The 143163-nt window shown below is 53.9% G+C and overlaps 1 protein-coding gene across 1 annotated transcript; it reads right to left on the bottom strand.

The window, feature by feature from the left end:
* Positions 1–46629: 46629 nt before the first annotated feature.
* GFRA2 (GDNF family receptor alpha 2) lies at positions 46630–132048 on the bottom strand. The gene is made up of 9 exons (XM_081093070.1): positions 131297–132048; positions 125428–125742; positions 119595–119678; positions 98736–99090; positions 61265–61374; positions 60435–60575; positions 58367–58539; positions 48777–48830; positions 46630–47916 (listed from the first exon to the last, which is right to left on the bottom strand). Exons 1-9 carry the CDS (start codon positions 131334–131336, stop codon positions 47794–47796), a joined length of 1395 nt encoding a protein of 464 aa, XP_080949196.1. The 5' UTR covers positions 131337–132048; the 3' UTR covers positions 46630–47793.
* Positions 132049–143163: the final 11115 nt, after the last annotated feature.

The following is a 143163-nucleotide window of genomic DNA, read 5'->3' as shown; positions in this document are numbered from 1 at the left end:
TTCCTGTGATTCGAATGAATGAATTATACACAGAAGCTGCCATCAGTGGATTAGCCACTATACGCCAAGCACTGTCACTTTCGCTTAATCCCACAACAACCCTCCGAGGTCGATATTATTACACCTCTTTAGAAATTTATTATTAAAGGAACTTATCTAAGGAACCGAGAAGCAGGGAATTAATTAATTTCTTTAAGGTACTATGGCTGGAAAATGGCAAGGCTAAAATGTGAGCTGAGCACTTCTTAATCCCAAAGCACATTTTTTCACCACATCCTGTTGTAGCAAATATGGTTTTATTTGCAATTTCAGCTTCGATAACCTAGGGACGTGGTATCTGACAAGGTTCCGGAGCTAACCGCATTAGAACACATTCCACTGCACCTAATGGGGGAGCCACATTATCCCGGGGTTTGCAGGTGGGCACTTTCCAACAAGTTCAAAGAGGTCCCCAGTGTGTATACGAGTCAAGATGGTGCTAGCTGCCGTCACAGGAAAACCCCAACATCTTAGGGGCTTTGTTCTTTTTCTCTTAAAGTTTAGTTGTCAGCGAGGGACCCTGCACTGCACAATCATTTAGGAACTCGGATTGACAGCAAGGCTTTCATCTTCAATGGGTGGCCCTGCTCATTTCAGCCAGAGAGAGGAAGGGAGGAGGGTTCACATGGGAGGCTTTGGGGAGCCAGGAGTGGGGTGGTAAGATTGCTACACGGCTGCACCTGAGTGAAGAGGTGCTATAAAGTGTGGTTCTGGCTGGAAACCACAACAGCGCTGACACCCAGCCACCTCTGCCACCCTACACTTGGCCTTGGCTTCTAAAAAGAGGTAAGAAGTTTGGCCCTGCGCTCCTAGGGTAGGGGATGGGCAGGGATTTGACAATAGAAGGTGCACCCACAAAGCATTTATCATGCACCTACCATGTGACCAGGATGGTAGCATAGGAAGGAGTATTTCCTGAAGACCAAGACTGTGGGTGCTGGAGCCGGATGCCTGGGGTTGAGTCCCGGCTCTGCTGTCAGCAACAGTGAGGCTCAGCTCCCAGGCCTCAGCTCTTTTTCTGTCAGTTGGGATCAGTAGCACCTGGCTCACTGGGTTTTGCCAAAATGAAGTGTTTACATAAAGCTCTGCCTGGTTTACGGTGAGCATTCCACAGAGTTAGTTACCTGATTTAACTTAATCTCACGACAGTCCTAGGTGATAGGTTGAAAGAAGCTACGTGTGTTAGTCAAGGTTAACCCTATTCAGTGATAGAACTGGGAATCCATTCCATATCTTTGTGGCATAGAAAACCATGACACTTTGGGTGTATTAGAGAAAGGTGTTCGGGGACCCCAGGGAGAAGCCTGGGTGGAAGCAAGGAAAGAAGTAGAAATTAGAAGAAGTGTTTCCTGGGAGGGCTCAGAATTCTGCACAAGAACAAAGGGGAGATCAGACAGCATGGCCCCAAGCCCCACCCATAACAGGCTAACAGACTAGAGAAGAGAACAGCAAAGGCAGCCAGTCCTGAAGTCCCCGGGGCAAGAGGACATGAGTAGGTGCTCCCATAACTCCTCCACTGCAGCAGCCCATGGCCCACTGGGTACCAGCAATCACCCGACTGTTTCCAGGACACCTGGGCCCCCTCCCTCAGCAGTGAATCATCTCTTTACCTGGAGTCTGTTGCCAATCATACTTATTACTATTGATTGTGCAACCTGATCAAATACTATGCAAGATTATAAACCATAAGTGGAAAAGATAATTGATGATTCAAGTGCAGCCTATTGAACACTTGGGGGAAACTTGCATGACAAACATTAAAGTAACGTGTGGGTGACACCACTAACAAGCACTGGGTTTGGGGAGCAGGCTGGGGAAGTGGTGAAAGTGATCATAAAATTCTAGAATTTGCCTTTATGTTGTTTCACGTGAGTCTTGAAGTTCTCGCTCCACTTTAAAGGAGCCCAAACTAGACTTCTTAGCTGATGCACCACATGTGTGACTGAGGCAAGAAAGAGGAAGGGGAATTAGCAGATCCATGTCCAAAGGGTGGGCCTTGACCCTTCATCAGAGGACTGCCAAATAAGCGCATGTTTATTTACTTCCAAGTTAAAATACAGTGCTGAAGATGCATGCATTTCCTTTTATTTATTTACTAGAAGCCTGATGCACAAAATTCGTGCATGGGTAGGTTCCCTAGGCCTGGTTGGCAATCAGGGCCTTTCAGGGCCTTCCACCTGCCAGCTGGGGCCTTCCTTCGTTCCGCGCTGCCCCCTGGTGGTCAGCACACATCATAGCGAGCGATAGAACTCCCGATCTCTCGGTCGAACTCCCGAGGGGACACTTTGCATATTAGCCTTTTATATATGTAGATTTTTTTTTACAATACCTGGCTTCAGCAGCCTTTTGGGACTCAGCAAACACCAGCACCTGTTATGTCAAATAGGAGACAGAGCTCGGTGCTTGGAAGGATCAGCTCCCAGGGGAAACATGGGCCCAGAGGAGCCTGCCCCATCATCTCCACCTGCGAGTTTTCTGTAACATCTGGACCATCAGGGAGCCTGGTGGCCATGCACAAGGCCCAGCCAATGGGGACATCCAGAGATGTGCCCTGGCACCCTCTTGACACGTGGCCTTCCTGTAGGTGCCACAAGTTTTCAAACTATAGTCTCCCCCTCAAACAATGAATACACTAATCAAAGACCTTGCCCTCTACTTAAGACCACCTAATGCCCTTGGTGCCCACCTGGCACAGCCCCAGGGCAGGCCATGGTGCCTTCCTCCCTCCTGTCTGCTGACCCCAGGTCAGGCCTGTGCACAAGGGCACCTGAACCCTTGTCCCCACCTTTACTCATTTGTTCCACAAACATTCACTGAACAGCTATTACATCCAGGGATTACCTCTGAGATGATGAAGACAGTCTCTGCCCGCTCTCAATATTAGAGACAGAAAAAGGTTATAAATGCAATGTAAGCACGACTGGGATAGGCACTAAGTGAACAGAGAGGAGAGGGCACCTCGGATATCAATTGGTTAATGCCAAGCTCCCAGATGTACAGGAACACACACACACACACACCCCTTGTTTCATTCATCCACAGTTTTGTTTATACTTTTCCCTCTGCCAGGATTGGGTGGCAGTATTTTGTTTCTCTGTTTTGTTTTCTTTGGTTTAGTCCCAGCTAACTGTCACTCACTCTTCAGGCGCTAACCGTGGCAAGCCTTCCCAAAGCCCCAGCCCGCCCCCCCCCCCCATAAAATTCAGTGTCTTCCCCACCTGTGACTCCCCGTGTATATTAACACCTGTACACAACCTGAGGGCATGAGTCACCCTGGCCTCCACCAATGCAGAGCCCAGCACCCAGCTCAGGGTCAGTGCTCAATACATATTGACCATCTGAGGCAGGCAACCTAAGGTGAGACCATGTCCTCCGCATCATGAAATCTGCTACCTAAGGAAGAGCTGGCTGCAGCGAGTCCTGACGGGCTATGACCTAGCTGATTTGGAAAGCAAGAGCGTGAGTGTGAGGGGAAGGTGTCCTGACCTACTGACCTGAATACACTGCTATTTGGTAGGCAGAGCTGAGAGAAATGATTGGGTCGGGTTACTGCAGCTTGATAATAAACTCTCGCACCACCTCCATCACCTGATCTCTTTCCACGTTTACTAACTTTCAGACCTAAATTGCTTCTCAAAGAGTCAGACTAGCAGGCCACAATCACTCTTGGCAACGGTATCTCATTATCCATTAATAAATCAGCATTCTGGCTTATCAATAAGACTTTGGTGAGTGGAGTGTAAATCTATTTGCCAAGGCCTGATTCCCCCCTGGAGAAATGGAGACACAGAGCTTCTGACCTCAGAACTGCAGGCCCAGGCTGCCCACATTACTTCGGAGGCAGGCCACCCAGCACCGAGCTGCTCCCTCTCCGCATTCCCCACTTCACATACCAACTCTGTGAACGTCACAGAACTGACTCAAGGTAAATCAAGGGGGATTGATCATTCACAGAGTATTAGAGCTAAAGGGGGCTTGGAGATCGTCCAGCAAAACCTGGGCATTTCACCCCAGAGAACTGTAGGCGATGTCTACAATGAATTCTGATTGATCTGGATCAGGGGTCCTCAAACTTTTTAAACAGGGGGCCAGTTCACTGTCCCTCAGACCGTTGGAGGGCCGGACTATAGTTTAAAAAAAAACTATGAACAAATTCCTATGCACACTGCACATATCTTATTTTGAAGTGAAAAAACAAAACAGGAACAAATACAATATTTGTATGTGCATGTGGCCCGCGGGCCGTAGTTTGAGGACCCCTGATCTGGATCATGAAAAGTCGTTTCACTTGAGGAGCCTACAAGCAAGTTTGGGAGTAGTGTGGTATAACAAAGAGAAACTAAACTCTAGAGCAATAGAGGCAGGGATTTGAGTCCCACTTCTGTCACCTACTAGCTGCATGGTCCTGAGCATGTTTCAGAAATCCTCTGAGCATTTATTTCTTTACCTATAAAACAAGATTAATAACATCTATTTTACAGAGTCATGGTAAATTGAAATATTATGTGTATCACATGCCTCATGTATATAGTAGGTGCTCAATAATAGCTTCTTTATATGAACCAAAGAATAGTATAAAGACATAATTAAAGGCTCAGTTGTGATACCCACTCTATGGGTTCAGTTCAAAAAAAGGGCAGACTGATTGGCTTAAGGATTGGTTCAACCTCGAACACTCCATTTTACACCATTTTACGCCTATCAAGAAAAATTAAAGCCCCCACTGGGTCCTTCAGTCTAACCAGTCATCCCAACCAATATAACTGGTGTCCTTTCAAAAAACAGGAATCTGGACACACACACTCTACAGGGAGAACGCAATGAGGAGGGAGTTCTGCTACCAACAGGCCAGGAAACTGCCTGAAGCGGGGAGAGAAGCCCGGAACAGGACCCTCCTGGTGCCTTCAGAGAGAGTGGCCCTCCCGACACTTTGATCTCAGACTTCCAGCCTCCAGAATGTGAGACAATAAAATTCTGTTGTCCAAGCCTCTCAGTTTGTGGTACTTTGTTATGGCAGCTACAGGGCACTGATTCACACCCATGCCCACGGGCTCCATTGCCATCCTGCCCTGGGGGGACACTAAGCCAGTGGGAGATCCAATGGGACCTGTACTTGTTTTTCTTGGCTCAGGGACCATGAACTAAGCAAGCCGCCGGCCTCCTCCAAGGTCTGTGGCCTGCCTTCCCTTCCCATCTGCCAGAGGCGTGGAGAAAGTCTGCAGGCAGATGCAGGAGTGGCCATGGCATGAAAGCTCAAAAGAGAGCCTCTGATGGTCTCCAGTCCTGCCTGGTTCTAAAGCCCACCACGGCCTCCCTGCCCAGCTGTCCAGCCTCTGCTTAAGCACAGAGAGTTGGAGGAAGTGTATTACCTCTTTAAGCTGAGGGTTCCATTTAAAAGAAAACACTGTGATCAATACCAAGTTCTTCGTACAAATAAGTCCAACTCGTTCTTCCTTTAACTCCTGCCTCTCAGTCTAATATTTCTGCCCTCGGAGGCCATGTGGAAAAGAAAAGAAAAACCCAACCCCACATCTTCTTGGCGGTTCTTCCAGTACCTGAAGACGTACCAGTTTCCACCTAGTCCTCTCTTTTCTCAGCAATACATCCCTCTCTGCTCATCTCCTCCCTAAAAGGGAGGTGGTCATGTGTTCCCAACAGGGAGTGATTTTACTCAGCCCGTGTGCCTGATCACTGTTATTTCTGGGTTGGGCTTAGAGTTGGGTTTGTGGGGTCACACGGCCCTTGCCCGCTGTGACGCATTTTGTGAGTGTCCGCTGCAAGCCAGGTGCTGGCCCAGGGGCCAGGAAGACCAAGACGATCAGACTATGAGCTCTGGCAGACAGGGTGACCCGACAACGACGGGTATAATGTGGGAAAAACCCTTTCCCCAAACAAGCAGCAAATGAAAGTTAGAGGAAAATAAGCTCCCCTCCATCAATGCCAGACCCCTAGGAAGCTCAGTTAAGCAGAAGATTGTTGTCTCCAAACGAGGAAGAAAAAGGAACGAAGAACTGACCTGAAGATCACCCCTGACCTCATTTAAAGACTCCTTCTTTATGTATTCCAATACCCAGGACCCCTTCCTAGAGTGTAAATTCCCTGAAAAGCCGAATCTTTTCAGGACATGAAACCGTTGGCTGCCCTTTGGAGGGCTGAGAGCAAAGAGCTCCAAAATTTATGCACTACATTAAGCGAGAGGCTTCGGTATCCAACTAGGTTAAATTGCTTTCTATATTTAAATTGCCTGCTAGCTGGTTAGACGTGGGAGCCACAGCTGTGAAATGGATAGTTCCAGCCAGTAAATAGAAACGCATAAATCCTAATGGATTAATCTGTTATAATTAGATAGTTCTGTATGACTTTGACATGGAGCCTAACTCTCCGGAGAAACGGGGGCGGGGGAGCCTTCAGGTGTGGGGCACACATGGCAAGAGAAGGGCAAGGAGATGAAAAGTGAGGTCTGAGGACCAGAGGCAGGTTGCCAAGGCACAAGCCAGGAATGCCTGAGTCAGGGCCCAGGTGGGCGGACAGTGGATGTGAGTAAGGAAATACTCCTCTCCACAAAAGAACATCACACTGAAACCAGACATTTAAATTGTCCACAGCAGTGAAACCCTCCTTCCTCGCCCCTCCCCTCCCTTTACCTAGAAAGGTTCTTTCCTTCTACTCCGCAAAGGGGCAAACCCGTTTGAGAAGCTGTCTGTGGAGGAATGGGAACTCTTGAGAAGCTAACCTAGAGCGCTTGGTTCTGCTCTTGCCCACCTCTTCCAACTCTGTCCTCTTGCCAAGACCAGGAAACCCCGAATAGACTGAACACCCAGCAGAGAGTCATCCCACAGTGACGTGGGTAGAGGCGGTGGATCAGATCAGGTTAAGGCAGGAGGATGGAGCTGGCAGTGGAAGAAGGGTGCATCCTTCTGGCCCAGGGAACATCCCAGGAAACCCCTCCTAACCTCGATCAGGATAAGGAGGACGTCTGGGTTGTAGGAGTTGGGTTATCCGGGTCTAATCTAAGCCGAGGTCTTGTCAGTCTGGAATTCCAGGACAGGTTTGACCACCTGGCTGCTCCCTGGGACTAGCATGGTCTCAAGACAACCCCCAGGACCAGAATGGTCTCCCCACTGAGCATGTCCACCCGATTGCTGCTTCGTTTCAATACAAGGCTCAGCTCCACTGAGACTGAGTAAGTTACTCAAAGAGAAAGCAGCTAAGGAGCTGGATGGTTCTGCTGATACAGAATGGGGACCAGAGGCTGTCTAGGCTCAGAGTTTCGGGCTGTCTAGAGGGGATTTTCCTATGCAGCATGTGACCGCACGCACACACACATGCACACACGCACACATGCACACACGCACACATGCACACACACACTGAGAGGTGCAACTCTCGCTTTATCTGGAGACTGATAGACAGAGAGACTAAAAAGATAGTTTAAACATTCAGATGACAGGCAGTGGTCAGGGAATACGCTGGGTTTTTCATTGGAGACTTAGTACGGGAACCAAGAGCCAGGATATTATAGTTGGGCATCTATTGGGCATCAGACCCTGAATTTTTCCAGCTTAGATAGAAGGTGTGCCAAATCAAGCCTCGCACCTATGATAATGTCCTTCCACACTAATCAGAGCAAGTACCTGGCCCCAGCTGGGTGGCTCAGTTGGTTGGAGCATTGTCCTGTACACGAAAAGGTTGCAGGTTCGATTCCCGATCAGGGCACATACCTAGGTTGTGAGTTCAATCCCCAGTTGGGGTGCATATGGGAGGCAACCGATCAATGTCTCTCCCCCCACTTCCTCTCTCTCTAAAATTAATAAACATATCCTCGGGTGAGGATAAATTTTTTAAAAAAGAACAAGTATCTGCTACTTTCCTAGAACTATGCAAAACTATAAATCCAGAGCCAGATAAATAATCAGAAATGAAGCGAGTAGAAACAAAACGAAACCAGGTGTGAGCAGCCTGACCTCTAGGCAGACCCCAATGCCCCCACTAAAGGGACCCCATGTGGGGCCCCTGGATTGGATGTGGATTCAGAGTTGAGGGTGGATGGTGGCAATCTGCAGCCAGTGTCTCTGCCTCTCTAACACCTCTGCCTCCTGCTCCCCTCTTCCTGTGTAAACAATCAATACTCTGTGGAAAGAAAGTATGAATAGGGATAGTTTATCCACCAATAAGAAAGCTGAATATTGCAAAGAATACTCAGGTCTTCACATGCTAATTTATAAACTTAATGCAACTCCAATCAACACCCCAAGGGAATTTCATTCTTTAAAGCTTAACCAAGTGATTTCAGAGGTCTTCTGTAAAAATAAACAAGCATTAATCCCTAAAAACATTACAAAAAGTAAATGATCAGGGAACTTGCTAGTGCAGGTTTTCACTGGCCATGACCACAGGGACAACATGGCCACAGCACTGCTGGAAGGATGGACATGAAGTTCACAGGAAATTCATGTGTGTAAAGAAATGCTCAAAAATATATGAATTTATTTTAAAAGTGGAAGTGATCACCAATCTGCAAAAAAGGGTTATTTGGGGAATTTGGATAATTATTTGGTTGATAATTGGGGGAAAAAGTTTTTCATCAAAATTAATTCCAGATGGATGAATTTTATAACCCATAAATCATTCATGAAATCATAAAATAAGGAGAAGACGTATAGGTGAAAATTTAATTCATCTTGGCATGGAAAAGATCATCTAATCATAAAGGGAAAGACTGAGAAATGTCCTACATGCAAATCAAAGTTTTAGCATGTCAAAATCCCTGTTATAAACAGACTAGAGCCCAGGGCATGAATTTGTGCACTGGGGGGGGGGGGGGAGGTGTCCCTCAGGCAGGCCTGTGCCCTCTCGCGGTCCGGGACCCCTTGCTCCTTACCATCCACCTGCTCACTGCTCCTAACCTCTGGGCTCGCTGTTCCTTAGCGCTGTCACAGAGGTGGGAGAGGCTCCTGCCACCTCCGCTGCAATCGCCAGTCATGAGCCCGGCTTCTGGCTGACTGGCACTCCTGCTGTGGGAGTGCACTGACCACCAGGAGGCAGCTTTTGCTTTGAGAGTCTGCCCCTGGTGGTCAGTGCGCATTATAGCGACCGGTTGTTCTGGTTGTTCTGCTGTAACCGTTGCTTAGGCTTTTTTTATATAGACTAGAGCAGCCATGGGCAAACTACGGCCTGTGGGCCGGATCCGGCCCATTTGAAATGAATAAAACTATTGAAAAAAAAGACCGTACCCTTTTATGTAATGTTTACTTTGAATTTATATTAGTTCACACAAACACTCCATCCATGCTTTTGTTCTGGCCCTCTGGTCCAGTTTAAGAACCCATTGTGGCACTCGAGTCAAAAAGTTTGCCCACCCCTGGACTAGAGGCTCAGTGCGATATCGCACGAGACCCAGACCCACCGTGCCAGCAGGACCCAGACTGACTCCCACTGCGCTGGGCGGGATGCAGGACCCAGAGTCAAGTTCCTGCCCACCCACGTGCACCTCACCACGCACGCAGCCTCCTGGTGACCAGTCTTTGGTCATGACAGTGTGATGGCGCCACAGCGTCATGGCCAAGGAGCTTTTATAATAGAGATAGGCAAGTAACACACTGAAATAAAACAAAATAAGGATATAGTTAAACATTCCTTTTTGCCTTAATAGAGCTTGTATTTAAAAAGAAAAAGAAAACCCCACCAGTTAAAAATAGGCAAAGGATATAGATTATTGCATAAAACTGCAAATGGTCATTAAAACTTTTTAATAATCATATCTAGTGCCCTAAAATCTTGATCCACAACCATTGCTGATAGAAGTATATGTTGATTTTTAAAAAACAAAACACACACAAATGTTCTGGGAAATAATTTGGCAATATGTAACAAGATCTTACTTCTGGGAATGTATCCTAGATAACCAGACATATAGGCAAAGACTTACGAACAATGTTTTCCATTGCTGTATTATTTACAAGAACAAAAAAGTTGGAAATAACCCTCATATCCACTAATTGGGAACGGTTGAAAACACTGCAGCATGTCCACAGGGTAGATGATTACAGCCATGCGAGATCAATGGCATAGGAAAAGGCTCAAAATATACTCTTAGATATATATTGATTTCAGAGAGGAAGGGAGAAGGAGAAAGAGAAACATCAAGATTGAGAGAGTCATTGATTGGCTGCCTCCTGCACGCCCCCTACTGGGGATGGAGCCCACAACCTGGACATGTGCCCTGACTGAGAATCCAACCAGTGACCTTTTGGCTAAAGGGTCAACACTCCACCACCACTGAGCCACACTGGGCCTCTTAATTTTGAAAAATCACAACACAGACTGGGAAAGGAATAAGTAAGAAATCTGGGGGGTCGGGGGAGGGGCAGTATTGATGCATGGAAAAAAGGCTGGAAGAAATTGTTTAAAATGTTAATCGTGGTTATCTCTGGGTGGTAGAATTACAGTTATTTTAATGTTTGTCTATACTGTTCTGTATATTGAACATATTCCCCTTTTATAATTAGAAATTTAAACCAATTAGGCTTATTTATAAAAGATTAGTCCTCCAGTGTTTCAGAAAGCAAAAAAAGGGAGTGGTCCCTCTCTCTAAAAATGCTTCTGAAATCCCCCTAATGCTTCCACCTTGGATGCTAAACAGAGTACCTGAGGCTTTAACTCGGGCTGGCAGCAGGGTTATTTATACGGATGGCCATGTTGCAGCTCACTCACCTGAGGGAGGTTCCTGCCCAATCCCCTCCTGCTCTAAATTAATCAGACCTCTCGAGCCAAGCCTCACTGGCTGCACTAATCCATGCAAATTAGCTTGATCTGATGGTGTTCATAATTGCTGTCCTCACCTGCCTCTCTCTCTCTCTCTCTCTCTCTCTCTCTCTCTCTCTCTCTCTCTCACACACACACACACACACACACACACACACACACACACACACACCTGCTGCCTCTTCAGATGTGGCCAGCTCCTGCTGGGCTGTCACCATCCCTGACTTTCCCAACTCAAACCCTCAGCCAGGCACCCTTTCAGGCTCCCACCCACCGCACCCCCATTACTGAACTGCTGGGTAACTATTCTGCCTGGCATGCCATCCCCCCTCCTGTGTGCCAATCCAGATTCTACCTTGAGTGCAAGTACCTCTGCAGTTCCCAGCCAAAACCGGGTGAGGTCCTGCTCTGTGCCAGCATTGCGTGCCAGGTACAGAAATGGACAAGGCGTGAGTCACTGCCCACAGGGAGCTCAGCTTCTAGTGTAGCAGACACGGAGACAAAGAGATCATTTGAACCCGGTGAGGGAGGTGCTATGAAGGAAATAGATGCTAGATGCTAAATGAGCATGGAGGACTTCCTGGAAGAGGTGGTGCCTTTGCTGAGTCTAAACGTCTACGTAGGAATCAGTCAGGCAGAGGTAGCAGGACAGAGTCTAGGGGAGGAAACATTAAGTGAAAGCTCAGAGGTGTGAAGCGGCTAGAGCAATAGGACCCCCCCAAAATTCAGAGTTCAACATTCAAAGAACAAGAAGGAGAGCAACAAAGGAGGAAATGAGAGGGACCGCCAAACAAAGACCAAGTCATAAGAAGCACAGTGTGGTGTGTGGTGTGGCCCAGGGCCTCCGCACAGCTGTCTGCCCCTTCCCCGCCCCCACTGGTGTCCCAATGGGGCCTGCAGGCAGCTAGTAGAAACAGATAGCTCTGGGGCTGGCAGCATTAACCGGTACATCCCTGTGTCTGCAGCCCTGACTTCCAGGTCCTCCCTTGCTTCTGGATTGCTAAACTGCCTATTCTCAAATGTCCCGGCCACCTGTGGGGCTGCCAGTGGAGGTCTGCTACTTGATCCAGGTCATGGCTCTTCTAAACCCTCATCCATCGGCTTTCCTCCCCTCCCTACTCCACCCCTCTGAAACTGTGCTCGTCACTGTCACCCATGACCTCCACATTGCCAAACACAAAGTTCACTTTCCGATCCTCCATCATGTGACCTGTCAGCAGCATTTCACATAGTGCTGCCTACACCCTGATCTTCTCACCAGCCGGGACCGTCCACCCTCCAGTTTCCCTCCAATCTGGCTCAATTCTCTTGCTCTGTCTGCTTTTCTGCTTCTTCCTCATCCAGAACTCTCAATGTGGTCATGCTTAGGGCCCTGTGTGTGGTCCCTCCCCTGAGGCTTGAATACTGTCTCCTGACCACTAAGTCCTGAATGCGTTCTCATATATGTTTGAATACAAGAAGGCCTATGAGAGATTTCACCTGGACGTCTAAGACACATCTCAAGCTTCACATTTCCAAAACTGGACTCCCCTGCCCCCAAAGGTCATCACCCCAGTCCTCCCATCTCAGTTGTAAGCAATGCCATACTTCTTGTTGCCTAGGTCAAAAACGGTTATAAAGCTTCTAGAAGAAAATATAGCAGAATATTTTCAAGATTTGGGGTTAAGCAAAGATTTCCTACACATGAATGTATTCACCATAAAGGAAGTACTCATAACATTACAAATATTCTTAAGAAAAAGATGATTAAGAAAGTGAAAGCTGATCCAGCGTGGGAAATAATATTTTCACCCCACAAGTCAAGTCGAGAAAGGCAGGCTGCCCGTTTTTTTAACGGGCAAAAGACATGAACAGGCATCTGACAAAGTGAGCATATCCAAATGGCCAATAAACACAGGGAAGCCTGCTCCATCTTATTAATCAGTAAAATGCAGGCAAAAGCCACAGTGACACATTGCTGTACACCCAGCAGAATGGCTAAAATGAAAGAAAAAAAAAAACAGACAATTCCAACCGTGACCGATGATGTGGAACAATCTGTGGAACGTTGCTGGCAGCGAGTAAATTGGCACCCACACTGTGTAAAATTGCTTAGCCGTATCTATTAAAATTAAACGTATTTGTGTACCTTATGACCTAGAAATTCCGTACTTGCATGCACATCCGACAAAATGGCCTACATATGCAACAAAAGTCACGTACAAGAGTACTCATAGCATCATTATTTGTCACAGCCAAGACCTGGAAAGAATCCAAAATGTCCATCAAGATTGGATTGGATAGGAAGTTGTGGTGTATTCAGGCCAAACCACACAACAGGAAGGAGGGTGGATTATCTCTACCGCACCATCACGAATACTAGTAAATGTCCTCCTTTCAAGAGAGGATTTCAGACAAGAAAGAGGACATCCCCTGTGACTGCATGTATATAAAGTTTTAAATCAGACAGATCATATCTATGGTTTCTAATTCAGGCTCAAGCAGCCTTGGGAAGGGCCATGAGGTGCCTTCTGGGCCCTGACCATGCTTAGCATCTGGATGGATGGTGGTTACATGAGTGCGTTAACGTGGTCAGAGTGGTCTTCATTCAGGCTCCTTCGAAGTAAGTCTAAGATGGTTCCTGTGTGTGTGGTCAGGAGGGTGTGGCCAGGGGCAGCTCTGGACAAGGCGGCAGCTGTGGCCTGGGCGCCAGCACTCACAGCCGCTGTGAGTGAGTGCAGCCATCAGTGAGGGTCGGGAGCCACCAGCAGCACCCAGGGAAGTCTATACCGGTGCCATGTGCACCTTTCCCCGCCGGGGGCAGGGGGGTATATTTCAACCCCGAACATTCTTGGGGTCAGTGAGGGAGAGCTTTGGGGCCCACCTGAAATTCTCTTTCACTCCCTCCACTCGTTTATGATTCAAGCTAGACCCAGAATCTGACCACTTCTCACCGCTCCACACAGGGCTCCCTCGCCTGCTGAACCTCCCAGCGAAGCTCCCCCACCAGCCTTGGTCCCTACAGTGAGTCATCATACAGCAGGCCGAGGGGTGCCATAGAACGTGATTCAGATGATCTCCTTCTCTGATCAAAACCGCCCACAGTTCTGCATTTTGCTCAGAGAGGGAGGCAAGTCCTGACAATGGCCTGCAGGACCCTACACTGTGATCCAGCTCCAGCATGTCCCAATCCCCTCCCCGTCTTCTGTCCACCCAGCCCTTTCCTCTGCTCCAGCCGCAGGGCCTCACTCACTCCTGGACCACACCAAGCCCTCGCCTGCCTTGGGGCTGGGCCTGGCTTCTCCTTGCCTGGAAGGACTTCTCCCCAGACAGCCACAGGACCAAGTCTCCCTCTTCCTTCCCAGAAATCCTTGCTCCGCTATCACTGTCCCAGAGAGCCCACCCCAGCTACCTTACTTAAAATTGTACCCTGCCCCCTCCTGTCCACACCTCCATCACTCTTACCCCACTATTTCTTTTTCCTAGAGCTCTTATGTTCTAATATACTACCTCATTTACACATTAAACTTTTCTTGATTATAGTCACCTCTCTTGCCACACACACACTCATACACACACACACACACACACACACACACACGATTTGCACAAGGCTGTGGTCTGCTTTGATCCGCATCAAGCTCCCCTGGCACAGGGCGGACCTAATGCAGTATTTGTGGAGCGAATGAGCCTTCCTTTCACACTGCTCTTGGCGTGATGTGCAGAACCCGGCCCTCCCACACTGCTCCCCCGGCCAGGACCCTCCCTGTCCCCAGCCCACCAGCCTACAGGCCACCTGTCACATCAGGCGTCACCTGTGTCAGCCATGCAGTTTCCCCGTTCTGGAAAGTGCTGTCACCACGTTGCTTCATGGATCTTCCCTTACGTCCGGCTCTGGGTGAGGGTAAAGAAATTTTAGACATTTCTCCTCCCCTTCCCCCCCATACACACACACACACACACACACACACACACACACACGTCCCATCCCAGCCGTGCTTGGCGTGGAGCAAGAGCTGGGAGAACAAGCGTCATTTAAATTGAATTTAGAAGGTAGCCTCTGTAATAACTTTAAAAGAGCTAATGAAGCTACATCATCTTCACCCCCAGGAGAACCCAGGCAGGTGACTAGCAGGCAGGTGACGGGGGGAAGTAAGGGATATAAACCGCCTGCGGGTGGTTCTGGTTTTAAAGCCCCCCTGGTGCTGACACAACGCGGCCAGCGCGAGCAGAGGTGAGAGGTCACCCCAGATCCCAGTGCAGGTGGACACGCGGCCCCTTGCCATGATGAATGGCAGCAACCTTCAGCTTCTAATTGCTCCCCAAGGATTCACATAGGATTTGAGCCCCAAATCCCACACATGGGGAGAGAAAGGGCAGAAGCCAGGGAAGGGGTCCAGTCAGCAAAACTGGAATCACTTGAGAAATGGAACAGGAAGGCCTCCCATGGTGGCTGCCCTATGAAAAGCCCAAGCGATGGGTTTTCTTCCCCTCGTTGACGTTTTTTAAGTGTCTCTCTTATAAGTCATTAATAACTAATTTCACAATCGCTGCATCATGTGACAGTCATAAAATATTGCCTGCGCTTTTCCCAGCAAATTTTAGTATTGAGCCAATAATTGAATCCAAATGATCTAGGAAGTTAATTCTTTAGAAGACAATATTTCACACTTGAAGTCACTTTTTTACAAATTCTCCGGAGTGAAGTAATTGTGGAATTAGCGGCGATTTTTCCCCTCCTGAACACGTAAAAATAAAACCGCTGGGTTCCACCCGGAAGGTGTCAAGTTGTTATGAATTCGTTTCCTTTATAGTTCCCTCTTCCTCGTTAGAACTGGCTCCGTGTCCTCAGAGACCCCAGGCAGACAACCGGGCGTGCTTCCCTCTTCGCGGGAGCGTCCCAGGGCCACCGCACCTGTGCAGCCACCTTCTTAGCCTGACTCTGACTTTTGCCATTTTGTTCTTTTTGTGTTTTAAGGCTGGTACAGAGTGAACGTGGGGAATCTGGCCAACCCACACCTCCTTTTTCTGAAACACAAGCTCCCACCCATAGGGATAAGCCCCCTCTAGCCATAGTGACCTGTTCCACCCCCTCGCACTGCCCCTCACTGGCCACACAGGTTGGTGCAGGGTAGACACCAGACCCTGATTGAGGCAATCAGAGTCCTTTAAATTTTCTTTTTAACACCACCACCAACTCCCCTTGATGTTGTTCATAGGTATAGATAGAGACATAGATATAGACATAGACATAGACAGACATAGACATAGACATAGACATAGAGGTATAGATATACATAGATATAGATATAGATATAGCTATAGATATAGATATAGATATAGATATAGATATAGACATAGACATAGACATAGAGGTATAGATATAGATAGATAGATATAGATATAGATATCGATATAGATATAGATATAGACATAGACATAGACATAGAGGTATAGATATAGATAGATAGATATAGATATAGATATAGACATAGACATAGAGGTATAGATATAGATAGATAGATATAGATATAGATATAGATATAGATATAGATATAGATATAGACATAGACATAGACATAGACATAGAGGTATAGATATAGATAGATAGATATAGATATAGATATAGATATAGATATAGACATAGACATATACATAGTTATAGATATAGATATAAATATAGATATAGATATAGATATAGGTATAGATATAGAGGTATAGATATAGATATCTAGGTATAGATATAGAGGTATAGATATAGATATACTTTATATAGATATACATACATATATGTTTCAGAGAGGAAGGGAAAGGGAGAGAGAGAGATAGAAACATCAATGAGAATCATTGATCGGCTGCCTCCTACACACCCTCTACTGAGGATCGAGCCCACAACTCAGGCATGTGTCCTGACAGGGAATTAAACCATGACCTCCTGGTTCATAGGATGGTGCTCAACCACTGGGCCACACCAGCCGAGCCAAAGTCCTTCTTACAAGGCCAAAGAGGACCCAGCCAGTCTCTGCCGGCCGCTGGAATTAACGGAGTGAAATGTTCATGCACTTTGCACAACTCCCAACTTTCTATGGATCTGGGGGGATTGGAGGGAAAGGAGAGCAAGAGGGAGAGGGGAGAGGAGAGTGAAGAGTGCACAGCGTCAGGGGCACAGGGAGGGGAGGACCTGAGGTCCCAGGGGGGAGGGACAGGAAGTGGAGCAGGGCCACTCCCGAACCAGCCTCTGCTTCCTGCCCCTGGGCTGCAGGAGAACCTGTACCCTTAGTGGTTTGGCCTTTTGACCCCTGTTTTATTACGGGTACATATTGAAAAACAAGTCACATGTCTAATACCGTAAGACCCAAAGGTAAGCAATAGCATGTAACCAACGGTCTTTTTGAGGATTTGAGGGAACAGGGGCTGCACCTAACTGTAGGAGCGAAAAATACTCTGAAGGACTTCTCTTCTCGGAGTGCCACGCGAGGCTGCTGCTCAGCTCTCTCCGCCCTTCCTCTTCTCCCTCTACCAACACGCTTCAGGTGCATCGCTGAAGGACCACCCCTTTCTCCTGCAGAATGCACCTCTGTTTCTCCCTCACCACCAAACACTCATGCAAACCAGAGGCCCATTCATCCACCCCACAGACACTGAGTGAATGCCACTCGGGGCCAATGGCAGGACAGACGGGCACCTGCTCATGGGCAAGGCTGAGACCTAAAATTTAACACTTTTGTCCCTGCCATAGCTATGACCAAGTTCCCACTTTCCAAAGAACTGAGTTTCTGTCATAATCATCCATAGAGCCTGTCCATGCCTCTGCCTTGGCCCCACACACGGCCAACAGCCTGGGCTGTGGGGCCAGACAGCCCTGGTGTGCACGGCAGCTCCTGCATTCTGTGGGACGCCGCTGTAAGCTTGGGGTGGCAGCCTTTCCGGAGCCAGGGAACTTCGCCCTGTTCCTAGTTCCCTGATAAATGTATCAATTTGATGGTTATTGTTATAAATGAATATTGAACTTCATCTTTTTGTTATTATAATCCTTATAAATACGTATTGAACATCATCAAATGTTTTTTGGCAACTCTTGGGCTAATCATATAATTTTTTTTCCTTTGGTCCATTAATGTGGTAAATTGTACACTTTCTGCTATTAAACCACCCCTGCATTTTTCACATAAACCCAATATGATCTCGATGATTTTTTAATTCATTTATCTAATGTTTTGTTTAGTATTGTTTTCATCTATTTTTGCAAGTGAAACGTGCCTATAATTTTTTTCTCTTGTCCTTATCTAGTTTAAAAGTAACAATTAAACTACCTCCATTAATGAAAGAGACGGTTGTTTTTTCTTTTTCTGTTTCCTGGAACAGCTCCTACAAGACAGGGGTTATTTCTCCATAAATGCTTTGTAGAACTCAGCTGTGAGGCAGTGTGGTCTCAGGGCTTTAAAAGGAGGTATTGGGTATGATTTTAATTTCTTTACTCATTACTGGTCTGTTTTGAGTTTGTTGTTGGCTTTTGTTTTTTGTTTTTTTTCTTGCCAATGTTGGCATTTCTCACTTTCCCAGAAAGCTATCCAACTCGTCTAATTTTTCAAATTTATTGGCATTTCATAAAATGTGTTCACAATACTATTTTATTACTTTTTTGAAACTCTGTTGTGCCTATCAGTTCCCTTTTTTCATTCAGTTTTATATTATTATATCTCTTTTTTCTTCAAGCAGTCTTGCCTAAGGTTTTCTTATTTTATTAATCTTTCCAAAAGACCTACATTCAGCTTGGCTAAGCTTCTGTGATTTTTAATTGTAATTTGCTATTCATTTATTTCTGCCTTTGTAGCTATTATTTCCTCTTTTTTTCTTTAGGCTTACTCTGCCACCACTTTTTCAGCCTCTTGAGAGATAAGTCTCAGCTCATTTGTTTTCTGTCTCCTAATAAATGGGTTTAAGGCCATACTGTTCTCCAAAGTGCTGCTTTATCCCAAAGAGCTTGCATGTGGCTTGTTCAGTCAGTGCTACATATTTTGCAACTGCCATTTTCATTTCTTCTTTAATCCAAAGATGTTTTTATTAGTGCCATTTCTTAGTTGCTAGACATGCATGTTTTGGGTATGTTGTTTTTGTTTTTTACTGATTTTAAGTTTCACCAGAGTACGTCTGTAGAATGTCAAACCTTTGGAGTTTACTGAGGTCACCTGTATGCCCTGATTTACCGTCATTTCTGTGAATGTTGTACATATTATCAAAAGAATGTATAGTTTCTGTTTGTTAGATATAAAGTCATTTATGTGTAACTATATACACATTTAAGCTCATTAAACAAGTTTTCAAATCTACATACTTAAATTTTGTCTGCTGGCTCTATCAACTTAAAAGAAAAATATGTTAAAATATTCAATTTAAATGGTTGATTTATCTATTTCTCCCTATATAGCTACAGCTATATTTATATGTGTGCTTGTGTATAAGTACACACATATATTTTACAGCATATTGTTACATGATTGTTATAGCTTTGTAAGCTCATTCCTCTTACTGGAGTGTTGCTTTCCTTCTGATCAATTCTCTTTTGTCTGTATTTTCTTGCTCTATCTTCTTCTTCTCCTTTGTTTCCATCCTCTTGTTGTGTCTCTTGTAAAAAGTGTATTCCTGAATCTTGTGCTTTTAATTCAATTTAAAACTCTCTTTATTTTGAATTGTGAGTTTAATCCACTTATATTATTGTAATTGATATTATATTAAGAATTATGTTTGCCGTTTTATTTCACATTTTTCATTTTCCATACTCTCTCTTCCTTCTTCCCTTCCCACTGGAGAGATAGCATTGTCCTCTGCTGGTCTGAAAACTCTGCATCTGTTTCAATGGGTCTGGCACGAACATCCTCTAGTTATTTGGGCCAGAATATCGGTGTCACCCTTGAGTCTTCTCTTTCTGTCACCAGTTCATCAGGATATCCTGTTCAGAATACACCTCTGCCCATCTTATGGAAATTGTTAAGTCTCCCCACACTGGCACTTCCAATCCCCTTTATGCCACCCCATTTTCTGCACAGTACTCACAAAATTCTATTATAGTATTTATTTTTGTGTGTTTATTATGTTTACTGAGTATTGTCTGTCTTTCCCTCATCCACACAGAACTTCCATCAGTGTGGCCACAAAACTGTGTTGTTCGGATCTCTGCTGTGAGAGGTATAACTGACCAACAGTCTCAGCTCTGCCTTTGGGATCCACCTCCACCCTCATGTTGAAGCAGCACTTCCCAGGGGTGCTGCCAGCAGCGCCTATGCCCAACAGGCCCAATGTTCAGAGACGCCCCACTAGGTGGGCCAAACCATGCCTGCAATTGCGCTCCAGTCAAAAGCTCTTTCTACCTCCAGCCTCCTCTCTCCCCCTTCTTCTGCTGGTGTCAGTCATAGGCTCTCTCCTCCTTCCTTGCCTCTTCCCCGCAAACCTAATACCACTGGGGCATCTTCTTGGCGGGCCTGGACTAAGTGTCTGTTTCCTGATGCGTCCCGAGTGCCTATACTTGCAGGAGGTGCTCAGCAAGTATCTGTGAAGTGTGTGTCCAATGAAGGCCAAGTGCAAGCCAAGGCGTTCATCTTGGAGGCTGCCCGAGACCCCACTGCAGTACCCCCTTAGTTGGAGGTTTGTAGTGGGAGAGTGAAGGTCTGTTCTCACATCCTGATTCTTCTGACAAGTCAGGTGGCTGGATGCTAACTGGGGCAGGGAGACCCCAGGGTCCATGAACAACCATGACCAATACTTACATGGTGGTTTAGAGCATTGCAAAGCACCTTTACGAACTGATGGCATTATGACCCTCACCCTCACCCTGTGGAGTAAATCTCACCTATTTTAAATTTGGTAAAAACAAGCACACAAACCACACAGAGGGCTTCACTGAGTTGCCCAAGAGCACACCACAGGCCTGGGTTCCAGATGAGACGCTTGAGTCCCGGCCTATGCTTTTCCCACCACATGACCTGGCCGCCCACACAGAGCAGGAAGGGGAGAGTGCTTTCTGGAGAAGGTAGTGGAGGGTGGCATGGGCTCGCCACCATGGGGCCTGGAGGACCAGCGCTAGGGATAGGCCCACGCTGGGCAGCTCGGAGTGGAGGGCTGGCCAGGCTAATGCTCCCTGGAGTCCCAAGACATGGAGGTTCTAAGCAAGACAGTACATCTTTGGGCTCCAGGGGTGCAGAGAAAACTTAGCTAAAGAAGAGCGAAACTGAAAGGAGACACAGAGGGAACGCACACTTGCAATCCAGCCTGGGAGGTAAAACTGGACATTGGACAGAGGCCTCTAGAATCACAAGTTCTCCAAAGAGCCCTCCCGCCACCCAACCGAACCAAGCTGAGTCCTCTGCGGTCCCATACACGTGGGCGCTCCCTTCATGCCCACCTCAGTGAGGAGGTTTCGTGCAAAGCAGTGGAGCAGGAACTGTACAGCCAACGACGAGAGCTTTACTGCCGGGGGGTGGGGGAGGAGGGCAGAACAACTCTGATGAGGGCCTCAAGCATGCAGCATCAGTGCTCCGGTAAGTGCCCTGCCGGCATCCAATCGCCAAGCTGCTCCAGTGAGGAGCTGTGGCCGTGGCCGGCGGTGGGACTAACTGAACCGGGCCCGTCTCTGCTTGAAGCCTGGAGTGAGACTACCAGCCTATCCTCCCGCTCCTCCTGGCCAGGTCCCCAAACCCCGGGCCTGCATGTGCTTCCAGCCAGCTCCACAGTCCCGGAGCTCCCAGCCCCCGGGTGGCAGCACGATGGTGGGGCAAGGGTGGCTCACCGGCATGTGAGACATTGATCCTTGAAGCTCTCGTGGCACCTGGGAAGAGGCTGGCCTCTGGCTGCAAGAAGCCACGTCCATTATTCTAGAGTGCCTACCACTCTCTAACAATGTCTGTGTGCCATGATGCTGGGAGGGAGGAAGGGAGGGAGGGAGGGAGGGAGGGAGGGAGGGAGGGAGGGAGGGAGGGAAAGGTGGGGTGCTCTGGAGCTCCAGTCAAATATCACCCATCCTCACCACTTGAAGCCCCACCCTCCATTCAATCATTCATTCACTCAACCTAACTGCACTGAGCACCTGCCACATGCCGGGCATGTGCCTGTACATCAGGTGCCAACTCTTCTGCCAGGAGAGGGGCACCCTCCATCACCAAGAAGCTGTCTAACTGTGGGCCTCCAGTCTCTGTCCGTAGCCTAGGGGGCTGAACAGAAGCTGGCAAGGCCCCTGTTGAGTCCCCCATTTTTTATGCCAGTGGGAGATTGTATGGGCTATCAACACTCTATTCCATCCACCCTGTGCTCCCCTCCCCACCCATTCAAGCATCTAGACTTTTCCTTGACCAAACCACCCTGAGCCTCTCCCTGCCTGTGGGATGATGAAAGCTTTCATCCTTAAGGCACTGAGAGGACCTTGGGCTTGCCTAGTGACTGAGGGCTTTAGGACACCCTCCTCCTCTCTAAATAATATCCACCCAGCAGGGGAGAGAAGAGGGACACCCCTGAAAGGGCCAATGGAGGGAGCAGAGCTGCCCTGGCAGCAACCTCAGAGATGGGAACCTAGGGATAGTGGGGACTGGGACAGCTCAGTGCATGCCTGGTTGTGCCTCCCCAGCCCCGCACCCCACAGTTCTACATAACATTTCAGGAGCCAGGGACACCGAACATGGGGGCTACTAAAGTCCCATGGGACAGGGGGCTGGGAGGGAGAGGGTGGCTGACACCTACTTCCTTCCTGAATCTGGGACTGTGAGTGGAGTAGGGCCAGCCTGACGAAAGCCGGGGGGGGGGGGGGGGGGGGCGGGCAGGAGGAGTGGAACCTTCCAGAAAAGACCTCCCAGGGTAAGACTCACCAGCCGCCAGCTCCCTGGGTCGTTCCATCTGAGGCCTAATAGGCCTGTGGCTCCTCTCAACCCCAGCGTTCCTCACCTTGAGCCCCCTTCCAGGCCTCACTCTTCCAGGCTCAACCCTGTGTCCTGGCAGCCCAGTGACAACCGCTATCTCTTCCAGGGACAGCCACACTTGCCAACCACCTGCCAACCCACGGGCACAGGGCTCCACCAGTGACCCCACCTCCTCCCAGTGCTGAGCCTTGTTTCCAGATGCCCCTCCCCTGCCCTGGCTGCTTCTCCCTTCCCTAAACCCAATTGCTCCTCATCAACCCAGCCCCAATTTTGCCCAAAGGATGTTGGGGAACCCATGCCCTGTCCGGGGAGACCAGCCAAACCACCCAGGGCTGCCCCATCCCTCTCCTGACCTACCGTGTAGCTCTACCTACCCAACAACTGCCGTGTAATTACCTCCCCTCCGCGCCGCCCAGCAGCTCCCAAGAAATTATGCACCACTTAGGGCAAAGTGTTGCTAATAGGAAACATAGATGAACAAGGGTTGTTGCAGGCGCCTCAATTCCTTCCCCTAATTTACAACAAATCTCTATTTATTGAGCCAGTAACATATTTGAACACTGACTCATAAGAGACCCTTCTTGCAGACACCGTATATCTGGCAAATAACTCCCCTTCCACCGAGGTGTGTGCGGAATTCAGCCCAGGCAATTTACAGGGCTGTGTGGGGCAGGCACGCGGGACTGCAAGCAGTGGAGACCCTGTACTTCAGAGTACCCGCCCCTGCAGCACGGACTCGAAGCCCCGCCCCATGGGTAGGCCCACAGAGGTGCAGGGGAGCGCCTGACCTTCCTGGGGGGCAGCTCCCTGCTGATGCCTCTGTGCCTGCTCGCTCATTCTTTCCTCTGCAGCTTCACAAAGAAAGCCAGGCAGGTGGGATCACGCCCATTTTACGGATGGGCAAGCAGGCCCAGGACGCAGAAAGAGAGTGACTCAAGGTCACAGAGCGTTTTGCTCATCATCTGTTCGGGGCCCAGGAGGACATCCGCATCTGCTTTATTCTGACCAGGAAGGGGAAAGGGAAGATAACAGCCTCTCCCTCCCACTCCCTGCAGCGGCAGGAGATGAGCAGTGTGTGTGGCCGGCGAGAGTGAGACCTCGCCATTAACAGTGAAGGTGGAGACACAAAGGCATCTGACTGGCGTGAGACTGGGTCATGGCAGATGCACTAATAGACCAGCTTCTCTCCCCAGATCATCGCCTTCAAAACCCTTGAAGGCAGCTGGTCATTAAATCTCATTAGGAGGGTAGAAGGACACCCTCCTCCCTGCCGCTACCTCTGCAATATACACATACGCACATATACACATCACACACACATGCATACTCATACACACATGTGTATATGTGTGCATACACGTGTGTGTGCAAACACATACATATTACATATATACATACATGCCCGTGTGTGCATACATGCATGCATCACACATGCCTACAACACACACACAGAGAGAGACACAGCATCCATACATACACACATACACACATCACAAACATACACATGAATACTAATGCATAGTCACACTGCTCTCCGGAGGAGAAACAGAAGGCTCCCAAGGTTGTCCCAAGTTCAGGGATATGCCTATGGGGTGCTGCACTCAGGCCCAAGGAGATGCCTTGCTCACAGGTGTCCCACAAAGCCAGCTCCAGGAGCCCCAAAGCCACAGCACATCAAGGAGGGGACAAAATGAAGCAGAAAGTGTAGGGGACCTGAGTTCCAATGTCACTCTCTAACTTCATTACCCGGGTGAGTTACTTAAACCCTCAGAGCTCCAGGTTCCTCAACTATAAAATGGAAAGTATAGCAGGCATACAGATGGTTTTAAAGGATCAGGTGAAATATGAGACATTGAGCATAGTGCATGGCATACTATAGGTGCTTAATAATTGCTCAACAGCTTCTCCTTTCTCTTCACGCTGTCTTCCTTGCTAAAATATGATAGCCCATTATCATCTCATGAGGTTTCCCCCAAGCCAAGCTCCCTGGACAAAGACCCTGCTATACTGAGCCAGGCTACATATGGGAGTGATTACCCAGGAAGTGCTCCCAGGAGGAGCATGTAAGGAAGAGGGAGCCAAGCAGAGCTTCAGGCCAAGACCCAGGAAGGTGACCTCAGCGGATTCCTCGGGGTCAGTTCCACATCTGAGATGTCCTGACAGTGAGGCCAGGGAGCTGGGCCTTACATTCCTGTCATGGACAAGATGGAGGGCGGGGAACGGGTGGTGTCCCTGGTACCCTGGCACTTTGAGAAGCAGCTCCCAGACCCAGGGGTATCCTCCTCAGGGGCGGGTGTTGGGAGCAAAAGCACACCTGAGCCAGGAAGGGGCGCACAGAAGCACTCACAGAACAGGGATCCTAGGGAACGCAGCTCCTCATTGGTTCCAACTTGCCGAGTGGTGGGAGGCCTGTGTGACTGAGCATGGAGGCAAGGCCAGAGCAACCCCTCGCATTCAGAGGGAACCTTGTCAGGCGCTGGTAGAACTCCGACACAGACACTGCCTAATCCTCTCCCAGTGGCTTTGCCTGAAGCAGGCGGGCCAGATAGCATTACCTTCCTTCCTGAGGAAAGTGAGGTCCTGAGAGGTGGGATGAATCTCCGCAGGTCACAAAGCTAATTAATAGCCGTCTAAATCCACGTTCCTGGACTCCCAGTGTCAGCCTCCTTCCAAAAATAGTGTTCAGGTGCACACACCATATGTTGCCCACCTCGGTGAGAATTTGGCCACTTTTCAGAAGTGAGGTGCGGGTGCTGATACGGAGAGGCAGATGGCAGACACCACAGCTGTCTGTGTCCTTCCCTCCAGGACGTGCAGTCCTGGGGTTGGGGTAACAAGCTCCCCTGTGAGGGGGGAGTCATCCGGGAGCACTAATGGGACGCCTCACCTCAGTGTGAATGCCTCCTGCAGACATGATGCTGCTGTGGGAAGGTGAGGTGGTGGACAGGGAACGGGCAGCCTTTGCTGAGCACCGAGGACTGTGCTCAGCACTCAGTCATCATGACCTTGTCAATCACCGTTTCCTCCACTTCACCATCGGCTCCTGGAGGGCAGGGCTGGCTGCTCGTCCACCGTATGGCCCCAGGGCCCCGGGACTCCACCGAAGTTCATTGAAAGAATAAATGAGCACAGGACGCTTGGGAGTAGGGCTCTGTGTGGGGACTCTGGAAACGGGCTTGTATCAGCCAGTGTGAGAGGGAAAGCCAGGGGTCAAAAAGAGAGGAGATCTTAGGAGGCTGGGAGCGGGTCACAGAAGAAAGAAGGCATGTTCCAGAGGCACCCTTGCCTGCCCTGAAACCCTCCCTGTGGGCAGCAGTTCTCCAAACACCTTTCCCACCTGCAGGCCTCTCTGTTTACTTCGGAACCCCATGGGGACTTTCCTGGTAGCTCCGGGGGTTCTCTGTGGAGGGTCTCGGACTCTCCTCCCTGACCGCACCCCTTCCCGGTGCTGAAAGGGGGGACATGGCAGGCCCCTTCGCCATGGGGCCCCTGGAGAACTGAGGGCCTGGGCTCATCAGCCTGGATCCCCACCCCCAATGCGTTGGCTCCAGGCCTTTGGAGAACAGGCTGCTCCTTATCCAGCCGGGAGAGAGGGAGCAGGAAATGGCCTGAATGCCTGTAAAACTTGAAAATAGTGAGAGAAGACAAGCGTCTGCTGCCAGATGGGGTTGAAGGTTTGACTCATTGTTTATTCTCCCTCCTGCAAAGGGAGCAAAGCCACATGGAGAACAGAGCGAAGAGGGGTGGGCCTCCCCACAGGCATTCCACTGTCCGCCTGGGACAGCTGGCCTCTGGCTCCGGGGCCTCCTCCTCCCACCTCCTGTCTTCCATTCTTGGCTCTGACAATGCTGCCCTGTCCTTTAGGGCAAAGGGGCCGAGAGATGCTGCCTGGGAGGGGCTTCCCTTCACCCCAAATGTTCTCTGCAGAGAGGCCCCAGGGCAGGGCGGGTGCCTGCAGGAATGCCAGTTCCAGCAAGAGGGACTCTGGAGTTGGCCTGGAGCAGCCCCATTTCACTGGGAGGAAAGTGAGGCTGCAGAGGGAAGGGGCAAGCCCCAGCTCAGCTCCTGCTCCTCCAGGAGGCCCAGCAGGGTGTGGGGCTACTGGGAAGGCAGGCAGGCCAGGCTGCTAACACCTCCCACCGATCTACACCTACCACAGCCCTGGTTGGCAGGCCTCATCTCTGGCTCACAATTCCTCGTTGTCAGCAGCAAATCGAAAACCCCGAAGCTTTCCCAAGACTTCAGTCCTTGGGGACTTCAATGAGAAACAGGAAGGAAATGGAGTTTTCCCTCCTGATTCCAGAAAAAGAAAAGGCCAAAAAATGCTGGAAAAGAGGGGCCAGGAGAGGGCGGGGCACAGAGGACGGCTGCTGACCTGGTGGGTGGCCGGCCTCGCGCTCACAGCTCAGCTGTGTCTGTCACTGTGGCTGTGGGCCCACAGGGAGCTCTAGCTGCAGAGCCTCCCAGCCAGGGCCCTCTAATTCCAGATAGCATCTCCAGAGGGCCTCGAAGCTATCTCCCCAGGACCCAGACCATGGCCCCGTTTCCCCAGCCTCTGTACCTCCCGCACGGTCATTATTTGGGTTACTCCCTGATGCTCCCTCATGAAGATTAACCGTAAACATTTGAAAAGAAAATGGAGCACGTGCCCAGCTCCTCGAAGGGAGCGGCGGAGGCAACCTGCCTGAGGGACACACGGCCCATAGGACAGAGCGGAGGGAAAGGGGAGATGGCTGTGACCAAGAAACCCCCAGGTGACCTGAGCCCACCTCTCAGGAGTCAGGTCTCCTTCCTTATCTCCTGTAGAGCAGCCCTGGGAATGTTTCCTGGAAGGGGGGAAAGGGGGGGGGGGGCGGGGGCGGGACCAGAGGGATCTCTTTCAAGCATCTTCCATGATTGTTCTTTGTGAATAAGGGTTGGGAGTGGGGAGGGGCCTCTCTGGGTTGGTGGACAGGGATGTCCATCAGCTCTCAGAATTTCCTGGGGAACAGGGCAGGATTGGGGGTATTTTGAAAAGATATATTCAGGCGTATAACATAATCTTATTCTTAAAAAGAAAAAATACATTTATGTCATTTTCATAAGACAAATTGTGGAAAATACCATAAAATCAAACACCTGCATCTGGTGGCTAGAGACGGGCAGGAAACCCCGTGATGGTTCTGGGCAAGATGGGATGATGGCCCTGGGAGGGGCTAGGGGAGCAGAGCTGGAGCCGGGTAGGCGTGAGCTCTTCATGCCCATCCTTGAGCCTGGGTTTCAGAACCTGGGTTGTGACTCTGCAACAGGGCCTTCACGGGGATGGTCTCCCCTCACTGGCTCCTTATGGCCAAATTTGGGCTTCCCAAACTTCCCCCTCTAGACTCAGCCTTATCCACACACTCCAGGGTCCAGCACATGCAGGGGCCTGGGATCTGGATCGGTTTTAACAAGTATCCCAAGTGATTTTCATGATCAGGCTGGATCAGGACATACGGACTTCCAGAACAAGTCAGCGAATACATCTGCATTCATCAAAAGCCAAAACCAAATAAACAGATACACCCAGAGACACCTCGCCGAGAACCCCCATGACCCTTTGATCCATTTCTTGTCTGTCTCTCCAATGTTTTATGTAAATACAAGCACACAGGAATACACATCTTGTTTCTTCCCAGCCTTTCACAAAAGGTGTGATACTATTTACTTGTTCTGTGCCTCGCTTTTGTCTCTTAGTCACGTAACAGCGACATCCTGTAGAGCTCTACACACTCGTACATGGGGTTTCCTCTTTCCACCAGGTCCCTGTACCTGATTTATCCACTCAGCCCCTGTTCCCGACACAGGGTCATGTCCGGTCTTTTGCTACCGCGAACAGCGCGGTAATGACGGACTGTGCGTGTGTGAGTCACACTTCGATGTCCTTGTAGGACAGATTTCCAGAAGTGGGCTCGCTAGTGGCAGGTAAACACGCTTTTGTGTTGGCAGACATCACCAGTGTTACTTCCACGGAATGATGCCACCTCACCCTCCGCCGGCGCCAGCAGAGACCCAGACCGTGTGCCTCCCCACAACTTGGCCAACACTGGGCCTGTCATGATTTTGGATTTCTGCCAAGTCTGAGCAGCGAGAGCTGCTGTCTCCCCGCGCTGCTGTAATTTGCATCTCTCACTACGAGCAAGTTGTGCATCTATTCCAGGGGCAAAGAGCCATTTCCATTTCTTCTTTGTGAACTCGGTGTTCATGTCTCTTGCCCACGTTTCTACTGGGTTATGGAGCTTTTTTATTTCAAATTCTCTTTATATGAGAGGCATCAGCTCTTTGTGATCTACGTTGTACGCACTCTCTTCCCCAGTTTTTCATTTGCCTTCTGTTTATGATGTTTGGGGCCTGCATGAGCTTTTTTATTTTACAGTCAAATTTTTCCAACTTTGCTTTGGCTTCTAGATTTTGAATTATCGTTAGAAAGGCCGTCCCCATCCAAGAGACCCCCATGTCCTTATGGCACTTTTCTGTGTGTGTTTAACATGTAAGTGTTTGCTCAATTTGGAGAGTGTCCCAATACTGGTATTGTCAACCATTGGCTGTTGGCACCCCTTCAAAGGCCCACAGGAAACCCCAATTTGGGGTTCAGTGAAGAAGGAAACTATTTAGTGTAACTTTCGCCGGGTTTAGACCTGGTCCGATTTGATGCAGGGGTGTGAAGAGAATGCTGAGGGGAGAGCGTCTGGGTTTCGGATGGAGACAGGGACATCTATTCTTGTGAGTTCAGCTGAGTTCCTCTGCAGGAAGCTTATCTTATAATCAAGCTGGCAGTCATCTGGATTTCTCCATCCTGTCCCTCCAAAGAACTGCATGTCCAGGTTTACCCAGGTTCACCTTCCTCATTAAGAAAAATGATGTTCCATTGTAAAACCCAGGCATCCACAAGTCTCCTTCTGAATCTGCACCAAGACCTCACTCTGCACTGCACCAGACGTCTGGTAAATGAACTGGGAAATTAGGGAGGAAAATCTGCCCAGGGCAAGAGCCTGGGCTTGGAAGGGGTCCAGAGGGGCCGGGACAGAGAGGGAGAAGAGGGGGCGGGGGCCTTACTTACTAAGTGGGGCCACTGATAATAAAAGGGGACCCTTGCCCTAACCAGTTTGGCTCAATGGATAGAGCGTCGGCCTGTGGACTGAGGGGTCCCGGGTTCAATTCCAGTCAGGGGCATGTACCTGGGTTGCGGGCTCATCCCTAGTAGAGGGTGTGCAGGAGGCAACTGATTGATGTTTCTCTCTCATCAATGTTTCTAGCTCTCTATCCCTCTCCCTTCCTCTCTGTAAAAAATCAATAAAATACATATATTTTTTAAAAAAATAAAAGGGGACCCTCAAGTCTTGCTTGTTCAGGTATGTGATTGAGAAAGGGACGAGGAGCTTGTTGAAAATCACCAGGCCATTATACCCAAGATCAACAGCTGCCTCTCAAAATGGAGAGGAAATAGATACAACCTCAGGAGGAGGATAAAAGGGAAAGATTCCAATGTGCCCAGCACACAGGCCCGGCTCCATGGAAAGTCTGCTGGATGAGCAGTCTCCTTCAGTAATTGTCCCCCTCCGTCAGTGATGGAGTGAGGGGCACTGGTGGGGCCCGGGCTGGGAGGAGGGGGGCAAAACCTCCTCCCCCTCTAGACAAGAGTCCCAAAGCTGCTGACTGTTCATGACAAGGCAGAAGGGAGGGACCAGGAACGACAAACCCTGGGTCTTAAGTGTCCTAAGTTTACTGACAATCTTCTACTTTAAAAAATGCTCAGCATGTGAGGACACTGCTCTCTTGGCCGGGAGGGCGAGGCTGAGAGGCCCGCACATGGCGCTGCCTGCTGGGGTGCCACAGACCAGATGACTGTGTCAGGGCTGAGGGCGCATGCATTGCTCCTCCTGCGCCCCCACTCCACAGGGAGGGGTGATACGGCGTGTGCGTACTGGTGGGTCCCTACATACCCACACACGTAGAAGTTTCTGGTTCACAGAACACAGAAGGGATGGAATTCTCTACCCTTTCACGGGAGCACACCCTGAGACCCTGTGTGGGAAGCCGGCTAACAAACCGGAGGGAAGTGGACTGAGAAATGACCATAGAAACGGCCTCCTTGGCCGGGCCCTGCATCGACCCAGCCGTTTGTGGTCTCGGGCGACCACAGGCCCACACGGGGCCTGGCAGTGGGCTGGGGGAAGCCCACTTTGCAGGGGGGATGCTGCCTGTCTGCCTGCCTTCCTGTCTCAGACTCCAATCGCGAGCCTGTCAGTCCAGGGCCATTTCCCTCAATGGCCCCCAGGATGGTATTCTTCCTGCGATCATCTGCAACTAGTGAATAACTTTACCAAGCCCCTCATTTGGCTTTTTAAAAATGTCATTAACTGTTTGCACACGAACTCAGAGGAGTTAAAGGCAGAGGGAGTGGACAGAGAGAGAGAGTGTGCATGGAGGAGCCTGCAGGAAGGACTCCCCCTCCCCCTCCTGTCGGCTTCCCTGTGCACCGTGGAGATGGCCTCGCGCTGAAAGATGGATGGGGTGGTGGGCACTGCACCCTGTGCATGAGGCCGGCACATGTGCCCCTTTGGGGACTCTGTGCACAGTCGAAGGCTGGACTGAGTGCATGGTCCTTGAGACAGAGGCAGGCAAAGGGCAGGGGGTCCCACAGGCTCCTCAGCACTGAGAAGCCATCAGCGTCGGGGCCCTGAGCTGCTGCTCCACCCGGATGAACAGGCCTCTCCAGGAAAGGGTGTGAGGGAGGAGGGACCTATCTGCCTGGGAGTCAGGAAGGCAAGGACGTGATCCCTTGCCTCCTGCCTGCCTCAGTTTCCTCTTTCGTCAGAGGAGTGGTTGGGACAATCTAGAATGAGTGGAATGGGTGAGTGCTGTGGGTGGCCAGCTTGAGCAGAGGGGCGGCCTCAGGGTCAATCAGCTCCATTTCTAGGTCCTTCTCAATAAGCTCCGGCTCTGTGACCCTGGGCAGCCACTTAGCCTCTGTAAGTCTCCATTTGCCACCTGTTAGGGGGTCAGTGACCCTTGGAAGAGTTGGGAGTGCTGAGTGAGCTGGTGTGCGTGCCGTGCCTAGCGCAGGGAATGGGACTTAATACAACAGGTTTCCTGCTCACGTCCTGTGTCCTCGCTGCCCACGCCTACATTCTTCTGGCTCAGTGGCTGCACAAGTGTGAGCATCGGAAAGCCACACAGGCAGCTACATGACTTTGCTTCCCTGTATAAATGTGTGCGCTTCTCTCCGCTCTCTCGGGGGATTGCCAGGAGCCACAGACACTTGATGAAGGTTTGCACTGTCTGCGCACCGATGCTGGGAGACACTGCCCGCTATGGACAATGTCCCTGACATTCGGGTAGATATGTCTGAGATTTTAGTGCAGGGAAATGAGACCTTCTTGTTGTTAGACCACGATGGAAGACATCGTATTTCCCTGTTTGCCGTGGTTGCCAGAAACATGATTAAATTTGATGCTTAGGAGCTATAATGTCTGAAATATGGTATTACACCCCTTTCCTACACATCCTTCAGGGAGACCTCTGGCTCCCCAAGTCTGGGAAAGGGGCCCGCTGCAATGCTCATGTTTTCCTCCAACAGAACACTCATTCCCTTCTCTCAACACACACACACACACACACACGACACACACACGACACATACACACACAGGCACACACACACGCACACATACAACTTCGAGGCAAAGGAGTGTGATCAACTCAGTACACCTCACACAGAATACCTGGTGTCTGAAACTTATGAGATAATAAATGTTCCTTGGATGAAGAGATGAATGAATGAACCAATGGTTAAATAAAGCATTTTGGTTCCGATGTCAGATATAATCATCTTCCCTTTCTATTCTATGGGTTTTTATCTTTTACATTTCGATCTTTTACAATTATTGCACACCTTCTTTATAAACACAACCTTTTAAAGTTATTGCAAACCTTTTATTATAAACACAACCTTAAGGCTTTTTGAAATTGTGTGGGTGGGGCATAAATACAAGCATAAATAAATGCCTCTTCCCCGAAGCCTTTGCCAGCTCCAGCCGGCGAGCACCTTGTGCTCAGGAACGTAGACTTGGGAATAAAGCAGGACACGCGTTTTCCTGGTCACGTAACAGCCGTGTGATCTCAGGCAAGTTGCTTTGCCTCCTGACCTTCTGCTGCTTGTTGATAAAACCGGAGGGACTGGACTCTCCCTCATAGGAGAGTGGAAGATTAAACAAGACCTGGTAAGTGAAGTGAGTAACAGAGCACTTGGCCCATAGTAAGCGCTCAGCCAGTGTTTATGACGTGAGACAGTGCCCAGCAGAGTGATGCGCCCAGTGTGTCCTGCCGTTCTGACTTGGCTTTGAGCTCCTCGAGGTCAGGTCCTGGCCTGAAGCTCCTCTCTCTTGTGTGAACTTGGCCCCCTGGCTCAATGCTGGGCACGAAGTCTCTGACTAAACTTCTGAACATCGGTGGAGGGAGTGTCAGACAAATGTCAGTTTGGTTTATGAACTCACAGCACACAGGTGTGGGAGGGGCCTTTGAGGTCAGGTAGTCTGAGCCCCATTTTACAGTGGGAGAAATTGGGGTCTCTGGAGGTGTTGGGTAGCCAGGCTGTCCAGACCCAGGATCCTGACATCAGGCAAGCACACCTTCCCCCACAAACACCCCCACCCCACCATGTTGCTCTCCCTGGCTGTTGGCGAAGGTGCTCACAGGGACACACAGCTGGCCCGGGATGTCAACTCTCTGTGCACGGAGCTTCGGGTGGTCTTGAAGCTGCAGTAATTGGCCGTGGTGCAGGCGGGGAGCGTTGTGTTCCAAAGTGCTATTCACAGCCACGATCTCCTGCTTCCTCACAGGGCCTCTGTAAAGCAGGGAAGGTGCTTTCATCTGGACACTGTGAGAAGCTGGAGAGCCAGAGATTAGGGGATGGGGGGGTCCCAGGTCCCTTCTTTCTTCCTTGTCTTTTAAAGTTAGCCACTCTGGGGCCCCTGGCTGAAGTGGAGGAACTTTTCCTTTGCCCCTGGCCTTGGCCTGACCAGTCCCCTCATTCTCCATCACTGAGAGCCCAGCTGGGAGAGGAACCGTGTTCTTTGCCTGGGCCTGGTGGGAATGCCGCCACGGGCTGTGTCTAGCACTTGGCACCATCTTTCAAGTTTGCTCTGGAGAAGGTCAGAGCCTGAGTCCCCTGAGCCCAGGCTGTGGGAGCTGGGAGGGCCTGGCCTTTTGATGAGGCCGCTTTGCCCGTGGCTTCCATGGACTGGTGGAATCTGGGGAGATGGAGGCTGACTTTGAAGGCCTTGACTTGTATCCTGGGTGGTCTCAAAGTTAAAAGCTCCCACAGCACCATTGCCAAATGGTATTACTAACATGGTAGGGGTGGGAAGGGCCACGCGTGACTTTGCCTCGGGATCTGTATCACGTACGTGCACACGCCTCCAAATGGAGCAGCCGCTGGACACACGCATGATTGGCATTCAGCAACTTCGCAAATGCTAATCGCAATATAAATTTAATTTTACATTTAAGGGCTTTTAACGCATAGCCTATTTATTCAGCAGCTCTTTATGATTTATCATCTATGCAGTAACTGGCTCCACATTGCTGAGAGCTGGTGTTAACCCTTGACTGGAAGAAACACATCTCTCCCCAGGCCACGCTGGGCTCAGCTCCCTGGCCACGTGGACAAAGGAGGCCCTGCGTGCTGCCCACTCAAGGAGGCAGGTGGGCACCTGGGTGGGGCGTGATCTGCCTGCCACCCTTCCCCCACCCCATGACCTAGTTCTCCTGTTCCTCTGGAAACCCTGCGAGCTCAGAGCCTGAGATGAGGACAAATGTATTCATTCAACACCGTTTATCCAGAGCCTGCTATGTGTTGACCAGAGGGGAGCCCACGGAGGAACTGCCTTAAAAAGTCCCTGACCAGCCCTAACCGGTTTGGCTCCGTGGATAGAGCATCAGCCTGCAGACTGAAGGGTCCCGGGTTTGATTCCGGTCAAGGGCATGCATATACCTTGGTTGCGGGCACATCCCCGGTGGGGGGTGTGCAGGAGGCAGCTGATCAATGTTTCTCTCTCATTGATGTTTCTAGCTCTCTGGCCCTCTCCCTTCCTCTCTGTAAAAAATCAATAATATATATATATTTTTAAAAAGTCCCTGACCAGCCTGGCTGGTGTGCTTAGTGGCTGAGGGTCGACTATGAACCAGGAGGTCATGGTTCGATTCCTAGTGAGGACACATGCTCAGGTTACAGGCTCGATCCTCAATAGGGGGTGTGCAGGAAGCAGCTGATCGATGTTTCTCTCTCTTCAATGTTTCTATCTCTCTATCCCTCTCCCTTCCTCTCTCTCTCTCAAATCAATAAAAACATATTTAAGCCCTGACCAGTTTGGCTCAGTGGATAGAGCCTTGGCCTGCGGACTGAAGGGTCCTGGGTTCGATTCCAGTCAAGGGCATGTACCTTGGTTGTGGGCACATCCCCAATAGGGGGTGTGCGGGAGGCAGCTGATCGATGTTTCTCTCTCATTGATGTTTCTGACTCTCTATCCCTCTCCCTTCCTCGCTGTAAAAAAATCAGTAAAATATATTTTTTTAAAAAACATACTTAAGATCTTAAAAAAAAAAAAAAAAAAGCAAAAAAGTCCCTAACGGGCAGCTAGCAGTGTTGGTTTTCCCAAAAACTCTTATTCCCCTCACCCCCTCACCACATCTTCCTGGGGAAGAACGACTTGGCAGCCCCCCACCCCACCCCACCACCCCTGGGGAAGATCCCCAGGCCTTGGCCTCGCTCCTTTGGGTCAGCAGGCTGGCATGAAGGTTTTCATGAAGTCTGTTCTAGGGAGGAAAACCCTTTCCCTACACTTGGGCTAATGCCAGCAGCTCTCTCTGCGGTCACCCTCGGGGGAGTGACCTGGGCCTTACAGGGTATCTCCCCCGCTGCTGTTGGGGGGCATTTTGTGCTAATTATTTGCTGTCTCGATTACATAACCAGACCTTTGTCAGCGCTTTCCTGGGACTTTATGCAAAGTTGGGGTCTGTTCCGTAAGCATTTCTGAGGAGTTCTCTGGGCTCCGGGTGCCACTGGAGTGCTGACCCTGACGTCAGAGCCTCCGAAGGGCCGGCTGTTGGAAGGGGCAGAGTGCGGTAGAAATAGCTCTCCTATAAAAAAACGCGAGCCCCAGCCCAAACCTCGATCCTCTTGTTAAATGTACAGCTCAAGCTTCAAGCCTCATTAACTAAAATCTCATTAGTGGCCTTGAGAGTAACTAACATTAATTGAGTGCCTTGTAGGCATTTTACCTGTGGTATCTTATTTAATCCTATTAACAATCCTAAGAGGAATGCTATTACCCTCTCCATTTTATACGGATGGACACTGAGGCTAGCCGAGGTGTAATACCTTGTCCAAGGTCGCTCAGTTGTGGTAAGGCGTGATGGTGGAGGGCTGGGATTTGAAGTTGGGCCTCTGCGTATTGCTTTGTTAGCCTGTCCATTTTTACAGGCACATATTGGGTGTTTTCTATGCATCCAGCACTGAATTTCAAATGAAGTTTTGCCTTGGAGAAGATCAGAGTCTAATGGAGAGGCCTTCTTTGAAGCTTGCCCTGTGGGCGTAGCCTGGGGAAGTACTCAGGTAGAGGACACAGCGCCCCCAGGAGGGTGGCTGGGCATCAGTGGCTGTCTGCTACAGGAAAGCGTCAGGGTGTTTCACGGTGGCGGTGGGTGGAGCTGAGTCTAGAAGAATGGGTAGGGGATGCCAGGCAGCCAACTCTGAAAAGGGCATCCCAGCAGAAAGAACGGCCTATGCCAATGCACAGAGAGAGAACAGCCATTGCCACCTCTGCTGGCCTGGCTGGACGAGGATGGGTCCAATGACAAAAGGAGGCTGGTCTGGACGGAGGGAGGGGCCTACATGGAAAGACAAGGGGACATTTCCTGGCTCTCAACACCTTGCCGAGGCCCATCTCTGCTATCTGCAATGGCTTTCTCTCTAACGTTGGAAACATAAAGACCGTTTTGCATGTGCTCTGTGGGTCAGCGTCAGAGGATCCCACCCGCTGTGTTTTGCACTGCAAGCTGCTGAAGCCAGGTAGTTCCTCTGGGGCACCTGGAAATGTTTACCTACTTGTAAAGCCGCTCCCAGTCTTAGCACACAGGAAGCACCCATTAAACACTAGGGGCCCGGTGCACGAAATTCGTGCAGTGGGTGTGTGTGGGGGGGGGGAGTGTCCCTCAGCCCAGCCTGCCCCCTCTCACATACTGGGAGCCCTCAGGCGTTGACCCCCATCACCCTCCAATCACTGGATCGGCCCCTTGCCCAGGCCTGACGCCTCTGGCCTAGGCATCCGGCCTGGGCAGCGGGGACCTGCAGTGGCAGCGGGGGGTGGGGGGGGGGCTGCGATCCAGTGGGCTCCGCCCCTGCCTCTGCAGGATGCCTCTGGCTGAGGCGTCCGGCCCGGGCAGCCGGGACCCACAGCTGCAGTGGCCCCGCGATCGTGGGCTTCGCTTTAGGCCCAGGCAAGGGGCCCCTAGCTCCTGGGACTGCCAGCTTCGACCGTGCCCAGCTCCCATCGCTGGCTCCATCCCTACTTCCTGCTATCACTGGCCAGGGCTGAAAAGGCACCTGATTCTCCGATCATGGCTGGGGGGCAGGGCAAAGGCGGCCCTAGGGCCGCCTTTGCCCTGCCCCCCCAGCTCTTAGCTCCCCCCTGGGTTTCTGACCACTGTCAGTGGCAGGGGGTTTCTTCCTGCTTTCCCTTTCGCCTCCCTGCATTGTGCCTACATATGCAAATTAACCGCCATCTTGTTGGCAGTTAACTGCCAATCTTAGTTGGCAGTTACATGCCAATCTTAGTTGGCAGTTAACTGCCAATCTAAGTTGGCAGTTAATTTGCATATAGCCCTGATTAGCCAATGAAAAGGGTATCGTCGTATGCCAATTACCATTTTTCTCTTTTATTAGTGTAGATGTAACCTGTCTTCCTTTGATTCCCCCCACAGTGTCACTGAACAATCCTAATCCTAAATGGATGTTCAGGAGGTCACATGTTTAGTGCACTAGCTAAATAAACTTCCTTAGTGCTCCTTGTGTCCTTTCATGAAATCTTAAATAGGAGTGAACTAGGAACCGTTGGGGAATGGCTGGGGGAAATGGCGACTTCGGACGCAATACTGAGACTCACTATGCTATCACCCCACTGAGCATCCGCCTGGAGACCTTGCAGCTGGAGCGCCTTCTCTCTCCCTACCCCCGGCCCCACCTGTGTTCTTGGATGGAAAGATTCAATATCATGAAAAGGTCAACACTCCTTAGGTTAATTTATACATTGAATACAACCCCAATTATATACCAATGGGTTTTATTTTTCCCCTGGAACTAGACCCGGTATTTTAAAGTTTATATGGAAATATAAACAAGCAAATACACCCTGAGAAATAATTTTTAAAAAGAAGAGCCATGCCCTAGCCAGTTTGGCTCAGTGGACAGAGCATCGGCCTGCGGACTGAAGGGCCCCAGGTTCGATTCCGGCCAAGGGCGCATGCCTGGGTTGCGGGCTCGATCCCCAGTCGGGGGGGTGCAGGAGGCAGCCAATCAATGATTCTCCTCATCATTGATGTTTCTATCTCTCTCTCTCCCTCTTCCTTACTCTCTGAAATCAATAAAGATATATATATATATATATATATAGAGAGAGAGAGAGAGAGAGAGAGAGAGAGAGAGAGAGAGAGAGAGAGGAGAGCCATGAGGGGAGACTAGTCTTACTAGACAATTTGGAAACAGTACACAGCCTCAGTAATTAAAACGGTGTGTCATTGGCACATATTAGTGAACCAGTGGAACAGGACAGTCCCAAGATAGGCCCAGAACATAGGTAAGAAAATAGTAAATGAGACAGACGACATCTCAAAGCCATGTGGTAAAGGTGATCTTTAAAGATGAGGTTCTGGGACAATAGCATAGCCATTAAAAAAAACAAAAAAACAGAGCCTAGCAGCCATTTCTGCAAAGGGGCTTCTCACACAAACAGCAAACTGCAGCGCTGGACTGCCTGCCCCTGTGCAGCTAAACTGCCCACCTACACTGTTTCTCCATCTGAGCCACACCTTATAAAGGAACTCCTGGAGTCCTATTTCAACCAATAGGACTGAGGCTTTCCCCATCCAATCAGAGCTACTCTATTTTGACCAATCAGGACTTTGGACCAATCAAACTATAAGGAACTGGTACATTTGCATGAGGATGGGCCAATCAGGAACCAGGGCCGAGGCTTCTGTCTATATAAGCCAGCTCCGCCCTGGCTCCAGAAGCAGACTTTTCTACTAGATACTGAATTCGGGAGAATACAGGAAATGTCTGGGTGGAGCAGACTGGAGCAGGCGGTAGAGGAGCCGAGCTACAGGGCTGAAGAGGCGCCTGGCCCCAGAGCTGCCAGGCCTGGGGGCAGCTTCACAGCCATGCAGAACAGCCGCACTGTAGCACCATCAAGCTGTTCCATGTTCAGAGGCCATGCTGTAGCACTACTGTGCTATTAGCACTAAACAATGTCTTACTACACAGCACCCCAAACTGGGGGTTCCTGTTGGCATTTGAATTGGCGCCAACTACCATACGTTGACAGCAGCAACCCCCTGGGGTGGCCATCAGAGTTCATTCAGAGGAAGGACAGGACCCGGGGGATCCCCTTGGGAGTACCCATTTTCCACTGGAAATCAATCATGTGACCAATCACATAATTCAGGAGGCAGCACCCAGAGTCCTCCCTCTCTCCTGCCACTGTTACATTTCATGCTGAAGCTGCGGACTCACCAGTCTACATGGAGATGCCCAGGTTGAGCTTACCTGCCATGCGCGAGGAAGGCAGCCCTGCTGGGGCTGCTCTACGTGGATCCTTTTCTCGGGCACACCGAGGGCGGGTGTCAGGCAGTGTGACCCTCAGCACCAGCTCAGTCCCATTCCCAAACAAGGACCGGCAGCGTGGCTGCTGACGCCAACGTTCCTTAGTTTGCCCAGGACCTGTCTGCACGGCTGCCCTGGGCCAGGCAGTGAGGCACACGGGTTTGGGTGACTTTGCAGAGGGCCATCCCTGTCACCCGGAATGACAGCATCTCTGGGCCATTTCCAATCAACAATACAGTCGAGTCTCCTCCATTCAGAAGAGCAATGCTATCAACACCCCTCCTGGAATATTAGTATGAGTCCTTTGGGTCGCTGTGGCCTCACACCCGTGCAGCTTTATAACACAGAAGAGTGATTTCAGGTGGCCAGGGCCCCTGAATAGAAAGGCCTTCCATCTTCCACCGAGGATAAAAGTGAAGGATGGCCTGGGCCAGAAGTGTCATCTCACAAGGATTTGTTTGGCCAGCTGGTTTTTAATGAATGGCGTAGAGTGAGAACGGTGGCCTTTATTTACAATTGCCAGCCTCCTGCCTGTGGGTGGGTGGGTGGCTGGCTGGAGGAGGGAAGGAGCAGGCCCAGGAAAAGTCAAGAGGGAGGTTTTCCTGGAAGCCTGGATCATGATGACTATGGTGAGTGTGCAAACTCCTGCAGTTAGTTGAGAATGAGTCACTTCCGGTCTGGGTGCCCAAGTGTAGGTGACACCATAAGCAGCAACCAGGTGAAACTGGAGAGTGCCCTCCCCAGGGAGGGAGGTCAGGACTGGGGCAGGCCCTGTTCCGTGTGGCCCAGCAGGTGCTGGCTTCCCAGGAAGTGCTGTCCTGCCAGGAGCAGGCCTGGGCAGAGAGTGAGGGGCATACGTGGGCACACACAGCCATACACAGAAGGAGCCCACAGCTGCAGTCCACAGCTCCGCACAAGACACTTGCTGAAAAATTGGTGCAACCAAGCGGGATAGCAGTGTTTATTGAGAGAAATGAATTCTGTCTCTTTCCAAGTCATTCTGTGCCGGGCTGGTGAGTTCAGAAATAGCTGGCAGTCATCGCATCACAGAATTCCATTGTGGGAAGGCGCCTTGGAGAGCAACCCCCTGACCCTTCCCTTGGTAGATGAGGAGAGTGCGACCAGCCAGGTTAAGTGACTTGCCGACAGCCACACAGGGGCTTTTGGGGGCTCTGCTGCCATACCTCAGTGGCCCTTCTCCCCTCCCACCCCTTGCTCTCAGCCACAGGGCCTGCTCCAATGCATGCCGACACCATCGTGCAGATCAGGGAACAATGCCCCCTCCTCAGAGGAGGCCCTGGGTGGGTGCAGGAGAATTTTAGCCCCATTTGCCCTCCTAGCCTGAAGCCGCTGTGTAAAGCACAACTTCACAACCTACCGCGGCTCCCATGCTCTGACCATGCTTAAGTGTGTGTGGCCCACGGGATGCCTGGTTTCTCTCCCAAGCAGGGCCTTTCCTCCCAGCTTTCTCTCCCACCAGCTTATCTGCAAGTCCAACTCACTCATCAGAGTGGCAACCTGCCCTCTCTCTTCCTCCAACCTAAGGATAGCGTCAACCCCGTTATCCCTCGGCACCACCAAAGCCCTGTGGTCAGACTGCCTGGGAGTGAGAGCTGGATCTCAGAGACCATCAGGGAACAGATGGCAAACCGTAGCCCAGGGGCCAAATCCACCCTAGGCCTATTTTTGTAAACACGGTGTTATCAGAACACAGTCAGTCTCCATCATTGACATACTGTCCACGACTGCTTTCCAGCTACAATAGTCCAGTGGATAGCAGCCACCAAAATGACATGGTCCACAAAGTCTGTAATGTTTATCAGCTGGCCCCTCACAGAAGGCTTGCCAGTGCCTAATCCAAAGCACCCTTCCTGGGGCTCAGAGAAGTTCGGTGACTTAATCCCACAAGCTGATGGATGGCCAAGCCAGAGTTTGAACCTGGGGTCCTGACGTTCTTTCCAGTAGACCCTGACTCTCTGCAGAAAGAAAATGGACTTGGACATGTCATCAGATGCCCAGCCTATTGCCAGCCTTTTTCTGTAGAAAAATTCCAAGGGAAAGATAGGTCCGCTCAGAAAGCATCGAGGTGACTCTGCACTCATTCCCAAAAGCTGATTTCGGGGGCCTGAGGTTCCCTCCCTGGGGGAAGTTCCTGAGAACCTGTGGTAGCTAAGCCTCTTGCTCTTGCCTTGGCCTCACAGGGACCCGCACCAGCCTGCCTGCTAACCTCCTGATGGTGCTATCATTGCCCCAGCTCCCGGGGCCAATCGATGCTTCCCACCCCGGGTTCTGAGCTGGTGCACTCACTGCCGTGTCATAAGCTCTGTTTTCATGAGTGGAGAGAAGGTGGCCAATCCAGGGGACTCCAGAGAACATGACATCTGGATGTTCCGTAGCCATTGTCCCCAGCGGCTGGCCGATCAAATCAGCAGTGACTTATAAATGCCAGAAGGTCCCCTTTTTCTTCCTCCTCACCCCTCCTGCCTTTTCAACTCCTCTCGGCAAAACTTCCAAGAGCACAGGCCGGGGCCTGGGAATGGTGCTGTTCTTTGTCTGCCACGGGTCATTCGTGGAAAGCGGCTCAGGGCACAGGAGGAGGAAGGGAGAGGCTCCGAGGTCGGAACCCAGCACAGCTCCTCCCACTGCCAAGAGTAGAGACGCTGCCCTGCCAGGCAGGTGCTGAGAACCCATGGAGGCCTGGGCCAGCATCCCCTGGGGTGAAGGGAAGAGCATGGCCTACTGGATACGTGGGGTACCCGTTTAACCTCAGCAGTGCTTGTATGAGGCAGGGACTGCCATCCTCATTTACAGATGAGAAAACCAAAGCCCAGATTGGATGTGGTCACCCAGTTGGTCAATGAAAGATTTGGGATTCAAACCCAGGTCTGCCTCACCCACAAATGCATCGTCTTTCCTCATCGCCACAGTGCCCCCAAGGCAAGAGCAATCCAGTCCCATGCGCAGGTTCTTGGCCAGCCAGCCTCCTCCCAGAGAGGCCGCCTGCCAGTCAAAGCTGTTTTCTAACATGGGAATGACCTTTCCCAGGAAAATCAGGATGGCAAACACCAAGGTGGGATGCTCGTCCCCAGCCCCTACTGCCCCACCAGAAAGGCCTGGGGCAGGGCCCGGTCTGGGGCAGCATCTTCTTCACATTCTCTCCCTCTGAGTCCACACCACACCTGATTCAATGAACTAGTTTACAGAACGCCCCACGTTTGCCCTGTAGGCCGGGGAGGGAGAGGCAAGCGAAGCACTGGAGGCCCCCAGGTGGCAGCCACCGGCCTGCGTGGGGCAGGGCACATCGCGTCAGCTTAGTGAGGGTTGGCAGCCTGGCACGACGAGTAAAGCACAGACCTGCAAGCCAGCCTGCCTGGATTTGCGTCTGAGTGCTGCATCCTCCCCCCTGTACCATCTTGGGCAAGATGGTAACTTCTCTGGGCCTCAGTCTGCTCTTCTGTAGAATGGCAGAACTGGCTGCACCCAAGTGGGGGGAAAGGAGTTAATATTCATGCAACTCGGAACAGTGACTGATACAGGGTGCGGGCTATGGAGGCATTAGTTAAGTCTTAAATACACATAGTTTAAAACAGCTACATTCGGTTTGGGTTTTCAGTAATGCTATGGAAACCCTTATAAAATGTTTGCTCCCTTATTCTGCTCTGAAAAGTACAGCACAAAAAATATAGAAGTAACTCACTCTGGAAGCGGAATGTGGCAAGTAATGTTCTGGTTAATTGACAGTCGGCACAGCCCTGATTTTGTAAAGAGCATCTTTGTGACAATTCCAATGCCCCCGTTTTAAGGTAGGGGGTGTACAATGGAGTGATGTGGTTGGGATTTTAGGAAACACATCAGAACCTAGAAATTCCAAGTAGCCACTTGGGTGGTCTGGGGTCCCATTACTCAGACAGAGGGCGCTGGGCAGGAAACCATCTCAGCATTGTCTGTCCATCTGTCTCTCTTCTCTCCCCTCTGAAGCTTGTTTGGAGCTTAGAAGGATCTTAATTATCATCTAATAAAACTTTGTAGCCCTAGCCAGTTTGGCTCAGTGGATAGAGCATCAACCTTTGGACTGAAGGGTCCCAGGTTCAATTCCGGTCAAAGGCATGTACCTTGATTGCAGGCTCCTCCCTGCTCCCCACCCAGGTCCTGGTCAGGGCTTGTGCAGGAGGCAACCAATCGATGTGTTTCTCTCACATCAATGTTTCTCTCTGTCTTTCCTTCTCTCTTCCACTCTCTCTAAAATTGATGGGAAAATATCCTCAGGTGAGGATTAGAAAAAAAAGAACTTCGTAGGTGAGCTAACCAAGGTTGAACAGGTGACTAAAAACCAGTCTCTCCACCACTTAAACCAACCAGTAAGAATGCTACCAAACTTATTTACCATTTTGGCTCCAAATGACTGGTTTACCCTAAGAAAAATTTAGTCTGTTTGTTAAAGACAAATATCTACCCGCACCAACACTGAAGAATGGGCAACAGGCTATGAACACATTTACTTGGACTGTCACAGAGTCAGACCAGTTCATCTCCTTGGCATCCTGTCCCACTTGGACGGAAGACCGAGTTCAAATTCACATCAGAGATTAGGAGAGGCTGGCAAAGAATTTCTCTAGCATGCTTTGCCCTTATGTGAGTAATGTCAGTCAGTCTTATGCAGGCACCTGATGGTCAGTGGGACAGGGCTGGGAATTAGGGACAGGCAGGCGCATCTGCACACGCGCACACATGCGCACATACACACGGCCGGTTAGCATGAAGTGAAGCCATTGCAGGTAGACGAGCAGACCCTGGGAGTTAACCACACTGGTCTCCGGGGTGGGCATCTCAGTGAGCAGGTGAGCCCTGAGCAGGAGCCAGGTAGCAGGCCAGAGGCAGTCGCCCTGGCAGGCCTGCAGTTCCCTGATATCACCACAGCCTGGAGGAGACAGCAGGGTCCAGCTACAGGGCCTGAGGATCAAGTCAGGGCTATGTCTTGGAAGGACTCCCAAGAGCAGGGTTGGGCTGTCTTGGGAAACCCATGTTGCCAAGGTTACAAAGGCAAGGGTGGGAGTACAAGAAACTGAGAAAATTTGGAATGAGGCCAGCTGTGCAGCCCACCCCAGGGCAGCACAGGACCCGGGCATGGCTGGCTTGATGCCGAGTCCCCTGAGCTCCTGATCTGCCTCATTGGCTCCCCAGCCACGGCTGGCGGGTTATGGGTGGGGGCTCAGCTGGGCGCTCAGACAGGTCCAAGTGGGGCCTAGCTGCATTGAAAGGATGGCAGCAGGGGCAGGGGCCAGTTGGGAAACTGATGTTTTGGTTGAGCAAAATCATCCCAGGCTGGAAGCCTTCTCAGCGAGGGGAGAAGCATCCCTATGTGGTCCCAACCTGCCAAGGTACTAGAGCCTAGAAAACGTAGGGAAGATCGCACAGCCTTGCAGAGAATGTGTGCCCCAGATCAGGAGTCCCCAGGGGGCTGGCGGCAAAGCAAGTTCATTTCATAGACTTCGCTGACTCTGGGGTAAAGGCTTGGCTGGCCTACACTGCATGTGGTGACTCTCCCAGAAGAACTCCAAAACAGTCTCAGATCTATCTCTGTAGCCCCGACCAATCTCCTGATTTCTTTCCTGTTCCTCTCCCCTTATCTCCCCCAAGCCCAAGCTCGATGTCTGGGCTCACTAGTAAGCTAATTAACATTAAATAGTAACATTTTATTCTTCCCAGTTTTATTAACACATTTTGAGAGGATCACAGAGAACAGAAGTCATCTCAATCAAAGGAATGAATATTTAATGGTAAAAGTTTAGCTACGCGGTGCCTGGGAGATGTTTTAAGGCAGAGGAAAGCTGCCCAGAATCCACTCCTCCCTTCATCATGGCACCTCCACTTCTTCTTGGGAAACTTCCTCTCCCCCATCATGCAATCCAAGGGTTTATTTCCCATGAGGGATGCCAGACGTGACGTATCCTTGCACCCAAGAATGGCGGGACGTAGGTACACGGTCCCAGTGCACACAGCTGGATGGCGGTTGGTGGTCCTTCATCACGGAGGAGGCAGCATCCTGACCCTATGATCTTGCCATCCAGCCCTGCAGATGTTCTTTGGCGACTGTCTTAGGAACACTGATGCTGTGAGCCATTCCCCCCACCAAGCTTTGAAGTCAACCAGACTTTGCTGTTTGCAAACACATGGATCCCAAGTGGCCCCACAGAGTCAGGCCAGTGGTGATGGGGAAGAGGGCTCCTCAGCGCCCCTCCATGCAGGGGCTGGGATGCTGTACATCACAGTGACCACGACCGTGGACGTGGAGCATGAGTGGCCAGAAACAAGAGCCACTTGCAGGGCCCCGGATTGGGAGAATGGAAAACAGCAACCCATCTCCCAAAGGTGACAGGATGGGATCGTGTGCATCCCTGAAGGCCATGCTGACAGCGGGAACATCCCTCACTGGCAACCGTGCCTCCTCTCTCCTGCCATGTGCACTGGCACACACGTGAGCACCTGCAAGCCCACACACGCGTGTACACACTCAGCTAGCAGGCATCCTTCTGGTCTCTCCGGGAGCATGGCAGGCCCATGTCTGGTAGAGGCTGGGTGGTAAGTAGAGAAAACAAGGAGCAGGGCTGAGCCACAGCGTCTTCCTTCCCTGGTGGGACCCAAGAAGCCAGGTCCCTGCCTCACAATCACACACCCTTAAGTAAACCAGGAGTCCCAGCGGGCGGACAAGCAGGGCCAACTACAGGGTCGCCCAGGCAGCCTTCAAACAAAAACATACCCTAAGTGTGACAAGTTGTCCCCTCCTCCATCCTCACGGCCACTCCTTCCCTTCCAGGTTGGGACCGACTGCCAAAGGGCACTGGCATTCATTGGGAAGGGGAGGTGAGACAGACAGGTGAGTGGCCAGACAGACTCAGCACAGTGGGACCCCAGACCCACCAAGTATACAAGCATCTCCTAACGGAGCTTCATCACCCACACCGAGCACACGTGACAGATGGCCCCACCCAGGAGCCCCAGGTAAGCAGCCAAGGTGCGGCTGGGCCAGGAACCAAGCAGGGAGAAGGCACACGGGAGTGAGGACATTTATTGGAGCCTGGCCAGCGTGAATGCGATCAGGAGCCCCTCCCACAGCCCAGCGGCCCAATGGGCCGGGACACGGGGAGGCCATCTCCTCCGATCCCTTCATAGACAATGTTATAAAAAAAATAAACTTTACAATAATACATTTTGCTCATCTGTTGGGGTATTATTTCAATAGTTTTGTTTCTTAAAAAAACGGAAAGAAAGGGGAGACCACACGATATATGTATATGGATGTGTATATACATATATGTTGAGAAGGGCAACATGTTGTGTACATACAGTTGGTGTATGTCTCAGAAATGAGGAAAGATAAGGTGGAAGTGGGGGGAGAGCTGCGGAGACCAGAGCGTGGGGCGGTGGACGTCCACTGTGGTCTTCGCTGCCCCTCTCAGCAGCCCCCTCTCCAAAGAGAGCCACCGAAGAATCATTTCTTTTTTATTTCAAAATTCCTGCCACCAAGAGGAAGCAGCAGCCCCGAGCTGCGGCCAAGTGTTGCTCCCTCCTCCTGAGGGGGTGTCCCAGGTGGGCTGAGCCCCCAAGGCCCTGGAGCTGCCCAGCCTGTGCCACAGTGGGGGGCCTCCGTGCACACCCCTCCACAGGCCAGAAGCAGACCTGCCCAGCCCAGAGGGAGGGCAAAATAAACTCCACTCTCAAAGCACGTGGAGGTGCGACTGGTGCCCAGTTGGACCCAGGGGCCAGCCCCATTGCTCTGCCACCTGACGCCCCTTGCCAGCCCCAGCAAGTCCCCAGAGTGGGCAACTTGAGAAGAGCAGCGGCCACTGTCCTGCCTCAGACCACACCAGCCATGGCCACAGTCCCGTAGCCGCAAGGGTCTCGTCAGGGTCCAGAGAGGAAAACACCAGGAGAAGGTGTGGGGCATGTCTAGACCCTTGCGCCCTCCTTGGCGCTGGGGTGCCCTTGCCAGGGGCCCCCCCAGGAGGCTCTCAGGCTACCCGCCTACTGTCTGTTTGGCTTAGAAAAACTCCAGAGAAGAAACCTGGGAACAGACAGGTTCAGAGACAAGGTGAGGGAAATTTTTTGCAAGGTGTGTGTGTGTGTGTGTGTGTGTGTGTGTGTGTGTCCATTCAGCAGGCGGGTGCTCTCGTCCACGTAGCTTTCGGAAACCTCCAGGCGCCGTGCCCAGAGCCTACAAGGCCAGCTTCAACATCAGGAAGGAGACAGCGGTCAAGGCGGCCGACGGGCTGGCTCGGCAGGGGCCTGAGTTGGGTCTGATCACCTTGTTACTCCCTGGGATGATGTTGGTGGTGAGCTGAGGCCACGGCAGAAGGGGACAGAAGCAAAGAGAACAGGAAAGACAAACAAAGGAGTCAGCAGGGCTGGGAGCAGGCAAAGAAAAGGACTGACTCCCCATGCCGCTGCCTTCCCACCCATCCAGGGGGCTCCCCTTTGCCCACCCTCTTGGAGGCAGAGCCAGGCTTCCGGGGAGCTAGGCTGAGCCCAGAGCTGGGGAAGGCAGTGCCATGGTGCCCAGGACAGCCTGGCTGACATTGCCCGGGGGGGGGGGGGGGAAGAAGGCCTGATGCAGGCCAGGGAGAAGGGGCCAGATAACGATCTCAAGGGGAAGAGGCTCCTGGGTCCCAGGACCTTCTTGAGGAGAGGAGAGAGCTGCTCTGTTCTTCCTATTCCTAAATGTGGCCGAATCCCTCCCCTCCATAGAGCACCCCCTGCATATCTCTGCGCTCTCCTCCTGCTGTGGAAGCTTATGTGGCCTCTTCTCGGGTAAGTTATAGACAGACTATCATACAGTCAGACACCACCATGCACCGGGGCTCCTGTGAGGAAGGGGCTGTGTCCTCTCTGTCTCCTCAAGTTCACAGAACCAGCACGTGCAGGTGCTTTGCACACCTGCCTTAACGAGTCAGGAAGGCTTGGCAGGGCCCTGCTCAGAGCAGGCAGTGTCTCTCCCAAGACAGCCAAGGCTCTGGCTGCAGCCTCTGCACCCGCCCCCAGCCTCCAACCCCCCAAGTCTGTGTGCCCATCAGGCCCAGGCGGGCCAGGAGCTCAGCTGGCCCTGCCCACAACAGGATCTGAGGTCCCTGAGTCTGAGGCTCACCTGGAAACAGCCTCCCGTGACCAGGCCCCTGCACCACCACACTCTGCCCCACTCACCTCTGTGAAGCACATGCTCAGCTCTTTGGAGCTATTGGCCCTCAGCCCCTGCTCCTGTGGGAGAGAAGGCACCAGTGAGGACGGGTCACCACAGCTGAGCTTGTCCTGTTACTCGGATGAGGCCCACCTTCCGGGCCCTGCCATCTGCTGTGGGCGTCAGGAAGCACAGGGCACAGGGAAAAGCTCTGGCTCCATCCCACGCAGCACAAGACCCTGCCCCTTTCCAACATCTCAGCGACTAGGTCCCGGCTCCTGTCGGCTCCTGAAGAGAGAGTTCTAACTCCACTCTCCAACGTCCAGCATAGCAGAGTCAGAAGCCACTCACAGGTCTCTCCACCACACTCAGCTCCTCACACCAGGCAGGGACCACGCCCTCCTCCCCTCACATTGCACAGTGTCTGGCTATGACAGCAGCTCAGTAAACATCTCACCAGGTGCATGAATGGACAGATGAGTGAACACACGCATGCCACTGAGCAGAATCGGCATCTGAGAGTCAGCTCATTGAAGACCATGAGTCCTCATTTGGGTTCAAGGGGAAGAGAGAGACTGTGATTGATTAGTTATGTCTGCCCTGGTGCATGTTAGGAGGACAATTGGCAACAGTGCCAAGGGTTAGCCTTTCCACCTAAACCGACGTATGGCCCCTGGGAGCTCCGTGGTCAAGGTGAGGAATGGAAAGAAAGCTGGCTTGGTGATGGTTCCGGGTTCTGTGCCCCCGGATAACCGCCTGGATGCAGGACCAGAGGGTGTGCCGATGAACAGTCCTCTGTTATCATCCTCATAACAGTGACCCCGGGAACCAGGTGGCGGATATGGTGTTTCCATCCTGACTTCAAATGGCTTGGTTCTCAAGGCACCTGTGGGGACTCTCTGGCCACCAGAAGCAACTGGGAAACCCAAGAAATTATGCCTAAATCACTGCTCTTGGCCAGAAGTATCAAAATCCCTTGGACATCACAGGCAATCTACCACCCAGGGCATCTGGTCAGCTAAACAAAGCCCAGCTACCACACAGAGGTCCGGCCAGGAGCAGTCACTGCCAATGGTGGAGATGTGACCAGGGTGACGATGCGTGCAGTGGGCGGGAAACCAGACCCAGGAGGATCCTGCTCAGGACCATAGCACCGGTGACCCAGGAGCCCAGATCCAGCCCAGCCAAGCCACCAACCTGCATCCCTGGGAAAGGGTGAGTGCTCTGGGGCCCTTCTGCCCCAAGGACTGGATTCTACTGCCTGGACCCAGTGCAGCTCCGGCCAGGGCTGTGGGAGGCCACTGCCAGGGTGGCCCGCATGCCGCACCTCAGAGACCGCTGCCACCACTGCCTCCTGTCCGACTGTTCAACCTTCACCTTCACGTGGCTGCTTCCCTGAGCAACTCCGAGCCCCTGCTAGTTCCCCCCGTGACATCCTGGGGCCTGCTGGGCTCTGTGCCACCCGGCCCAGCGCTGTGCTTCCCGCATCCTTTCCTGCCCTCACTGTCCAGGTGTGGCAGGTCTGCTCCCTCTGCGGACCCTCACCACAGGGCTCACTGCATACAGAGCCTGTGTGTTCAAACGGCCAGGTCAGGTCCTCACCCCCAGCTCAACCCACAGCTCAGTTCTGTTTGATATACTGGAGTTGCGCACAAAGTTGTTTTTAAAATAGTAGACTGCTTAAAAAATAAGTAAGGCCTGAGAAAATAATTCAATGACCTCTAGCCTGGCCATATAACTTTATCTGATGAGATGTCTGCTCTCAGGGAGCTCAGGGTCCTCGACACTGTTGGCCCTAAAGGCTGCACCCAAGGGAGCCCCAGAGAAGTTCCCAGGAGACAGTGACTGAGGAGATAAAGCCTGGTGTGGGCACCATGGAGTCACCCAGGGTAGGCACCATGTAACCACCTGGCGTGGGTATTGCAGCAGCCTGGACTCCTCAGTTCCCAGTGAGAAGGGCTTGACAGGTCCTCTTAAGAGGGGAGGGCAGGCATGTTGTCAACTATGAGGGAGGGAGAAGGAGGGGAGAGGAGAAGGAGGGGAGAGGAGAAGGAGGGGAGAGGAGAAGGAGGGAGAGATAGAAGAGGGCAAATCAGAGAAAGGGAGAAGCAGAGAGAACAGGGGAAAGCAGCACCCAGAGACAAGGAGCACAGGGCAGAGAAGAGGGGGAGAGAGGGAGCAGGGGGAGGAGAGGAAGGGGGAGGGGACAAGGGAAGAGGCAGAGGAGGGCATGGAGGGGAAGGAGAGGGAAGAAGCAGGGAACAGCAGGAAGGGGAGGGTCACAGAGGAGGAGGAGGGAACACAGGAGGAGAAGCAGCAGAGGGGGACCCCTTCACCCTCTCCTCTGACCCCCGTTACCATGAGGAAGCACAGACACTGCCAGGCCAGCCCCAGGGGATACAGTGCAGCTGTGGCCTCTGGCAGGGCCACAGGGACGTGGGGAGGAAAGGGCTGACCTCCAGGAAGAGCAGGGACAGGACAATCTCGTGCCCCTTTAGAGCCCCATCTGAATGCGCCTTTCCCAGCAATCACGGGAAGTCCTCCTGCACAGGATGCGCAGTGCTGCAGACCCAGGCAGAGATCATGGCGAGCTGAGTGCAGGTGACAGGCCCCCTGGCTGTCCCAAAGCTCTCCCCTCAGGCGCCATGAGCTAGTGCATGGATGCTTGTCCTGTTCCTTTGGACTAAAGGGTCCTAACCCTTGCCCCACCCCACCCCACCCTCCGGCCACAGGATCGACCCTGACCCAAGGAGGGAAGGAAGGGCCTGAGAGGCCAGAGCCCTAGGCTCCAGTCTACTTCAGCCAATGACCGGAGACAAGTCCCTTCATCTATTGGAGCCTCATGGTCCTCATCTATAAAATAGAGGCAGACGTGCCTCACTGACGCATGTGACTTCCAGAACACAGAGCAGACGGTGACGGCTGCGGTAACCTCTCCTAAGGCAAACCCAAGGCCCCTCACCCAGCCCAGCACCCAAAGCAGCACCCAGAGCAGCCATCGTGGGCCTTCTCTGCAGATGCACGTGGGAGAAGCAGAGAGAAAGCAGTTCCATCAACTCATCCGAAAACCACCGGGGGACAAATTCCTGGCCACCCTCCTGACCATTAACCCTTCCTGGTGCTCCCTCCCACGTGGGCACCAAAGACAAATGTCGCAGCCCTACTCACACCCCAGTGAGAGAAATAAGCATCCATGCAGCCACCTCCACACCAGCTCAATAAGTAGGAGGGGAAGGAGGCTGCCTTGTCCCCTGACCCCAGGGTTACACTGTCCTCAGTGGCCACACACCCCAGGCTTCCCTGGACGCCCATCTTGCTGCTTAGACTCCAGTGGAAGAGTCTAGGCAACAGGTGGGCTGTTCCAGCCCCTGCCCCAGCCTACTCTGAGCCTCTCATCGCTTGGAGGCCAGCTCAGGGTCTATGACTGCAGCACCCAAAGGGCACAGACAGCTGCTGGGACAGGGGCAGGCAGGGCTCCAACATGGAGGGGGGCACAGCGACTGGGAAGAATTTTCCACACTGTGGGTGCCACCAGAAGCATGAACGCTGGCTGTGTGGGTGGCACTGGGGGACCTGAGCTGGGGAAGGGATGCAGACAAGGAAAGAGGATGGCAGAAAGGCAAGGTTGCATTCTAGAAAATTCTCCCAGAGAAAGTTGGAAGGAAATTATCATCTTCCTCCTCTTCCTTGCCCACCTCTGTCTGCACTCCCAAGCTGGGTCCGGCAGTCCCATCAGAGCCTTGCTGGTCTGGCCCAGGCGCCAGGACCAAGTCCAGCGTCGGTTGGTCTATCTATGGAGTCAGCTAGCTCTCTCCTGTGTCTCTGCTTCTATTTCTGGCACCACGCCCAAATCTCAGTGCCCTTGGTCACTTCCCTGCTGCATACCCAACCCCAATAACTCACAGCTCCTCCCCACAGCTCAACCCCTCCCCTCTTACCTGACTATCGCCAAGATCTCCAGCAGGTCCCTCAGTCTCACCCTTGCCAACCAATCTCCCCAGCTGTCAACTATCCTCCCAAATCACAGTTCTCATCTTCTCATCACAATACGCTCCCCCCCCCCCGCCCCCCGTTCAAAAGCCTTCAGGGCCTCTCCACACTCACCATTCAACCTGCTCATTGGTCTTCATTCCCGCCCACCCCCACTCCACGTTCTCGCCCACGCCCACTGCCTGCTGTCCCTCCCTTTCCAGAGCAGGCAAACGCTTCTCTGCAGAAGGCCAGACAGCAGCGATTTCAGGCTCTGCCGGCCATGCATTCCACTCTGCTCTGTCTGTGCACAAGGGCGATGTGTAAACAAGGTGCGGTGTTGATCCAATAAAACAATTTATCCACGAAGGCAGCACCCCCTACTCAACCTCTCCGTGCTGTCCTGCCTCCCTGACTTGCTCCGCTGGCCGCTCTGCTGGGCGCCTCACCTACTCCGGTCCACTCCCGCGTCTCCACGTGGTCAATTTCCCTCTCTTCCGGGCCTAGTGGTGCTTTGACCACAAGGTGCTACTAGGCTGGATCCCACCACACGGCATCAGTCCTCCTGGTGCACCAGTCACTTCCTCCCCCTGATCTTCTGAGCATGTCCATCCCACCCCTATGGGGACCTAGGTACTGGCCCAGTAAGCTTGTCAGCCTCGGTGCCTGGAATATAGTGACATGCGGAAGGATTTGTGTTGAATAAATGCATGAATGCAGAGGTGGATGAATAAATGAATGGCTGTGAGGGAGAGTTGGGGGAGGGAAGAAAAGAAGGAATGCATGCAAGTTTCCCAAAGCTTTGAAACAAGCCGTATTTATAAATCAGGAATTGTGCCTGATAGACATACAGACACATGACAGGCCTCTCGGCCCCACTCTGACGGCCGAGGGCGTGTGCACAAAGTGAGAGACCCACCAGGGAACAGGCAGGAGGAGGAGGGGCCCGAGGCAGGTGGCTGCTGGCTGCTGAGCCCAGGTGAGTGGTGAGGGGGGTGTGGCAACCCCTCCAAACTCATTTCTAATTCCCCCAGATGTGACGGCTGTATCAAGGGTGAGAGCAGAAACTGGCCAGTGGAGACACGAAAGCAAAGGGGACTGTGTTGCTGGGGCCCCTTAGCACAAGGAAGGGTGAGCCTCCAGTTGATCTGATGGGCCCTGCAAACTGGCCCAGAGCAACCGGAGTGCCAAGGACCCTGGGAAGAAACCAGGGCCAGGGAAGGTGCCAACCCACTGCCAGCCTTCCCCATCCACACCGAAGCGCCCTGGTCCAGGGGGCCTTCTAACCGTCTTCCTGCATGCTCAACAGAAAGATGTCACCTCGCACATTCACGACACACAGAGGGCTTCAGTGAGAGCGGGAAACAGAATAAATAGCTGCCTGCGACCAGTCAAACAGACTGTTTTCTACACTGGAAAGCAGGCAGTTCCAATAGAGCAATGAATTGGGGACTCAGGTTCTTTCCCTCCCTCTACAGAGTGCTAGTCTGTGCCAAGCACTGTGTGCTCAGTTAACCAGGCTACACTGAGGGCAAGATGTGGCCAGTCTCCCAGGGATGCTGGCCTGGGAGCAGCGAGCAGAGGCATGGGGAAGGGGCCAATATGAGGCAAAGCAGGAGCCCTACGTAAGTGGAAGGCAGCTCTGCCTGAGCGGCATCAGGGGACCAGAGGCGACATCCAGGCAGAGAGGGTGGGAGAGAGGGAAGGAGAAGCACTTTGCTCAGAGGGACTGGCTAGGCACAGCCAGCACCTTGCTTGCCTGGCCTTTAGCCTAACCCATGGGACAACCTCCCTGGGCTTCAGAAACAAGGCCTTGGATGAGGGTACAAGATGGGCTATCTTTTACAGGTTCCCTGCTCTAGGGGACATTCACACGTGTGTGTGTGTGTGTGTGTGTGTGTGTGTGTGTGTGTGTGGCAGGACCAGAAGGGAGAGGGGAGAGGCCATTCTGCTGATTAAATTCCACCATGCTTTCCCCAAGTTCCTGTTTGGGCAGGGCCACTGGTAAGGGTACAGCCAGGAGCAGAAATGAGGAGGCCGGGACTGGAGACGGAACCAGGATGCCCAGACACAGGCCAGCTCAGGGCCTCTGGGCTCCGCTCTGGACATTCACATCTGCTCAGCAGGCCCAACATGAGGACCTGAGTTCCGCTAGTCCCACAGCAAACCCCCACTGTGGGAGAGTCCCGGGAAGGCAGATATGGGGGAGCAGGCAGCACAGCACAGCCAGAAGGAAACCGCCCCGGAGACTGGGAAGCAGGGTTGGGGACAAGTTACTGTCCTCACTGGGCTTCTGTCCGTAAGAAGGAGATCTCAGAGTGCCATCTGAACCTAGCATCCACTCATTCAAATGGGGTCCCCGACTGGCTGCCATGTCTGGTCACTGAAGGGTCCCTAAAGCTTCTCCTGGGGCCCGGGTCTGTGGATGGGGAGGAGGATGGGGGCGTCTGGGGTGCAGGGCCTCCCCCCTCCCTCTCACCCCGGCCACAGCTTCCTGTCTCTGTTCTCACCCAGGGACTCCCTTCTGTAGCCATGGGTGGTTGTCTTTCCCAAGGACCCCACATTGACCACCATGGAGCCCTTCCAAGCCAGGAGCTGAGGGAGGGGGTACGAGCTAGGGAAGGGACACAGCACCCACAGCCTCCGCGAGGTGCGGGCATGTATTCACCTGCACTCCCACCCAGTAGGTGCTCATTTAAAAAACTGTTATTAAAATAGAACCAGGAGTCCCTCCCCTCAGCGTCAGTGAGAAGAAACCAGGGTGAGGGTGGGTGGGCAGCCTCTGAGGCCGTGTTTCTCTCTCTTTCCTCCCAGGTGCTGTCCTCAGCAGTCCTGCCCAGACGGCCAGAATCAGCAGACCCCCGGAGTGCAGGGTCACGGGGCCAGGCCTTGGGGCCCCTGCCAGGCAGCCTCTGGAGCCCAGCGTCCGGGACTCATCACACCCACTATAGTGTTCCTCAGTTTACAGGCCCCGTCACGTACATCACCTCTCATCTGGGTCAAACCAAGGGTAAGACAAGCCCCCAGATGGGGAGGCTGCAGAAAATCGGGCTCGGGTGAGAAGAAACCAGGCCACGATTCAGCAAACCCTACAGCAGCGGTTCTCAACCTGTGGGTCGCGACCCCTTTGGCGGTCGAACGACCCTTTCACAGGGGTCGCCTAAGACCATCCTGCATATCAGATATTTACATTACGAGTCATAACAGTAGCAACATTACAGTTATGAAGTAGCAACGAAAATAATGTTATGGTTGGGTCACAACATGAGGAACTGTATTTAAAGGGCCAGAAGGTTACGAACCCCTGCTCTACGGTGAAATGGGGAAAAGGTTGTAGTGGGGCAGGCGTCACGGCTTTGAACTTCCCACACCCATGGTCAACCACAGCAAGAGCCGCTTGCGGAGACAGCATCTCCGTGGGCGAGCCCGCCCAATGGGTTAGGGGTGGAAGCGTGGCACATGGAGGCGGATGGTGCCTGGAGGGACATGTGGGCCACCTCCAAGCATGGCCACCTGACAGGTGGCACAGCCTTGATGCTGAGCTGCCCGCCACTGTAGCATGAAATTGAGCTGGCGGCTGCCTGTGCAGCAGGCCCAGAGCCCCCGCCGGCCACCGCTCAAGTCCGCTCAGAGTAATTAGGAAGCGTCCAAGGGTGGCACGGCAGATCGGCCCAAATCAGGAGCGGGGCCTAATGGAGGGGAGCAGGCCCACGCTGAGCCTGGCATGAAGGCACGTGGAGGTCAGCTGTCACCACACAGGGCAGCCCACTGGACAGGGAAGGGTGTGGGCTTCCCATCTAGGATGGCCCCAGCCCCGGCCCCTGGGGTGCAGTGGGAACCAGGGAACTTAATGCTCCACTAGGCCCAGTCCCTGCTCACAGCCTCCTCCTGGAACCATTTTTTGTCCCCAGCTTGATTGAGATTATACAGGACCACCAAAAATTGCATACAGGGTGGGACAAAAGTAGGTTTACAGTTGTTTGTATGAAAAATAATACAATAATTAATAGATAATACAAGAGTAAACTGTTTTATGTACTCACAACTGTAAACCTACTTTTGCCCCGCCCTGTAAATTTAAGTTGTGCACCTGATGACATGATATAGGCTGTGAAATATTCGCCACAAGCCAATCAACATGTCCATCACTTCACACTTTTACCATTTTCCTGGTTTTTCTTGTGTGAGAACAATTAAGGTCTAAGGTCTATTCTCTTAGCAAATTTTAAGTGCACTATCTAATGCCGTCAGCGACAGCCCCACTGCTGTGCACCAGCTCTCCAGAACTCACCCATCTTCATGAATGAAACTCTGTAGTGAATGCCCACCCACTGCTCGTCCCACCAGCCCAGCCCATTCAGACTGGTGTCTCCCCTGCACACAGCCATGTCTGTTCCCCTTGCCTCCCACACCTGTGCTCAGGCTGTGCTCCCAACGCCCCCCACCATGGCTACACTTCACACCCCACCCACCTTCTTGGACATTCCAATCCCAACCCCTGCCTGAAACATCCCCTATGACACCCACCCACCACCTCACCGCTCCCTCCCTCCTCTGCTCCCCTGGAATTCTGCATTCGGTCCTCCTTTGGACTCTTTGTTCCAGGTATGTGTGTCTGTGTGTGAGTGTGAGAGAAAGCAAGAGAGAGAGTGAAAGTGTGTGTGTGAGTAGGCATGAGTGTATGGGAAAGTGTGTCAGTGAGTGTACATGGTTTTGTGTGTGTGTATGTGTGTGTATGTGTGTGTGTTTGTGTGTGTGTGCGAGAGAGAGAGAGAGAGAGAGAGAGAGAGAGAGAGAGAGAGAGAAGGCATGAGTGTATGTGAGTGCATGTCATTGAGTGTGCGTGGTTTTGTGTGTGTGTGTGTGTGTGTGTTTTGAGTAGAACCAACCTGATATGCAAAGAATCTACTGTAGCACAAGTGTGACATGATGGTAGGTCAGCAGAGAGAGAGAAGTTAAGCAGTGCGCCCTATAAGGACCTCCACAGTGCCACCTGTGTCCTGTCATGACCCTGACCGCAGTCCCTATCTAATGGTTGTTAGACTGTTTGACATTGGACAACACAATAAGGACCACAAATCAGGCTCGTGTCAAACTCATTCACCAGCATCTCCCTAACATCTCACATAAAGACACACTCTGAGTGCATAACCCATGTTGGATGGATGAACAGATGACAGACAGACAAAGAAATGATCATCATGGGCTTGGACTCAGATGTAGGTGAAATCTAATGCCACCTGTAACTAGCTGTGATAGCTGGGGCAGGTTGCCTGAGCCTTCTGGGTCAGGTCCTGTAAAATAAGAACCTCCTCTGTGTGTGGAAATTCAGTGAAGTCGGGAGAGCTGCTGGCACACGCTTGGGAAGGAGCAGATGGCTGATACATGGTAACCACCCCATTTCCCCTGCACCCTCTGCGGCCTGGTATAATCCTGTGGTCGAGCAGGAGCTGGCTACTTGCAAGGTGAATGTCTCATGAATGAATACATGGGCAACTAGCCCCACCAATTCCTCCCTGCCCTGGGTCCCTGATCTTTGGGGAGGAACCTGTGCACCCCAGTTGGCTAACTTCCCACACCCGCCTCTGACAGCAGGGTGCTTCTCCAGGCCCTCAGACGCCCTGGCTCCATTCCCCATGTTCCTCACCTCGACAGATGTGCAGGTGGTGATGACGCTGGTCCCCAGGTTGGTGCTGTCACTGAGATCATCTGGCAAAGAAGGTGTTTTCTCCACCCTAGGAGCCTGGGTGGCTGGGAATGAGGGATTTTTGGGGGACAGGTTCACATCTGTGCCGTTGCCAAAGGCCTGGATGGCATTCCCTGTGGAGGGAGAGAGCAGGTAGAGGCAGAGAAATCAAGGGCACCTCCGTCACTTTGCCCCTCGCCATCTCTGCCACTATGTTCCCTGTCACAGCCCAGAGCTGAGGGCACGGTGCAGCTGGTCCAGACTCAACTGTGTTGAAGCTCCCCTTCAGATACGAGGTCTCCCATGTGGAGAAGAAAATAGCAAGTGGGAGATTAGAAAGACAAGAGACCAGAATAGAAAGAAACATAGGTGATGAGGAGTGCAGAGGAGGGGTGGTGGGTGCTGGGAGCCAGCGTGGGAAGCCTGGAGGGAGGAGCAGGCCACGCCCAGGGCAGCCAGCACCCTATTCCCAGTGGCATTCGGTGCTGCAGACACGCCCACTTCAGAGCTCCGCCACCCCAGCCCCCCAGGTACTGGTTCCTCAGGCTCCTTTGCCACTTCAGTGTTTCTAGGTCCCCACCACTGCATTCCAAGGGCCCCAGACTCACCTTCATCCCTGAGTGGCCTTACCGGCTCCCACACCATTAGTTAGCACTAACTCACTGAGGACTAAGTTAATGGAACCTCTTGGACAAAACTGTCCCCAAGACTTAACTCTCTAACCAAATGCCTAAAGAAATTCCCACCTCCATGTCCTCAAGCTCATCATGTCTACACCTGAACCAGGCACCACTCCCTTCCGTGTCCACACTGTTTTCCCGTGTTTCCAATCTGGAAGGCTTCATCTCTCCCTACCCAAAACCCCCAGTTCACCTCCCTAACCACCCACTTGCCACCATTTGAGCCCGCCTCCTAAAGCTCTCTCCCCTCCACCCTCACCGACCCTGCTCGGGTCCTCAGCCATCACTGTCCCTTCCTCTGAGTGGACCCTCTGTGGGTCACTAGTCAAAACCACATCCCTACCTCACCCCTCCACACTAGACCAGAGGGTGAACCTCTGAAATGCAGATCTGACCCGGAACCAGTGGCCCACAGCACCACCCCAACACCAATGGGGACCACAGGATCCCCTTTGGGAGAGAGACTCCCCTCCTGCCCAGACAACTCCAGGCGACCCCATGCTCTGTACCAAGGCTCCGTGGCCTGTGGTTCTCACAACTCTCTCTGCCCAGGTGGACAGGCATGCCCTCCTTGTGGCTACAGCTGACCAATGGCCCTGTCCCTCAGGGGGTCGCCCGTGAGGAGCCTCCAGGGGCTCCCTACTGCAGGCTGAGCCGGGCATCCCACCCTGGGCTCCGGGTGAGCCCTGTGCAGACCTGTCCCCAACACGTTCCCCCCGGACTGTGACCACACGGACCTCAGTCAGGCTGCAAGCTGCCCATGACAGGCACTATGGCTTGTTTCTCTGAGTTCCCAGGGCCATACAGAAAGGCAGCATGGACAGATGGACAGAAGGAAGAATGAGGGGAGGGAGGGGGAGGGACCTTCAGGTGGGTGTGGGCAGCAGAGGTGTCAGTCTGAAGAGATGGAGGCAGACAGAGCTGGTGGCTCACCTTGTTCTCCAGCCTTTGGATTAGGAGTTTGATAACTTGAAAAAAAAAGTCACTGATTCCAATGGATCCTTAAAAATCGATCCCAAAGGGAGAAGCGACAGACAGCCGAGGGCCTCACCATGGGGCTGTCCCAGAGGACCTGTCTGAAGCTGTCAGCATAGCAGACCAGAACCCTTCAGCCTGACTTGACACAGGCTCATGGCCTTAGTGGTAAACTGAGGCTGGCCCACGAACAGCTCGGTGTGACTCAGAGAGCCCAGCCACCGTCTCCGCAGGTGACACCCTGCTGGAGCAGCCCCGCAGGTCACTGGCTGTCCCGATGGAGGAGGAAGGGCATGACCCAGGCAGCCTCAGGGCCCCTTTGGGATGAGGGTGGGAGGGGCTGCTGGGGGGGTGAGGGGGGCTGCAGGACTTACGAAGGCAGGGGTTCTCGGTGAAGTCCCTGAGGAACTTCTCACACTCCTCCTCCATGTTCCCACTCCCCCGACAGCTGCACCAGGGGGACACCACGATGCCAGTGGGGCTGGAGTCCACGTAGTTGGGCGTCATGTCGAACCCTGGACAGGGAGAAAGGGAGGCAAAGGGGAGGGGAGCAGTGAGACCTCCTCTCTGGGCCCGCAGACCCCAGACACCAAGATAAGAGGCTTAGAAGCCTTCCTCCTTCCCACCTGCCCCCAAACACACATACATCCCAACTCATAGTCCAAACTCTGAGTGTTACTATTCCAGGGAACCATGGGGTCAGCAGGGGGCAGAGGGCGTGGGGATGCGCCCGCCCTGAGTGTGGCCGTGCTTTCTCCTGGCCCCCAAGCAGAGTGTGTTCTGGAGTTCATGCGACTGGGCTCACATCCTGGGCTTGGGTCCCAGTGCCAACAGGTGAACCTGTGCACGTTACTCCACTTCCCTAAGCCTCGGTTTCCCCATCTGCAGCACGGAGATCCCAGCACCTCCCTAGAAAGTGCTGTTAGGAGAATTCATCATGTAAACTGCTTAGCACAGCACCTGCAATGTCAGACCCTGCAACCAATGTTACTTCTTCTGATTCTGAAATCCTTGTAGGTTCCTCGGGCCCTCCTCCCCCATGAAACAGCCAACCTGGCCTCTGGTTTCCCACGGCAGCTCCAGCTGAAACCGCCACCAGGAAAGGCGAGTCAGGTGTGCCCCCACTGGCTGGAGCTGGGCCTCGGCCCCTGCCCACTGGGCAGCTCAGAGTCACTGTGAGCCCGGGCGGGAGGGGGTGGCTTACCAATCATGCCCGCATAGGAGCCCAGACACGCCTGATAATTGTCGGCTGGACAGCTGGTGAGTGTCTGGTAGGAGGCGTGACAATTGGCGTGGAAGTCCGCCAGCCGGGACCTGGTGTTGGGAGAAGACGCATAGAGCGAAAGAATTAGCGTGGCTGCCTTCCCTCCCGCCTCTCTGCGGCACAGGGCTTCCTCCTCGCTTCCTGGGCTGGAGGAAGCCAGGGAGAGGGAGCAGAGGAACACAGGGCCACCGAGCTGGGGCCCGAGGCTGAGAGCTCCTAGAGCAGTGTTCTCAACCTTCCTCACACCGCGACCCTTTCATACAGTTCCTCATGGTGTGGTGACCCCCAATTCCATTGTTACAAATTGAACATAATTAAAGCATAGTGATTAATCACAAAAACAATATGTGATTATATATGTGTTTTCCAATGGTCTTAGGCGACCCCTGTGAAAGGGTCGTTCGATCCCCAAAGGGGTCGCGATCCACAGGTTGAGAACCACCGTCCTAGAGGAAGGGGCTCCTGGAGGCCACACAGTTGGGGCACATCCACTCCAGATGGATGGTTCAGTCAGAGCAACAGGGAACCCGCAAGGAGTGCACCAAACATGCCCGGGACCAAGGCAGGAAAGCTGGTGCCACCTCCTGCTTGGCCGCACTCCCAGTGACCTGCCAGGTCCCTCCACACGTCCCTCTTCCACCTGCAGAACGGGTAATGTGAACCCTGCCCTAGCGGCCTCACAGGAGGTGGTGAGGTCCCAGGAGTGGCCCCAGGGAGGAACAAGAGTCCCCTGGGGTGAGATACCCAGAGGGCGTCCTCACCCATCTCTTCTTCACCAAACCAGAGCACAGCCTCCCTGCCCCAAGCCACCAGCTTCCAGGTCCCACCCAGTAGAATCGGCCTCTTCCCCTGCATCGTCCAGTCCTCTCTGTCGGCACCAGTGACACCACTTCTGAACTGTGCACACGGCCCTGTGCTCCCCTCGGCCCTGAGCCTCCTGGAGGCAGGCGCCTGCCGGGTCTGTCCCCCAGTGTGGAGGGTCCCATGGAGCCCAGGGCACCACAGTGATTCCCACTCCTTCCTTCTAGCCCAGCGCCCTGACACAAGCTGTCACGTCAGCCTGGCTGGGCCCGCCTCCCCTCCCCTCCCCATCACTGCCTCCTAGAGGCCAGTGCCCTTTGCCCCGGGGTCCCCGCGTATCATTTGTCTCACAGCAGCAGCAAGCCAGAGTAATAGGTCTTGTTCACTGCTATGTTCCCAATGACGGCACACAGTAGGACCTCAACAGATACGTGCTCAGTGGGAACACCACAGAAGGACCAGAAGCCAGCCCTTGACTCCCTATCCCAGCTCTTTCCACAAGGTGAGGTTTCTCATACAATCATCCCGAAGCTCACCCTAAATTCAGCCCCCCATGCTTTCCACCAGACTCTGTCCCATTTGAGGACGGAGGAGAGAAATAGGCCGACAGACCAGGAGAGCCTGAGAGCACCACCCTCACAGAGGCGGCTTGTGGGTCCCACCACAGGACAAATTCAGGTTTGCCTGGGGCCCCAGGTTCCGGGGGGTGCGGGCTGGTAGAGGGAAGCTCTGCAGAGGCAGCGAGTGAGGGGGGTGGGGCCCGGGGTTCCCATGTCCGCCGTGCCCCTTGATCACAAGGACTTCAGGTGAGTCCTTGCTCCTTGGGGACTGAGTTTCCTTGTTTATCAAATGAATAAAACATGCTCTTAGTTCCTGGTTTAAAAGCTATTTCTAGAGTTTGAGAAAATGAAAACGATCTGGAAATGAATGGCAGTGATGGTTGCACAACCATGCGAACGCACTTCGTGCCACACGCTGGACACTGAGAAATGGATACAATGGTAACTTCTATATTATGTAGAATTTACCACAATTTTAAAAAAAGGTGTTCACAGCCACCCTTTATCACTGAACCTTCCCAAGGAATCTGAGATCTGGCAAGCAGGTGTATGATCGGTCCAGTGTACAGAGGAGGAAGCTGAGCCTCAGCGAAGCCCAAGGTCCTGAGCTGCTCAGTGAGCCGGGCCTACATTCCAGACTTCAATGGGGCGGGAGCCCAGCTGGCAGGTCCCCTGCTCCTGTGCAGAAGCCTTCAACGTCCTTCCAGACCCAGCATCCTGCAGCGCTGGAAACATATCCTATCTTTCGCAGGAAAAGAATGGGACCCGAGGTTCTCTCCACCTCCCTTCTGCCCATAAATACGCCCTCTAGCTCCTCCCCACCTGGCCCCCAAGCAGGGAAAAGCAGCTTTTCCAACCCAGCCTCAGCCCCCACAGGACAGGACTTCACATCACATGGAAGACCAGCAGCTGTCCACCCCACAACCCAGCAAATGAGGCGGGAGCTATGAGGGGGTGAGAGGGGTTAGCTCTGGCCAAATGTCTCCTCCAGAGGCCCCAGCACCAAGGACCGCAGGTGAGCAGCATCGGGCGGAACCCAGCTCTGCAGGGATCACAAGCAGAGCCGGAGGCTCCCATCTCCTTCCCGCCAAGGAGGCACCCAAATGCCATCTCTTAGCCAAAACACAGGAGTCTGTCCAATACCATTTGGTCACAGGTAGGGCCCAGCTCCCTCCTGCTGCTTGCCCAGTGCCCCCCTGCTGTCCTGCCCCGTGAAGTCCTTTCTGACCGCCTCCACCTCTGTATTCCAGCTGCAGAAACATCTGGACCAGGCAAGCAAATACTTAATGGCATAGACATTTACTGCTGTTGCCCTGTTGGTCTCTCCAACTGGAACCCACGTTCCCAAGGGGCAGGCCCTACTGATTTCTTCATCCAAACCCCTTGGGTCTGGATGCGGTGGTAGATATCTACCCATCCTTTCTCCGAACACGTGCTGAGCCCCTGCCACATGACCGAGAGGCTGAGGGTGGGGAGGGCACGTCTGTCCCTGCGATGTCAGAGAGGAATTCCCAGGGAGTGGGGACTGGGCAGACTGCCCACCAGGCCAGGTCCCATGGGAGCAACTGCCCACTGAGCAGACCCGAGGGCCCCCCTGCAGGTGAGGAGCCGCCCACACAGCCTCCCCGTGAGGACGGGCGGGCAATCACGCTGCTGCAGAGGAGAGGGTCTGTCACCAGGCCACGCTCTGCCCATCCCTTGCCCGTGATGCGGCCTGTGCTCAGTGTCCCCAGTTACCCAATGGGTGAGCCATGCCAGCCTCCCTCCCTCACAGGGGCCTGAGAGACGTGGGCACAGAGGAGAGGCATCAATCACCCTTATCTCCCCTCCACCCGGGCGCCTCGTCCCAGCACTGTGCCTGCCACCGGCAAGTACACACCGGGAGCAGCTTTCCCTGCGTCTGATAAAAGAAAAAGACACCTGTTACCTGCCCAGGTGGATGTGGGTCCCATGCAAGGCAGTGTGACAGGGAGACAGTTCCCTCACCCTCCCTCGCCTCCAGGCGCCAGGCGCCCCGCTGGACAACAGGTGAGCGATGTCCTCCTGCCCCCACATCACTTGCCCTGCCACACTGAGGACACAGGAGGAGGAGGCAGGCCCCCGAAGCCAGGCACCACGCACTGGGCCCCAGGGTAACCAATACGAAGGGCTGCCTTGCTCCCCTGAGGCCATGGCCTACTTCCTTCACGGCAGGCCACAGCTCTATCCAGAGTACAGGGAGGGGGAGCAGGCCCAAGACCAGCAGACTGTGAGAGAAAGGGGTAGGGGGGGGCGGGGGGAGCAAGCAGCCTTGGCAGGCGTGAGTGGCAAATGGGGCCATTTAGGAGCCTGTCCCATCGAAGACTCCAGGAGGCCTTTGATTGCTCAGGTCCTCTCCTCCCTGAAAGACACACTGACGTCCATGGCAGCCAGAGGACTCTGTCAACACGAGAGTGCATGGTGTCAATTTCCTTCAAGCCACGACACACTCGACTCCAACCACGACACACACCAGCCCTGGTAGGTGCAGTCCCCAAGGCGATGGTGCCTTGCACATGCACAGAGAGCCAGCTGGGATCGCTGCACCATTGCCGGGCCAGGTGCCACTGCCCCTGCAGGCGCCCTCGGTCACCTGTCTCGTGGACTCTGCTCTCCCTGCCAAGACAGGCCTCCCTGGATCAGCCCCATCGCTTCTCAGATGTCTTCCTTTCGCAGCCCCCATAAGGGAGATGGCATCAAAGAAAGCAGGAGAGAGAGAAAGACAAGCAGACCACGAAGCGAGAAAAGCAGAGAGCCAGCAAGAGGACCAATATGAACAGAAGCCAAGTCCATCTCGCCGAGATCAAGTGAAGACTGCCAAGTGAGCGCGGCAGCAGGTGGGTCTGTCCAAAACACAAACCCTCTGCGGGCTTGTTTCATGTGCAGCTGTGGCCCATTCAATCACAGGAAATCAGCGGAGAGACGGAGAGGGACACTTGACCCCCAATTTGATTAAACAATTGCCAGATTAAATGCAGGACACCCATCTGATTTGAATTTCAGATAAGCAACAATACACCTTTTCAGTGTGAGCATGTCCATGCCATATTTGGAGCATCCTTACATTAACCAGTATTCCGTTGTCTATCTGGAATTCAAATGTAGCGAGGCACCCTGTATCTGATTTGTTAGACCCTGCAATCCCGTTTGCTGGGCATGTTTGCTCCTGCAAAGTCAAGATGAGAGAAGACCGACCCTCACAGCAGAAATCATGCAGAGGGGGTGCAGGGGTGCACGGACTTCCTACAGGTCAGCGATTCTCAAAGTGGGGTCCGAAGACCAACACGTCAGCTGGGAATTTGGTAGGAATGCACATTCCCGGGCCCCGCCCCAGACCTAGCAGATCTGACATCCAGAGCAGGGCCCAGCCACCTGTGCTTTGCCCAGCCGTCCAGGTGACCTGGAGGCAAGTGCTGCCGGGGACATGGCAGCTGCACAGGCTGCAGAGCTGGTCTCAGCTTTCCCTGCCCCCACTCCAGGCCCAGCCAATGAAGAAAGTGATGCTTCAGGCCATAGCTCCTGGTTACATGGCAAAGAGTTTGCATGTTTATACGCACACACACACCTGCACACACACACACACACACACACACCCCTGTCCCCACACAGACACAGCTACACTTGGACATGCCTCTCAGTTCCGTGCTTTGGTCTCAGTCAAGAGGAAGTACAGGTGCCAGTTATCAATGAGACACCCCCTTAATCCAGATTGCACCCAAACACACACACTTTCTCAAATCTATCTGGCCTCATATAAAATTGGGGTGAATTACTCCCACAGAACCCCCAAACATTCCAATGCTGGCCAACACACAGCTGCTTGGTCTGAAGTTATTGTCGATTTCCCAAAGTTCCATCTTCTTAGGAAACCAATGTTCTGCTGGTTGGAGAAGTGGAGAAACAGGAAAGGGAGCTATTGTTTACTGAGAGCCGACTGTGTGCCGGACACTGCTCTCTCATTTAATTCTGAGCAAACCCATAAAGTAGACAGGGGTGATGATTTCACTGTGAAGACAGGGTCGCTCCGAGCGGCAGGACACACATGCATATCCCGCAGCCAGCAAACCGGGGCCAGGCACAGTCCCGTGAGGACAGGGTCCTCTCTCCGGCTCTGCTGCCAGGAGCCCCCACTGCTAACAATGCTTCCAGGGTAGCCACCAGCACTGCCTCACGCAAACCAACAGGGCACTTGAATATTTCGCGGAGGCAAGAAAGGGCTCCCAAGAAGAGCAAATCGCTCATAACGGCTTCCCAGGCAATTTATGGGAACGCAGAGCAAACGGCTTTACTAGGCCCATGTGCCTCTGGAACGGCTGTCTGAGGGCCCCTCCAGCGGTGCAGGGCCTCGTTAAGTGGGTTCAGTGTACGTGACACTGAGAAAGGGGAAGGTGGATTTCACCCACATGTCTGTTTTCTGACACCTCCAGGGCTCACGGTGGACAGCCTGGCCCTCCATCCCTGCCTGCCTCCTCTAGACACTGCCACCACTCGCTTCATGGCCTGAAGTACCAACCGGCTTCCTTCCCTCCTGTGCATCCTGAAAGCGCACGCCGGGAACTTACTCTTTCTGCCCAGAAGAGCTGCTCCCCTCGGGGCGGGCTGAGGACTTCCTCCTCCAGCCAGGCTGTCAACCATAGCACCACCCCCCTTTTGGGCTGCAGGTGGACACATGACGCAGGCAGCACAAACCACACCATTCTTTTCCCAGCCACACTGACTGGTCCAGGAAGAAGGATGAGACAGGATGGGCCAGACAGGGCCCTTCCCTGAAGTCTTGCTGGTGGAGCAGGCATGGGACAGCATCCTTCTTTCTGGCTATGAGACTGCATAGGTGTGAGCCCAGAGAAGTGGGAACCAAGTTCCAGCCTCATGGCACAATGCAAATAAGTAGCTACACTGAAGAGAGAAGCAGAAGCAGAGAGAGAGAGAGAGAGAGAGAGAGAGAGAGAGAGAGAGAGAGAGAGAGAAACCCATTTGTATTAGAGTCCTGGAATACTCTCCTGCCCCTTTCTCTATTTTATTGGGAACAAATTCCTTTTTAAGTTTTCTTAAGCTAGTTGGGTCTCTGTCACTTATAACAGAAAACATGACTACTATTTAGCTTCGCTCTCTGATTTGATGTGATGTTCTCTGTCAAGTTCAAAGCAACCAGAAAGCACACATTAGGAAGGACACAGACCAAAACCCACACCCACAAAGGGTATGACTAACCCACACAAAAGAGCCAAAGGGGCAGGAGCACTTTAGCGAGAGCAACTCGGAAAATGGACGACGGTAAAATTCAGGGAGGAAGACGCCCCGGGCCTGGCGTCCTTTCCTCGCCAGCGAGAGAGGAATGGCTCAGACAGATAAGCCGCAGAAAGCCACATCACTATTAGAGATGACAAGGATGAGGATTGCACCAATATATGAAAATTCAAACATGAAATCATGTGAAGCGATAAAAAGCAGGAGACAAGACAGTTTATGCACCCTGGTCACAATCAGGGGAATTAGTGAGCTTAGGAACCAACAAGATCCAGAAGTAGATTTCAGAAGATGCTAATACAACCTGCTGTTCATTATGTTCTCTTTTAATAAAGTCATTTTAAGACTGTAATTATTTCTTTACGCTTAATTGTACGGGGCCTATTATAAACAATGATGTTTCTCGCCTTCAGTTAGACAAAATGTTATTGGTTCCAGAAGCATCAACAAATTCGGTGGACTCTCTGTCCAAGACAACAAGGCCGAGAGAAAAACTACCAGCTCAGGGGACGGGCTCCTCAGCCTGGGGCAGCTCTGATTCCCACTCCTGGGAGCTGGCAGGCTCAAGACAGAGCCTGATGCCACGCTGGGAAATGCAGATGGAACCCATCTGGACATGACCAAGACCTCGGGGCAAGCTGTTGCATGTAGAAAGGTTTGATCTCCACTCACTGGAGACCCTGGATTCTTCAAGCATCCTTCCCCACCTCCCCACCCCCACTCCAGCCCCTCCACAGAAGCACTCCCTAGTCGTGAAGTCCAGCTTCTGACATCACATCATGCTGATGGGGTTTGAACCTTGGCCCAGCTGTGTGGCCTTGAGTCATTAAACCTCTCCAGGCCTCTATGAAATGGAGGGAAAAACAGTTCTTCCCTCACAAGGCTGTGGAGAAGATGAATGAGATGTCCAATGAGCAAATATACGGAAGTGCCTGGACAATGCCTGGTGTGCAGTGGGTGCCCGGCAATGCCCATCAATGCCTGCTGCCTCTGTTACTGCGGTTGGAGGGCAACGCTGACCACTCCTGAGCACGAACACTGTGGAGACACATAAGCTCTTTCTCTTCAGGACAAAGAGACATCATATCTCTGACCTATTGACAAGCACCTCCTGCATTTATACGGCGTCACGCAAAGTCCTTCCACTGACATCACCACATTTTATTCTGACAATGAGTCTCTGAGGTTGGCAGGACTGCCCTGTTTTACAGATAAGGAAACAGAAGCCTGGGGAGGTTAATTAATTAACTCACATCCCAGCAACGGGGCCAGAGGCTCAGCTCCAGATCTTACTCATGAGCCCGTGGGCTTTCGCTGCTACCGTGCTGCCCCTGCCCAGCCATCTCTCTCCCAACCCACTACTCTCCCCCGGTCCTGGCACTGCAGCCACAGAACCAGGGAGGTTTATTTCTCTTCCGGCATCACCAAGGGAGTCAGTGGGATGCCACCTTCCCCCCTTGTCCCTCTTTGCCATGCAGCCTGGAGCTCACCCAGCATCCCCTCTCTCCTCCAGATGAGCCATGAAACCGTCCACAGAAAATGACCTGAAGAGGCTGTGGTTTGAGCCACTGGACCCCAGCTGACCAGAAGCAATCAGTTAGACCCAGGCCACCATCCACAGTCTGACACACCAACCACAGTGGCCAACCCACACCTGCTCTGAGAGAGGATCGGGAGGGTCCGATGGGACAGAAGTCAACCCACGCCCACACGGATCTCCCCCCTGGGACCCAAGATGGGAGCCCAGACCACTTCCTTCTTCTGGACACCACCAGCGGATACACTCCTCTGAGTCCTCTAACAATACAGGCATGTGGGCGACTGGTACCCTTCTCTCCTCCCCGCCCCACCCCCCCATCCCTTCACCTATGTTCCAAACCTATTATTACCCCATAAAAAGAGAAAAGAATTAAATGTATTCAGCATTTGATTTTAATTGAAGGACTGTTCTATTTCATTGAACTGCTAAGTAAGCTGAACAAGAGATTGTGTTTACATAAGCAAACCCCAAGTCACTATAGACTTGCTGTCACATTAAGTCAATACTTATGAAGGCTCTCTATTTAATTATTCAGTAAGGATTGACTTATTATTGTGTTAAGAGTGTGGTTAGCCTTGAGCTAGGTAGCCAGCCAGCTGAAAGATTTCTTTCAACTTTCTCTGAATGCTGATATGGCTCCTGCTCACTGTATGAGGTTAGGTTTCTTCCCTCTCTCCCTCCCCATGCCCGCCCCCTCCTGCTGCAGACAAAAACCTCCGGGTCCACCGTCCTCAAGTCAGGGGTAGCAGGCCACCCTGTGGTGGCCAAGGAGCAGGCAAGGTCCCAGTTGCCAGAGGTCTACCCCTCACATGGTCTTCCCAACCCCAATAATGAGTCCCGAAACTCTGACCCCTGGGCTCTCATTAGCTTAGTGTCTCTGCTCTCAGGTCAAGCTGTTCTGACCTCCTCGTTCCTGTTCCAGATGCCCAGTAGGACCTCCTACTCAAGAACCCAGTTCCCTCCCACCTTTGTGAGTCCCAGCACTTCCCCTCCCTTCAGCCTCCAGGGAATGCGTGTGTCAGCCTTCACAATCCATCCCAACCCTATTATTCCATGGCATATTCTTGCAGAAATTCAGATAGGTTCTTACATCAAATCACATTTTCCTGACATAACATTCGGGGAAAAGAGCCCCAGAGGTACATGATTAGCCGAAACTGCAGACCAACAAGAGAGGCGGAGCGATTATGGACAAAACCCCAGCTGCCGAACCACCTCATTCAAAGCCCAGCTCTGTGATCACAGGGCAACAACCCTGGGCCAGTTATTTACCCTCTGGTTGTGTCCTCATCCACAGCAATGGTCTAGTCATCTCTGGCAAGAGGACCCGAGATTCGTGGACAGCACCCAGGACCATGCCCACGAGCTACTATGGTGACTACAGCCCAACTAACACCCACAAAGGAGGACTCCCTGGCCTCTGACAGCCCATCACTTGCCACCCTGATCCCCACCTATCATTGGCCCCCTGCTGATCTATATCATATCATCTGTCCTCACACTCGTCCTCCTCTCTCCCACCCCAAACCCTGTAGCAATATCAAGGCACACACGTTCCCAAATGTGATGTTTCACAGATCCTTGTCCCTTGGTGCCACCGCTGCCAGGAATGCCTGCTCCCAACCATGTCATCTTTAAAACCCCTTCCAAGTCACCCTTTCAAGCCACTTCCAGGGCCAACTCATCCAGAAAACCTTCTCTGAATGCCTTGCCCCAACTCTGAACATGTTTCACAAATTCCAGTTACTGTACTTGCACCACCAACTAAATCGTAAGTTATATTGCTCATATCTGTTTCTCCCAACTGAGAAAACCAGGTTCAGAACAGAAATCATTTAATTAGCATTTGAGTCTTCAGGGCCCATAGTAGTGATTGACACCAAACTGGAACTCGGTATCTGTTGGATGGAAGGAGAAAGGGAGAGATGGAAGAAAGAATAGCTGGGTGGATGGATAGGTGGGTGACTGGATGGATGGATGGATGGACGGATGGTTGGGGACTACATCTGAAGGCACAGAAGACTTTACTCTAAGCAGGAGGAGAGTCAAGAACTAGCCTAACACCTTCCCCTGAAAAATACAATTACAAGCAGATTTCCAGCTGGCAGCACAGCCAAATGCATCAACCTTGCATTACACTGGCCACCAAGGTAGCTCAGCCCCCACTGGGACTGTCTTCCTCCCCTCCTCACATCCTGCCTGGTGACTGTTGGGAACTTGGGAAAGTATCTTTGTATGGTAATAGCCATTCACTAAAGGAGGCCCCAGGGACCTGCAAAAATTAACACACATCCTTAAGCACCACTCTTAAGACAAAGAAGTGCCTTGAGGGCTCACAGAGGAAATCCAATGGGCCTCTGTGGAGAAAGGCTGGGTAAACTGTCCATTCTTAGACAGGCAGAGAGTGAGGGACCAGTGAAAAGCCAGGGCATCTGGGTCAGATGCCCGCTGCTCACAAGCTGTGAACCCTGGAAATGTCACTGCACCGCTCAGTACCTGTCTGATACCCCCATGGAAGAGAGTCTGGAATGACTCGCATATGCAGAAGTGCTTTTGGAAAATAGAATGCACTGTCTACCTATTTATTCTTTTTCTCCTTAGGAATAAAGAGAGAGAGAGAGAGAGAGAGAGAGAGAGAGAGAGAGAGAGAGAGAGAGAGAGAATGAGCAGGACTATTACACCCAAATCATGTTCCTCAGCTGAGTAGCCAGACCAGCTTCTAGCGCAGGGGGCCAGAGCAGGGGCAGAGGGCGAGGGTGGCAGAGCAGGTGAGGGGCCTGCACACCACAACCCAGACCCACTGGGAAGCAGGGAGGACACGTGTGGTGGGGATCTGCTCTCAGAGAGCACTGGGCAAACACCCCTCAGGCCCCTCGGCCTCTATTCCAGGCCTTGTAGAAGAGACAGACCACACAGATGAATATTCCTCCCATCAAATACAGTCTCCACATCCAGGCAGCTATGCCGCCATAGGAGTCTTTCTCATTATATAGACTAATGAGAACACTGTGCTTCTCTGAGCAATTCATCAAGGCAACATCCATTATAAATGACATTTTTCCTGAACTAACAAAGGATGTGAGGCTGGGGAAACTGGTTAAAGGGAAATATTTAGCTGATTCCAGAAACCATTCCAAAATTAATGACCCGCCCCCTGGCTGGCCAATGCTCGCTCTGAGCTTCCGCCTCCCACTTGGACCCCATGCCCTGGCCACAGGGCCACCTGAGTGGCAGGTTGGGGAAGGGGGCGGGGCTGGCTCCCAGGGGGGTGCTGCCCTAGGAGGAGAGGGAAGTCGTCCACAGCAGCATCGCTGAAGCATATAAGACCAGATTATTTGTGGCCCCAACTTGCTGAGGCAAGATGAAAAATATAGCAAACTGCAGCTGCTGAACTCAGCTCTTTTGTTTTTTTCTCCCTTCTTCCTCCTTCGCTGAGGTTAGTGTTTCACAAAAAGGGCTTTAAAAAAGTGAAATCTATAAACTGGGGGGGTCCAATCTGTCAGCTAAGGTCAAGCACACAGAGCAGAATCTCGGGAGGAGAGAAGATGGGCTGTTTGTCTCACCTGCAGCAGGATGCTCGCTCATGCACGTTCCCACACACAAGCCGGTGTGAGGGCCCTGCACCTGACAGAGGCAAGGCCTCACGGCCCCTCGGGTAAAGAGTCCTCACTTCCCCCAGTCACAGGCCCTTCCCCTAGGTCAGTGATGGCGAACCTATGGCACGCGTGTCAGAGGTGACACGCGAACTCATTTTTTTTTGGTTGATTTTTCTTTGTTAAATGGCATTTAAGTATATAAAATAAATATCAAAAAATATATAAATCTTTGTTTTACTATGGTTGCAAGTATCCAAAAATTTCTATATGGCACCAGAGTTAGGGTTTTTCAAAATGCTGACACGCTGAGCTCAAAAGGTTCGCCATCACTTCCCTAGGTCCTACCTAACCCTTGTGCGGGTTCTCCCTGTTCCTACTCTCCAACTCCAAAGCAAGCAACAACTCCAAGTTACCCTTCAAAATCAGAGAGCCGGGAGCCATGCCTGGTGCTATGCCAGCATGGAGTACACGAAGCTACAATCCTGCAAAGGGTCAGCTTCTACCAGTGCCTTCCATGGGGAGTGGACTGGGTGGAAATCAGAGGGGATGCACACACCACTCAGGGAGAGCAGTCAGTAGCCCTCTAAAGCCTCTGCTATAAATCAATGACACATCGACCTGGAGCTTCTGAGAATCTCAACTGGAGCCTCCGGCTTCAACTAAGGATAAGATAAAGTATGCAGATAGGTCGTTCCCATAGGGCAGGATAAAGATGGTGACTCCCATCTGACATACGGCCAGGCACGGAGGGAGAAGATTCTTAGCTCATCAAGCCTTTGAATGCATTTACCTTAGAACAAGCAGATTCGGGGCCCCGTAAAGTTTTCTACTGAATTTCTCACACATCCCCCTCAGGGCTCTGCCAAACAGTACAGAGTGCAGAGAAAAGGGCAGCCTGAGTGGAGATGGAGACACAGTAGGGGCTGACCCAGGGAGAGAGGGACGGCCATCATGGCCAATGGGTGAGGGAGAGCAGGAAGGGGATCAGCCACGGGAAAGCATGATGAGTGGGTTCTTGAGGCAGAATCCAGGGTGATGCCCAGAGTCTGGATGACTTTCCAGAGCACCTGTGCTCCAGCTTGAGCAAAAGGAGGCCCCCGAGGGGTCTACTGTAGACTGGACGTTTGTGTCCCCCCAAAATTCGTATGTTCAAACTTGATCCCCAATGTGCGGGTGTTAGGAAGTGGGGCCTTCAAGGGTGATTAGGTTATGAGGGTGGCGTTCACATGATGGGATTAGGGCCCTGATAAAAGAGGCCCCACAGAGCTCCCTTCCCCTTCCTTCCCTGTGAGGACACAGAGGGAAGACGGTGTCGATGAGTCAGGAAGCAGGCTCCCACCAGACACTCAGTGTGCCTGTGCCTTCATCTTGGACTTCCCAGGCTCCAAACCGTAAGAAATGAATACCAGTTGTTTATAAGCCACCCAGTCTGTGGTGTTTCTGCTATGGCAGCCTGGATGGGCTAAGACACCATCCACCACCAACTCTATTCTCTCCTGGGTGTAAGGAGCCCCAGGTCCCCGGGAAAGCTTAAAGCTCCCTAAGGAAGTGTGAGGGGGAAGGTAGGTGCCCAAGACTGCTCACACAGCAGCCCTCTGAATTGGCCATACACAAATGGATGCCCAGTGCATCCCGTAAAACAAACTCTAGTTCCCTAATCCCACTCCTGTGGTACCTCAGGGGTACAAGGTAGGAGGTAGCATCTCAGTGTGTCAGCTAAGGTGGACCACAGCAGCTGGCAGAGGGCAGAGCTGGCTCAACAGGCAAGGCCCCAGTGCAGGGAGTCACACGGGGCAGGAGAAATGAAGGCCGGCGAGGCACAGTCGTGGAAAGCCGCCAACCATGGCCCAGACCCACCAGGAAACAAGAGGGGCCGTGGGCAGCCAAGGTCACTTGAAAAGAACCACAGGAGGACTATAACCCACGAGGCACGGAACCCGGCGGAAGAAAAGCCAATCGGGCTGATGCCAGCTGACCCCAGAGCCCACAGAGCAGTCCTACCTGCACAGGAAGGTAACCCAGTGTTGGTCTTCCATGGGGGCTAGGGTTTCATGGTTTCCTCCTTGCTGCCCTTGGCCTACTGGAGTGCACTGCGTGTTCTTACTGGCATCCTGAATTTCATCTGGATTTTGCTGGTGGCGATGTTGGTGTTCAAAGGAAAGAGAGTAGATGCTACTGTTGCACTGGAATGGGGGTACACTGACTGTGTTTTGATGTGTGTGAACCTGTGGCAATGAGGAAGGTAGACAAGTTGTGCAGCTGCTGGGAGGGCCAGCCTTTGAATACCCAGCTGATGCACTCCTCTGAGCTGTAGGTCTGCAATCGTGGAGCGGTCAGCGTGCTGTTGGAAGGCCTTAGAACAGAGCCCTCCCAAACCAGGATGCAAACGGGATGGCAAGATGGGAGCTGGCGGCTGCTGACCTGTGGGCAAAGGGTCTGCAAGGGGTGAAGGCTGACATTGTAATGAAGGTGTCCAGGACCCCAAGACAATGGAAGTCTGTGTGCCCAGAACTGAACATCAATGAAATAAAAAATAATTATATCCCAGGGAGCATTCAGCAGTTGGCATAAGATACAGTAGTCTCCTTGGCCCCTGGCCCACCCTTGGCTCAAACACAGGTAGCCCAGGTAATGGCACCACATGGGGTGAGGCATGGGCAACGTCTGCACCAGGCTGCGACGGCCACAACCATGGCCCGAGCACACACTCTGAATACCTTCCAGGCCAGGACTCCCCACTCACCCTCATACAGTAGACCTTCCCTAAACCCCTCCCTTTTGACCCCTCCTGCTCTGAAAGGGAGCAGAGGGGACAGCCACAGGCACAAGAGAGAACAGAATGCCACCCAAGCCTCCATCTTCATAGCAGAGCCGCCAGCTTGGAGAGGTTGAGAAGTCAGGAGACTTCTGAGCTTCTCCCCACACTGAAACCTCAGAGCTGGGCGGTTCCAATCCAGCGTGACAGTCATGCTTCTGTTACAAGGAAACGTGCCCCTGCTGCCAGCACGGGGGACTGGAAAAGCTGAGACTCCAGGGCAGGGACCCGGAGGCCCTTCACAGAAGCCCAGGGCGCAGGCCAGGGCAGGAGCTCTGCTGGGTGCTGAGTCAGCCCAGACACTCGGGACCATGGAAACCTGTACTGTATGCTGTTTGTGCTTCTATAATTATTGCCTTTCAGCCCTGCCTTTGCACTTACTGAGACCTGCCAAGCTGATACTAAATAATAAGAGCTAACGATGTGGAGTGTTTACCATGTGTCCGCCAAGCACCTCTAAAAGCATGAACACATTTAATCTTCACAAACACCCCGAGACGGTACCACAAAGCCCCCCGCTCTGTAGAGAAGGAAATGGAGGCTTGGAGAGAAGATGTGACGGTAGCCTGGCTGGGACACACCGGGGCTGGGACTTGAGCCAGGCCTGTCTGTGGTGCAGGTCCAAGGCCACCAGCCCTCTCAGAAGTGTGGATGGATTCAGGCCACTGTTCCCATTGAGGTGGACATCGCCCTCTGGGGTTCTTGGTGGCAGCAGAATCCAAGAGAGGCCTCAAGGTGGGTGACGGCCACGAAGGCAGAGCCATGCTACCTGCGCCTTTGCCCTTGAGAGGGACACCCAGGCTCCACCATTCCATGAGGAAGGCTGACCCCTCTCAAGTCTACTGTCCAGCTTCATCTCTGCCCTCAAAATTGTGTTCTTTCTGCAGCTCTTCTCTCAGCCTAGGAAACCACAGGATGCCTTCACCCAGAACAGAGCCCAGCCCATCCTTTCCCAGCCAAGAGCCTGCCACCCACCTTCCCTGCCCCCTCTCCCACATCCTTTCCTGGGCAGTACCTGCTTACCTGAGCCCCCTCCAACCACCTCTCACAGGTTATTACCTGTCACAAACTTTGGAGAGCCCACCAGCCTGGGAACAACAGTGACAGCAGCAAGACCACCCTTCTCCAGCCAGCAAGCCCCCTGGGGAGTGTGGGGACCCTCCTCAGTGTTAGTGTCCTAGGGCTGTGCAATGAAAGAAACACCAGAAATCAATTCTCTCACATCCTGAAGGCTAGAAGTCTGGATGCAGGTGTCAGCTGGGCCATGCTCTCCCTACGGCGGGGCCCCAGCCGTCTTCGGCATTCCTGGGCTTGCAGCTACATCACTCCAGTCCCTGCCTGTCTTCACACAGCCTCTTCCCGGTGTCTCTGTGTTTGCTCTCCTCTTGTTATAAGGACACTGGTCACTGGACGCAGGACCCCTCCTGCTGCAGTATGACCCCGTCTCAATGAATTATATCTGCAAAGACCCTGTTCAAACAAGGCCACATTCTCAGGTTCCAGGTGGACATGAACTTTTGGAGGAACACTGTTCAGCCCCACTCGCACTCATCCATAGCCTCCCCCCTGCAACAGGCCCTTGACCTCACCCCACCCCCAGCCCAGCGGGGTTCAGATGCAGGCTGAGACCCTGTGTGTATCCAGCAGGGGTGGCCACTCTACCAAAGACAGGCCTTCAGTCTCCAGGGTCTCCGTCTCCGCTGCCCACCCAGGACTGGGCCTCGCTCCCCAGGGAGACAGGCAGGGCCTCCTCTGGGCAAGTCCTCTGGGCTGCCCTGGGGGAGAGGATTAGGACTCCTCCCCCGCAGCGACAGCGCTGGGGGACAATTCCTACCATGCTCTCCCCGTCCCTGTGACTGGTCAGGCCAGGACAGCTGAGGGCCTTTGCCTCAACTTCCTCAGAGTGCCAGACCACTCCTAGGTCCCCCAGGGCCAGGTGCCCCAGCAGGGGTCAGAGGTCTCGCAGGAGCCAGACCTACACAGGAGCGCGGCCACTCCCTGCCTGACCACAGCTGGTTTTCACTCATCTTTGGGGGTCAGGCCCATCTGTCTGCTCCGTACACGCCACAGTGGTCTCTCCGCGCAGACGTCCCATTTCCAACGGCTGTCTGCACTCACAGCAAACACGATGATTGTTTCCAGAGGATAAACAAGCAGGGGTCATTTTAATAGTACCAATGCCAGCTGGATATTAAAACAAAAGTGTTTGGATGTTCCACACAAGTAACCGGCAGATAAATCTGGGCCACGCTCCAGCCCTGGCACACTCCGTCTCCACTGGAAAGATTCGAGAGAACGCCGAGAAGGGGACGCAGGCTCCTCGCAGGTGGATCTAGGAAACAGACTAGTGTCAGCTGCACGTTCCAGGGCCTTCTCCATGGGTCCTGTTCCACGATGATTCAACGCACGGGCCCCAGGCACGGGCCCCAGGCACGGGCCCCAGGCAGGGTGTGCTGACGCCTCAGTTTCCAGCCCTCACTGTGATCACTCACTGGAACCGGGAAAAACTAGATTCCTGAGCCCCAAACCCAGGGGCTCTGTTTCGATCGGTTTTAGGAAGGACCCGGATCAGAGTTTAATAAGCCCCGCAGCCGATGGAGCCACACGGGGAGAGAGAACGCAAATTAACAGTAAGAACGCAGCCTGTGGAGCCAGCCCTGCTCAGGCTTCTGCTCCACCTTAAACGCCGTGTGGTCTTGGGCAAGTCACTTACCACCTCTGATCTGAACATAGAGAAATGATAACAGTGCCTGCCGTACCGGGCTGTAAAGAGCATGTGAGGTCAGACATGAAAATTGCTAACAGGGGAATTGTAAAAGCGCCTCAAGAGTTCTCAGTGATACCCTGGCTGGCATTGCTCAGTGGTTAGAGCATTGGCCCAAGCACCAAAGGGTCATGGGTTCAATTTCCAGTTAAGGGCATATGCCTGAGTTACAGGTTCAATCCCCAATCCCAGTGGGAATGAATGCGGGAGACAACCAATCGATGTGTCTCTCTCTCATGGATATTTCTCTCTCTTCCTCTCTCTCTCTCTCTCTCTCTCTCTCTCTCTCTCTCTTCCCTCCCCCCTCCTCCACTCTCTCTAAAAAATCAATGGAAAAAAAACCTCAGGTGAGGATTAACAAAACAAAAAAAAAAGGAAGAAAGAGAGAATAATACTAGGAAGGAACCAAGATGGTGGCATAGGTTAATGCCTATACTTTCTGTCTCCCACAATCACATAAAAATTACAACTAAAATACAGAACAACCATCATCCAGAACCGCGGGAAAGCTGGCTGAGTGGAAGCACTACAACTAGAGAGGTAAAGAAGAAAGCACACTGAGACTGGCAGGAGGTGCGGAATGGGCTGGGCTGGCACCCGGGTGTGCCAATTTTTTAATCGGGAGGGAGATCGCCTCTGCGGAGGCTGCCCGGAGGAGCGAGGGGTCCCAGCCCCACACCAGACCCCCAGCCCAGGGTTCCAGAGCTGGGGAAAGATGTCCATATGGGCTGTAAGAACTATGGACTGTAAAAACCAGTTCGGATTGGGGCTGAGTGACACAAAGGCTGCTAGAGATCTTAAAAGGCCGGCACCACGAACTGAATTTACAAGCTCCCACTTCCTCTGAGCTCCAGTGCCCAGAGAGGCTCTGGGGGACCCAGACACATACCAGGAGAAACTGGACTGTTTGGCATTGGGGCAGGAACTCGGGGGCGGCTTTCTTCCAGACGAGGTGCTCACAGTGGTCATTGTTCCTGTGCTGGGACCTCCCCGGTGCAGGGCTGACTGGCAGCCATTGCTGTTTGCTCCACCCTGGAGATTCCCTGAGACCCTGCCCCACCCAATTTACAACCCTGCTCAAGCTGTGGGCAGCGGCTTTTGCATATGAATGGCCTATCCTGTCTCGCCTAAAACCTGTCAAACAAGCTGCAGCTGGGTCAGGGAGCCCCAAAGCTATCAATAAAAGGCCCAAGGCCAGCACCAGCATGCAGTGCTTCACAGCTGGGCCTTTCATGGACACTTCCAAACCCAATACAAAAAAGAGGAATCTGAAGATCTCTCTATAGCTCCTGCTGGGTGGCCCCAGGCTGTGGCTGACTTTGCACTTCCCTGGAGACCCAAGAGGCAGTGTACCCAGTGGTCAGTGTGAGACCATACCAGATTACAACTCTACACATCCATAAGTGACACACTCAAGGGGCAGACTCAGTGAGCACCAAAGCCCCACTGAAGCAAGTCCTGCTCCATAAGGGTGTCTCCTGCACAGCAGCTCTCCCTCTGTAATCGCAGCTGGTCCCCACAGCCAATTGGCCTGGAAGTTAATTCCTCCCAGTGACACCAACAGCAATCAAGGCTCAACGACAACAAGATTGTGCACACAGCCCACAAAGGGGTACACCAAGAGTGTCCACCTCAAGTGATTGGGGAGGCTGAGTCACTGGGCCCTATAGGACACCTATGACACAAGACCACTCTATCAAGTCAAGGAGACTTAGCAGCTACCCAATACATAGAAACAAACACAGGGAAGCAGCCAAAATGCAGAGACAAAGAAACATGCCAAAATGAAAGAAATGGCAAACTACTGGGTGTAGAGTTCAAAACCACAGTTATAAGGTTACTCAAGAATCTTCTAGAAACCTCCAAGGAGCTTAATGAGACCTTCAAGGATCTTGGTGAGAATGCCAGAAAAAAAAATGATAAAGGACCAGTCAGAAATTTAGTATACACTGACTGAAATAAAGAATAATCTACAGGGATTCAACAGTAGATTAGAGGATCCCAAGAATCAAGTCAATGATTTGAAATATGAGGAAGCAAAAAAACACCCAACCAGAAGAGCAAAAAGAAAAAAGAATCCAAAAATATGAAGATAGTGTAAGGAGCCTCTGGGACAACTTCAAGCATACCAACATCTGAATTATGGGGGTGCCAGAAGAAGACAGAGAGCAAGATATTGAAAACCTATTTGAAGAAATAATGAAAGAAAACTTCTCCTATCTGGTGAAAGAAATAGACTTACAAGTCCAGGAAGCACAAAGAACCCCAAATAAGAGGAATCCAAAGAGGACCACATCAAAACACATCATAATTAAAATGCCAAGGGCAAAAGACAAAGAGAATCTTAAAAGCAGCAAGAGAAAAACAGTTAGTTACCTACAAGGGAGTGCCCATATGACTATTAGTTGATTTCTCAACAGAAACTATGCAGGCCAGAAGGGAGCAGCAAGAAATATTCAAAGTGATGAATAGCAAGAACCTACAACCAAGATTACTCTACCCAGCAAAGCTCTCATTTAGAATTGAAGGTCAGATAAAGAGCTTCACAGACACAAAAAAGCTAAAGGAATTCATCATCACCAAACCAGTATTATATGAAATGCTGAAGGGTATTCTTTAAGAAAAGGAAGAAGAAGAAAAAGGTAAAGATAAAAAAATTATGAACAACAAAGTGACAACAAATACATATCTATCAAGTGAATCTAAAAATCAAATGAATAAAAAATCTGATAAAGAGAATAAACTGGTGAATGGAATAGAATCAGGGGCATGGAAATGGAACAGACTGACGATTCTCAGAGAGAAGAGGGTGGGGTGTGGGAAGAGATTAGACCAAGATCTTATATGCATGTATGCATTACCTATGGACACAGACAAAAGGGTGGAGAGGGCCTGGGGTGGGGTGGGAACCAGGTGGAGGGAAGTTATGGGGGAAAAAAGAGGGGCATTTGTAATAATCTCAACAATAAAGATTTAAAATAATAATAATAATAATAATAATAATAATAGTTCTCAATGTTGTGGCCAAGCTACACCCACAGCCGGCCCAGCTCCTGTCAGCATGCCCAAGTGGGGAGGGCGGGGGAGACTGGCACATCCACGCCACGTGCAAGCCCCTGCTAACCGCTCAGCCACTCAGCACCGTCCGAATGCCGGGGCTCCTCGGTCTCTCTCTGCCCCCCACACCTCACTCAGCTGCACCCATGCCTGCAGCACCACAAACACACACACCCGCATCTTCTCGGCAAACTTACTGAATCATAAGACAAAGCACAGAGGCCTCCGCTCTTCGACCTGGCTGGGTGGCAGGAGCTTCATTACTGCCCTGAGCCCACGTTCTTCTCGACCATATCCTCCCTGCTCCCCTGCCCCAAATTCCAGAAATAAGGCAAGTCACGGTTCACCGTTCATGGAACACAGAAGTTGTGATAAGTATCACTTCAGTCGGCCCCTTTGTTTTCAGATAAAGGGCAAACCCCAGAGTCCTCCTGCGGTTTCCCAAAGAGCGAGGACCGATTTGGGGGGAGGATCCAGGAATTCTGGCCCAGGGATCCCCCCTTCCTCTGAGCTGCTGACGCCGTCCCAGCTCACGCTTGCTGTATTTGAGGAGGAGCCCTCGCTATGCGTTACATCTACCTGGTCCTCACGGGCACCCCTGCCAAGCACTGGCATCACTGTCCCCATCACCCACCCAGTGTTCAGGGTCCCACGGTGATGAAGTGACAGCTCCAGGATGAGGCCACCCACCCTGAGACCACAACCACCCTCATCTGAATCCCTGGTGACAAAAAATAAATAAAAAATAAACAGGGTAAAATGTGTTGTGACCCGAAGGCAGAGGGAAACAGGACCATGAGGTCATATTTGTTGCAGAGAAAACAAAGTTCACCTATCCTTACCCATCTCAACAGCCAACACTACTCACAAGGCCTTCATGTGCTCTCTCTCCCTTTCCCAACGTCGCTTTAGAACACAGATCTGTAATCGAACGGGCTCCGGCAGAACAGCGCTGCCACGTGAGGCAGCGGCTCACAGAGCGCAAAGGGGCACACTACAACACGGTCTGCGCCTAAGAGAGTCCTGCCTCCCCTCACCTGAGTCTGGTGGCGCCGAGAGCAGGCCTCGTTCTCACACAGGTGCCGTCTCCCTTCCACGGAAAACCAGCAAAAGAGAAAGGGAGACAGGATCTTCCGCAAGAGGTGACAGCAGCCCTGGCTGGGGTGGCTCAGTGGGTGAGCATCGCCCTATGCACCGGTTCAATTCCTGGTCAGAGCACGTACGCAGCTTGTGGGGCACGTGCAGGAGGCAACAGATTAATGTTTCTCCCTCACATCGATGTTTCTCTCTCTCTCTAAAAAAAATTTTTTTTTAAATAAAAACATATTTTTAAAAACTAAGTTGCAGCAAACACAGTAAAGGAGCCAGAAATACCAAAAGAGCAAAACACATTGACTCCAAACCCACAGTCTCTGGGGCTAATAAGTTTGGGGCAAACCGTTCTCTGAGTCGGTAACACTGGAAGGCATCGCCAACGCCACCTGTGCAACCGAACCGGCAGTTGAGGGTGGCGCTGCTATGAGGAGAGGTTCGGTGACCTACAACCTCCATTTAGGGAGACAGAGAGCACTCGAGCACTGCACGCGTATTTCTTACACGCAGCACTGCGCAGGGCCGGGCTCGAGGAGGGCGAACGATGAGCACAGAGTGGCCGTGGCCGACAGGACGCACGCACGGGGCGTGCTGTGTCCACGGTAACCTGGTGGAGAAGGCAGCTGTGCCTCGCCTTCCCCGAGGCCCCGAATGAGGAAGGGCTGAAATGGTGAGAGGTTTTTTTCCCTCGTCTCCCCTCCCACCCGTGTCCTTTCTAGAAGGCTAGCAGGATTCTGAGGCCAGGCGCCTCCGTGTCCCTGCCGCCAAGAAGAGGCCGTGTTTTCAGAGCTTCATGAAGGTCGGCCAGGAGCTGGAGATGCCCAGGGCCTGGAGGAGGAGAGGGCCGAGAAGGCCTCCGGGCAGAGAGAAGGCCACCTCCCGAGGCCAGAGGAAACCTGGGCCCCTGGGAGCTGCCGAACAGGGAGCCCCATGGCCTGAGGGTCTCTCTGGGCAAGTCTGGGTCAGTGGATTTACACCTGTGGGGGCACAGGAGGGCTGGGAAGATGCTGAAGGCCTGGTCAGCCGCCCTGCCCACCCCAGAAGGTCCCCCCCACCCCTGCAGGCCCCATAATGGGGAAGCTCAATCCCCTGGGGTCGCAGTACCCGCTGGCCAGGGAGGAAGAGCGATCCCTAACTGGTTTTAAAAAAAACAAACACAGAAAATGTGATCTGACCCTGAGTGCAGTCACCCTAAGGATAGCCCTGAGCAGCAGAAGCAGAGACGGGTGACACACCCAGGAGGCTGGAGCTCAGGCGCCGGAAGGAGTGCCAGGGCCGGGGCTCAGACCCCAGATTCTTCTGCAACCAGCACAGGAGGTCCTGGGTCTGAGCGCTTCGGAAAGTTCATTCAGAGGACTTATCTGATGGCTGCTCGCTGCCAGCTGTTTGACTGCAAAATCCATTTCCAAATGGCCCGCTCATCTGGGAGAAACCACAGGGACCATATACGGGAGCAGCCACCCCCCGATGTTCCACATCCATCTCCCAGATTTCTCAGGATGCAGCCGGCAGGCCCTGATGCCCCTCGAATCACCAGGCGCCTACCCCGGGCCCCCTGGTCTGCCCGCAGCCCCAGATCAGAGAGGGGAGTCATTTCTTATTAGAATGAGCAGATTACAACCCTGGCATTTATCCGCAGCATCTGGTTAGAGTAAAGGGTCAAAGCCCCCAGTCCCCGACCAGCCTCCACCCAGCACCCCTTCTTGAGGGTGTGCCCCTTCAATGCTCTGCGGAGACAGGAGGCACAGGAAGAGAAAGCCTGGCCCTCCCCCATGTTAGCCACCTGGCAGGTGTGGCCAGGCCCAGCAGGGCCCACGGCCGAGCCGGGGCCACTGGAAGCCCTGATCTAGTTAAAATACATCTATCTGCAGCATTCAGAAAATAGCTATCTACAGTATTGCTTTCAGCTATAATGGAAAACTGATGGCTTTTATCTCCCCAACTTTATGACTATTGATGGGATAGAGGCTGAGGTTTGATGACCATTTAATAGCCGACCCTGTGCAGTTAGCAGAGCATCAGAAAGCAGTGAAAGTGCCGAGATGATTGTCTGGCAGAGAATTCTCCGCTGAGGTCCAGGAAGCAAAACAACCACCCTCCCCAGGCTCCGGCAGAAGGAAAAATCAAAGTCATCATCATTTCTGTTTCTCCCCCCCTCCTTTCTGCCATTGACCTTCGGGAGGTAGATCCAAAGGGGAGGGACGGGAGGGAGAGGGGACCACAGCAATGCAGGTGTGAGCCCTTCTGGAGAAAGGGGGTGAGAGAGGGGGCTCTGGATTGCGGTCCCCGTGAACACCCCCTGTCCCCCACTCCTCCCCGCCCGTGGACCTGCTGGCTCCCGGCAGGACTGTGGGGGCTTGGGACTATCTGGCAGGTTCCAGGGAAAGAGCTGGAAGGAACGAGAAGGAAGCAGAGGTCTGGTCTAGCCTGTGATCCAACTGGGCTTAGACCTTCTGTCCAGAAGCCAAAAGCTACCTCCTGGGCTCTGCATCTACTCAAGTACTAGGCCCTCCCTGACCTTCTGCCTGTCCCCACCAGGGCTCTACCCACCACTGCCCCACCCTTCTCCCCAGGTCCACAGGCCAGCACTCTGCTGGGGACATCCCACTTTTAAACACAGGAAGGAGGGGTGCAGGGCCACCAAGTCTCTGCAGCATTCGCAGATCTCTCACTTGCTACAACAGCCCCGTGACACAGACAGGGCAGATCTGATTCTGACATTTTTTTTAATTTAAAAAAGCTGCCCTAACTGGTTTGGCTCAGTGGATAGAGCATCGGCCTTCTGACTCAAGGATCCCAGGTTCAATTCTAGTCAAGGGCATGTACCTTGGTTGCAGGCACGTCCCCAGTGAGGCAACTGATCGGTGTTTCTCTCTCATCAATGTTTCTAACTCTCTATCCCTCTCCCTTCCTCTCTGTAAAAAAAAAAAAAAAAAAAAAAAAAAAAAAAAAAAAAAGCTAAGGCTCAGAGATGTTCCATGTCCCAAGTCTGGGATCCCAGTTTTTTGGTTTTTTTAATAGTTTATTGATTTTTTTTTTTTGAGAGAGAGAAACAGCATATCGATATGCTGCCTCCTGCACACCCCTTACAGGGATTGAGCCTGCAACCAGGGCATGTGCCCTTGACCGGGAATCGAACTGGCAACCACCTGGTGCATGGGATGATGCCCAACCAACTGAGGCACACTGGCCAGGGCTGGGACCCCAGTTTCAACTCCCTGTCCAGTTCGACCTCCGCCATGCCAGGCTGCCTCTCCAAACAGGACACGGCCCAGGGGGTCAAGGCGTGGCCTTTAGCCTGGGGCCTGCCACTCTCCAGCTGTGTGACTCTGGGCAGATAGCGTCAGGTCTCTGGCCTCAGCTTCTTCATCTATAAAATAAGATGCCGTTGGGATGAGCTTTGAGATCTCCTCCAGCCCCACTTCAAAGTGAAATCCTTGGGGCTCCCCCAGACACATGTTTAAGGCACAAGGATGTCTTTCTCCACCCACAGCCACCACCCTAGACAGCACATCTCTCTCCCATCCTAAGGCTGAGCCACCAAAGACACAGAATCCAAGGCCCCGTCACACCTGGGGCTCCCCTTCAGACAGTGCAGGGAAAGTGGGGTGTTCAGGCAAAGGCGCATGGACCACAAAGGCTGTCCCTTCCCACCTTCAGGCCTCACGCAGGCACTCTGCTCGATTCTGAGTCCTGGTAAACTTGCCTTGGTCCGTGTGGCTCAGTTGGTTGAGCTTCATCCCATACACCTGGACCTATCCAGCTTTCTCTTGCCCAACCTACCTTCAGCAAGAAGAGCCCACGCATCCTCCAAGCACAGCTCTAACCCCATCAGCGAGCAGCTAATTAACCCTGAGCCACAGCCCCCAAGCTTTCTGAGCTCACTGGTTACCACTTGGTAGGTACTAGTTGATTTTGTAGGGATTTCTCCTGGTCCCTGCTGGAACTAGAGGAGGATCAGCAAGCAGCAGGCAATGATTCTTGCTTGACTTACTTAAAACTCCCCCAGAGAAACAAAACACTAAGGAAAACCACACAGAGAGAATGTGCCACTCCCAACACTCTCCAATGTGCCCGTGGGCCCCACTCTCGGTGTTATCGGCCAGCTTAGATTTTAATGATGCCAACACACATCCCGGTTCCTGACATCTTCCACGTTGGGCATCATCTTCCTTGTCTTTGGATGGCTGCTAAGGAGACCTCCTATATTCCATTCTAAAATTCACTGGTCCCACTGCAGCCCTCCCCCTGTGCTATAAGCCATCAGAGGAAACAGACCACAACCTCTAATGACCAGCAAAGAGCAGCCCAAACCCGTAAGCGGAAACTCCCCAGAAACACTCCCACCTACTCCGGCCCAGCCCCCTCTTCACCTCGAGGAAGCCCAGAGGCAGGAGCCCAAAGCTCTCTGAGGTCTTGTTGCCTGAGTGTCCCCTTCCCTCGAGGGCCTAGAGGGTGCTGTCCCCACCACTGGCCAGGCTCCAGTCCAGACACGAGTTTCGCACATGATAAGAGTAAATGAACATGTATGAAGACAAGCTGTGCATGTTACCTACAGGGACGCCATTAAAAACCAGTAAACTTGCCCTGGTCCGTGTGGCTCAGTTGGTTGAGCTTCATCCCATACACCAAAAGGTCCCAGTTTGATTCCCAGTCAGGGCACATGCATGGGTTGCAGGCTCGATCCCTGGTCAGGGCGTGCACTGGAGGCAACTGATCAATGTTTCTCTCCCACATCAATGTTTCCCTCTCTCTCTCTTCTTCTCCCTTCCTCTCGCTCTAAAAATAATAATAATAATAAAAAAATAAATAAATAAAAACGTATTTTTTAAATAAACAAACAGTAAACCTGGTCCCGGCCAGGTTGCTCAGTTGGTTGGAGCATTGTCCCTCCACCAAAAGGCTGCATATTTGATCCCTGGTCAGGGTGAGTACTGGAGGCATCTGATCAATGTTTCTCTCTCATCTCTCTCTCTCTCTCTCTCTCTTTCTCTCTCTCAAAACCAATTTTTTAAAAAAACACATATCCTCAGATGAGGATAAAAACACACACAATAAAACTGTATGTATGGAGATGTTAACAAAGACTAAAATGTTAAAAATCTATTTAGAGGAAACAATCACTTACAACAGAGCATGTTAAAATCTGTGCATACGTATTTAAAAAGTCTGGAAGCGTGCATGCATTCTCCAAAACGTGAACCCTGGCTTTTTCAGGGGTTAGGACTGCGGGTGATTTCTGTGTTCTCGAGTACAACGTCCGGCCTTGCCTGAGTTAGTTATGTTTAAAGTGAGTACATACAGTTTTTATGATCAATAACATGAATTGCATTTTGACAACTAGGGAAAGAGGGAAAAGAGAAAAAGAAGAAGGCATTGGAGAGGGGGTGTCAGGGAGAGGAGGGAAAGGAGGGGGAGGGAGGACGCCTCCTAGATCATGAATCCATCCCCTTCACGACCCCCTGAGAGAGGAGACCCGCAAAACACTTGCTCAAAGGACCTGAGAAGGTCACTAACCTGGCACTCATGCGGCCTGGCAAGGGACTCCAGCCTCTGCTCAGTTCTGAGGATGGGCACTCACTCCCAACCAGGCAGCTCATTCCAGTCTCCGGCAAGATCAGAGTCAGTGACAGGCAGAGGCAGGACTAGGGCTGCAGCAGTGTTAGGATTTAGCATAACTCCTTCCCACCTGACTCTACTTCTCCCCCTTATTAAGCAACAAGTCGGGGAAACCCTGAGCCTGCTGGGGTTGGGACTGACCAACCGGTGGGAGGCCTGGAGCGGGGAGTTGCATCCCATGCTCAGTGTCTCCCCAGGACATCTCAGAACTCCAGTCCCTCCCTCCCTCTCTCTCCCTGGTACCTTCTGCTCTAAGCAGGACATCCCTCCCTGCCTGGGACAATCCATGCCCAGTCCTGCTCTCCCATCACCACCACCACCCGCACCCCCGCCTCTCCCTTACCCTCTCCTGGAAGGCTCTGCCCCAGCCATCACTCCCTTCCCTGAATGCCCACAGCAAGTGGTTTAATCCTTACACTCCATTACGGAGCGCCTCCTCTTCGTATATAATGTTTCCACATGGGTGAGGCCTTGTCTCCCCAAATGAGCTTATAAGCGCTTTGAAGGAAGCAATGTTTACCATGCGCTGTGTGCCAGGCCCGATGCTCGCTGCTTTTCCTGCATTATTTCACCTAATCCTATAATCTCCATCTCAAGCCCCGGCCTCTCCCCTGAAATCCCGCATATACAAATACTTCGCTGGCATTTCCGCTTACACGTCCCAAAGCTGTTCAAACAACAGGTTCAAAGCCCCAGCTTCTTCCCTCTATGTCAGACCTCCTCCTTCTGCTCCCTTCTCTCACATAATGACTTCACCAGCCCACGGCTGCCAGGCCAGAGACCTTGGCATCACCCAGACTCATCCCCTCCCTCATAAACACACCAGTAAGTCCCAGGAACAGACCTCTGCAAGGTGCCTGGGATCAGGGCCCTCCCCACTCACCCCTGCCTCGGCCCAATCACAGTGGGTCCCCAGCAGGACTCCCCAACTCCACCCTTACTCTCCTCTGACCACTGTGCACACAGCAGCCAAAGGGGTCTTTCTAAAACAGCCACTGGATCGAGTCATATTCTCCCTTAAAATATGCCATGGCTCCAGATCCCCCTCCACAGTCCCTGCTCCAGATCCCCCTCCACAGTCTCAGCTCCAGACCCCCCTCCACTGTCCCTGCTCCAGATCCCCCTCCACAGTCCCTGCTCCAGATCCCCCTACACAATCCCTGCTCCAGATGCCCCTCCACAATCCCTGCTCCAGATCCCCCTCCACAGTCCCTGTTCCAGATCCCCCTCCACAGTCCCTGGTCCAAATCCCCCTCCACAACCCCTCCACAACCCTGCTCCAGATCCCCCTCCACAGTCCCTGTTCCAGATCTCCACCCACAGTCCCTGCTCCAGACCCCCCTCCACAGTCCCTGTTCCAGACCCCCCTCCACAGTCCCTGTTCCAGATCCCCCTCCACAGTCCCTGCTCCAGATCCCCCTCCACAGTCCCTGTTCCAGATCCCCCTCCACAATCCCTGTTCCAGATCCCCCTCCACAGTCCCTGGTCCAAATCCCCTTCCACAACCCCTCCACAACCCTGCTCCAGATCCCCCTCCACAGTCCCTGTTCAGACCCCCCTCCACAGTCCCTGTTCCAGACCCCCCTCCACAGTCCCTGCTCCAGATCCCCCTCCACAATCCCTGCTCCAGATCCCCCTCCACAGTCCCTGTTCCAGATCCCCCTCCACAGTCCCTGCTCCAGATCCCCCTCCACAATCCCTGCTCCAGATCCCCCTCCACAGTCCCTGTTCCAGATCCCCTTCCACGGTCCCTGTTCAGATCCCCCTCCACAGTCCCTGCTCCAGACCCCCCTCCACAGTCTCAGCTCCAGACCCCCCTCCACAGTCCCTGTTCCAGATCTCCACCCACAGTCCCTGCTCCAGAACCCCCTCCACAGTCTCAGCTCCAGACCCCCCTCCACAGTCCCTGTTCCAGATCTCCACCCACAGTCCCTGCTCCAGAACCCCCTCCACAGTCTCAGCTCCAGACCCCCCTCCACAGTCCCTGTTCCAGATCCCCCTCCACAGGGACTGTGGAGGGTGGTCTGGAGCAGGGATTGTGGAGGGATTGTGGAGGGGGATCTGGACCAGGGACTGTGGGTGGAGATCTGGAGCACCTGGGAGTGGCCACAGTGGCCCCCTCACTCACCCCCATCCCACTCTTCCCAGAACCAAGCCTTATTCCCATTGAAGGGACAGGTGAGCAACTTCACACTGGAAAACCCCTTCCCAAGAGGACCTTTCTAGAAAGCTCTGACCAACTAACAAACATTGCTGAGCAGATCTGAGCAGGTCTCTGTAATCATGACTTCGAGACTGCTGTGGAGGAGGCCACCAACGCTCACCCCTCTCCCGGATCCAGTGGTTACCCTCCTCCTTCTGGATCTCTCAGCAGCACCACAGCTTCCATTCCCTCTTTTTCAAAAATCTCTTTTGACTCCCAAGGCGCCATAATGACATCACCAAACACTTAAAAGGCACTCGGTGGGGGGATGGGTGGGCCAGCACATTCTCAGTGCATCATCTCATGCCAGCCTCTCCCTAGGAGACCCTACCATTCCCCAAGCCTTAAACACCCTGAACATGCCAATGACCCCCAGAATGCATAACTCTAATCCAGCTCCAGATAGGAAGGTCTCAAAATGAACAGCCTAAAGTGGATTCCGAATTCACCTTCCCCACCAAGCCCTCGCCATCTCAGCAAATGGCAGCATCACCACTGGGTTGCTCAAGCCAGAGGCTGTGAGTTATCCTTGAGTTCCTCCACCTCCCTCGCTCCCGCATCAGGCTATATCATTTCCATCTCCAAAGTATCTCAAATTTGCCCACTTATCTCTCTGCACATGGCTACCCCCCGGCCTGAGCCGCCATCATCTCTGATCTAGTGATACAAAAATAACCTCCTCCCCATCTCTTTGAGGTCATTCTTGCCTCCTCCCTTAATTCTCCACACTGTAGCCAGAGTCATCTTTTTTATACCACAATTTTAATAATGTCACTCGTTGGTTTTAGAAGCTTCCTTCTAACTATACTTAGAATAAATCCAAACTCTTTGCTGTGGCCTGTAAGGCCCTGTGTGGCCCGGCCCTGCCTGGCCCCGACATTCTGCACCCCTCTCCCACGTCCCCTCTGCTCTAGTCGCAATGGCCTCCTGTCATTTCCCAGCAAAGCCAGTACCTTCCCTCCTGCAAACGTCTGCACATGCTCTTCCGCCACGGGACATGATATTTCTTCCCATCTCTCTTATTTCTGGCTCCTCATCCTTCAGGTCTCAGTTGAAATGTCATCCCCTCAGATAAAATTTCTCTGACCCCCCTTTTCTAAGTAGGCCTCCCCTCCTTCCCTCTATTTCTACATTTTGAAAATGTCCATGATTTACTTGTCTCTTCATTGATCATTGTTCATCTCCTTCCTAAGACTAGCAGCTCCAAGGGGGTCTCTACCGTGTTCTCCAGGAAATAGCTAGTGTCTAGCACAGTGCCTGACACACAATAAATACTTGTTAAACCAATTGACATGGTAGTAATATCATATAAGACTATTAAAAATCAGAGACCTAATTGGGAGGATAAAGTTTTAAAGGAAAGCCACATACATGATTGGTGCCACATGAAGGACACAGACAAATTCGAGGACACATTCGTGGAAGGTGCGGCTAAGAGAGGGCTCAGGACAAAACAGGCTTTGAATGAAGCGTAAGTCTAGGTTCTATAGAGAAAATGGTTGTGTCCCCCCATTTTGACACGTAGAGACCCTAATCCTCAATGTGATGGTATTAGGAGGTGGAGCCTCTGACGGGTGAGTGTTGCCCCTGTGATGGAACTGGTGGCCATATAAACAGAGGAAGAGACGCCAGACCTCTCTCCCTGCCCGCACCCACCAGGAAAGGCTGGGTGACGGGGCACCAAGGCCCCACCGTGCCAGCACCCCAACCTGGGCTTCCAGCCTCCAGGGCTGTGAGAAGGAAATGTTTGTGGTTGCAGACCCCCGGTCTATGGTGTTTTGTTATCGCAGCCGAGCAGACTGAGACACCAGCAAGCAGAGAGCCCGTGGCCATGAGTGGAAGCAGAAATAATCAAAGAGCCGGTGAGCAGAGCCAGACCAGGGGAGCTGCACGCGTGCCTGCCCCTGTGCAAGCGAACACCGCCAGGACAACCTCCGGGGTGCGCAGTCGGCCTCAGGCCTGAGCAAACCTCACTGGCATGTATGCTGGCAATCTCTGCATAAGTGGCATCTCTCCAAATGGGCCAGTCCTCCTGCCACTCACCCCGTGGAGTGGGTTCTCATGCAGAGCTCCACAAGGAGGTGCGCCTCGTCTCTGTGGGGTGGAGCCCTGTGGAGCCCAGGTGCCCAGGGAGCAGCCTGATGGCCCAGGTTAAGGGCTCTCTGCCCAGCCATGCTGGCATCCCTGAGGTGGCCACAGCAGGAAGACACCGAAGCCAGAGCTGGTAAACTAAGCATCCAGGTGGCGGCTTCTCTGTGTTTATTTTCCCAGGGCCTTCAGTAAAGAAATATTCAACATCCCAGCCTTATCTCAACTCGCCACAGGAAGTTCTAAGAGGAGTCCTTGAGTACCCTTGGCCCAGAGTTCAAGGGTGAGCAGGACCCCTAGTGAGGGAGGCAGCAGCAGGGGCAGCCCGGGATCCCCGAGGGGAAGGCGGTCTCCGGGACCGCCTGGCAGGGCTGAGGAGCCACGGCCCCTCCCGCATGCAGAGCATCCTCCGCCGCAGCCTCGCTGGCTGGGATTTCCTGCGGAACCGGTGGCTTCCTCACCCTGCGGCCCTCCTGGACACAGCTTTGTCTGAGGGCGCATGAGGATGTGGGCTCAGAGCACTGCTCAAGGCCAGGCAGGACCTTGGGCGAGGTCCACCTGCCTGTGGCTCCGGAGAAGGGGCCGCTCTCCTGTGCCACCAGAGTGACCCAGGGAAGACCTGGCAGGTAGCAGAGTAGAACCGGGATTTCAAGAGAACCTGCGTGGAAACTACCATCCAGGTTACTGTGTGGCTCTGTTCCCGCTGCAGAGGCAATCACCACAGTGTCCCGGCGCCAGACCGTGCGTGCCCCATGGGCCAGGAACCCTCCCTGCTTCATTCACTCTCCAGTCCCAACAGAAGGCATGGCCCAGAGTGATGATCAATAAACGGTCGACAAATGAAGAAACGAATGGCCCCAAGACCTTCATCCCTCCTGCAACAGGTGACCCCCTGGCCCGGGAAAGACTGGCTGGATCCCAGCAGGCAAGACCCTCTCTTTTCAAAAAAGGGCGGCCTGGGACCCCCACAGCCCACCTGCCACTAGGTAAATAACCGTTTGCTGCTCTTTAGAGAGAGCCTGCTAAACACATCAGCCTACGGGTTCTACAGAGTCCAAAGCAGCTGAGGGACAGCCCCAGGAGCCAGGAATCACACCCAGACCTGTCCGTCCATACTGCCTACAGGCACCAGGCGCGCCCCCAGCTCCGCAAGAGGGGGCTTGCTGAAGGGCTTCTCCCCTACTCCCTGCGGATCGCCTTGAGGGAGGGGACCCCAAGCCCTCTGCCTTCTCAGCAGTCCTCTCGGACGAGGACAGTGTCTGCTGCACGAAGGGGTGCGGGCAGCAGGGCAGCCCCAGGCTGGGTCTATTTATACACATCCCCAGCACCCAGAGGTTAAACTGCAGCCAGGATATGGCGAGGGGCCAGAGCCCTGCTATTTATAGCCTCTCAACAGACCCAGAGGAGCAGGGCATTTCAGAGGCCTCTTCCACGCAGGCCTAGAAGGAACACAGCTCACAGGACACAGAACCCTCTTTCCCACAGCCCCCATCCACACACACACACACACACACACACACACACACAAACACGCACACTCACACATGAATATATACTGCACACACATGCATACTCACACACATATACACACATACACACTAACATACATATATACACATACATACACACGCGCACATACACTCACACATGCATATATACTACACACACATACACTCACACATATACACACATATATACATACACACACGCTCACACACATACATACACACTCACACACATGATCTAGACCTCTACACCCATCCTTGTGATGAGTGTGTCAGCTGAGAGTAGAAACAAAACAAAAAAAGAGGCCATAGCCCATTGTGGGGCTGGGCGAGAGAATTCAGCCAAATTCCATGGATTCATTCCAAGAGACCCTTGGGCTTTCCAGACTCCATATCAGGACTTTTTAAAGGACAAGCCTCTGTTGGACTTAAGCCCACAGACCCGAAGGCTCGTGTGTGGGAACCAGACAAGGGTGAGAGGCCCTGGCTGCACCTCCAGGACCAGCCGGGACCCTGGCTAGAGCAGGAAGCTTCCACGCTCACCCCAAACTGATGCTGGTCCAAAGGGGGGACTTGGAGGTGCTTCTAATAACCGCGGGGTCCGAGCAAGGACACATCCTTGTGCAACCAAAGACCTCGTCCAACCCGAACGCTCCGTGGTGAGGGACACCTCCTAAGTCAGCCAGGGCGTCTGTGACGTATACCACTGACGTCACACACTTGGTCTCATATAGTGCAGCTGCGGTGGGCTCCGGCCGACCGATCCCAGGAATCCTGGGCCGAGATTCCCTCAGAAAGAAGCTGGGCCAACTCCCCGAGCAGAGACGTGAGGGGGCCAAGCAGGACTGGGCGCTGCAGCCCTGGAGCACGGGGTACATTCCAGGAGACGCCCGAGGACGAGGCCTCATTCCCAGGGTCAGCCCAGAGAGGCTCTCCTGCCACCCCAACAGGCCAGCTGTGTCCTTAAAGTATCCAGGAAAGGAAGGCTTGGGGGGTCCTTAGATCCCTTCCCTGTGGTGCCCACCCTGGGGAAGACACCTGGTGGAAGACAGGCCAGAAGGGAAGGGAGTGCCCTCCTTCCCGGGCATTTCTCCAGGTGCCCCTCTCCAGCCACCCATCGCCCCCGACTCCTCCATGGATCCACAGGGTCCACGGGTCAGTAAGTCCGGCCCGCAAGCGCGTGGAAAGGGGCCAGCTCTTCTCCTTCAAACCCACCTCCCACACCACCCCGCCCAGCACTGAGTCCCATCGTAACACCTTTTTCCTTCTACATGTGAAATGTACCCCCAGTTCTCCCGTTCCTGGCTCCCCCACCTCCAGAATAACGAAACAAAGGACGTCTCTGGCTCTTCCAACAGGCACGGATGTTCTACAGGCCTCCAAAGCCGGCCTGCGCCCAGCTCGCCCGCCCGCTCTGGCCACAGACACCTCAGAAGACGCACATACTGTCCCTCCTTGAAGCACAGGCAATAAAGAGGGTGCTGGTGTTCATGGTGTCCCTCTGCCCGGGACGCCGCGGTGACATCCGGGTGGGCCTGGCTGCAGCCCGCTGGACCTCGGGAGCACGTGGCCCACAGGGTCCCTGGGTCTGGAGGCACCACCGGTGTCACTGGGCTGGACCCCAGGCCGGCCCTCCTTCGAGGCCCAGTTCCCCATCCATCCTGTCATTCGCATGTGCTGTGTGAGGAGGCCTGACAGCAGCGCGGCAGCATCTGAACGAGGAGGGAACGCGTCTTCCTGCAGGAATTACGTGCTCCTTCCACCGAGTGTGGGGGTCGAGCTGCCCATGATCCTCTGGTCTTTCCCGGCCACCAGGAAGCCCAGCGCTCCCCCGGCACTGCTCCCGGCCTTTCCGGGCACTGGGCTTCTAACCGCCCTACCGTTTACGCATAGTTTGATTTTAAATCGCCTCAATTCGTTGTGCGTATTTTTTTGGTGACAAGGTGTATGTTTTAAAAAGCAGGGCTTTCCCAAGACCTGCAGCCAGCAATGGGGAGCAGCTCTCTGCTCAACTCCAGCAGCACCTGTTCCAAACCAGGGAGCCCATCCCTTCCGTGTGCACACGGCCCAGCGCTCCCCTGGGACAAAGAAGGCCTCCCCTTCCTCTGCAGCCCCTGCCCCCCTCCCCTTCACCCCCACTCCACCCCCGCGCTACCTGCCTGGCCCTTCTCACAAGGCGGTCTGCACCCACTGCCTCAACTTCTGCCTCCCTGCCAAGCCTCCCACTGTAATGGGCTTCCACCCTCCACACACACTCACATACACACACATACACACACACTCACACACTCACAAAAATACAGACTCTCACACCCTCTCACTCACACATATACACTCACACACCTGCAAACTTTCATGCATGCACACCCTCACATACTCTCACACTCACACATACCTACACACTCACACACATATATGCTCTCACGCCCTCTCACTCGCACACACACTCTGTGAGGCATCTTGCCACTCACTCCCTCCCTCAGGAACCCCTCCTCTTCTGGGTTCTGGCCCACTGTCCCCTGGCTGTCCTGAGCCCCCCGAGCCTCCCTGTCGCAGGCTCCTCTTCCTGTGTCCCTCCGTTAAGACTTGGTGCTTCTCTTACCACCTCAGCACTGAGGATGCCTAGGTCGGCAGGCACCTCCTGTCTAGCCTCCCGCGTGGGCTCTACCAGCCTTCCCCCCCCCATCTCATTCACTGCCGTGGCTTTAATCACCAGCGAGGCTCCCAGCAAGTCCCAACCCACCTCTCTGCTCTGGCCCCTGCACTGAGCGCCAAGCCCACACATCCAGGCACCTCCAGCACTGCAGACCAACACCCCACACATGCTGAATGGCCCCATCACCCTGTAGTCATTCACCCAGGAAACACTGCGGTCACCAGCCATGTATCCATTCGAGTGATGTCTGTGCCATGCTCACCACATGCCAGGCTCCACATGCAGGATGGGGTGAGGGCTAACAAAACAGAAACGGCTTTGCCTCCAGGGAACTTCGACCAGTCACCCAGTCCTGTCAAGTCTACTTCCCCATCAGCTCTGAAACGACACACCCCCCTCCATCGCCACAGCCGCTATCGTAGCCCAGGCCCGTGTGCTACACGGGGAGGAAGGCAGCTTGACCGGATCCCAGCCTGACATGCACATGCTGGGTGATCTCAGGCGGGTCACTTCTATTCAAGGCTCCGCATTTGGCAACAGAGATGGTAGCAGTGCCTACCTCGGTGCAGCCTTGCTGCGAGGATTAAGAGAGATGAACCACAGGATGGACGGTGCCTGGTAGATGGTAGGCACTCGCTTTCTGCACAATGTGAGCCCTGTTTCTCCAGCAGCCTCGCTCGCCTCCCCACCGCGTGCCCCACACTCGGTACGTGCCCACCACCTGCCAGTTCCCTCCTGCCCTCCAGCCTTTGTATGTGCTTTTCCAGCTGACTTACTCCCTGGCTTTCTCCCTCCCACTTTCCAAGGTTCAGCTCAAGATCCCCCCTTCTCTGGACCCCCAGGCTAAGGGGGATGCCCCTCCTTCCCCTGTGCTCCCTCCTGGGGCGCCCTCGGCCCTTGTCCCACTGCCCTGGGACCACTGCTCTCCTGTCTGGCTTCCTTTCTGGACTGGATGCTCCTTAGGTGATAAGAGAGCATCGTGCTCACCTCTGCACGCCCAGGCCTTAGAACCCGCACTGCATGCAAGAGGGCCCGATAAATGCTTAGCAACAAACAAGAAAAGCAAGAGAATCATAAAGAGACAAATTTCAACTCACCATAACAGCAACAAAACCCTCCTAATAATTAGGCTGCACTTTTTAAACATATGCTAGTGGCCAGGCTCTGTGCTAAGCTTTGGACACACATCATATAATCACAGTAACCCTGGGACACGGGTACTTTTATTCCTGTTTTACGGGTAAAGGGATGGAGATGCGGGACATTTAAAAATCTTGCTCCAGCGACAGACAGGAAGTCAAAAAGCCTGGATTCAAACCCAGAACTCTCAGACCCCAGATGGGCTCGGCTCTTGATGGGGAAGAACCTGCCTACGTGCCCCCGGGAGCCCCTCCCTGGCGGCCACATGACCTCATGGGGATATTGGGGGATTTCCGATAGAGGTGGGACTGGATTCCTGAAGAGCCCTTCCTCTTCCTGGCTCTAAGGGTCTATGATTTAAATTACCAGCTCCTTGGGTTTTCACCTTGGTTTCCCCAGGATGCTTAGCATGAGGCTGGGCACAGAGAAGGCAAACAACAGGCCTGTGCTGAAGGAGGGAGGGAGGGAGGGAGGGGAGAAGAGACGGAGGGAGGGAGGGAGGGAGGGAGGGAGGGAGGGAGGGAGGGAGGGGAGGAGGGAGGGAAGAAGGGAGGGAGGGAAGAAGGGAGGGAGGGAGGGAGGGAGGTGGATGACAGTTTATTCTGCACATGCCCAAGTCTTTGCTGGGCCCAGGATCATAACCCAGCAGACCCAGGGGATGCGGAAGGGAGGGCTCCCGCCCGTGACACCCGCAGGGTGGCCATTCTTACCGGCACAGGTGGTCGGTCCGGCACACGCTGCGCAGGTCCAGGCAGTTGGGCTTCTCCTTGTCCTCGTAGGAGCAGCTGGGCAGGATGGTCTGCCGGCGGCGCTCGGCACACGCCTGGTCCTGGCAGGAGCAGAAGAGCATGCGGTAGGTGTACTCGCTGGGCACCCGGTCGAAGAACTGGCGCAGGGCCTTGTGGCACTTGCGGCGGTTGCAGCGCTCGGTGGGCGAGATCTCGCGGTTGCAGATGGAGATGTAGGAGGAGCGCAGCTTCTTGCAGTTCTCGTTCAGGTTGCAGGCCTTGGCCGCGTCCAGGCAGTGGTTGCTCTTGGCACTGACCGCCGGGTCCGCCCCGGTCCCTGGACGGGAGGGGAGAGAGGTCAGAGGGCTGCGCAGGCCTGGGACACACACCCCCTCCCCGCACAGTGCCTGCTCTCTGGGGACACCCCTCAGCCTTCCCTACGCTCTGCCTCAGCTTCCTCGTCTGTGAAATGGGGCCACCTACCAGGGCCTCCCCTGGGGCATGGTGAGGGTTAAACAAGGATGGACAGGTCCATGCCGTGCTCGGGCAGCGCCTGGCACAGGGTACACACGTGTGGTGAGTACACACGTCCTAGGAGGGGGGATGTTACTCCAGAGTCATATTTAAGACTCATCACAGCAGAGAAGGAGAGAACTTGGTGTTTGTGAGCAGCTCTGTTCACACGTGTGGGAAATGGGGCAGTGACTGGCTCAGGATCACACGGCTGGGCGGCAGCTAAGCCCAGACGGGCCGGCCCTGAGCACCACAGCAGCGGGCGAGAGCAGGCTTCCGGCAGGGGCACCACTGGCATTTAGGGGGGCACGTTCTCACACGGGAGCTTCAGCAGCCAAGGCACAAACAGCACCCCTGCCACCCTTCTCCCCACCACCATGGCCACTGGAGCTGGCCTGCCTCACACAGTTCCAATGCCCCATGGTGGGGCGGGGCAGGGCGGGACGGGGCGGGGCGGGTGCCACCGCAGCTGGTTAGTGCCCAGACCCACTAACAAGAAAGCTCTGGGGGGAGCCTGGCGGTGCGAGGTGCAGGCTGAAGGCACGTCCCAGACTCTGCGGGGCTGAGCACACGAGCAGCCACAGGGCAGATGTGCTGGCTGCTGGGCTCGGGAGTCAGTGCCATGGATTTGAGCTTCATGCCACTGCCCGTAGGCACAAAGCAGGATCCCAGGAATCGCCAGGTCCCACCCCACAAGTCTCAGTTGTTCCACGGGGAGCACAGCACAGGGGCCAGGCGGCCTCCACCGCCTGCTGCTCCCACCAGCAGAGCGCCTGTCCGTCCTGATGACAGCCGGTGCGGGAGGCAGGGATCCAGTCCGCACATGCCCCTCAGGTGCTCTGCTGAGAGCGGATGGGCGATCACCTAACCCTGCTTCTTCACTTCACAGGTGGGGACACTGGGGCCCTGAGTGGACAGAGGGCTGGCCACGGTCACCCCGCATGCCAGCAGCAAACCGGAGGCGCCCAGATCCCACCACGGAATGCAGAGAACCAGCAGCTTGGGATTTAGGATGGGCCATATCTTTTCATTCATTCTTCACCCAACAAATGCTTTCTCATCCTTACTGAGCACCACCCCGTTCTAGGCCCTGCAAGGAGGTGGGAAGGACGTGAGTGAGGCACCTGACACCGCGCCTCCCCTCCCATGGCCCCACCCCCCTCCCCCCAGGAGCCTGAGCACTGCCAGTCCGAGGTTCCGATCCCTGGGTCATTAGAGAGCACGTCCCACTTGTGCACGGCCCGCCCCTGCCAGGTGCCGTGTTGGATCAGAAGTGTAAGAGGGGCTCCCATTCTCAAGAGCTCATCAGTCCAGCCAGGAAACCAAGAGGCAGGCGCAGGCCTAGGAGTCAGACTGAGCCTCTCTGTCCGCTCCTGGCCCTGCTGCTCATCAGCTGTGGCCTTGGGCAAGGGCTGTACCCCCCTTTCCTCAGTTTCCCTGTCTACTAAACAGTACCTGCCTCAGAGCGTTCTACAGGCACAAATGAGGTCTCTCGTTGTTGTCTCTCTCCCGCATGATAATTTTGCCCAGTCTTCTAGAACATCCCCTCTGGCTACGGCATCGTCCATCTTTAATGTGATAAGGAAACATGGCTAAGCTACCACCCTATTTTTCTGCTCCCCTTTAAAGCAAACCCTCAAACCAGTCATCTATACCAGCATCTCCTTCTCCCTTCCCATTCTGTCCTGAACCCACTGCAGGCTGGTGTTTGCCTCACTCGCACCCGTGTCCGTGGTCAGGGACCCCTCGGCCCGCTGGACACGGCCGGTCGCTCCCTCCACCCTCTCCTCGTGGCTGCCGATCCTCCTGCTGCCTCCCCGTGCTCCCCCACCTGCTCTGCTGGTCCTGTCTTCTCCACCAGGCTCAGCCCCGCTCTCCCTGCACCCACTCCCCCGGGCCCTCATATCACCTCACAGCCTTAACTGTCATCAATAATTCCCAATCAGACCTCCCCACTGAACCCCAGAATCATGTTCACCTGCCTGCTTGCTAGTTCCACCTGAAAGGCTGGCACCGCATCCCAAACTTCACATGCCCCCAAACCAAACCTCATATTGTCCCCCCCAGGCTGTGCCCCCCGGTCTCCTTCGTCCCTCTGAAAACAGCCGCACCCTTCCAGGGCTCAGGCCGAAAATCTCGGTGCTTCCTGGACTCGTCTCTCAGTCACACACCACGTCAGAAAAACCTGGCAGTTCTACCTCCAGAATACATCCGGAATCCATCCACCTCTCCCCCCCGCAGCTGCCACCTTGGCCCCAGCCACCACCGGCCGCTGTGGGCTGGGAAGGCCTCCTGCCCAGCTCCCCTCCCCTCAAAACCATCCTCTCATCACAGAAGCAAACGTAGAACCTGAGGCAGAGAAAAGATCCTGGCCCCCGAAGCCCCCAGTGACTTCCCATCTCATTCAGAGGCCTTGGCATGGCCTGTGCTGTCCAGCACGAGCCACACGTGGCCACTGAGCCTGAAATGTGGCTCGTTTACAATGAGGTGTCCACACCAGATTTTGAGTACTTTACACAAAAAAGTGTAAAGCATTTCACTAACAATATTTTACTTTGATCACATGTTGAAGTGATAATAGTCTGGAGATATTGTGTTAAACAAATGTATTATTAATTTCACTTGGCCCAGCGGGTGTCGCTCAGTGGTTGGGCATCGACCTGTGAACCAGGAGGTCACAGCTTGATTCCCAGTCAGGGCACCTGCCAGGTTTCAGGCTTGGTCCCCAGTTTGGGGGGGGGGGGGGGTGCAGGAGGCAGCCAATCAATGATTCTGTCTCATTGATGTTTCTATCTCACCTTCCCCCTTTCTCTCTCTGAAATCAATAAACACAGATCTTTTTTAAAATAATTTAAAAATTAAATAACTTAACTTCACCTGTTTCTTTTTACTTTTTAATGTGATACTAAAAAATTTAGAATTACATATGTGACATATTATACAGGGTGAGGCAAAAGTAGGTTTACAGTTGTTCAACAGAAAATAACACAATAATCCTATATAATAAAAGGCTAACATGGAAATAGATCAAACAGCGGAACAACCAAACAACCAAACAACCAGTTGCTATGATGGGGGCGCCAGAACATGGGCAGCAGGCGGCAGAGCATGGAACATGGTGGGCATCGGCCGCGGCAGGATGGTGGAGCAGGTGAGCGGGAGCACCAGACCAAGGAGGGGCACCGGTCACTGTCATCGGGGTGAGCCTCTGGTGGTTACTGAAAATTCTTTGCTCCCACACACCGTGGTCCCACCCGGTGCTTGCATCTGCTGCCGGCGCCCACCCGGATCAATTGGCACCATCAGCAGGTGCGAGCGGTGGCTGCTGGCCCTGATCGCCCCTAAGGGTTTCTCCACCTCCCCCTGCTTCTGAGGGGCGATTGCACCCACTGACGGGGCAGGCCTCACTCACTCAGTACCGTCAGCCGGTGGGAGTGGGGCTGGCGCCATCAGTGCAGGAGCAGCGGCCTGCTGGCAGACAGGGAAGGGGGGGCCACGGAGGATGGGCCAAGTCCTGCCCCTGTGCTCACCACAGCCTCTTGGCCCACAGTTCCTTTCAAGGTGCACAAATTCATGCCCTGGGCCCCTAGTTAATAAATAAGAATATAAGCATAAGCTCTGTGCTTTGTGTACTCACAACTATAAACCTACTTTGGCCCCACCCTGTATTTCTAGTAGCCAACGGTGCTCTATGACCGTATCTCCTACTCCTTCCCCTGCTCACTTACTCCATCCGTTCCAGCCCACTGGTCTCCTTGGTGTTCCCGGAACTGCCCTGACCTCAGGGCCTTTGCACTCGCTGCTTCCTCTGCCTGGAAAGGTCTCCCCCACCCCCATGACCATTCCTCACTTCTTTAAGGCCTCTGCTCAGACGTTACTTTATCTGTGGGTCGTTCCTGGTACATAATAACCAGTCACTCCCTTTCCCGACTCTGATCTGTTTTCCCACAGCACTCATCACCACCTGCCTCAGTGTGGACTCACTTCCTCATTTGTTTGTATCAAATATAAGCTCCATGAAGGCAGCGGCTTTGTCCGTTGTGCTCACTGTACCGTATCCATATTTCCCAGCACATGAGGCATGGTGGGTGCTGAATAAGCATTTGATGAGTGAAAAACTAAATGCACTTAGAACAGTATCTAGTTCACAGTAAGTGTTCAAAGAGTGTTGGTTAACGTTATTAAGGAAGCCCAGCTGACAGAGGGCCCAGCTGACAGAGGGCTGGGAACAGTGGTCCATACATGACCATGTGTGGTCAAGTATCAATGTGGAGCCCAGCCCAGAGGGCTCAGAAGAGGAAGTCAGGATCAGTCGGTAAAGATAAGCCATCACCCCCACACCCTGCCTCACGGCCAGCAGCCCTGCAAAGGCAGACAAAGCAAACTCCCTCTCTTCTTGTCAAAACAAAAGGAGAATTAAGGCAGGAAGGGAATCAAGGTTTGTTTTCCCACTCATTCGATTAACAAATCCTTATTGAGGACCTACTGTGTGCTGGCATTTCCCCCAGAGACACAGATAGAGACAGAGGAACAGGCTGTGCACGGAGGCAGTCAGAGAGAAAAGCGTCCTGCCCAGACCAGGGTCAGAGGAACAGCGGCATCCCTGCTGAAACCTGCGGGATGAGTCAGAGCGAGAAGAGAGAGAGGAAGGGGGACCCAGACAGAGGGAGCTGACAGCACTCAGCGCCTGGAGGTGGAGACTGAAGGAGGGACCAGCAGACAGGACTCTGGAAGCTGAGCAATGACTTTCCAGTCACAGTGGGGCATGGGGCCCCCCTAGCAGTTCCCTGAGCTGCTGCCAAACCATTCTGACCCCGCCAGGCAAGGACCAAGGGTGCCTGTCTACACAAAGGCCACTCTGGAGGCCTGGCCTCTCAGGGAGGGTCCCCCTGACCCGCCAGGGGGTTCTTTCCCGTTCAGACGCCGGCAGAAGGGAAGAGCGAAGCAGCCTGGGCCGAGGTGGAGGAGAGCGAGGACAGAAAGAGACCCCAGAGAGGGGCAGGGCGACAACCACAAACGGAACAGCAGCTAATTTAGGGCCTCTGCCACTCCCAGGTCCCCCAGGTGCTCCGTTCTGCTCCTCTCAGCGTGTTGCTGAGCTAATGCCGGTGCAATTATAGCCTCATGGCTTCCATTTGGAGCTTGAATAGTGTCAGCTTTTGCTACGGGCTGGCAGATGTAAACCCCTGGGCCAAAACTTGGTAAATTTCCTAGAAAAAAAAACACAAGCAACAAACAAAGGGGGCAATAGTAACCGTAATTGCCTAGTTACCAGGAAGATGTCCCTTCTGATCCTCCCGGAGTGGATCCAGGGGGTAGTGGGTCCGAGGACGGGGCCCCCACTCACGTGGGAAGAGGCCGGGAGCTGGCCTTGGGTCCGCTGTCCTTGTGAGGAGGCACGTGCGGGGCGGACAGGCTGACCGGCAGCCGTCCCACCCATCACTGCCTCCACCCACGCTGAGGCGCCCCTCGGGTCCAGAAGGCTTGTTCTCCTCTTCGAGAGGCCCCACGGGGGAGCAAGGAGAAGGGGCTGGATTCCCAGTGTGGGCCCAGCCCCTAAACTGGAATGTCCAAAAAACAGGATGGAGGCCCTGCTAGCAGCCGCCCCCCCACCACCACCCACACACACACACACCCATACCCCACCCTGTCCCTACACAGAGAGGTGAGACCACACAGGAAGTTGCAGGACTCGGAGCTACTAACTCTTCCCAGGCTCCTTCCCACTCCTCCCCACATGGGTGTCCCAGGCCCGTTGACAGCAGCCAGATGGGCAGACTCAGCCAAGGAGTAAATGGTGACTGACAGCTGCCCCAGGAGAGTGAGGCGGGACTGAACCACACCTGGCACTTTCCAAAACCTACCAGGTCCAGCCCCTGGGGACTCATTCTAGCTTCTTCATCCCCTCCATTCCCCTCCCTAGGTGAGGGCGAGGGGGGGGGGGGACAGACAACCACCAACAGAGGGGCTGCCCCCACACACACACACAAGCCTCGCCCACCTCCCTGCTTCCCTCCCAGGTGCTGCCCTGAGCCAATGACCATCTGTCCCTAGAACTTTAAACTGAATATCCGACATTTTCCTTGGCTACATAGCGAGCCCTGGTCCCCCAGGTATCGCCTATTCATTTTGGCCACGTACTCCTTTAAATCCCTTACTCCTTAAGTTAAGTGAAATGTTTCAATTTCTTCAACTGACTCACCTTTTAAATGTTTCAATACCTACCTGGATTTGTCCTAAATGATAAGATCTACATTAGTTCTGAATTTGTCTAATATGTGTTCCGATGCATTGCTATTCAAACACATATATGTATTCTCACGCTCACAGCCCATCCCGGCATCGGTGCACGTGCACTTGAAGGGAACTGACTGACCTACAGTTCAGGCTCTTAAACTCTGGTGCATTGTGACCTGCCTCTTACACACAGATGCACGCCCCCCCGCCCCGCCCCCACCCGGCTCACTGTGTTGGGAGCTCCATGGCTGGAGCCCAGGACCCTGGATTTCCCAAGCTCCCCCCAGTTCTGAGCTCACCCTTCAAAACTGGAGAACTGGTGACTTACAGGAGAGGCCGAGCTGCCCATGGCCTGCTCCCCAAACATGCACACCCCGCCCAGCACACAATTTACCAAGTCACCCTCTGAAGAAGGCGGTTTGTGGCCTGTGTGGCAGAGCCTGCCCCTGGGGGTGAACTAGGGGGTGATCAAGGTAGACTTTCCAACCACAATAGGAGCAGGAACGGTATCGGAGACACCTCCAAGCCAGTGGAGCCCGGTGTGTCAACTCCCCTTCCGGCCTTCCAGCCACCTGCCAGCCTGGTCCCTCACCCCTAATCCCATGCCCAGCTGCAATGCCCAGGCCCAGGCCCACCCTGGGCTCCTGAGCCATGCTCGGCAGCTCTTCCACAAAAGTGGGAGTCAGAGACCTGGGCCCAGCTTGTGAAACCCTGACAGGCCTGACCCCCTCTGGGCCTCACGTCCTCACCTCAAACTACATGGTCTCCTACATTTTGTGACTCCCCTGCCCACCCACCTTCCCCTACACACACACACACACACACACACACACACACACACACGCAAGACTCTGCCAGCTGCAGGGAGAAAGGTCCTTGTCCCACCCCTTTTCCTATGAGCAGGCTGAGAAGTTCCAGCCTGGCCCTGTGCACCACAGCCCATATGCACACAGCAGCACACACATACAGGCAGAGCTCACACCACACCCGCCTCCAGACACAGCACCCAAATCCCTGTCGATTAGCAGCCAGCCAAACAAACAGCTGTCAGTCAGCAAATACTTTCATCTACTAACTACGTGCCCTAGAAATCCAGCTATGAGCTACAGCGACAGAGCCCCACTCTCCAGGAACTTTCATTCCCATGAGAAGAAACTGGTAGTGAACACATAACAAATTAACAAGGCGTTCTACAGTGTGATAAGTGCGATGAAGAAAATACAATAAGGGAATTCAGAAAACAATGACTGGCAGGATGAGGGAGGGCCTGTCCTTGGAGGTGACATCCAAGTTGAGACAGAATGATGGACAGGGGTGAAACGTGCAAAGCATCCAAGATAGGAAAATCCCAAGTAACAGGAAGAGCCCGTCAAAGGTCCTGAGACAGCCAGGAGCTTGGCGTGTTCACAGGCAGAAGGAAGGGTAAGGCGGCTGGAGCTTCCCGAATGAAGCAAAGAGAAGAGAAGGGACAGTCAGGGGAGATCACGTGGGAACTGCAGGGTGGGGTAAGAACTTCAGATGTTACTCTAAGATGCAAAGTTCCTGGAGGGTTTTAAGGAGGGACATCTGCTTGTGGACACATGAGGGGTCCGGCCTGAAGAGGAAGCCAGCTAAGGACTGCTGCAGTAGCAGGTGGAAGATGGTGGTAGCTTAGAGATGTGGTGGCTGCAGAGAGGGCAAAAATGAGCCCATTCTGTATGCACAGGGTGGGGCAAAAGTACATTGACGGTTGTGAGTATTCAAGACACAGAGTTAATTCTTGTCATTATTTATTAGCTAGAGGCCTGGTACATGAAATTCAGGCAGGCTGGGGGATCCCTCAGCCTGGCCTGCGCCTTCTCACAGTCCAGTCTGGGAGTCTTCAGAGGGATGTCCGACTGACAGCTTAGACCCGGTCCCCGGGGAGTGGGCCTAAGCCAGCAGTCGGGCATCCCTAGCGCTGCTGTGGAGGTGGGAGAGGCTCCCACCACCACCACTGCACTCACCAGCTGTGAGCCTGGCTCAGGGCTTCTGGCTGAGCAACACTCCCCCTGTGGGAGTGCACTGACCACCAGGGGGCAGATCCTGCATCGAGCATCTTCCCCCTGATGGTCAGTGCACATCATAGCAACCAGTCATTCCTCCATTCGGTCTATTTGCATATTAACCTTTTATTATATAGGATTATTGTATTATTTTCCATACAAACAGCTTCAAACCTACTTTTGCCCAGCTCTGTATTTAGAGATAAAGCCAAATGGGTAGGTTAGGTGCTGAATGAAAAGAGAGAGAGAACTCAAGGTTTTGGTCTGGGCACCAGGATGATGGAATTGTTTTGTGAAACAGGAAGATGTGGGAGAAAGGAGGGAAGACTAAATGGATATTTCTGTGTTGACTTAAGTTTGAGACACCCGTTTGCTGTTCCAGTGAAGATGTTGAAAAGGCAGGACAGAGTCTGGCATTCAGGGAGGCGTCTGAGCTACAGACATCGGCAGAGCCTCACTGACTAGAACAGGGGTGGGCAAACTTTTTGACTCAAGGGCCACAATGGGTTCTTAAACTGGACCGGAGGGCCGGAACAAAAGCATGGATGGAGTGTTTGTGTGAACTAATATAAATTCAAAGTAAACATCATTACATAAAAGGGTACGGTCTCTTTTTTTTTTTTAGTTTTATTCATTTCAAACTGGCCGGATCCGGCCCGCGGGCCGTAGTTTGCCCACGGCTGGACTAGAAGCTATTTAAAACTACAGAACTAAATGGGGGGGGGGGGGGAGGCAGGACAGAGCTCCAGGGGATACCACTTGGTGGGAACGGAAAGGCGTGGAGCATGAGTTGGTGGAAATCGAGAGACCCCAATGTCATGAAAGCCAAGGCAAGAGCTTCAAAAGGGAGGGCAGTCAACTGAGTCCAGATAATGGGGGTCATAAGGGTGAGCATTCAACAATGAGGTGCAGAGTGAGCAGGTGCTAATAGGGCTGGAGGGAAGGCAGGAGGCGGGAGAAAGAGCGAGGGCCTGCCTGCCCACCTCCTGCCCTCAGGAGGCATCCATGCCCAGCCCTCCCTCAGGATTCGTTTACTTCCTCAGCACCCACTATGCGTGAAGCCCACTGGAGAAATGAAGAGAACTGCCTACGCTTCCATTCTAGCACAGGTGACAGTATAATCAAGTGACACTGGACACCCTCCCCTGGCCTGAGGCTCCCTCCCTGCCTCACAGGCATCCCTCTGCCTGCTCCGGGCTGGGCTTGTGATTAGGAGCAGGGACTCTGGGAGGTGGACCACCATAGCCCAAGCGAGCATGCACAGGTATGCAACCTCTAAGCCTGTTTTCCTCGTCTGCAAAATGGGGATACAACACCTGCTTGGACTACCCTCAGGACCATGCTAAAGACTACTCTGGAAAGTGTAGGCAAAAATGCTCACACGGCCCTAGCTGGTTTGGCTCAGTGGATAGAGTGTCGGCCTGCGGAATGAAGGGTCCCAGGTTCGATTCCAGTCAAGGGCACATGCCTGGGTTGCGGGCTTGATCCCCAGTAGGGGGCGTGCAGGAGGCAACCAATCAATGAGTTCTCATCACTGATGTTTCTATCTCTCTCTCTCCCTTCCTCTCTGAAATCAATAAAAAATATATTTTTAAAAAATGCTCACGTGGTTTCCAGCCCATAGCACGTGCGCCACAAATGCTGTTTAAAAGCGAGAGTCGTGGCCGGAAGACCCTCCCCTCCATCTCTTGGTTTCCTCGTGGCTCTGCCAGCAGAGGCCGGCCCCATGTGCCTGTTGCTCCAGCCTCCCATACCACACCCCAAAAGATAAAAGTCCCAGTCCCCCCACAGGAGAACAAGAGGCGGCCTTCCGAGCTCCCTCTGCTCATCCAGGAAGCCTAAGAGAGTGGGGAGGGGGCCTTGCTCACCAGGAGCCGGGGCAGAAAGCAGAGCGGCAGCTTCCCCAGGAGGCGACCAGCCAGCCCCAGCACGCCTGGCCTGCCAGGTCTCTGTCCTCACTCCAGGCACAGGGATCCCTGCTCGGCCAGGGTGTAGTCCAGGCTTCCTTATACCCTGGATTTCCCCTCAAACGTTCCCCTCCCTCCAGCCCCACACAGCCGGAGCCACCCCCCACCCTCCAGGGCATTTTGGAAGCAGGCCAACCCACCAAAGGTCAATCTGATGAATGGCAAATTCATTGAAAATCAATTCGAGAAAAAATCAATTACCTTTTAATATCATTTTACATTTTGTCACATTTTAACCACTTGTCAGAATTCTTTCACTAATTCTTCAAAAAGCATATTCATCTTATTTTGTGTTTTTACCGATTAAAATTTCATTTTTTCACATTTGAAGGGACTTCTTCACCCACTTTAGAGGACTCTACGTCCTTTTAAATACAGTTTGGGTGGTTAGTTTTTTATATTATGATTTTAAGCATTTTCACACCAATCTCCACAATGGTATATCAGCTTTAATTTTGTATTCAAAACCAAAATTGAGGCATTTCATATTGATGTGATACTAACTCCTTCATCCACATATTTTGGTGTTGTTAATCCTCACCCAGGGATATTTTTCCATTGACTTCTAGAGAGAGTGGAAGGGAGAGGGAGAGACAGAGAGAGAGACACATCGATTGGTTGTCTCCCTCAGGCACCCCGACCAGGGCCGGGGATCAAGCCTGCAACCAAGAATCGAACCCAGGACCCTTCAGTCCGTGGGCCCAACCGGCTAGGGCTCATCCACCATTTTTATTGGTGTGAATGGACATAGCACTGGAGGCACCAAATCATAAAGTAATTTTGTTTACTGATAGTGAATATATTTTTCTTGCCATTAGACATCTACATTAATTATGACCCCAAAACCTCAATTATACCTTAAAATACAGCAATGAAAACCACTTGCAAAAATCTTCAGAAGCCATGAAAACCATTCAATGTAAATTTCTAAAAGCTTTTAAAATAACCAATTTTGGTAAATCAATAAACTTGGTGGCCGGTCATTTAGCAAACTGAGTTTAAAAGCAGTGGCCACTGGGCACCTCATGACGGGCTTTCTCCCCACCATCTCTGTGCCATTTTTCCTCTGTGGGGTTCCTGCCACTAGTTCACCACCTAACTCCTCCTTGGGACTGTCACCGCCGACCTCACCATCGCCCTGCTTGCCCTGGGAATGGCCTCACACCCGGCTGTGGTCCCCTCCCTCCCCTTCCCAGTGGCTCCCAGTCCTCTGTTCTGTCCCCTCGGTTTCCAGGCAGAAGGGCCCCGTCCCACATGCTCTGGGTCCCATCTCTCCGCCTTCTCTAGGACATCACTCCTGAAATTACCCCTTTTCTCCCTGCCCTTCAGCTTCTCCCACTCCAGGGGTCATTCCCAAAGCAGCCACAGCCACCTTCATAGCCCATCTCAGAACACGCCGCTGTCCATCTCCATCCCTGCTGCTGTCCTGGGATGTGCCCCTGCGACGGCCTCTAACTGCTCTCCCACTTCCCATCTTGCCAAGCCCCTCGGCCCCACGATCCACTCTCCATGGGGCCAGTGTAATCTTTTCAAATTCGTAAATCGCACTGTGCTACCCGAGTGTCTACACCCTCCCAGGGGCTCTCATCACTCTTAGAGTGAAATCCAAACTCCACCACTCGCCTGCAACATCTGGCCCAGGATCCATGGTCCGGCCCCTGCCCGCCTCCGTGCCCACCTCCCAAACCATGGCTCCGTCTCATTCCCTGGGCCCAGCCACGCCGTCGGCTGAAGTCCCACCCTCCACCCCAGGCTGTTCCCTCTGCAGTCCCCGGCCCTCCCCATGGCTGGGAGGCCTATTTTGACATTCCCAATCAGGAGTACCCACCACCTGTCTCATCACCTGATGTTATTTCTCTGTTTAGCTTTCATCACTATGTACATGTGTGTTGTTTTCTGCTTTTCTCTGTCTCAGGCGAATCAAGCCTAAGCTCCATGAGAGCAAGACTCCTCTGTCTTGTTCACGGACGTATCCTCAGCACCTAGGTCAGCACGTGGCATCCAAGGGACACTGAGTGAACACCTGTGGACATAGTGTCTCTCTCTCTCTCACACACACACACACACACACCCAATACACATACACATCAGCACCCCAACACACACACACACACACACACACACACACACACACACACAAAACCACAAACACACCCCACCCCCCATATACCACATACACACACCATCCCATAGACCAGTGGTTCTCAACCTTCCTAATGCCGTGACCCTTTAATACAGCTCCTCATGTTGTGGTGACCCCCAATTTCATTATTACAAATTGAACATAATTAAAGCATAGTGATTAATCACAAAAACAATACGTAATTATATGTTTGTTTTCCGATGGTCTTAGGCGGAATGACCTGTGAAAGGGTCATTAAACCCCCAAAGGGGTCGCGACCCACAGGTTGAGAACCGTTGCCATAGACACATACAAAACCACAAATACACACACACACACCCCACCCCACCCCACACCACCACACACACGACCAAAGCATTTACCAAAACACACTATACTCCCCACCTACACACTACACACACATACACACACTGACTCAGACACAGTCCGTGCTGCCCACCCCTGGGGTTGTGGCAGGGAGGGGCGTTCCCAGGGCTCTGAAATAAGCCCTGCTCCTATCGGACAAAACAAGGTGAATGCAGCTCGAGGCTAAGCCAGGGGAACACTCGGGGGAAGGACCTGCAGAGCCACGCCAGGAGCTCCTCGGAGCAGGAAGGCCCAGCTCCGAGCACCCACACCCACGGCACAGTCTGTCCTGTATCCCGCAGAGGAGCCAGCAAGCAGGTGTCCTGGAAGATGCTGTATGAAGGTACCGAAAAATACCTCCCCCTAAAACATCATGCCAATGATGACACCTGAAGATCTACCGTTAAAAAGCCGTGTTTGGGGTTAAACTTTGTTCTCTCCCTTTTTTTCCATAGCAATTTCTTCCTTATACACAAAGGCAACCAGACATGGACTCACCAACACCTGCCCACACCTCAGTGGGAGCAAATTCCTCTGGGCACTGACAGGAGCCGAGGTCCCGCCATTGATGGGAGGCGGGAGCAGGTCATGAAGGGGTGGGGGACTGCAGACTTCCCCAGCTCCCAGGCGCCTTGGCACCCCATGATGGGGAAGCTGGCCTCCTCCCACTCCTTCCTGACTGCTGACCAGCAGGGCGAGAGTCCCAGTCCCCTGGCCCATCCACCGGACACCTCGCTTCTCCTTGTCCTCAGAGTCCCCTCCCCACCCCACGCCCTCCCCTTGGCCATCAGACGACTTCCCTGGAAGGAGAGGTGTAAGAAGTGATGGAGCTGCGGCTAAAGCCCAATTTTTGGTGATGCTCAGAGCCTCTGACAGCTGTAAGGAGAAGATTGTGATTTTGAAATTTAAATAACACGCTTCTGCATTCGGCTCAGGGAGACAACCTACGGATAAGCAGTTTATCTCGGAGCCGTGGTGCCAGGGGCAGGGGGAGGCTGCCATTCCTTCACTTCCTCTCTGCCCTCCATCCCCAGCCCCCACCTCCTCAGGGGCTGCCTCAGCAGGGTCTCCCAGACTCACCAGCCAACCTACTGAACCCACCGAATCAGGGAGCCTTCACTCATGATCCGCTCAGAGGCCCAGGCACCCCTCGGGGAGCCAGGGAAGGGAGGGCACCTAGGCATCCCGCAGAGCTGAGCTGGACCCAGTCCTTCCCCACCCGCCCCCACGAGGGCCACTGAGGGGACCTTAATGGGTACTGACGCCCTCGCCCACCCAGGGCAGCTCTAGTCAAGCAGTCGCCGAGCTCTGTCCTCTGGGTAAGTCCTGGGCAGGAGCCCCAGAGAGCCACCAGGGTCTCTCTTCAGTGTCCTGAGCCCACGAGGTTCAGAGATGTGGTTCCTTCCACACCCAGCTTGCCCATGCCTCCCACATGGTTCTGCAGGGACGTCATGCCCAGATCCCACTCTTCCTCTCCCAGGACTTTCCTGGCCACTGCCCATTGCAGCGCCCCCTGGACTCCTGGGGCAGCCTTTTGTCTACGCCACCACCAACAATAAACCACCTAGTGGGTGTCTAAGTGGGTGCTTGCCAGCCCCGTTGGACAGTGAGGACAGGGCCTGGCTCATTTTAAAGCTGTGTCCTATGTAGACCTCCCTGAGCACTCACCATTAACTGCACAAACTCGGACCTCCAGACACGGCCCAGCCCCGCCTCTCCCGGGGGAGCACCTGGCCAGGGACCCCCCTCTAAAACTCAGCTGCTCCTATGATGAGTACTCACAGGACACCTCAGACTTGCCTGGGCCTCCTCGTCACCTCCCTGTGCAGCTGTTACCCCTCACACTAAACCACTGGCCCCCAGCAGTCCTCTAAGCCACCATGGCTGCCGTCTCCATGGCCCTGTGCCCCAGCGCTCTGTGAGGAGCTGGGCACGCCTTGCAGGGCAGGCCGAACTGCTCCATTTTACAGGTGAGCAAGTGAAATGCAGAGGGGTCATGACCCACCCTGGGGTCACCCAGCTGGGAGGGGCAGGCCAGGATTCACAGCTAGGACAGCGGGCCTCAGGGTCCATGCCCACCACTATTCCAGGATGCCCCAGGGAGCTGCCGTCGGGCACAGCACTGACACAGAGACCGACCCCGCAGTCCCACATGTCCCCACAGCGAGAGCGAGCACCGTGATGCAGGGGAAGGCGCTGAGGCACCATGGGCAGGTGGTGCTCGCCTCTCAGGGGCCGTCCCCGGGGCTTCGTGACAGGGTAGGGCTCCCTCCTGTCCTGAGCCCGGAAAAGGGGGCCATCAGAGCCTCCAACAAGAACATCTCTGGGCCCCTCCTGGCTCCACCCAAGCAAGCTGGATGGCTCCGGAGGCTCACAGGCCAACAGAGGCAGACACCGCCCATCTCTTCCTCCTCCAGCCCAGAAGAGGGCCTGAGCCCAGCCTCTCGCCAGCCTCATGTGTCCCCACCCAGTCACAGTGGACCAACAGAGGCCACAGCAGCTCAGCGGGAGCCCTGGGGTCCCACTGTCTCCCAAAAATCACCCAAGGGCCTCCCACTGCAGCCCCATCCGGCGCTCTCACAGGTGGGAGGCAGCCGCACATCACCAAGCATTTGTTCCCCAAATGCTGCGTTCCAGGCCGGCCCTGCCCTGCCTGCCTTCCACCTGGGAGATCCCTCAGCAGGGGGCCTTCACAGGGGCAGTTCAGTGCAGTGTGCCAGGCACCGGCCAGCACCCCCCTGAGTACTCCCTCAGCCTCACAAAACCCTGGAGGGCAGGCTGTTCTACCTGCCCACGTCCTGCAAGAGGACACGGGGCTTCCAGGTGAGACACCTGTGCAGGTACATGCCGGGCAGGGCAGAGCCAGGATTTGAACCTCCATCTCTGTCTGTACCTTCTCTCGGGGCCTCAGTTTCCTTTTCTGTCAGGGGCAGGGGTCAGCCTGTCAGGGGTCGGCAAACCGCGGCTCACAAGCCACATGCGGCTCTTTGGCCCCTTGAGTGTGGCTCTTCCACAAAATACCACGTGCGGGCGTGCACATACAGTGCGATTGAAACTTTGTGGCCCATGCACAGAAGTCGGTATTTTGTGGAAGAGCCGATATGTTGTGGAAGAGCCACATTCAAGGGGCCAAAGAGCCGCATGTGGCTCGCGAGCCGCAGTTTGCCGACCACAGGCCTAGGTGATCTCTGAGCTCCCTCCCAGCTACAGAAAGGGGAGGACATGTTTGCATAAACATGCTCCGTGCCCAAGCATCCAGAAATGCTCGCATGCCATGCTGGAGGCCCCGCCCCTCACCAAGGATGTGGAGGCAGCGCCTGCTGACCGCCCAGCCGGCCACTGCCTGTCACTTCTCCTGGCCGTGGCTGGGAGAAAAACCACTGCCTGGCCTGCCCGGGCCCTTCGTTCTCACCTGGAAGGCCTCCCTCCAGGTGGACAGGGCATTTCTGCTCCCCTCCCTCTCCACATGGCCCCTCCGTGACTTCTCTTTGCCTGGACAACCTCTTCTTTCCCGAAGAAGCCTTTCTCTCCTCTCCACCTTATTCCAGCCTCTCCTGCCTCCCAGGTGAAACCAGCTGGGATCCGGTATCCCCAGGGTCACAGATGCTCGGGGACAGTGGGACTCCCAACTTCAGCCTTGAACATCCTCGGCAGAGAGAGGATGACTCGCCATCCCTCTCCCTGCATCCATTCTCATAGAATCCTCCTTATCTACCCTGTGAGCAGGTGCCACACTCCCACTGGACAAACAGAGGCCATACAGCTCTGAACGGCCACAGCGAGGCCACGGTCACACAGCCCTAAGCAGAGCAGGTGGGATTCAGACCCAGCACTGTGTGGCTCAAGGCCCACACACTCCTCCCACGCACCAGGTGCACTAAACACTCCAGCTCATGTTTCCAAGGGCAGTTTGAATTGCTAGAAAGAGGACAGAGCTCACTCTTCCTCCATGGAATCTCCTTGCCCATCTACAAGGCTGGGGCAGGACACTGGATGCCCCCAACATCACTGTCACCTGGTTCAGCGTGGATCCAGACTGCTCTTCCCCTGGCCTTGGACTTGGGACTCACTGGACACCAGGAATCCCGGATCCAGCCACTGAGCCCAAGGCCTGTGTCTGCCCTGGGCAGGGAGGAGGAGAAGGCTAGCCCTGCCCCCAGGGCCTTCGGCATCAGAGAGGGTTGGGTAATCCTGGCAGCTTTCTTTGCCAACAGAATCCCAGTAGGACTTTCCAAGAACCCCATTAGAGAGAGAAGGCGAGAGAGAAGGAGAACACACATCCAAGGATGCCCTGCACCAGGGCCCTGAATTCTCAGACAATGGAGAGGATACAGCAGCATCCTTCTTACAGTCCCTGAGGCCCCAGCGGGGGGCAGTGGGGCCTGGAGGAGAGCCACCAAGACAAGGGGCAGCATACAGCATGTGTGGAAGTGGGAGGGGCTCCACACAGCCCTAATGCAGCAGCCTTACCGTCCCAAAGCATCCGTGCAACATCTTGGATCACCAGGCCAGGCCTCCCCACCAGCGAGCTACAGGCAGGTGACATGTGTGCCCAGATACAGACCCCTCTGCTGGCAGGGAAGCCTGGCAGGGGCTTGCAATCGCTGAGCTCCAAGCTGCTCTGATCATCCGAGTGTGCCAACAATACTGCCATGGTCTGAGCACCCCGATAGGGAAAGGTTGGGGAGCACTACTTCAAGTTCACACCTCCTTTCTTCAGAAAGAAAATGCAAGGTCTGGAGCAGAAGTGACCTGCCCAAGCCCTTCCGCTGACTTGTGGCAGGGAATGCCCTGGACCCTGGGCCTCCCTGCTCCCCACCCAGCCTTCTCTCTGCTGAGCCCACCATGGCCCACTTGGTTTTGGGCTGGCCAGGCCAGGGCCTCCTCACCCAGAGGTGCACCCAAGTCGCCCCACACAGAGCCACCCATGCACCAGCTCCGGAGCTGCAGTGGGTGGAGCAGAGTCCACGGGGGTGATGAGGAGGGAGCTGTTCCAGACCCTGAAGCCTTCCCTCACTGCGGGGAGCGGTCCCCAGGGCCCAGGCATCCAGGGCAGCGGGTGAAGGCAGCTGGTTCATTGAGCTGCAGACCTAGTCATTTCCTCATTTATCTTGTCAACATCCTTGTCCCACAGAGTGTCAAGTCTATTACATAAAGATTTTCTGCTAAGAAGATACTTAATGTGAGCCCGGGGAGCAGCAGGGGCCGGACTGAAATGAGGACGTCTGACCTTCAACCCTCAGGGAGTAAGCCAAAGCTGCTTCTTTACTGGAGTTACACCCAATGGCTCCCACCCATGTGCAGAACTCAGCTGGTACCTGAGCTACTGTAGGGTGGGGAAGGGGTATGCCAGAGCCGCCAGGGCATCCCCACCAGAGCATCCACATGCCAACGACACCTTCCACCTGCATCTGTGCCCCCGAGCACTGTCTCAGAGAAGTGGTCCAGGGTGGATTTCTACCCAGAACGAACCAGAAAATGTAAGAAGCAGAATGTGTGCTGGGAGAGACCTCAGTCAACCCCTCACCCAGGGCAGCCTGTCGGACGGGCAAGGCCTATAGCCTGACCACAGTACCCGCAGGCAAGCCAGACGACAAGCTGCCAAGCCCCACACCTCTGCTCTTACCCAACTGGGGGCTTTGATGGTGACAGCCCAGCCAAAGAGCTCAACACACAGAGCATCTTTGCAGCCTCCGTGGCCTTCGCCACCACCAGGCCCTGGGGCATGTCCAAATGGTCACCCTTTAGCCAGTGTCTCCCTTCTCAGGGGTGTCCAGGGTTTCTCTCACCAGGCACATGCATAATGTCCCGTCTCAATCCCTGAAGCATGCATTCTCAACAGGAGAGGGTGGTGTCACCCTCAAGGAAACAAAAATTGGTTCTTGGTTTGGCAAAAACAAAATAAACATTACAGTGGTTTGTGGCCCTCCAGAACTCAACCCTGTCTGACAACACTTTATTTCTTGGCACTTGCTATGGACTAAACTGTGCCCCTCAAAGGGCAGTAACCCCCAATGTGACTGTGCTTGGAGAGAAGGCTTTTAGGAGGTAGTTAAGGTTGAGTGAGGTTATAAGGGTGGAGTTTTAATCTGAGAGGACTGTGGCCTTGTAACAAGATCTCTCTCTCTCTCTCTCTCTCTCTCTCTCTCTCTCTCTCTCTCTCTCCCACTCACCCCCAACTACTCTCCCTACTCTCCTGTCCCACCCCACCCTGTGAGGACACAGTGACAAGGTGGCCATCACAAGTCAGAGAGAGAGCTCTCACCAGAAACCAAGCCCTGCCCAACCTTGATCTTGACCTTCCAGCCTCCAGCGCTGTAAGATAATACATTCATATTGTTTAAGCTGCTCAGTCTATGCTATTCTGTTATGGCAGCCCAAGCAGACTATTTCCCCAGTTAGAGAGGATTAATTTTTCTCCTTAGGAGGTAATAATGAGAAAACGTTTGAGCAGCACTGTCCTAGAGAATTCTCCATTCGGAAGGGCTTGGGGGCTCACAGGTCTTTTGTGTCACAGTTTAGAGCACTGCTTCTCAACTGGCAGCAAATGTGTCCCAGGCCATGTCTGGAGATATTTGGGGTTGTCACGCTTGGGGAGGGGGTGCTACTGGCAACCCTTGGCAGAGGCCAGAGATGCTGCTCCACATCCTAAATGCACAGGGTGGGTTCCTCCCACAAGATCTACCCAGGCCCACGTACCAGCAGCGGTGCTGGTGAGGAACCCTGGCTTAGAGCAAGGACACCCCAGAAGGCTTCAAATCCTGCCTCAAAACCAGCTGGAAAACAGGGGCCCGGGCACAGGATCCCAGGGAACCAGCCCACCCTGCCACCTTCTAGCACCAGGTGACTCCAGGAGAGCTCACCCCAGCCCCACAGAGCAGTTCCAAGACCGGAAGCCACCCCCCAGTGCCCAAGCAGGGGCAGACTGCCCTGGGCCCACTGGGCCCCCAAATGGCAGAAGGAACAACAAGGTCAGGAAGAAAGGACCAAAGCTGGAGTTTAACCTGGTCCTTCTCCTGCCCTGGGGCTCAGAGCCCTTCCTCAGAAGCCCCTCAGTGGGGTGCAAGGAGCGGAGCCCTGGGTGGCAGGGGGGGGGGGGGGTAGGGAACCCACAGCAGAATGGACAGCAGTGACATGAACACCAACAACCACAGCCCACACTTCCTGAAGGCTCACCCAGCAGCACGCTGAGCCCTTAACAACCACTGGCTCCTTCAGACCTCGCAGCCATCTCCAAGGTAGTATGCTCCCCACTGCACAGCTGAGGAGACTGAGGCACAAAGAGCTTGAACAACTAGAACAGAAGAACAGGGGACCTGCAAGAGGGACACATCGGGCAAGACAGGTGACGAAGAGGAGAGTGACAGCAGGTTTCATATCAGAGGCCTGCTGCCTGGCCAGCTCGAGCAAGGCAGTTCCCATAACCCCTTTTCTCCATGCAGAGCCTGGGGCGGGCGTGCTGCCTCCTTTTACAGATGAGGATCTATCTGATGCTCAGAGCCGGTCAGGGGTTTGCTGGCGCTACAGGCCAGGACCCTGAGCCAGCCCAGGGCGCCACCTGCCGCACCGGGACCAGACGAGAACCGGGAGGCCCCAGCACCAGCCCACTTACCTGAGAAGATGGACGCGAGCCTGAAGATGTCGGAGAGGCGGGAGGTCACCTGCTCGTAGGGCGAGGCCTCGTAAAACTCCTCCCCTGGAAAAGAGAACATCGTCAGGCCCAGGGGCCCCTTTGAAAGCGAAGGGGAGGTCATGAGTGAAGAGTTGGAGTGTCACAGACACCAGTTATCTCCTCCAGCTGGAGTAGACGTCCCCCAGAGCAGGTCAGGCTGCCTAACTCTCTCTCATGTCCCGGCATGACGTGCCCTCCTCTAAGGACTGCTGAATGCTCTGGAAAGAAGGCCTGGGGAGGTGGAACCATGACAGCCTGGGGAAGGCCAGGTCCCACCATTCAGTACGACGCCCTCATTTCACAAGGCAGGGCGTGGAGGTGGCCCAGAGAGGTGAAGCAACCTGCCTGCCCTCACACAGCTCCTCGCGGCAGCAGCTGGCCTGCCATCTCCCAGCCCACCCACCAGCGTCCTCTCCCATCGCACCTCTGCTTCCCACCATGACACCGGGAGAATCTGGCTGGAGGGCCCAAGGCCTGATGAATGGAGGCCTGACCCCAGCTCCTCTTGGCCTGACCCCCTCCTCGACTCCCTACATATCTGCCCACCACCTGCTGGCTTCTCAGACCTTCGGGTGCGTTAGAAGCTCAGCGAAAGGCAAGGCAAGGGAGTGACAGGAGATCAGTGGCACAGGGCTGCCCTAGAGACCCCCTACCACGTCATCAGACTCCTGCCCCCTCTGCCACCGCCTTGACGGGAAGGAAATATCCTCTTGAGATGTTCCCATGAGAAGAAATCAATGAATAGTCACTCGGGCTGTTCATGTGAGTGGAGAGCCAGGGAGATAGTGATGACCCACAGCCTCACGCCGTGAGCTCCCACCCACCCAGGGCCCTGGGCTATGGACAGGCTCCTCCTTCCTAAGGGGGCCCCATGTGGGCAGCATCCATGGGGGCCTCCTGCAGGAAGGTCCCTGCCATCCAGACGGGGAATCCTCGGTGAGGGGCTTGGTCAGCCAGCCCATGAGGTCACCCTAGAGGCGTAACCAGCCCCTGCTGGTACGGAACAAAGCCTCCTGTCTGCTGTACTGCAGACTCCAGAAAAGGGGGCCCACCACAGACAACACAGGAAGTGCATACACCCTAGAGAAATGGCCCCACCCTTCACTTTACCTCATGGGAGCACCCCTCAGGCCCTGCAACACCCAAACGTTACTTGTCCCTTCAGGCCTGTCTCCAGCCCCACCTTCCCCCTGGGGCCTCCACTCTACCCACCAGCCCTGGAGAAACTCCCTGGGGGAGGGTTGCCAGCCAGTGCTAGTTGTTGGGGCCAAATAACGTAAGAGCTTAGGAAGTATTTGGTAATAAAAATGACGTTAATGTTATCCTGTGCTTTCCACATGACAATCCTACTGGAAGTGGATGTACTAACTCATTTAGTCCTCTTAAATTTATCTATGGGGTAGGCACCATCGGTCTCCCTATTTTACTGATAAGGAACCGGGGCACAGAGCTGTTAAGTAACTTGCCCAAGGCCACACAGCTGGTAAGTGGCAGAGTCAAACTTCAAACCCAAGCAGTTGGTGACGGGGTCCAAGTATTTAATCATTATGAATGCTGTCCCCAAAAATAAAGTGTTATTGAAACCAAGCTGTTCGTAAACAGATCCGTCTCCCGCCAGCTGGCCTGCTCCCCCAGAGCAGGGCCTGTCCTTCACTGCTGCATGGGGTGCAACGCCACACCTGGGCACAGCTCAGCCAGATGACTGGCTGGGAGGGTGGGGGGGGGGGGGAAGGCCTATTCCCAGGACTGGCTGGGAGGAGTCCATTCTTCTCAGGGCAACAGAATTCACCGGTGGAAACCCAAGGCCTGGCTACTTGAGCATCCCTGTCAGCCAGACCGAAGCCAAATCAGCACATTCGGTCTGCTATGCTGCAGACTCCAGAAAAGGGGGCTGGTTGCGCCTCTGTGTGCACGACCTGGGAGGACCTGGGAGAGGTCTCTGCTGCTCGCGTCTGAAGGACCAGGGTAGCCCTGAACTTCACTGTCACCTTTGAAAAGGGCAAGACGTCCAACAGCAACAGTTCCGCCCGGTAAATACCAGCGTTGGTGGCGGTGATGGCGATGGTGGTGGAAGGGAGGGCGGGCCCAGCCCACAGGACCTGCCCAGGGCACTGGAAAGCGGCTGGATAAGGAGTCAGGCCTGCCCCTCCTCTAGCTTGCTGTGTGCCCTCGGTACCACCTCTCCTCCCTGCACATCAGCTTCCCCACCAAAATGGTTGTGGGGCTGAATATCCCTTGCAGTTGGAACTCTCTAGACAGGGGTGGGGAACGTCTGGCATAGGGGCCGTATAAAGACCCAAGAAACCATTTGGTCTGGCCCTGGTTTTAAACATTCAACCAACTCACAAGGCATTAGGGATGAGTTGATTAAATATTCAACCAAATATAGCAGGCTAATTTGTAAGCTGATAATTTTGCATGGCCTGCGAATGATGTTATAAATACCCAAATGGCCCTTGGCAGGAAAAAGGTTCCCCACCCCCGCTCTAGGAGCTCAGTAGAGGCCACATTCCTGCCACCACCGCTGGCTGAGGACCTGAGCCTCAGGCAGAGGGAGTAGGAGGGACCCCCAGGGAACTCTCACCCCCAGCTGGGGCCAAAGAGAAGACAAGAACCAAAGTCCAGACCTGCACAGGCCTCTCCTCTCCCCATCCACCCACCCACCCCAGGGACCAGGCCAGGTTACTCAATGTTATTAGGAACAGGGAGGAGGTGCTCAGGGGACCACTTCCCCCACACCATGAATAATAAACTGTCACATAGATCCTCTAACTCACAGGAACAGTACCTGCCCTTAAAAGGCCTCCAGGCTTCCCATGCTCAGCTCTTAGCAGAAACTACCTCTGAGCCCCAAGACCCAGGGGTAGGAGATTGTAGAATCCTGGGGGAGGGGAGTGCTGGAGGGGGCTGGGTCCTGAGGAATGAGATAAGCATGGGGTCTGCTTTTCTAGAGTGGGCCCAGGGGAAGGGTCTCCCAGCCCTTATGCTGGCTGGCTGGTATAGGGACCAGGCATAGGGACTGATTGTGGCTCCTATCACCCTCTGAAGCACACAGTAGGGGCTTAACAGATGTTCGTTGAGTAAATAAACCAACAGCAGCTCAAGATTTGGAAGCGAGCTGTCTCCAGCCAGACATTTCTGGGTCAAAAGGACCTGGCAGACCACAGGGCAGTCCGCAGCATAAACATACGGAATGCTTACTGTTACCTCCAGACACCTCGGGGCCCAGCTCCAATCAGAAGTCCCCAAAGGGAGCCCCTCATTGGGAAGGTCTCAGGCAGCCCACCTGGCTCTTCTGCTGGCAATTCTGTCCCCTCCCCCGTGCATTCTGCAGCCCCCACCCGACCTGCTGCCAGTCTGCCTGGGGTTGAAATGGAAGGCTGCTGGAAATAAAACAGGAAACTAAAGGACCCAGCTCACTGAATCAGGGACCTTCGTCTTCTGTGCACTAGAGTCAGCCTGGGGCACAGGCAGCTCCGGTCTCAGTGCATGGGCCCCACTTCTAGTTCTAGAACTCGAGGCTGCTAGAAATGGGAGGAATGGCCACCTGATTCACGAGGAATCACTCTGTTATTAATGGAGGTGCTATTGATAATTATATGCACAGCTTACTGCTATATTCGGGGCAGGGTTGAACTATCTTGGCCACTGGTCAGGAACCCCTCGCTATCTGGCCTCCACACCTGATCTGTTTCCTCCTTCCCTCCAGCACCTGGAGGTAGGATTGCTCCTCTGACCTAAGGCTAACCTAACCCCTCCCAGGCCCTGGACCCGCCCCTCCCCTCTCCCAGGCACTTTCCACAGAGCACCCCTCTCCCCTTCACCTCAGCATCTCCATCACACTGTCCTGCCTTAGAATTTAAACTGCCCAGCCTTCTTGCTTCTTAAAAAATATGTCATCCTTTGTTCTTCTCTCCTCTTCACACCAAGATTCTAGGAGCTGCTGTCCACATACATCGTCTGTAACCCCCCAGCTCCCACTCACCCCCTAACCAGGCTTCTGCTCCCAGCAGCCACCTAAGAAGTTTACCCCAGGGCCCCAGGGCCCTGTCCCACCCTCTTCTGCTGGACCTAAAGGGCTGGAGACTGGCGCACTCCTAAGCTCTCCCTGGTCTTCTGCTGCCCCTCGCTCTCCCCCAGCCTCCTCCTCCGTCACCATCGCCGGCCCCCTCCCTCCCTGCACATCTTTACATGCTGCTGGTCCTCCCATGGAGATGGCACCCACTCCCTTGCCCGGTTCCTACTTACAGGCTGATGGCGATTCCAAAATCCCTGCCACCTGAGCTCTGGCCCTGCACACCTAGCTGTCCGCAGGGCATGGCCAAGGAGAGGCACCTGCCCCCAAATACTCATCATCTTCCTGCCCTCCCCCCACTCAACACCTTTGCTGCTTCTTGCCACCGGACCCCCCAGTCTCCCAAGACAGAAACTGGGCGGCCTCCTTGACTCTTCGCTCCCTTCACCAACCCCTGTGGGTTCTACCTCCTGAACAGCTCTTAGCTCCTCCTTTCCTGCCCTGTCCTCGTTCGGCCACCATGATCCCGGGCCTGTGTCACACGGCGCCTTCCAGTCCCTCAGTCTGCGCTCTTCATGAAAACACATGAGCGTCCCCGAAGCGGAGCGCAAGGATCGTCTCACCAAAACTGCCCAGGCGCCCTGCCGCCCAGAAGAACGGTGCCCTCCACCTCTCCTCACCCCACCCACTTCCCGCGGCCCCTCTGCCTACTGTCACCTGTGGGTTCGTAAGCGGTTCCGCTCCCTCCCACGCCGCCTTTGCCCAGCCCTCCCTGCACCTCCCACGCCCTCCCCACGGCTCTTCATTCTGTAACTGCAGCTCACTCTTTAGTCTCAGCTGCGAGGCTGCCTCCTCCAGGAAGGCTCTCAAGATTTTGTGACAAGGGGTTAGCTGCCCCTCCTCGGTGCTCCCACAGCGCCCAGTGCTTCCCACAGCACTCACACCCCCAAATGACAGAAAGCCCTCTCTTGTCTGCACCCCCCGACTATGAGCTCCACGAAGGCAGAGGCTTGTTCCCTACTCTTTCCACAACACGTACCAGGTGGTAAACTCTCAGTAAACAGTTGTTGAATTAATAAATGAAGGTCTGACCCAGGTGGCCACCCTCCTACAATATATGCAAATCCGCCTTACTTCACTCTGCAGGCGGAGGACATGGGGGAGGTAGTCTTTGGCGGGGTGGGGAAGCGGGGGGAGTTTACAGTTCTACCTGGGGACTTGGGGGCAGGCCTACTGAGGAATATGGACCTGCTGCCATCACACTGCTCCAAGCCCTGCAGAAGGTGCCTAGGCCAGCCACGGGGTCAGGAGCCACTGAAGATGGGCCTCCTGGAGCAGGAAGAGCGGGAAGGGGCAGCCCGCACTGGGTGTCCAGGCAGCGGGAGTGGCAGGAGCTGGTGTGCTGGCAGCTCAGCTCTGCAAGCACAGGGCCGGTCCCGGTCCGTCTCTCTATCCTGTTCTCACTTCTCCATCGCCTGGGACTCTTACCTCACCTTTTCTTGTGACCCCTTCACACGGTCATAGGCCCTTCTGTCCCTGGTGTGTTTCCCGCCCCTTCACCCCTGCTCCAGCCTTGTTCTCCTCCCACCACCCTGCCTTCCCTCCTCCTCAGCTGCCTCCCAGCCAGGAGGCTACTTCTGGGTTCTTGTTTCCCCCAGCGAGGAGGGCGAAGGAGCTGGCCAGTTCACTCCACTACCCCTCCTGCCCCTGAACCTGGGCCCCCACACCCTGCACCACCACCGCCACCCCCCGGCTTACCCTCGGTCAGCCCCAGGTGGATGCTCCAGTAGATCTGCAGGCACTGCAGCTCCTTCTTCATGCCCCGCTTGCAGCGGCAGTCATACAGCGGGCTCTCCTGCAGGACCTCCAGGGCCGCCTGGCACTCCTTGTTGGCCAGCATGGTGTTGCGGTCCCTGCCGGCCAGGCACTGCCGAAGCGTGCGGTAGCGGGAGCTGCAGTTGGATTCAGCGGCACACAGCTCATTGGCCCGGACACAGTCCACTGGGGGGCGCCAGCCGTGCAGCTCGGGGCCCTGCAGGGAGGAAGGGCTGGCCAAAGAGCGGAGGGTCTCGTCTGGGTGGTGGGGAGGGAAGACAAGCATGAGTGAGGCCACCACAGTCTCCCACACAAGATGCAGGGCTGAGGGTCGGTCAGGACCCTCTGGAAATCACACCGATTTCCTCCGGAGCACATCAAGGCCGACTCAGTGCCACCTCCCAACAGAGCAGGTCAGAGGACGGGCTGCTGGTCCTAAGACACCAACCTTCCTCCTCAAACCCCACGGAGAAAGCAGCTGCCCTCTGCCCTGGCTCTATCAGATCCTCAGCTGCCTCCACCCTGTCACCCTCAGCACTGGGCCAGCCAGAAGGCCCTCGAGCAAGGCCCATGCCAGAAGGCCCATGTAAGAGCCTCAGCAGAGAGCTGGGGCTGCAGGGCCGGCTGGGGTGAGCAGAGGGGATCACATTCATAACCCTCAAGCCTCCTGTCAGCTTCAGTTCCAGCCAGAGGCCCACCACAGCACTGATTATGCCGTGTAAGCAGCAGAAAGCAATTTAACTTTCATAGCCTGTTAGGACCTCTGACACCACAGCGTGCAGCCCCCAGATTTTGCCCTGGGGAAACTGAGGCCCAGAGAAGGGCGATGACAACTGAAGGTCACACACAGGCTGAAAAGGCTTCTTGGACCCCTAGCCTATTCATTCTGAGTTCTGTAATGGAAAATTAAAAAAAAAGAAAAAAAAAGCATTTTAGAAAGAAAGAGAGAAAGAGAATGGGAGACAGTCCTGATCCTGTGCTCTGAGGTACGTCCGAGGAAAGAGCTACCCCTTCCCGGCCCAGCCTCCACTCACCCAGGCCACTTCACAGCTGCCAAGACCCGAAATGGTGCCTCCTCAGGACAATCTACACCCCAGCCCCTCCCAAAAAATGCTCGACACAAATCATTTCCTCTCTCACTCTCTCTCCTATTTCTTTTTCTCTCCTCCCACCCTCCTCTGAAACCCTCTCCCCCTGTCTTTCCTTTCTTTCCAAAACCCAAATGATCAGCCAATTGCAAAAGGGGAAGTGTGTCCCTCCTCGGCCCTCGTCTCACACATGGAGCCCGGCTTCTCCAAAAGTGAACAGGCAGGAAGCTGAGGCTGTGCTTCTGTCCACAGCCCAGAGGGTCCACACCCACAGCCCTTGGGAGAGAGGGCGTCAGGGAAGAAGATTCAGAGGTGAAGGGCAGGGACCTTCAAAACCAAGCTCCTAACATGGTTCCATCTATCACAGACATCCTGCTGGTCTCCCTGTCCTCTCCAAGCCCCTCACTCCAGATCCTGCTCCAGAAAAAGCCCGTAACGTGGCCCAGAGCCAAGACAGCCTTTTCCAAGATCCAAGTCGTGATCTGGGAGTCTTCCTCCACTCCATCCGGCCATGAGACATAAAATGATCCTAGGCCAGAAGTCCCCTCCTCAATATCCGAAGAATCCCCCATCTCTACTGCCAGGTCTCACTCCTTCCCCCAGAAGCCCTGCTCAGGGGGCAGCTACCGCAGGGAGACAGCGCCACCTAGAGGCAGAGCGCTGCACTGAGAGCCGGTTCCTCCCGACAGAGCCAGAAGGGAGAGGAACCCACTCCTAGAGAGACCCAGGCCTACCCACCAGCCACGGAAGAGGAGCAGAGGGTGGGCCTGCAGTGGAGAAGGCCTCTAGGGCAAGAGTGACAGACATTTCCTCCGCCCACAGACCACACTTCTGCCTCAGGACAGGGAGAGCTGAAGGCTGTGGCCAGGCTGAGACAGACCAGAGAAGAAACCAGCATGGAGTGTTGGCTGGATAGTGGGGCATCTGCTTTATTTCCCGGCTTCAGCAAATTCCTAGATCCCTGAGCAGGACTCGGTGCATCTGGGCCACCCAGGAGCAGCTGAGCTGACCCAGCCTCACTTGCACCTGCTGCCCCACCTAGCCAGCCAGCCAGCCAGCTGGAGCCTTAAGACCAACCCAGCCCTTGGCCTTCCACTGACTTTGATCGTCAACCCTGCGTCACAGCAGGTTCTTCCCCTCCCACCTTGACTGTATCTGAAGTGGACTGAGAAAGGGGCGCCTTCACAGGCTTGCTGATCAGGACACAGGCCCAGGGGATTGGGGCAATAAGGACACTTACCCTGCCTGCCCTGTGCGTGAGGTCTAGATCCTTACAGAATCCTGGCTCTGTGTCCAAGCAAGGGCTTCCCCATCCTGCCAGCGAGCACGTGGGACCAGGTGGGAGATGCTCAGCAGAGGCCAGGTGCGTCCTTTCGCCAAACTACCCGACTGCCACCTGTCCCTGACTCCTCTAGTTGACGGCATGAGCCCCCGAAGCAATGAATCCCAGCCAGAGAAGGAAATCATGGCAACTCAGGGCCAAGAATTCCAGGAAAATAAAGGTCAGAAGGTACCCTGGTGGCCTGCCCAAGTTCTAGATCAAGAGGAAACTCGGATCCGTCCAGAAAAGAGGTGTGGGAGAGCTTCTAGAGCAGTGGTTCTCAACCTTCCTAATGCCGCGACCCTTTAATACAGTTCCTCATGTTGTGGTGACCCCCCCCCCACCATAAAATCTTTTTTGTTGCTACTTCTTAACTGTAATTTTGCTACTGTGATGAATCGGCATGTAAATATCTGATATGCAGGATGTATTTTCATTGTTACAAATTGAACATAATTAAAACATAGTGGCTGAAACCGGTTTGGCTCAGTGGATAGAGCGTCAGCCTGTGGACTGAGAGGTCCCGGGTTCGATTCCGGTCAGGGGCATGTACCTGGGTTGCGGGCACAGGATGTGCAAGAGGCAGCTGATCGATGTTTCTCTCTCATCGATGTTTCTAACTCTCTCTATCTCTCTCCCTTCCTCTCTGTGAAAAATCAATAAAATATATTAAAAAAAAAAAAAGAAAAAAAAAATAGTGATTAATCACAAAAACATTATGTAATTATATATGTGTTTTCCGATGGTTTTGGTGACTCCTGTGAAAGGGTCGTTCAACCCCCCAAAGGGGTCGCGACCCACAGGTTGAGAACCGCTGTTCTAGAGGCGGGGGGGCGGGGAGGGGGGGCGGGCGGTACTACGCGGCTACACAGAGCTATAGCACTCTGCTGCATTGAGTACCTGCCAGACAGGAGTTGTCAATGTAAAGTTGGCCCTCTGACCAGACCCCGCCCCCAAGTGGCTTTTCCCATCACTCATCTCCCTGGGAATGCCAGCACTGGGTGGCAGGATGGCTGGGCCCCCAGGCCTCCCCCCTGCAGACCTCACTCGGAACCTTGGGAGGGGCACACGGAAGGCCCCGCTCCTGGAAACATGCTTCACCGTGCTCCCAACCAAAGCTCCAGGGAAACCTCTCCCCCAAGTGGAATTTCCAACCAACTCCTTTCCAAGAAAGAAGCCCTAGGGCAGAAGTTTCCTTAGCACCAACCTATCCCTTCCTTCTTGACTGGCCTCACCCAGACCTCTGCAATGTTCTGTGGTCACTCAGTTAACCCCTTGCCCAGCATTGGAAAGGGGCTTCTCAGGGGAAAGGAACTTTGGCTCTGACCAAAGGGGCTGCTGGCCCCACCGCTCTCACGGCTCTCACCCTCCTCTCACCCTCCTCTCACCACTCAGCCCCCAGGTCGCAGGCACCACGGTGGGCATCTCTGACCAGCACACCCTCATACCCACACACCCACACCAGCACCATGAGAACACGGTCACCTCCGCAGCCCTCCCAGCTGGGAAAGGCCTGCCTGCAGCATGGGGGTCTGGGCCTGGAGATGCCTGAGGGTCCTACATGCCCTCCTCCACTCCGGACCTCAGAGTGCCTAGCCTGGGAGTCCTGCGGGCCTGGGGTGGGTGCAGCCCCAGTGAGCAACCTAATGGCTTTTCCACAAAACACAGTTTTCTTTTCTTCTTGGCCCAGAAAGCTGGCTTTTCAAACCAGTGTGGAGAAAGGTCAGGTCTTAGAATGGCCCCTTCAGAAACAGAGTCCGCTGGCAGAGGGTTGCCGGGACTGGCTGCAGGCACTCAGTGAACCCGGAGCACCGACCCAGCTTCCGGCCTCAGCCCCTCCTACCTGCAGAGAAGCAGTCTCTGGTTTGGGCAGCAGGAAGGTGAGGGCCACACCCTAGAGCAGGGCCAAGCCCCCTGGGAAACTCATGCTGGGGGAGGGGGAGAAGACAGGTGGACAAAAGGCCCAGGGCCAATCTTCACTGAAATCCCCTGTCCTGGTCAGGAGGCACTTACACCACCCACATCTTTCTGAGACCAGCACCTACCTGCCAGGCCTCCCCCCTCCCCTCCTTCAGGAGGTGCACCCATGACCCAGCCTGGTTCATCACACAGCTGGCCAGGGTGGCAGGAATAGCACCCACACTGAAGCAAATGTGTGTGTGTGTGTGTCTCTCTCTCTCTCTCTCTCTCTCTCTCTCTCTCTCACACACACACACACACACACACACACACACACACACACGTCACCAGCTCCCTCCTGGAGCACCTGCTCTGGACAGCAGCCTTGCCTGGGACTCCCAGTCAGCACTTGCAAACACCCTCTTTTCCTCACCTCCACTCCCAGAATGCTCTCTCTACACCCACTTCTTAGGCAGCTGAGATGCCACATAGCATAAAAGGAGGTGAGGGCTGGGAATTCTGGGTGGGAATGAGGCTGCCTAGGGTCGGGGTTACCAGGCAGCCCCTCCTGCCTGCCCTTGGGGGAAGGGGCTTACAGGATGAGTAGTGGTCTTTGTTCAGATCTCGTTTTTTCATCACGGCTCTCTCCTCCATCATCCAAGGAAGCAAACTTTGGCCTCCCTCCCTTTCTTCCCACCAGCTAGCTATAGGGTCCCTGGCCCCCAGGGTGAGGAAGGCAAAGTAATGATAGGGCTCCCAGCCGGCCACTCCTGCCTCCCCATCTGGCTGGGCCTGGGCAGCAGGGAGGGCAAAGGGTGGGGAGAAACTTGAAAAGTCTTCCAGGGAGAGAGCTGTGGGAAGGGGTTCAGGGTGTTGGAAACGGGGTGCATCGTCCAGAGGTTCACTGGCAGGTGGGGGATGGCTGCCAGCGCCCCCCACCCAAAAAAGTCCAGCAAAGATCTCCTGGAGAAACCCATGGGCTCCCCCACAATCCATTCTGGGGGCCTGGAAAGGGGGGACCCTGGATTTTTCTCCCCATGCTGAGCCTTTCTCCTCCCTCCTCTCTTCCAGATCAAGAGTTGGGGGTGGGGGGCGGTTATGTGTGTGTTTTTCTTAAGTTGCCGCAATTTGAACCCATTATTTTGGGGGAAAAGAGAACATCATTGTGTAAGTGAGGGGAGAGAGAGAGAGAGAGAGAGAGAGAGAGAGAGAGAGAGAGAGAGAGAGAGAGAACACGAACGTGTGGGGATGGCTTGGGTGTTCTAAGTCTCCTTCTTAATCCCCGCTCTTAACCAGACAGCACGGCTCGCGCCCGGCCCTGGCTGGGCGGGCAGCGCCTGGCTAGCTCGCTCCGCGGCGCGCTCTCCCGCCGGTCGCCCCGCCAGTCTCCCGGCGCCCCGCTCGTCCCCCGCGTCCCCGGCTGCTCGCAGGCGCCCGACCGCGCCGCCTGCGAGGCCCCCTGGTTCCCGCGGACCCGCTGCCCCCGCCGCTCGCAGGTACTCACCTAGAAAGAAGAAGAGGCAGAAGGCGTTTGCCAAGATCATGTTAAATAAATCCCACAGTTTTGTGTTTTTGTCTTTCTCCCTTGGGTTAAAAAAAAAATGACAATAATATAGCCAAGCAGTGAAAATCAGCCCCAAATCCAATGCGGAGATCCCAGCGAGTCCGCCCGATGGAGATCCTGAGTCCTGCGATTCTCGCCCCTGGCCGGAGGGGGTGGGGAAGAAGGCGGCGGGCCCGCTCGACGCCCCTCGCCCACTGGAATGAAACGCACAGGTGTGTCTGTGGGTGCTGCTCCCCGCCGACAGCGGTCCTGCGCTCTGCTGTCCCTCCGCCGGCCCGGGAGCGCGGGTCCCCGCGATCCGATCCCCCGTGCGCCTCTGGAGGGGCCTGGGGAGGTGGGCGAGAGGCGCCGGGAGAGCGGGGGGTTGGAAGGCAGCGGCGAGGGTGGGGGTCAGAATAAAACGCAAAGAGGAGAGCAATCCACCGACGTGGGCAAGCGCCAGGGAGCAATCCAGCGAGAGCTTGGCGGGCGCGAGACCCGAGTCGCTTCTTTCGCTCCAGACGAAGGAAATTTTCAAAAAACCTTCTCCCGCTACCCCTCGGCCGGCTCACTTTTTTCTAATGGAATTCCGGCGCCCGAGCCTCGGCGTGCGTCCGTCTTCCTCCCTCTCCCTCCCGCTCCTCTCGGGCTCTAGCTCTGGCTCGCTCTGCCCAGCTCTCCCTCGCTCGCCTCTCCCTCCCTCCCCCTCTCTCCCGCTCCTCCCTCCGCCCGCCCCCTTCCCCCTTCGCGGCTCCCTCGCCGCGGCTCTCGCGCCCGCGCCCCTCTCCTCCGCCCCGGGCTCGGCGCTCGGGCTCCCAGGCGGCCGGCGGCGCGGGGCGCGGGCGCGCGGCGGAGCAACCACACTCTGCGGCGGCGGCGGCGGCGCGGCGGTGGCGCCGGGAACGCAGGCCGAGAGGAGAGCTCGGCCCCCCGCCCTTCCCGGGACTGACCTGCCGCCCCGGCCGAAAACTGACCGACTCCGGGCTGCGGCGCAAACCCCCCGAGCCTCCTCGCCAGCCTTCTCCCCCCGCCGCGCGCCCCACCCCTCTGGGCAGGCTTCGCCCTCCAACCCCTAGGGCTCCTGCCCCGCCCACTCGGCCACCGGGTTCCGGACGCGCGGGGAGGCAGAGTGGAGGCTGGAGGGCGCGGAGTGCAGAGCACCCGAGCCTCCCAGGGGCTGGGGGAGGGGCGCTAGAAAAAGCCCATCTTGGTGGCCTGGGTCTGGGGAAGAGGCTGCACCCTCGGCGGGCGGATGCGTCCTTGGCCAGGGAACCGAAACCAAGCGTCTCCCCGAAGGCGCCGTGGAAAAGGAGGACCCCCTAGAGCGCCAGCCGCCGGCGTCCCCGCGAGGCCAGCCGGCCGGGTCTAGCCCCTCGCACGCACACACGTGTGATCTCCACGCGGAGCGCGAGAACTTTCCCCGCAGGCCCGCAGCGCGCTGGCCCCTCGCACACCCATCGTCGCAGCCCTTTGAGACCCTTCCCCAATGTCTCCCCGCCCCGGCGCGGGCAGAAAAATGCTGCGCCCAGACGCCCTCGCTACGGCCTCCGAGGCCGGCGATCCTGCCCGAACCGCGCCGAAGAGATCCGGCGAGGACCGGTACCCCACCCCGGCGGGAGCGCCCCAAGACCGCCCCGGGCAGGACTCGGCGCCAGGCTCGCTGCCCGCGCGTGGCGGCTGGCTGGGTTGTAGGTAGCTCTCCCGAGGCAGCCGGCAGCTCCCCGCTTCCGAGTGGGGTCCCCTTCCCCCAGCCGGGAAGGGGGCGATTGATCCATCTGTCGATGGGCCGGGCTTACTGGCGTGTTTTAGGCACGGAATTTACAATAAACGCGCAGAAACACCAAAAAGGAAGCGTCAGGCTGGGAAAGGGCTGAAGGAGATGTGAGGTTGCAGACACGTTCCGGCAAGACGGGGGAGGCGGCGGAGGCACACACCCACGCACGCCAGGCACCCCATTTCACGCTCCCGCCGGACACCTCCTTAGCTAGGTGAGCGCTGCCTGCATCCCTCGGCTCCGCGCACACATTCCTTCACGCAGCTCCGCGCGCACCCCGTGTGCGGTGGTGGGGTACGCGCCGTGCCTCGTAAACTTTCCGCCCTACCCAACCTCGGATCTGAGCTCGATCCCAGGTGCCGTTGGCGGCGCCTTTTAAGATGCGTTTTTAAATGAACAAGACTCTAGCCAAGAGCGAGGGCTAGAAACCGATCTGGGCGTGAAGGGAGGGGTCGCTCACAACACCAGCAGCCTTCGCCGGCGGGAAAGCTAGAGGGAGCAACTTCCATCTTGCGGATTGGCGGGCGCGCGGCTTCCCCAGCCTGGGAAGCTCGGGCCGCAGGGCTCCCCCGAACGCCTCTTCTCACCTGGCGAATCCTGGGGCGTCGGCCCTCGCTCTCCTGGGCCCCGGGCCATTGACAGGTGTCCTGAAGGCGTGGGCCCCGCCTGTTAGTGTTGGACCTGCCAAGAGGGCTTGGGGGGTGGAGCTGGGGGGAGCCCTGTTTGGCTGCCCTCCTGTCATTCCTCTCAGGTTCAAGGAAATGAGTTTACATTTGACAGGGTCTCCTGGCTTCTTCCCAAACGTTAGGCGTCTTAAGGAACCGGCTTCAGAAAATCCATGAGAGTGTAGGCTAAAGGACTGGAACCCAACAGGAATCACAGAGGCTGGGAGCCTGTCCTATATGCACTTTCTCCCTCCCCTCCCCTACTTCTGGGACCCTCCGGTGGCCCAGATGTCCTCCTCCACCCGCACATTTTGTAATCCAGGCAGCTCTTCCCCCTTCTAAGGGCCCGCCTCCAAAGTCCAAAGGTACTGCTCAGCACATCCCTCTCCCTCCTCCAAAAATGCTTTTAAATGACTGTTAACCCTGGCTGGGCATCAGGAGGAAAACCCTCTGAAACATCTGGGAGCTCTGCCCTGTTCCCACCCCTTTCTGATGAAGGGGCTGAGAAAGCAGCAGGGGACTCCCAGGGGTGGTTCCCACTAATTCCTCCTGGTGCGGGGAGGGCGGGGAGGAGCTGGTAGCAGGAAGTGACTGGCTGAGGCACTTCCGGGACTCGGTGTCACCCAGCCATCACAAGGACAGTGGGCAACACCAACCAGACCAACATTCATCTTATGGTGACTCTGGGGCACTCTGACCTTGGGCCCTGTCTTTCCTCCTGTCTATACAAGCCTCTCCCACTTTACCTTCTTCTACCAACCCCAACCCTCAACCTGAGCTGCCCTTAGATGTGGCAAATTCCAAGTGTCACATAGATATTTTCTGAGCAGCATCTGGTACCTGTAAGCGCCCCTGCCCCGCCCAGCCAGGATCTGCAGAAGAAACACAGATGAACACCTACTAGTCACAGTGAACTTAATCTCGCTGGCACAGTTGTCTAGGCTATAAAATGGGGATTTTAGAAACACCCAACCTTGTAGAGCTCAGATGAGATACGGTACACAGCATCTAGTCAAACACCTAGATGTTCATAGGTAGCTGCTCATGAAATGTCACCTCTTTCCCCTGAATCCTGAAGACTTGGGCATCCATGATAAGCCATAAAACCTAAGTGACAACCAACAAGCAGAGAGGGAAAAGCTATGGGAGTTCAAGGGAAACAGAGACTTCTTGGTAGAGGATCAAGCCTATGAGACCTTGCAAAAGGGAGTCCCGGGAGAAAGGAGGGTCAGCAGGTATGAACAAAAGCGCTAGGCTTCAGACACACTTTCCAGGCACTCCGGGACTGCATCCTTCAAACCACCGGCCAGGGCCCATCCCAGCTGTTCCTGAGCTCACCAGCAGGGGAGCCTCATGTCCACCCAAGACAGCCCTTCCCCTTCGCAGCTCCAGGAGTTGTCAGGAGCAGGAGCAGGAAGGAGGACAGACAGGTGGGCCTTTAGTTCCTTCCTCTCCCTCCTCTCCCTAGGCGGGCCTACTCATTTTGTGGGGTGGGGTCTCTGGAGGGCAAGAGCATTAGAGAAGCAGACAGAGGGCAGAAGGACTAGCCGAAGGAGAGAGGGTTGAGCCTCGCCCCAGTTTACACACACACGCATGCATTAGCTGCAGAGCTCACTGACCAGACTTGCGCTGCTCCCGGCAAATCTCATCCCTTCCCTTTCTTTGGTGGAGGGAGGGAGGCTGAGGGTTCCCTTGCTCCAGAGACTAAAAAAAAACAACAACAGCCAGGAGTAAAAAAAAAGAAGGTGCCAACTAAGACGTGTCAGGGACCATGGACCTGGCAAGCAGAGATGCCAAGGGACAGCAGCTGACCCAGGCCCTCCCCCAGTCAATTAACCAACACAAACTTATCGACCCCTTCTCTGCCCCCAGCACCGTGCCAGGGCTGTGGGGAATCCACCCTCCTGCCCTGCCATGGCAGCATGAACCGATAGAATTGGGTCAGGTCCCCATGAAAAGAGTGAGCAACCGCAGGGCACACTGGGGCTGAGTGAAAGGTAGAGTTAGTGCCACCGGGTTTCGGGAGGACTTGCAGGGGAGGCAGGATCTAAGCTGGACCAGGAAGGATGGTCGAGCGAGCGTGGCTGAGCACAGAGGAGGGCAGTCTGGGAAGAAGGCGGCATAAGCAAGTGCACAGGGGTAAGAAGGGTTTGAGTTGGGAGGAGCCAAGCACACAGGTGGGAGGGGCTTGGAGTGAGAGAGTCTGGAAGAGCCATGGGCCGAATCCGGCCCGTTTGAAATGAATAAAACTAAAAAAAAAAAGACCGTACCCTTTTATGTAATGATGTTTACTTTGAATTTATATTAGTTCACACAAACGCTCCATCCATGCTTTTGTTCCGGCCCTCCGGTCCAGTTTAAGAACCCATTGTGGCCCTCAAGTCAAAACGTTTGCCCACCCCTGGTCTGGAAGGTCCAATTGGGATGTACAGTGGAGGACAAACATTGAAGGCTTCGAGCTTGCTCCCCTAGGAGCCACTGAAGGTTTTTGAGCAGGCCAGTGACATGACAAGAACGGTGTTCCACGAAGATCGATCTGACAACTCTGTGAAGGATGGAGACAAGGGACCAGTTAGGAGGCGATTGTAACAGTCTCGCCGAGGGCAATGAGGGCCCCAAACAGGAGGTGCTGGGCATGGACAAAAGAGGGGGTTGTCAGGGGCACTGTAAAGACGGATCAGCAAGATGCTGGCGACAGATGCCGCGCAGAGGACAGGGAGGAGGGTGATTGCAAGGGTAAAGCAACCAGCCCAGACCTCTCAGGCTTCGTCATGGGAAAGAATAAAGTGGCCAACTTTATGGCAAGATAAATGTTGATGTTCCTTTAATTCTTACAATAACTCCATGGGGTCGGCACTATTAATAGCCCTACTTACAAATGAGAAAACTGAAGCAAGAAAAGTGATTTAAGTTGCCTGGGGTCATGTTTTAAGTGGCTGAATCAGAATTCGAACTCTGGCAGTTGGGATCTAGGGTCCCACCTGGGCTAAATAAATAAGCAAAGTGAAGGCTCTCTAGTCTATAAATTTTCATGTCCCAACTCGGAACACCTTAACTACTCTCTCCCTCCCCTGAAAAGCAGCAGTGTAAAGAAGTCAAGAGCATTGAAATTCCTTTTCATCTGTCCTGTGGGCCTTGTTGGGCCTAATTCTTGGAGTTCAAGTCCAGAGCCCCGAAAGGATCCTATCTGGCATGGCGCAGCTCCACGGTGCCCAGCTCACCACGGTGTTTCCCAGCCCTGGGCCAGCCCCTGTCTCCCTCCCAATAGCAGGCTGATTCCCTCTCCCCATGACCACTCCAGATGCCCCAGGCCCAGCCTGGCTGGAGTGGACACCAGCAGGGATTTAACTAAACCATCTGATTCCCAAAGAGTGAGCAGAGCTGTGGGCAAGGTGGGTGGGACTGGCGAGGAGGGAAGAAATGCCTGCAGAGCAATGCACTCAGGGCATTGATTCCTCTAATTGATTTCAGTCAATGTTCTCTGCTTTGTCATTCTCTGTAGAGGTAGGCACCACAGGAGGTGGGAATCTGGCTTTACTTAGCCTCTCCCCAGGGGCCTCAGAGACCTCTCTGCAGCCCCACCCATGCCAGGGAGCCAGCCCCCAGCCCCAGGTAGCCCATTAGAGGGGGAGGAGGCAGGAATGCAAATGGAAGCTGCTCTGCACCTCACAGTTTCACAACCTCCTCCTCAAGGTCTGGAGTCCTCACAAGAAACCTGGGAGGAAGGCGGGGCACAATTACCTTCCTTTCCAAGTGAACAAACTCAGGCTTGAAGACCCATCAAAGTCACAACACAGCCAGCAAGTGGCAGAGCAGGTCCTCCCACACCTTGGTCTAGCGACCTTTCCTCTCTACCCGAAACCCAGCATCCATCTGTCACCACTGCTTTCTCCCTCCCAGGAGCTCATGGAGGAGAGGAGACCACACCCAACACTCAGGGGCACTGTCTTTGTTTCATCCTGTAGGGGCCTAGGAAGGGCTGTTTCTCTAAACCCCTCTTGTCCTAAAGTCACAGATGACCTAAGTAAACTGTGGAGCCCCACCGCCCCCCCTGGCCCCTTCACAACTCCCAGGGCAGAAGGAAAGCATCCCTTAGGGGAGCTACTGTCAGGCTGAAATCCCAGCTTACTGTCAGCCTCCTCCCTACTGGCCCTGACTACACTGCTCCTCCTGTGTTGGCACCCTCCCAGCCACGCCCCAGCGTTGTCCTGTTGCCAGCATGATGCTTGGCAGACCCAGCCGCCTAGAACAACCCACAGCTTCTCTCCTGAGCACCCACATCTACCCCAGCTCCCAGGCACGGGCCATCTGCCAGGTTACTGAAGGTCAGAGGCAGAATCCAGGGAGAGGGGCCCTGATCGCTCCTGCCAAATGGTGGGGAGCCAGCTCCTGCTGCCTAGAGTCCCCGGAGAGCCCTCAGCCCCAGAAGCTCAGCCCAGCATAGTGGGTGGAGATTTGTCTGAGATGGACCATCACTTGAAGGGCCCAACTCAGTCTCCTCGGTGGTCTTCAGAGGCTAGAAGGCAGCTCACAAGGGGCTCTGGACAAAAAATCGGGACCAGAGTGTCCCTCTCTAAGCAGACTTGCCTTCCCAGAGCCCAAGCAAAGTTTGGCCAAATGAGCACATTTACCTGCATGTCCACCTCCCTCACCCTGACTTCAAAGCCTGGGAACTTCTTTTCCCATCACCCACAACGTCCTTACCCCCACAGTCCCTATGCACTGGTGCTTTCCAGCTATCCTATCTCTTTTTTTTTTTTACCAGAGTAGGAAACCAAGCTGCTCCCAGTGGGAGGGGCAATGTTTAGCCCAAAGGAATGAATTGTTAATAGTAGAATTTCAATCATCATGGGCCCTCAGGCTCCTGGGGTTGGAAGAAAACCTCCAGGACAAGGATAATAAACAGCCAAGGAGAACACAGCACTCAACAGCTTACAAAGCCTTTTTCTATAAATCTGTCTCCCTAGGCCTTCCACACAGCCTCTGAGGTGGACGTATTTTAGATGAGAAAACTTTAAAGTCAAGGCATCGAGTGACTTGTCCATGATCACATGGTCAGTGAGTTGCTGACTTAGGACTTGAGCCCAGGTGTCCTGATTCAAATCCCTATTTGTGAGGTGGCCTTTGCTTAAACACTTGAGAAAAATAAAATAAAATAATTACTTTTTAGTTGTAAACAGTAAAAATGAAGACAATTTCAGAGAAACACTACTCACGACAGGGTGCCTGCTTCTCCCGTGGGCCCCCATTCCATGGTCCAGACGGGTGGGATAATTGAGTCCTTCCTTGTGCCACGATGGAATTCGCCTCCCCGTGATTCCCCCGTCCACCAGAATGGGAAGGGCGGGGAGCCCTCCAGGAGTCCCTCAGACTGCACACCCATGGACAGCCAGCTGCCACCAACCTCCCTGGCCAAAGGCCTGTTCTGGATGCTGTTTGCTTTTAGCAGAGCAGACAGAACTGCTCCCATCAAAGCCATCAGGCACATGCCTACCTCCTACTCCCCAGCCCAAGTCACCACAAGGAAGACACCATCACATCTGCAAAGCAGACTCCAGGAGGGGCCATTCTCAGAGGTCCAGGCACCTGCTGCCTCCTGAGTCCAAAATGGGTAAGTCTGCCCCCTGGAGGGGAGGGGCTGACCACGCCGGCGGGTCTACACTGGATAGCAATGGGAGCCTCAGGATTCTGCAATCTTCCCAGCCCATCTCCCCATTAAATGCCACCTGGCTCTCAAGCAACACCCCAACTGCAAGTGTGGCATTGTAGAAAGAGGCCCAGATAGGGTTCAAGTTCTAGCTTTGACCTGGGCTTGCTGGCAGGTCAGAGAAGAGGTCAGTACTGCTTGGGTAACACAGTGCACATAGCATTCCCTCCTTGAAAGGAAGAACAAAAGGAGGAAGGAAGGAAGGAAGGAAGGAAGGAAGGAAGGAAGGAAGGGAGGAAAGGAGGGAGGAAGGAAGGAAGGGAGGAAAGGAGGAAAGGAGGGAGGGAGGGAGGGAGGGAGGAAGGAAGGGAGGGAGGAAAAGAGGGAGGGAGGGAGGGAGGGAGGAAGGAAGGAAGGGAGGGAGGAAGGAAGGGAGGGAGGGAGGGAGGAAAGGAGGGAGGGAGGAAGGGAGGGAGGGAGGGAGGGAGGGAGGAAGGGAGGAAGGGAGGGAGGAAAGGAGGGAGGGAGGAAGGGAGGGAGGGAGGGAGGGAGGAAAGGAGGGAGGGAGGGAGGGAGGGAGGGATAGCAATAGGTATCCAGCCCATGCCCCATGGTGATTCTGCTTCAGGATCGCACAGCACCCACCCAGTGCATGGCTTGGGATAGCTATTGCTGCTCCAGTGACTGGAGTTCCATGGTAATGAGGGATGTTCCCTTTCCACAGATGGGAGAATCAAGGCCTCCAGAGCCCAACATGCATCAAGCTCTGCTGAAAATGCTCGTTTTCTGGTCTGTACAGCTCACTCAACTCAAAGTTCTATGGGGACAGAACCCATGTAATCTTCATTCCTATATCGTTAGAGGCTGGCACATCATAAAACCTCAATAAGTGCTTGTTGAATGAATGAATGAATGAATGAATGAATGAATGAATGAACGAATGAATGGTGCCTCTTACCTGATATAATGTTAACACAGGGAATCTGGCTGTGATCGCTGACCCGGTTCAAACCAGCTACCCATGCTACTAATGCTTCTCTTTCCCACCATTCTGTTCTCCTTAAGAAAAATTAATAAATCTGACCAGGGTTTTTTTTATTTTTGCCATTTAAGTTATTTTAATTCAAACAAGATTGGCTTCTGCTCTTCACTTTACAGTCTAGTTCTGTAAAGACTTAGTACACTGACAGCAGTTGGACTCGTTAGAATTCTTGATCAACACTATGAACTATTTCAGTCCTACTTGTTAGCGTATAAGCCACCACACTCAGAACTCCGGCCCAGTGACCCCCAATCAGTTTTTGGTCTGAAGAAACGTAGCAGCTGCAACCTCGGTTCTCCCCGAGACTGACCCCCCTGAAGTGGGTGACAGAGCCACAGCCCTCAGAGAATGGGTGTCAATGCCAGGGACACAGGCTCCACAAGAGAGCGTTTCTGAACAGAGGAAGGGGCAGAGCTGGTCTCAGGCCTCCCGCAGGTGCTCAGCACCTCCTGACTCTGGCCCCCTGTGTCCCCACTGCAGGGTGCGCCCTCAGGGGCGACCTCTAGTTTCTGAGCCTGCCTTCCACCAAACTGGCCTGCTCTCCATTTCCTCTCAGTCACCACCACTTGGGAAGGCAGGCTGATAAACCGGTCCTAGGCCGAGTGATAATCTAAGGTTTTTAAGAATTGCCCAGGTGTTGCAATTTCCAGAACTAGCGATATTGATCATGGTCTTTTTGTTTGCAACCAATCCCAAGCAATCAATTATTGAATTCTTCGATATCTTCTTGGTACTCCTCTCTGACACACATGCATTTTAAAGAGATATGAACAGAGAAGCAAGGTCTTAATGCGAGGTAATGGCTCTCTAATAGTGGAAATCGGGCACCAGGAGAAAGGGATTCTGATGAGATCCCAGATGGCGAACCCGCAGCATTCATGCTCCGCTCCCCTCTCCCACCCCTGGCAGGTACTGTTAACTGATGGCAGCCGCCACCAGTCACTTGTGGTGGGCACACAGGTCCATCTAGCCCATTTGCAGGTGCGGGCTAGATGAATTCTGAGTGCCCTCCAGTTCTAAGGTCTGGGGTTCTGGGAGGCGAGAGGGAGGCTGCTCCCTCCACGCTTCAAATAGCACTATGAGCTGACCTCGAGCTACCCGGCCAGGCCAGGAGTGTCCAGTGTGAGTGCCCAAAAGCTTTACCAAAGAGAGGGATCTTCCCACTCCCTGGAGGAGGACAGAAAGAGGTCTACCAGCCCTAGCCGGTTTGGCTCAGTGGATAGAACATCGGCCTGCGGACTGAAGGGTCCTGGGTTCAATTCCAGTCAAGGGCATGTACCTTGGTCGCAGGTTTCATCCCTGGCCCTGGTCAGGGTGCATGCAGGAGGCAACCAATCGATGTGTCTCTCTCACATCCATGTCTCTCTGTCCTCTCTCCCTCCCTTTCACTCTCTCTAAAAATCAATGGGAAAATATCCTTGGGTGAGGATTAACAGCAACAACAAAAGAGGTCTATTTAGGAGACCTGCTGTGCCAAGGAAGAGGAACAGCCCCTGTTGGAACCTGCTGGCCAATGAGAACAAATCTCTGCTACAGAAAGGCCAGCCCTCAGAAGGAGCTTCCCTTCCCCAGGAGCTGCTCACTTTGGAAGTAGGAGGTGCAGACGTAGCAGGAAGACCTCCGCAGTGCCCTGGCCACACAATCTCATTTGATCCTCCAGCCTGCCTGTGCAGCAACAGGCCGTAATTGTTGGCTATGAAAGACGGGGCTCCTTCCTGGCCCTGCCGCTTACGAGCTGTGCAACCTTGGGCTGGTCCTAACCTCGTGATATGCCTCAAAATGGGGACAGTAGGCCTGCCCTGCCCACCTCACACAATTGGTGTTTTGTTCAGCCATCATTAAAGCACCTGCTGCAATAGACATAAACACACAAAATCAACAGATACAGCCTCTGTCTTGCATAAGACAGGGTCCCAGCCTGGTGTGGGAGGCAGATGCGTGAACAAATGAGTGCAACAAAGTGTGGAAGCTACAGTGGAAGACTCAGGGCATTGTGGGTTTGGGAGGGGGCGATTGATTGAAAAACAGGTATGTGTACAAATGGGGATTTTAGAGAAGTCATTACATAAAGAAATAACATTGAGCTCTTAGCAGCAGGAATTCCCATAAAGGTAATTGTTCTGAGGATCAAAAAAAGATGATAGGTATGAACCTGCTCTATAATAAACTGTGGAAAGCTATACAGTGCAAGGTATGAGTTTTACTATTAATGTAACATGTCAGCTCACAGTCAACCAAAATGTGTCCTCTTAGTTAGCTAGGCTCAGCTACCGTAAAACATAGCTGCAGAGTCTGCCAGGTTACACGGCAGAGGTTCATTTCTTCGTCATGCAATAAGCTCCATGTAGGCTCGCAGGGGGCTCTGCTTCACGCAGTCACTCAGGATCCAGGCCGACTGGTACACTATTACCTTGCATCACAAAGCCTCCTCTGTCTCTGAGGCAGGAGGAGAGGGGGCTGGCCAGCGGGAGACGTGTCACTTTCACCCATTGGCCTGAACCAATTAGATGGTCTTCTAAGGGCACTAGGGCTGGTAGATGTGGGGAAAGAGATGGGTTGCCTGGTGGGCATCAATGTCTTTATCACAGAGACCAGAGAAAACTCCTACATCCTGCAAAACCTGGTGTTTGGCCAATCAGAGAGCTCTTGAGCAAACTCTGTGTCTGGCCCCTCAGGCCCTGGCAATCTGTAAGGCACGGG

Source organism: Myotis nattereri (assembly GCF_964212035.1).
Source record: "Myotis nattereri genome assembly, chromosome: 5".
Taxonomy (NCBI): Eukaryota; Metazoa; Chordata; class Mammalia; order Chiroptera; family Vespertilionidae; genus Myotis; species Myotis nattereri.
This window is presented reverse-complemented; position numbering and strand designations above follow the sequence as displayed.

Excerpts from the sequence above, each read along its gene's own strand:
- GFRA2 (XM_081093070.1), bottom strand. The coding sequence starts at position 131,336 with ATGATCTTGGCAAACGCCTTCTGCCTCTTCTTCTTTCTAG. Across the intron at positions 61,375-98,735 it reads CGGACCGACCACCTGTGCCG|GTCCCGGCTGGCGGACTTCC; the intron begins GTAAGAATGGCC and ends TCCCAACACCAG. Across the intron at positions 48,831-58,366 it reads CCACCTGCACATCTGTCGAG|GAGCAGGGGCTGAGGGCCAA; the intron begins GTGAGGAACATG and ends TCTCTCCCACAG.